The sequence below is a fragment of the Salmo salar genome, chromosome 10, assembly GCF_965601325.2.
Source record: "Salmo salar chromosome 10, fSalSal1, whole genome shotgun sequence".
In the NCBI taxonomy this organism is placed as follows: Eukaryota; Metazoa; Chordata; class Actinopteri; order Salmoniformes; family Salmonidae; genus Salmo; species Salmo salar.
Window position 1 is genome coordinate 35,730,434 of NC_138300.1, and position 144,179 is coordinate 35,874,612.

Genomic DNA, 144,179 nt, shown 5'->3' on the forward strand with positions numbered 1-144,179 from the left:
AATCCAATTGAGCACATCTGGGACATCATGTCTCGCTCCATCCACCAACACCACGTTGCACCACAGACTGTCCAGGAGTTGGCGGATGCTTTAGTCCAGGTCTGGGAGGAGATCCCTCAGGAGACCATCCGCCACCTCATCAGGAGCATGCCCAGGCGTTGTAGGGAGGTCATACAGGCACGTGGAGGCCACACACTACTGAGCCTCATTTTGACTTGTTTTAAGGACATTGCATCAAAGTTGGATCAGCCTGTAGTGTGGTTTTCCACTTTAATTTTGAGTGTGACTCCAAATCCAGACCTCCATGGGTTGATAAATTGGATTTCCGTTGATTATTTTTGTGTGATTTTGTTGTCAGCACATTCAACTATGTAAAGAAAAAAGTATTTAATAAGATTATTTCTTTCATTCAGATCTAGGATGTGTTGTTTAAGTGTTCCCTTTATTTTTTTGAGCATTATATATATATAATATATATATATATATATATTATAAACTTTATTTAACTAGGCAAGTCAGTTAAGAGCAAATTCTTATTTTCATTGACTTGCCTAGTTAAATAAAGTTTAAATAAATAAAATAAAAAATAAATAAATACATACACTACCGTTCAAAAGTTTGGGGTCACTTAGAAATGTCCTTGTGTTTATAAGAAAGCACATTTGTGTCTTTTAATTTAACATCAAATATATCAGAAATACAGTGTTGTCACAACTTCCGCCGAAGTCGGTCCCTCTCCTTGTTCGGGCGGCGTTCAGCGGTCGACGTCACCGGCTTTCTAGCCATCGCCGATCCACTTTTCATTTTCCATTTGTTTTGTCTTACTCACCTGGTTTCAATCCCCCAATTACTTGTCATTATTTAACCCTCTGTTCCTCCATGTTTGTTTGTGAGTAATTGTTCGTATGTTATACGGTCCGTAATGTGGGCTTGCTTTATTGCATTGTATTTGCCTATTTTGAGTAAATTAAGTTTATTTACTCATATCTGCTGTCCTGCGCCTGACTCCTCTACACAAGCTACACACAAACCTCATTACAAGTGTAGACATTGTTAATGTTGTAAATTACTATTGTAGCTGGAAATGGCAGATTTTGATGGAATATCTACATAGGCGAACAGAGGCAAATTATCAGCAACCATCACTCCTGTGTTCCAATGGCACGTTGTGTTAGCTAAACCAAGTTTATCATTTTAAAAGGCTAACTGATCCTTAGAAAACCCTTTTGCAATTATGTTAGCACAGCTGAAAACTGTTCTGCTGATTTAAAGAAGTAATAAAACTGTCCTTCTTTGGACTAGTTGAGTATCTGGAGCATCAGCATTTGGGGGTTCTATTACAGGCTCAAAATGGCCAGAAACAAAAACCTTTTTTCTGAAACTGTTCAGTCTATTCTTGTTCTGAGAAATGAAGGCTAGTCCATGCGAGAAATTGCCACTGTACTAATCCCTTCACAGAACAGTGCAAACTGTCTCTAATCAGAATAGAAAGAGGTGGAGGCCCCGGTGCACAACTGAGCAAGAGGACAAGTACATTAGAGTGTCTAGTTTGAGAAACAGACACCTCACAAGTTCTCAACTGGCAGTTTCATTAAATAGTACCCGCAAATTACCAGTCTCAAGGTCAGCAGTGAAGAGGCGACTCTGGGATGCTGGCCTTCTAGGCAGAGTGCCTCTGTCCGGTGTGTGTGTTCTTTTGCCCATCTTTTCAAAGATGATTAAAGAAAGCGCATGTTTTTTAGTTTCTATTATCTTTTACCAGATTTAATGTGTTATATTCTCCTACATTCTTTTCCCATTTCCACAAACTTCAAAATGTTTCCTTTCAAATAGTATCAAGAATATGCATATCCTTGCTTCAGATCCTGAGCTAAAGGCAGTTAGATTTTGGTATGTAATTTTAGTCAAAAATTGAAAAATTGGGCACAAGGTTTTTAAGTGTGCCTTGAATTCTAAATTAATCGCTGACAGTGTCACCAGCAAAGCACCCGAACACCATCACATCTCCTCCTCCATGCTTCACGGTGGGAACCACACATGTAGAGATCATCCGTTCACCTACTCTGCATTTCACAAAGACACGTAGGTTGGAACCAAAAATATAAAATTTGGACTCATCAGACGAAAGGACAGATTTCCACCGGTCTAATGTCAATTGCCCGTGTTTCTTGGTCGAAGCAAGTCTCTTCTTCTTATTGGTATCCTTTAGTAGTGGTTTCTTTACAGCAATTCAACCATGAAGGCCTGCAGTCTCCTCTGAACAATTGATGTTGAGTTGTGTCAGTTACTTGAACTCTGTGAAGCATTTATTTGGGCTGCAATTTCTGGTAACTCTAATGAACTTATCCTCTGCAGCAGAGGTAACTCAGGGTGTTCTTTTCCTGTGGCGATCCTCATGAGAGCCAGTTTCATCATAGCGCTTTTTGGATTTTGTGACTGCACAAAGTTCTTGACATTTTCCGGATTGACTGACCTTCATATCTTAAAGTAATGATGGGCTGTCATTTGTCTTTGCTTATTTGAGCTGTTCTTGCCATAATATGGGCTTTGTCTTTAACCAAACAGGGCTCTCTTCTGTATACCACCGCTACCTTGTCACAACACAACTGATTGGCTCAAATGCATTAAGAAAGAAAGGAATTCCACAAATTGACTGTTATTAAAGGCACACCAGTTAAATTAAATGCATTCCAGGGGACTACCTCATGAAGCTGGTTGAGAAAATGCCAAGAGTGTGCAAAGCTGTCATCAAGGCAAAGGGTGGTTACTTTGAAGAATCTCAAATATAAAATATATTTTGATTTGTTTAATTCTTACATCTAGACGTTCCGCTAGCGGAACACCGCTCCAATATCCAATGATAGGGCGTGGCGCAAAATACAAACTCCTCGAAAATCCGAAAACTTCCATTTTTCAAACATATGACTATTTTACACCATTTTAAAGACAAGACTCTCCTTTATCTAACCACACTGTCCAATTTCAAAAAGGCTTTACAATGAAAGCAAAACATTAGATTATGTCAGGAGAGTACCCAGCCAGAAATAATCAGACACCCATTTTTCAAGCTAGCATAAAATGTCACAAAAACCAAAACCACAGCTAAATGCAGCACTAACCTTTGATGATCTTCATCAGATGACACTCCTAGGACATTATGTTATACAATACATGCATGTTTTGTTCAATCAAGTTCATATTTATATCAAAAAACAGCTTTTTACATTAGCATGTGACGTTCAGAACTAGCATACCCACCGAAAACTTCCGGTGAATTTACTAAATTACTCACGATAAACGTTCACAAAAAACATAACAATTATTTTAAGAATTATAGATACAGAACTCCTTTATGCAATCGTGGTGTCCGATTTTAAAATAGCTTTTCGGTGAAAGCACATTTTGCAATATCCTGAGTAGATAGCCCGGCCATCATGGCTAGCTATTTTGACACCCACCAAGTTTGGCACTCAGAAAACTCAGATTTACTATAAGAAAAATTGGATTACCTTTGCTGTTCTTCGTCAGAATGCACTCCCAGGACTTCTACTTCAACAACAAATGTTGGTTTGGTTCCAAATAATCCATAGTTATATCCAAATAGCGGCGTTTTGTTCGTGCGTTCAAGACACTATCTGAAGGGTAACGAAGGGTGACGCGCCGGCGCGTTTCGTGACAAAGAATTTCAAAATATTCCATTACCGTACTTCGAAGCATGTCAAACGCTGTTTAAAATCAATTTTTATGCGATTTTTCTCATAAAATAGCGATAATATTCCGACCGGGAGTCGTTGTTTTCGTTCAAAGACTGAAAGTGTAAAATGGCCTCTTCACGTGCACGCAGGCGCCCGTCTCATTGTTCTCAGATCGACCACTATCCAATTGCGCTACTGTTTTTCAGCCAGAGACTGCAGAGTCATCATTCAACATTCTGGCACCTTCTGAGAGCCTATGGGAGCCTTAGAAAGTGTCACGTTACAGCAGAGATTCTTTGTTTTGGATAGAGATGACAAAGAAGGCCAAGAAATGGTCAGACAGGGTACTTCCTGTACAGAATCTTCTCAGGTTTTGGCCGGCCATTTGCGTTCTGTTATACTCACAGACACCATTCAAACAGTTTTAGAAACTTTGGAGTGTTTTCTATCCAAAGCTACTAATTATATGCATATTCTAGTTTCTGGGCAGGAGTAATAACCAGATTAAATCGGCTATGTTTTTTATCCGGCCGTGAAAATACTGCCCCCTATCCATAACAAGTTAATAACACTTTTCTGGTTACTACATGATTCCATATGTGTTATTTCATAGTTTTGAAGTCTTCACTATTATTCTACAATGTAGAAAATATTAACAATAAAATAAGGGAATAAAGAAAAAAGAAAAACCCTGGAATGAACAGGTGTGTCCAAATTTTTCACTTGTACTGTATATATTCTGTATTATATATATATGTTTTGGTTAGGCATTTTTTCTAAATGTTAACGATCCCAAATTCGCTTAAACGTCACACTCCTACATGTAATGGTATATGTCTTTCAATTACTCTCTATACTACTTCGAGTGAAACCAATTGAGAACAGCAAGTTGTGGAGGTGCAATATCTGACGTATATCTTGACAATGATTTATGTCTACAGGATAACAGTTTTGTCACAATTCTGTCACATTCTGTCAGACTAATCAGGGAACAATTTCATCAAATCTACCGAAAGGTTCCTTTGATCTACTTTTGACAGTTTTCTCTCCATATTCTTGACAAGCAATATATGCAAATTGAACTTCTCTAATAAGCATCCTCTTTGGTACGCTTCTGTTAAAAAAAAAATTCTGATTGGTGTGCTATGCAGGTCTAAATTGGGTGGTGAAAATATACTTATTATTTCCTGATAAGGGCACGTCTATTGCAGAGGAGGCTTGTGGGAGAATCTGTAAGTGGACAGTCTCATTGTAATGGCAGGAATGGAATAAATGGAATGGTATCAAACACATCAAACATAAGGCAACCAACTGTTTGACTCCGTTCCATTGATTCCATTCCAGCCATTACAATGAGCCCTTCTACAGCTCCTCCCACCTCTGGTCTATATTGAGATGTGACAATGCTGCTCTCGCTGGGCAATCACCTCATCCATTCAATTTGGTTTCAACATATCAATTCCAGAGCTCTCAAGAGTGATGGATACCTACTAAATGCACCATGTGCACGCACACACACACACACACACACATATCCACACATAAACACCCGAGGACGCCTCTTCATTGTTGTGTCGTTTCAGACCTGGATGATGGATGATTGCACATTGTATTCAGGGCCAAATTGGAACATCAAGCCCGTCGCCCCACTCCTCCAATTTTCTTACCCTCCACCAGGCAGAGAGTACGGCCAGGCAGGATGCTCTTGGCGCGGGGGGAGGGAATCCAGGGCACCATATGAAGTGGATCTTCGATTTTGTATGTCTAAAGTATATAGTGTGGGCCAGATCAGAGTAAAAGGTCAGCTGGAGGTATAATAACCACCTGAGAGAGAGACAGACAGACAGACAGACAGACAGACAGACAGACAGACAGACAGACAGACAGACAGACAGACAGACAGACAGACAGACAGACAGACAGACAGACAGACAGACAGACAGACAGACAGACAGACAGACAGACAGACAGACAGACAGACAGACAGACAGACAGACAGACAGACAGACAGACGTGAGGGTGGATAAGCAGTGGATGTTTATAGACCTACAGTCCAGGTGAGAGACTCAGGAGATGCCGATTTTGACATGGCCAATGCACTTCATCCATGTCTGTGAGTCTGAAATCACTTAGAACTAACAGAGCAAGGAACTCTTTCACAGGATGTGCACTGTGAATTCCTTAATTTTTTATATCTTCTCAATCAATACTATATCCTTTTCTCCATCTCTTGTTTATGATAACGACAGCGTTCATTGATTAAAACCACAGTTCCCGCAGCCCTTCATTATTTTAAAAGATTTCACACTTCCACGGCAAAATCATTATTAACTTCCCAGTGTGGGGTGGTTTTACTTTGGAGGGAAAGTACCACCTTCAGTCACACTCACATTTCTCAAGTAAGGCTTCTTAAAATATATATATATATATATATACTGCTCAAAAAAATAGGGAACACTTAAACAACACATCCTAGATCTGAATGAAAGAAATAATCTTATTAAATACTTTTTTCTTTACATAGTTGAATGTGCTGACAACAAAATCACACAAAAATAATCAATGGAAATCCAATTTATCAACCCATGGAGGTCTGGATTTGGAGTCACACTCAAAATTAAAGTGGAAAACCACACTACAGGCTGATCCAACTTTGATGTAATGTCCTTAAAACAAGTCTGGGCATGCTCCTGATGAGGTGGCAGATGATATCCTGAGGGATCTCCTCCCAGATCTGGACTAAAGCATCCGCCAACTCCTGGACAGTCTGTGGTGCAACATGGCGTTGGTGGATGGATCGAGACATGATGTCCCAGATGTGCTCAATTGTATTCAGGTCTGGGGAACGGGCGGGCCAGTCCATAGCATCAATGCCTTCCTCTTGCAGGAACTGCTGACACACTCCAGCCACATGAGGTCTAGCATTGTCTTGCATTAGGAGGAACCCAGGGCCAACCGCACCAGCATATGGTCTCACAAGGGGTCTGAGGATCTCATCTCGGTACCTAATGGCAGTCAGGCTACCTCTGGCGAGCACATGGAGGGCTGTGCGGCCCCCCAAAGAAATGCCACCCCACACCATGACTGACCCACCGCCAAACCGGTTATACTGGAGGATGTTGCAGGCAACAGAACGTTCTCCACGGCGTCTTCAGACTCTGTCACGTCTGTCACGTGCTCAGTGTGAACCTGCTTTCATCTGTGAAGAGCACAGGGCGCCAGTGGCGAATTTGCCAATCTTGGTGTTCTCTGGCAAATGCCAAACGTCCTGCACGGTGTTGGGCTGTAAGCACAATCCCCACCTGTGGACGTCGGGCCCTCATACCACCCTCATGGAGTCTGTTTCTGACCGTTTGAGCAGACACATGCACATTTGTGGCCTGCTGGAGGTCATTTTGCAGGGCTCTGGCAGTGCTTCTCCTGCTCCTCCTTGCACAAAGGCGGAGGTAGTGGTCCTGCTGCTGGGTTGTTGCCCTCCTACGGCCTCCTCCATGTCTCCTGATGTACTGGCCTGTCTCCTGGTAGCGCCTCCATGCTCTGGACACTACGCTGACAGACAGAGCAAACCTTCTTTCCACAGCTCGCATTGATGTGCCATCCTGGATGAGCTGCACTACCTGAGCCACTTGTGTGGGTTGTAGACTCCGTCTCATGCTACCACTAGAGTGAAAGCACCGCCAGCATTCAAAAGTGACCAAAACATCAGCCAAGAACCATAGGAACTGAGAAGTGGTCTGTGGTTCCCACCTGCAGAACCACTCCTTTATTGGGGGTGTCTTGCTAATTGCCTATAATTTCCACCTGTTGTCTATTCCATTTGCACAACAGCATGTGAAATGTATTGTCAATCAGTGTTGCTTCCTAAGTGGACAGTTTGATTTCACAGAAGTGTGATTGACTTGGAGTTACATTGTGTTGTTTAAGTGCTCCCTTTATTTTTTTGAGCAGTGTATATTGTATATACAGAAAGCAAGAGTGGCATTTCAATACATATGCCGATCATTTGATGACATACAGTACAAAACTGGAGGACATAAATGCTGAAAGTGTCTATAAAATGTGTTCCAACCGCCATCCACTTCTCTCTTGCGTCAGAAAAACAAACAAAGGCAGACCCTCGTCAGACATCTTCCATCCTTCACAATGCATCTTCTGAATGGCAGTTGATTATGTTTGCAGATTTAGACCTATTGTAATTATTTCTGTTGTTAAGAGCACTGATTTGACTCTGATTGCTGTAAGAAAAAGATTATGCTACAGTAGCCCTGGAAGATAAATGCATCAGTCACACTGCCATCTCAAGTGCTGCTGGGGTCACTCACCAAGACTCAAGGCACAGCTCAATTGGTTCCAAAGCGCTTGTGTCATTTGAATGGCTGAGTTGTTCAGTAAACAGAACAGGAAAAGCGTTACCAGGGCTCCACTATCCTCCTCGTCTTGCCTCTTAACATGCTAAACGTGTTGCTGCAGAAACTGAAGGACAGGCATGGCAGCTGAAAAGAACATGCTGTTTTTTCTCTGTATTGATATAGTTGTTTGTGTTAGAGTTTGTGATATATTTGTTGATACTATCACTTGCTTTTTATGGTGACTGCATGCCATATAACTAATACAGTGCATTCGGAAAGTATTCAGACCCCTTGACTTTTTCCACCTTTTGTTATGTTTAATTGAATAGTTTTTCCCCCTCATCAATTTACACACAAAATACCCCCTAATGACAAAGCAAAAACAGGTTTTTAGAAATGTTCTCCAATTTATAGAACAAAAACAGGAAATATAAAATTTGCATAAGTATTCTGACCCTTTACTCAGGACTTTGTTGAAGCACCTTTGTTAGCGATTACAGCCTATAATCTTCTTGGGTATGAGGCTACAAGCTTGACACACCTGTATTTGGGGAGTTTCTCCCATTCTTCACTGCAGATCCTCTCAAGCTCTGTCAGGTTGGATGGGGAGCGTCGTGGCACAGCTATTTTCAGGTCTCTCCAGAGATGTTATATCAGGTTCAAGATGGGGCTCTGGCTGGGCCACTCAAGAACACTCAGAGACTTGACTTGGCTGTGTGCTTAGGGTCATTGTCCTGTTGGAAAGTGAACCTTCACCCCAGTTTGAGGTCCTGAGCGCTCTTAAGCAGGTTTTCATAAAGGATCTCTTTGTACTTTGCTCTGTTCATCTTTCCCTTGATCCTGACCAGTCTCCCAGTCCCTGCCGCTGAAAAACATCCCCACAGCATGATGCTGCCACCACCATGCTTCACCGTAGGGATGGTGCCAGGTTTCCTCCAGACGTGATGCTTGGCATTCAGGCCAAAGAGTTCAATCTTGGTTTCATTAGTCCTTTAGGTGCCCTCTGTCAAATTCCAAGCGGGCTATCATGTGCATTTTTCTGTGGAGTGGCTTCCATCTGGCAACTCTACCATAAAGGCCTGGTTGGTGGAGTGCTGCAGAGATGATAGTCCTTTAGGAAAGTTCTCCCATCTCCACAGAGGAACTCTGGAGCTCTGTCACAGTGACCATTGAGTTCTTGGTCACCTCCCTGACCAAGGCCCTTCTCCCCCGTTTGCTCAGTTTGGCCGGGCTGTCAGCACTAGGAAGAGTCTTGGTGGTTCCAAACTTCTTCCATTTATGAATGATGGAGGCCACTGGGATCTTGGGAACCTTCAATGCTGCAGACAATTTTGGTACCCTTCTACACAATCTTGTCTCAGAGCTCTACGGACGGTTCCTCTGACCTGATGGCTTGGGTTTTGCTCTGACATGCATTGTCAACTGTGGGGCCTTATATAGACAAGTGTGCCTTTCCAAATAATTTCCTATCAATTGAATTTACCACCGGTGGATCAAGTTGTAGAAACATCTCAAGGACAATCAATGGAAACAGGATGCACCTGAGTCTCTTAGCAAAAGGTCTGAATACTTATGTTAATAAGGTATTTCTGTTTTTTATATTTAATAGATTTTTTTTTTACGTTGTCATTATACCGTATTGTGTGTAGATTGATGAGGAAAACATTTGATGTTATCCATTTTAGAATAAGGCTGTGACGTAACAAAATGTGGAAAAAGTAAAGTGGTCTGAATACTTTCCGAATGCATTGTAAGTTACTGATTTGTTTCCCTTATAAAAAACGTGGTATCTAGAACTGCAGAGGGTTCTTCGTCTATCCCCATAAAATAAACCTTTGAAGAACCATTTTCGTTTGCAGGTACAAGAATAATTTTTGTTCCAGGTGGAAGCCTTTTGAGTTTCATGTAGAACCCTCTTTAGAAAGGGTTCTACTTGCAACCGAAAAGGGTTCTCCTATGGGTACAACCAAAGAACCCTTTTTTAACCCTTTTTCTGAGGATGTAGAGATCAGGGGCAGGACATGGAGGAGTGAAAGATAACAAACACTATCTTATGACAATAGGAGCTGAGGACATTATCAACATTCAACATGAACCACAGTATTCATTTGTTGGGGAAAGTCTGTCAAAGGAAGTACAGAATACATTTGATTCTGTAACCTGGAATAGGCTACAGTACAGTACTTACAAAAGAAATAATGCAGTAAGTTATGTGTCTGACCCATTTGTCAATTCTACCTGGAGACTTCAGTCACTTCAAAGAATTTCAAAGAATATTGGAGATACCAGGTAAATTATATGACTCACCAGCTGATGCTGCCTCCTAAATGACTATGTTCATACATCCTGTGATGAGTACATGCCACAGTAAAACACTGTCTAATACAAGATGCATTGAAAACCTGGCCTGAAGATCCCCAAAACAATTCTATTGTGCATAAAATATCTCTGGGTAGGCCCGGACTGATTAGGTGTCTGTCTGCATCGCAAACATTCACTCAACACACCAGGAAGAATGATAGCTTCAGACTCAATCATCCTATCCTCCATACAAGACCTTCAAGCCCATTGTCCATACACTGCTTTCAAGATCAAACAACTTCCATATACAGTATATAGTATGTTTGTAATGCATTGTAATGAACTGAGGAGGGGCATGTGGACAGCCGTATTCTCTCTACCTGTCCCTCAACCAGTCTCTCTCTATTTTCTATGTTATCTAACCTTTCTTTGAAATTCAGGAGAATAAATATTCGGGAAAGACCTCACAAAACAACATGCCCATGTATATCTCTTCAGCCATAAGTCAGAGTTAAATAGCAGCTTGGAGCATTCTCTCTCTCTCTCTCACTCTCTCTCTCTGTCCTTTTCTCTCCCTCTCTCTCTGTCCTTTTCTCTCCCTCTCTCCCTTTGTTCATTTAAAAAGTGGTTTGCTGGGTGCGCTCTAGGGATAGAATGCTAATGTGGTGGTTCCAGTAACTCTTGGTTACAGCCTAGCACATCTAACAGCATACCTTTGAACAGGTGTTGAGCCTCCTGTGGGAATACCTTTTCTTGATGGCATCAGGAGAAATCACCCTGGAATATTCCTATTCATAGGAAAAACACTTCTGCATGTTCTTTTTACTTTGTTTTCTTTGTGTTTCCTTTCATTTTCTTACATTGTCTGTAAATGTAGAGATCAACAAGAACAGTTTGGGTGCTAGGGTTTTGGCTATGAAGAATTATAGGCTATATATTTGTTACTGTGAAACGTTGCTACTGCAGAACTCTTTTGTAAGAGGCTTGGGTGTGCATGTGGTATAATTCTTTCTGGTTGTGAAAATATGCTGCTCTCCCCTCACTGTGGTTTGATTTTGAAAGGCACTTTGTTCTGGGTCCCAAGACACTGTTCCCCCACAGGCAGAAACAACTCTGAGGGAAAAATTATGAATTTCTCACTTAGAAGTTATTATTATTACTTCTCTTGTCTGAAACTCTATATTCATGTTGGAGTTTAGCTTTTTCTCACAGCATCGTCAAGATATGTAGCTATGTTATTTGTTGTTCTCCTCACAGCTGGGGGTTTTGTGTTCACAGCCTGAGTGGCTGAGCAATGGAGTTTGCTAAACCGACACCTGAACGAATGTAATTTTAAAATGCTTCATCCTTGGAAATAAAAATCAGGATTGAATTGAGCTTATACAAACCACGCCGGGCGGACATCGACATCTCAGTAATAAATTGGTTCTGATCTAGTCTCGTTTGGTCGGGGTGAAGGGAAGGGGGGACAAATGCCAGAGGAGCCTCCTAAGTGTAATTATTGATCTCTGCAGAACCTGTTGTTCTCCCAGGTAATAAAGCAGACTATTGATTTATCGGCCAACAGCGGTTACCTTTTTCTTGTGTTTGCTATTCCCAATCTACTGCCTGGTCCCCAGGAGGGGAAAGTTTTGTCGGAAACCTGGGATCTTACTTCCTGTGTCACAGTACAATGGTTGCCACGCAGCCTACCCATTAAAACTGAGTTGAGTATCGACCAGGGTGCAATGTTTTCTTTACACTTTGTGTTTGTTAGGAACACAGGAAGCTCAGTTGTTGTCTCAGATCTGTGCTTTGATTTTCTGATAGTGACCCTCCACTTTTTTCAAAAAAGCAGACCGAGCAGCACCATTCATTATCACTCTCTTTGAACTTCCATAAACCCTTATAGTCTGATAAAATACTTAATTGTTTAATGTTGTCATGGCATGCCCTTTTGGGTGAGGATCATAGCTCTCTCTCTCTCTCTCCCACCACAGGTTTACGACGGTCAAAAATACCGAAAACTCTTTACCCCGCTCGGCCAAAATGAAGGTTGAGAATCGCTTTGTTACCACAGAAAAATACTGTGCAGTAGGGTAACGTCAAAAGGTTGAATAATTGAACAGCATTTCTGTATTCCAAGCAGTTGGAGTGGTCCGTGGACACTTAAGGAAAAGTCATGTTGAGTTTGTTTCATTTGGTGACCTCATGAAGGACAGGAGACACACATTACTGTTTCTTTGTTTGTATATACTTCTCAATTATGGGTTTGCATCTGAATGTTGTACAAAATAAATGATTGAGTATAGGAATACTTTTGAAAAGATGAAATGTGATGTTAGCCTTCTAAATGAGAGAATGTGTTTTCATATAAAGTTTAACTAGTCAGTGACCATACCCCGTGAGCGCAGACATTTACATTGGCATCATGGAACGCCACCTTTTCTACTAAAAGCTAAAAAAAACACTTGCAACAAAATTTACATTAGACCAAAACACGCCGGGTGATGCTGGTGTGTGAAGTGGTTCAAACTACAACTTTAGTTTGGTAAACGCGTCCGATCTAAGACCATTTCCAAATGGTACTCTGACGTAGCCATTATAACAACCTACAACTACGACATACTTTGATCTCTGGTGGACAAACCAGAGGCTTTCTGTCGACTGACTATTATCCAGCACACGGACCGGCGATCACAGAGATGGGCAACAAAGGCATACACTCGTAAATATGTAAATTGCTATTTATTTTCTAATGAGCGGCTGTTCATGTTCAAAGTATTAGCATTTACATGACTGTAGTTATGAACTGTATTACAGTGGGTCCACTCTGAGTTTCCCGCTCTTGAACTGTCCCCAACGCTTTCCTTTGTCTACCAAGCAGTCCTATTGGTTTCGTCCACTAGGGGATTTTTATTTGTATCATGTTAGTAAGCAATGTATGACCTATTGTGTGTTTATGTAATTCTGTGATTGATTAGTTCGTTTTTTTTTTTTTCGTTTTGGATCAGCTTAATATTGCGGAAAGAATATTGCTTCCATCAATTTTAATTGTCTGCATCATTTCCAATCCCCCATATATTTTTGGGGTAAATATATATATCCATACACGCATGCATACATATATACATACACATACCTATATAGACATACATACTTTTTTAAAGAATATACCTTTATTATTATTCCCCGCAAACCCTACCACCGATCCCCCAATTGGAGTAAACTAATAAACACTTCGGCTTTAACTTCAATTTATTCATCTTATACACATTTTACAGACACAGTCTATTTTACAATAGTTCTTATTTGTTTGTTTTTAGTCCTGCCTCTATTTCTGATGTCCATCCAGTTTGATTTGTATTTGTAACTGTGCTATATCACAAAAGTTCTGAACCTATATACATTTTACTGATGGATTAGTTAGTTAGTAAATAAATAATTAAGCCAATTTGTATAGCGCTGATTCATGATTTGATGTTCGGGTTCGTGCAGCTATCCAAGGGTTTGCGACGTTCAGAAATGAGACTGATGAGGTAACAATACATTAATAAAAGACTGTAATCAATAAGATGATACAATACTTGAAGAGTTATATTCGGGAAATGTAAACTCTATAAACGTGGTGCCACATCTTCCTAGTTAATTACTATTCTGTGATTCATTTAATTACGGAATAATTACACAAAGAGAATTGATTTGATATATATAACAGTCTTCACATCTAATGAATGTGTATCCAACATGTTGTAATGAGGAATGCAACAAGGTTGGTCAGTGTAGCAATTGACCGGGACTGACTTATCTCTATGCCATCAGATTGTTAAACAGTCACCACTAGCCGGCCTCCGCCCATTACCATGCGCGAAACCTTAAACAGAGTCACTAGCCGGCTACCACCAGGTACTCTACCCTGCACCATAGAGACTGCTGCCCTATGTACATTGAACACGAGTCACTTTAATAATGTTTAGCTACTGTTTTACACACTTTACATGTACAGTACCAGTCAAGTTTGGACACACCTACTGATTCAAGGGATTTTCTTTATTTTTTACTATTTTCAACATTGTAGAATAATGGTGAAGACATTACAATTCTGAAATAACACATATGGAATCATGTAGTAACCAAAAAAAGTGTTAAACAAATCAAAATATATTTTATTTTGAGATTCTTCAAAGTAGCCTTTGCCTTGATGATAGCTTTGCACACTCTTGGCATTCTCTCAATCAGCTTCATGTGGTAGTCACCTGGACTGCATTTCAAATAACAAGTGTGCTTTGTTAAAAGTACAGTTTGGGGAATTTATTTCTTTCTTAATGTGTTTGAGCCAATCAGTTGTGTGTGACAAGGTAGGGGTGGTATACAGAAGATAGCCATATTTGGTAACAGACCAAGTCCATATTATGGCAAGAACAGCTCAAATAAGCAAAGAGAAACGACAGTCCATCGTTACTTGACATGAAGGTCAGTCAATCCGGAAAATGTCAAGAACTTTAAACGTTTCTTCAAGTGCAGTCGCAAAAACAATCAAGCGCTATGATGAAACTGGCTCTCATAAGGACCACTACTGGAAAGGAAGACCCAGAGTTACGTCTGCTGCAGAGGATAAGCTCATTGGAGTTAACTGGACTTCAGATTGCTGTCCAAATAAATAAATGATTCACAGAGTTCAAGTAACAGACGCATCGCAACATCAACTCTTCAGAGGAGACTGCGTGAATCAGGCCTTCATGGTCAAATTGCTACAAAGAAACCACTACTAAAGGACCCAAATAAGAATAAGAGACTTGCTTGGGCCAAGAAACATGAGCAATGGACATTAAACCAGTGGAAATCTGTCCTTTGGTCTGATGCGTCCAAGTTTGAGATTTTTGGTTCTAATCGCCCTGTTTTTGCGAGACGCAGAATAGGTGAACTGATGATCTCCGCATGTGTGGTTCCCACCGTGAAGCATGGAGGAGAAGGTGTGATAGTGTGGGGGTACTTTGCTGGTGACACTGAATTCAAGGCACACTTATTTAGCATTGCTACCACAGCATTCTGCAGCGATTCGCCATCCCATCTGGATTGTGCTTACAGGGACAATTATTTATTTTTCAACAGGACAATGACCCAACACACCTCCAGACTGTGTAAGGACTATTTGACCAAGAAGGAGAGTGATGGAGTACTGCATCAGATGACCTGGCCTCCACAATTACCTGACCTCAACCCAAATGATATAGTTTGGGATGAGCTGGATAGCAGAGTGAATGAAAAGCAGCCAACAAATGCTCAGCATATGTGGGAACTCCTTCAAGACTGTTGGAAAAACTTTCCAGGTGAAGCTGGTTGAGAGAATGCCAAGATTGTGCAAGGCTGTCATCAAGGCAAAGGTTGGCTACTTTGAATTATCTAAAATATATTTCATTTGTTTAATACTTTTCTGGTTATGACATGATTCCATATGTGTTATTTCATGGTTTGATGTCTTCACTATTATTCTACAATGTAAACTCTTGAATGAGTAGGTGTGACCAAACTTTTTACTGGTACTGTATTCTAGTCATGGTTCTTCCTATATTACTACTGCTATACACACTTTTCTATTCACATACTCTACATATACACTGAGTATCCAAGATATTACATACACCTGTTCTTTCCATGACATAGACTGACCAGGTGAATCCAGGTGAAAGCTATGATCCCTTATTGATACTTGTTAAATCTACATTAATCCGTGTAGAGGATGGGGAAGAGACAGGTTAAATAAAAAACATTTAAGCCTTGAGAAAATTGAGACATGGTTTCAGAGGGTGAACGGAGAAAATATTTAAGTGCCTTTAGGAAGGTTATCATTGTAGGTGCCAGGCTAGTCGCACCAGTTTGTGTGAAGAACTGCAATGCTGCTGGGTTTTTCACACAACAGTTTTCTGTTTGTATCAATAATAGTCCACCACCCAAAGGACATCCAGCCAACTTGACACAACTGTGGGAAGCATTGGAGTCAACATGGGCCAGCATCCTTGTGGAAAGCTTTCGACATCTTGTAGAGTCCATGCCTCGACGAATTGAGGCTGTGTTGAGGGCATAAGGGGGCGGTGCAACTCAATATTAGGAAGATGCTCCTAATGTTTATATACTCAATGTTTATTCATATTCCGTACTCTGGTTTCCTGCAATTCTGTCCATTTTGCCATGGGGTTTTGTACTGTGTATATAAATACTGTATTCGAGACATGGCTCATTCTAATATTTCTACTACTGTTCATTGCATTTTAGTTGTACTGTTCATACACACTGCATATTTATTTTTATACTAGATTCTTGACATAGTTCACTCTAATATAACTACTGCTGTAAATATCATTCTTAGTATATCTTGTGTATTTTCATCCGGTGTACAGTGCATTCGGAAATTATTCAGACCGGTTGACTTTTTCCACATTTTGTTACGTTGCAGCCTTATACTGAAAATGATTCAATTAAATGTTTTACTCATCAATCTACACACAATACCCCATAATAGCAAAGTGAAAACAGGTTTTTAGACATTTTGGCAAATTTATATAAACAAAAACACCTTATTTACATAAGTATTCAGACCCTTTGCTATAAGACTATAAATTGAGCTCCGGTGCATCCTGTTTCCATTGATCATCCTTGAAATGTTTCTACAACTTGATTGGAGTTCACCTGTGGTAAATTCAATTGATTGGACATGATTTGGGGAGGCACACACCTGTGTACATAAGGTCCCACAGTTGACAGTGCAAATCTGAGCAAAAACCAAGCCATGAGGTCGAAGGAATTGTCCGTAGAGCTCCTAGACGGGATTGTGTAGAGGCACAGATCTATGGAAGGGTACCAAAACATTTCTGCAGTATTGAAGGTCCCCAAAAACACAGTGGCCTCCATCATTCTTAAATAGAAGAAGTTTGGAACCACCAAGACTCTTCATAGAGCTGGCTGCCTGGCCAAACCTAGCAATCGGAGGAGAAGAGCCCTGGTCAAGGAGGTGACCAAGAACCTGATGGTCACTCTAACAGAGCTCCAGAGTTGGGAGAACCTTCCAGAAGGACAACCATCTTCGCAGCACTCCACCAATCAGGCCATTATGGTAGAGTGGCCAGATGGAAGCCACTCCTCCATAAAAGGCCCATGACAGCCTGCTTGGAGTTTGCCAAAAGGCACCTCAGAGCATGAGAAATTTGATTCTCTGGTCTGATGAAACCAAGATTGAACTCTTTGGCTTGAATGCCAAGTGTCACGTCTTGAGGAAACCTGGCTCCATCCCTACGGTGAAGTATGGTGGTGGCAGCATCACGCTGTGGGGATATTTTTCAGGAGACTAGTCAGTGTCGAGGGAAAGATGAACTTAGCAAAGTACAAAGAGATCCTTGTTGAAAACCTGCTCCAGAGCGCTAAGGACCTCAGACTGGGGGCAAAGGTTCACCTTCCAACAGAACAACAACCCTAAGCACACAGCCAAGACAATGCAGGAGTGGCTTCTGTACAAGTTTCTGAATGTCCTTGAGTGGCCCAGCCAGAGCCCGGACTAGAACCCGATTGAACATCTCTCGAGAGACCTGAAAATAGCTGTGCAGCAATGCTACCCATCCAACCTGATAGAGCTTGAGAGGATCTGCAGAGAAGAATTGGAGATACTCCACAAATTCAGGTGTGCCAAGCTTGTAGCGTCATCCCCAAGAAGACTCAAGGCTCTAATCGCTGCAAAAAGGTGCTTAAACAAAGTACTGAGTAAAGGGTCTGAATACTTATGTAAATATGATAATTCAGTTATTTATTTTCAATACATTTGCAAAAAGTAAAAAAAAACAGTTTTTGCTTTGTCATTATGGGGTATTCTGTGTAGATTGATGAGGATTACATTTTTTTACATTTTAGAATAAGTAACGTAACAAAATGTGGAAAAAGTAAAGTGGTCTGAATACTTTACGAATGCACGGTATATACACATACATTACCATTCAAAAGTTTGGGGTCACTTAGAAATGTCCTTGTTTTAGAAAGAAAAGCACATTTCTTGTATGTTAAAATAACATCAAATTGATCATAAATACAGTGTAAACATTGTTAATGTTGTAAATGACTATTGTAGCTGGAAGCTGCTGATTTTTTTATGTAATATCTACATACCGTAGGTGTACAGAGGCCCATTATCAGCAACCATCACTCCTGTGTTCCAATGGCATGTGGTGTTAGCTAATCCATGTTTATCATTTTAAAAGGCTAATTGATCATTAGAAAACCCTTTTGCAATTTTGTTAGTACAGCTGAAAACTGTTGTTTGATTAAAGAAGCAGTAAAACTGGCCTTCTTTAGACTAGTTGAGTATATGGAGCATCAGCATTTGTGGGTTCGATTACAGGCTCAAAATGGCCAGAAACAATTAACTTTCTTCTGAAAATCGTCAGTCTGTTCTTGTTGTGCGAAATAAAGGCTATTCCATGCGAGAAATTGACAAGAAACTGAAGATCTCGTTCAACGCTGTGTACTACTCCCTTCACAGAACAGTGCAAACTGGCTCTAACCAGAATAGAAAGAGGAATGGGAGACCCAGGTGCACAACTGAGCAAGAGGTCAAGTACATTAGAGTGTCTAGTTTGAGAAACAGATGCCTCACAAGTCCTCAACTGGCAGCTTCATTAACCTGTTTAGGATAGGGGGCAGTATTTTCACGGCCGGATAAAAAACGTACCCGATTTAATCTGGTTATTACTCCTGCCCAGAAACTAGAATATGCAAATACATTTATTTGGATAGAAAACAACCTAAAGTTTCTAAAACTGTTTGAATGGTGTCTGTGAGTTTAACAGAACTCATATGGCAGGCCAAAACCTGAGAAGATTCCATACAGGAAGTGCCCTCTCTGACCATTTCTTGGCCTTCTATAGCCTCTTTATGGAAAATAGAGGATCTCTGCTGTAACGTGACATTTTCTAAGGCTCCCATAGGCTCTCAGAAGGCGCCAGAACGGGGAATGATGACTCTGCAGTCCCTGGGCGAAAAACAGTAGGGCATTTGGAAAGTGGTCAATCTGAGAACAATGACATGGGAGCGCGCGTGCATGTGAAGGGTCCATTTTACATTTTCAGTGTTTGAACGAAAACACGGTCTCCCGGTCGGAATATTATTGCTATTTTACGAGAAAAATCGCATAAAAATAGATTTTAAACAGCGTTTGACATGCTTCGAAGTACGGTAATGGAATATTTAGAATTTTTTTGTCACGATACGCGCCGGCGCGTCACCCTTCGGATAGTGTCTTGAACGCAAGAACAAACGCTGCTATTTGGATATAACTATGGATTATTTGGAACCAAAACAACATTGGGTGTTGAAGTAGAAGTCTTGGGAGTGCATTCTGACGAAGAACAGCAAAGGTAATCCAATTTTTCTTATAGTAAATCTGAGTTTGATGAGTGCCAAACTTGGTGGGTGTCAAAATAGCTAGCCTGTGATGGCCGAGCTATGTACTCAGAATATTGCAAAATGTGCTTTCACCGAAAAGCTATTTTAAAATCGGACACCGCGATTGCATAAAGGAGTTCTGTATCTATAATTCTTAAAATAATTGTTATGTTTTTTGTGAACGTTTATTGTGAGTAATTTAGTAAATTCACCGGAAGTGTTCGGTGGGAATGCTAGTCACATGCTAGTCACATGCTAATGTAAAAAGCTGGTTTTTGATATAAATATGAACTTGATTGAACAAAACATGCATGTATTGTATAACATAATGTCCCTGGGTGTGTGATTATTTCTGGCTGGGTACTCTCCTGACATAATCTAATGTTTTGCTTTCGTTGTAAAGCCTTTTTGAAATCGGACAATGTGGTTAGATAAAGGAGAGTCTTGTCTTTAAAATGGTGTAAAATAGTCATATGTTGGAAAAATTGAAGTTTTGGGATTTTTGAGGAGTTTGTAATTCGCGCCACGCTCTATCATTGGATATTGGCGAGGCGTTCCGCTAGCGGAACATCTAGATGTAAGAGGTTAAATAGTACCCGCAAAACACCAGTCTCAACATCAACAGTGAAGAGGCGACTCCGGGATGCTGGCCTTCTAGTTGCAAAGAAAAAGCCATATCTCAGACTGGCCAATAAAAAGAAAATAGTAATTTGGGCAAAAGAAGACAGAAACTGGACAGAGGAACTCTGCTTAGAAGGCCAGCATCCCGGAGTCGCCTCTTCACTGTTGACATTGAGTCGGGTTTTTGATGGGTACTATTTTATGGAGCTGCCAGTTCAGGACTTGTGAGGCATCTGTTTCTCAAACTACATTTCAGAAGAAATGTCTTTGTTTCTGGCCATTTTGAGCCTGTAATCGAACCCACCAATGCTGATGCTCCAGATATTCAACTAGTCTAAAGAAGATCAGTTTTATTGCTTCTTTAAAACCTGTTGGGGCTAGGGGGGCAGTATTGACAATTTCAGAAAAAAATATGTGCCCATATTAAACTGCCTCCTACTCAAACTCAGAAGCTAGGATACGCATATTATTAGTAGATTTGGATAGAAAACACTATGAAGTTTCTAAAACCGTTTGAATGGTGTCTGTGTGTATAACAGAACTCATATGGCAAGCAAAAACCTGAGAGAAATCCTACCAGGAAGTGGAAATCTGGATGCATGGGCTCCCTTCAAGTCGTTTCCTATTGAATACACTGTGACGTAGTAATAATTGTGCACTTCCTACGGCTTCTACTAGATGTCAACAGTCTTTACAAAGTTGTTTGAAGCTTCTATGATGAACAGAGACAGAATGACAAGGAGGGGAAGCTGTTGAGGCAGGGGGAGACATCAGTTCTTGGGGCGCGTTCACGAGCGAGGATCCTCCCGTTCCAAAACCTTTTTCAAGACAGGAACTGTCCGGTTGAAATATTATTGAATCTTCACGTTCTGAAGGCCCTAAAGATTGATGTTTTACAACGTTTGACATGTTTGAACGAACGTAAATACTACTTTTTTTAAACTTTTCGTCGCGACATCGTCCGCGCGCTTTCTACACTTGGAGTAGCTTACTGGACGCACGAACAACAAGGAGTTATTTGGACATAAATTATGGACTTTATCGAACAAAACAACATTTGTTATGGACCTGGGATTCCTGGAAGTGCCTTCTGATGAAGATGATCAAAAGTAAGGGAATATTTCTAATGCAATATATGATTTTAGATGTCCCCAAGATGGCGGCTATCTGTATAGCCTAGTGTATTTTTCTGAGCTCAGTACTCAGATTATTGCAAAGAGTGCTTTCCTCGTGAAGCTTTTTTGAAATCTTTCATAGCGTTTGCAAAAGGAGATGTTCATCTATAATTCTTTGAAAGACAGTTTAATTTTGTATCAATGTTTATGTCAAGTATTTTTGTAAATTGTGGTGCTGATTCACCGGCAGTATTTGAGGGAAAATATTTTCTGAACGTCACGCGCCGATGTAAAATGCTGTTTTTATATATAAATATGAACTTTATCGAACAAAAAATGCATGTATTGTGTAACATGATGTCCTAGGAGTGTCATCTGATGAAGATCGTCAAAGGTTAGTGCTGCATTTAGCTGTGTTTTGGGTATTTGTGATACATGCTAGATGCTTTGAAAATGGCTGTGTGATTGTTTTTGGCAGGGTACTCTCCTAACATAATCTAATGTTTTGCTTTTGCTGTAAAGCCTTTTTGAAATCGGACAACGTGGTTCAATTCAGGAGAGGTGTATCTATAAAATGGTGTAAAATAGTCATATGTTTGAGAAATTGAAGTTATAGCATTTGAGGTATTTGTATTTCGCACAACGCGATTTCACTGGGTGTTGACTAGGTGGGACGCAAACGTCCCACCTTGCCCAGGGAGGTTAATCAGGACAACAGTTTTCAGCTTTGCTAACATAATTGCAAAGGGTTTTCTAATGATCAATTAGCCTTTTAAAATTATAAACTTATCATTCTCTAACACAATGTGCCATTGGAACACAGGAATGATATTTGTTGATAATGGACCTCTGTACACCTATGTACAGTGGGGGAAAAAAGTATTTGATCCCCTGCTGATTTTGTACGTTTGCCCACTTACAAAGAAATGATCAGTCTATAATTTTAATGGTAGGTTTATTTGAACAGTGAGAGACAGAATAACAACAAAATAAATCCAGAAAAACGCATGTAAAAAATGTTATAAAATGATTTGCATTTTAATGAGGGAAATAAGTATTTGACCCCCTCTGCAAAACATGACTTAGTACTTGGTGGCAAAACCCTTGTTGGCAATCACAGAGGTCAGACGTTTCTTGTAGTTGGCCACCAGGTTTGCACACATCTCAGGAGGGATTTTGTCCCACTCCTCTGTGCAGATCTTCTCCAAGTCATTAAGGTTTCGAGGCTGACGTTTGGCAACTCGAACCTTCAGCTCCCTCCACAAATTTTCTATGGGATTAAAGTCTGGAGACTGGCTAGGCCACTCCAGGACCTTAATGTGCTTCTTCTTGAGCCACTCCTTTGTTGCCTTGGCCGTGTGTTTTGGGTCATTGTCATGCTGGAATACCCATCCACGACCCATTTTCAATGCCCTGGCTGAGGGAAGGAGGTTCTCACCCAAGATTTGATGGTACATGGCCCCGTCCATCGTCCCTTTGATGCAGTGAAGTTGTCCTGTCCCCTTAGCAGAAAAACACCCCCAAAGCATAATGTTTCCACCTCCATGTTTGACGGTGGAGATGGTGTTCTTGGGGTCATAGGCAGCATTCCTCCTCCTCCAAACACGGCGAGTTGAGTTGATGCCAAAGATCTCCATTTTGGTCTCATCTGACCACAACACTTTCACCAGTTGTCCTCTGAATCATTCAGATGTTCATTGGCAAACTTCAGACGGGCATGTATATGTGCTTTCTTGAGCAGGGCGCTGCAGGATTTCAGTCCTTCACGGCGTAGTGTGTTACCAATTGTTTTCTTGGTGACTATGGTCCCAGCTGCCTTGAGATCATTGACAAGATCCTCTCGTGTAGTGCTGGGCTGATTCCTCACCATTCTCATGATCATTGCAACCCCACGAGGTGAGATCTTGCATGGAGCCCCAGGCCGAGGGATATTGACAGTTCTTTTGTGTTTCTTCCATTTGCGAATAATCGTACCAACTGTTGTCACCTTCTCACCAAGCTGCTTGGCGATGGTCTTGTAGCCCATTCCAGCCTTGTGTAGGTCTACAATCTTGTCCCTGACATCCTTGGAGAGCTCTTTGGTCTTGGCCATGGTGGAGAGTTTGGAATCTGATTGATTGATTGCTTCTGTGGACAGGTGTCTTTTTTACAGGTAACAAGCTGCGGTTAGGAGCACTCCCTTTAAGAGTGTGCTCCTAATCTCAGCTCGTTACCTGTATAAAAGACACCTGGGAGCCAGAAATCTTTCTGATTGAGAGGGGGTCAAATACTTATTTCCCTCATTAAAATGCAAATCAATTTATAACATTTTTGACATGCGTTTTTCTGGATATTTTTTTGTTATTCTGTCTCTTACTGTTCAAATAAACCTACCATTAAAATTATAGACTGATCCTTTCTTTATCAGTGGGCAAACGTACAAAATCAGCAGGGGATCAAATACTTTTTTCCCCCACTGTAGATATTCCATAAAAAAATCTGTCATTTCCAGCTACGACAGTCATTTACAACATTAACAATGTCTACACTGTATTTCTGATCCATTTGATGTTATTTTAAATGTACAAAAAATGTGCTTTTCTTTTAAAAACAAGGACATTTCTAAGTTACCCAAACTTTTGAACGGTAGTGTACATTGCATTTGGATTACTGTTACAGTGCTATTTGCATTGTTAATTAGATTCGTTACAACATTTGTTGATTTCTTGTTGTGTTCAAAACTTTATTTCTGTACTTGTTTGACATTTTACTGCATTGTTAGAAGCTAGTAATATACGCATTTCGCTGCACCCACTATAACATCTGCTAAACTGTGTACGTGACCAATACACTTTGATTTAATATGATTGTGTCTGTGACATTGTAACATGTCATTCTTTTACATTTTACAAACAATAATCTGTTTGAGAATAATTAAAGGTGTGTTCATAAATTCACTCTGTCTATCTACTCCAATCTCAGAGCACTCTCGTCTGAGTGTGCGAGAGCGCGTAATAACTGATGAATTTACGAACCCTCAACACACATTGAATATGGCCGTTGTCAGTAAACACCTGCAAAAAAGCGTAATTAAATTGATGCCAGCAGCACAGTTACAGTCGCCAACACCCTGGATAACATGAACACAGCCTAACCAGCTCTGCTAGGGCAAGTAAATTGGTCAGAGTGAGGTGTTCTCTCATTTGTGTCTGGAAGTAGCTAGCAAGCTAGCAACGTTGGCCAGTTAGCTTGGGTGCTTGACTGACGTTGTGAGGTCAGAATGCTCAGATCGCACTCTGAGTGCACTCTGGCACTCAAGATTAAATTTACCAACACACCCTATACTGTATGTCTCTCCTATGGGCAGTCATGTCTTACTGTCATGTTCAGTTTGGAAAAGTAACCGCATTATGAACAGTGAAAGCATAACACGCAACCCAGTTGCAATAAGACAGCCATACATGTACAAAAGACAATTTTATATATCTAACACTTTTGATTGACAGCTCAGTAATGGTCAGACCTTCCTTCATCAAAGCCTGGCCTCTCCTCTGCCCACTCAGTGTCTCATAAGAGAGATGCCAGGCTTCTGCAGAATGAATAACAACTATTTACAAACTCACAATAATGAATTATAGCCAGCCAGCCGCCTCTGCAGCACCAGAACGAGCTTTAGAACTGAGCCTGGTAATTGCAGAACGAGCAGAGGGCTATTAAACATAATTATAGGCACATACCTGGGGATCTTTTCATTTTTAACTCATGAAGAATAAATGGGCAGACAGAATTTATTTTCCATATATTTCCTTTTACTCAGAAAATTCCACCGGCGTTTTTAGCTCAATTACTTAGTAAGGGGGAAATGTTTAATTGATTGCAGGGTTGATTTGAGGTGAGAGGATGTAAAGATTTGGTCTGTTCTCTGTCTCACCTCTCTAATGGGGTGAGCTCACCAGGAGTAGGTGGGCAGGGTGGACTGATGATTTTTGGAGAAATAATTATATAATTCTGGATAGAGTCAAATGACCAAAGAGACAACCAGAACCTTAATCTTTAATCTCTTCACGGCAGCCATTTTCTAGCTGTTTTGAAAACAATTATTCTCCAATATCTGACACCCCTGCATCCAAAAGACACTAACATTTAGTTATGCATTAGACAAACACCTCAGCATCAAGCCTGCTTCATCCACATTACACTCTTTCGAGTTTAGCTTCTAATATGAGCAGGATTTGCTAAGAGGAGCGCAGACAAATGGAAGTGACAGCCGTTGACCTTCATAGGTGTGTGACCTCTCCTTCATCTGCTCCGCTGGACAGCCATACCATGAGATACGGGCCATGTTAGTAAATGAGATCTGGCACCTTATAGACCTGACATGAATACTGCAGGTATGGATCTGTGACCCAGTGCACTGGATGGCCATCACTCCTGGTCCTAGAGGGCAGCTGGGGTGTCTACTGGTCTGCTCCAATTCAACCTGTTGCAGATAATGGAAAACAATACCATGTGGGTTTTTAAAGCCACAACCCTAAAGGAACCAGTTTTACAATAATCTCAGCTTTGTTCACTCATATCTGCATTTTTGGTGTGTGTGTCCATGTGTGTGTGCACATTCACCGTACAACAATATATTGCTTCAATTGTTCCTGTTACAAAGTCTACTTAATTAGGATGGAGAAGCTTGGTCACCATCCATAAACTAACCGTATAAATTAATGAAATAGAGGTTCATGATTATTTGATCAAACTCTGCTATCATGTTTAATTTCATTCACTCAGTTCCTAAGTGGTTTTAATTGCTGCGATAAATGTGTCTGACAATGAGATGTGACAACAGCTGTTACTCGGCTCTAAGTAAGTTTGACAAATATTCTCCACAGTTGTTACTCCATGATGTTTTAATAACAAGTTATCTACAAATCTGACTGACACCACTGTATTCTGGTTGTTATGGAAAGTGCACTGTCACTGAAGCAAAATAACATATAAAAGAGTTACAAACAAACAGATTGTACCATCTATCTTAAAAGGTTCCTCCAGTTGGCTTCAGTGTACACTGTATAAATGAGCAGGGTTGTATTTAAACAAGATGGTGAAGTGGATGTGGAGAGAGTTACATATTTGATTTTCTAGATCTGTTTTTGTTTTCGGTGTCAGAGTTTTTGTGTGTCTTCTGTGGACAAAAAAGCCCCAGCTTCCAGCATCTCTCAACCATTTGCAAGTCATTGAGTCACAACCCAACTGAAAGCCAAAAGACACAATTCACGTGTCCTTATTGTGTCTCTGTAACGGTTAAGTACATGCTTTTAAGGTCTTGTAATCCAGAGAATCAACAAACCATTGAAAGTCAAACCACTGTAGCAGTATACCATGTAGCCGTCCAATACTTCCCTTGTAGCCGTTGAGCTTTAACGTCTCCCAGTCGTTCCATAGTAGCTGTTAACTACACAGCTTGGTGGTCTCGTAATCCAGAGAGTTTGGCAGGCGGTTGCTGAAGGCCTGCAGGGAGGCGTGTATGCGGACCACCTCACTGGCGGTCAGTTTGAGCCGGTGTCTGAGCAAACAGGCGAACAGGTCCAGTCTCTGCTGACCTGGGGGGGACAGTCTGTTGACCCGGTCCCTGATCTCCAGCAGCTGCAGCAGAGCCGTGTCCTGGGACCCCTGGGTGTATGGGTAGTCCAGCTGCAGGATCAGGTCATGGATTGCTTCCGGGTCAAAGTGCATGCTGTAGCCAAATACTTGGATGCTGTTGATCTTCATGTAACCCAGGTTCCGTGAAGGGTCTACCATTTCTAATGGCTCATAGTAGAGGCTGTCGTTCACAGCCCCCGCCGGACCTCCAGCGCCCTGCATCTTTATCCGGCTCCGCAGGTAGATGTGGATGGTCTCAAAGAAGGTCTTCCACTTGTTGCCCAGTGTCAGGGTCCAGTTGAAGCACTCCAGGGGTAGATCCAGTTTGGTGGCCGTCCAGTCTGGGAAGCTGTTCTCACTGACTGGAATGTACCAGCTCTCAGAGTGGCTGCCTCCAAAGGGGTTGATGTAGAGGGTGAGGACGGGCTCGAGGGTGCTGTTCTTGGTCAGGCAGATCTGGAGAGACACGCCCAGCAGCATGTGGACCAGGTTGGACTTGTACTTGTTGCTTTTCAGCGTCAGCAGCATCCTCTTCCTCCAGGATGGGTCAAACCAGCTGTTCAGACGCATGTCATTGCTGATGAAGATGGCGTGGACCTGGATGGACAGATACGGTTGTTTAAGTTGTTAAGACAATATGTCTATCTACTTTTTCAAGATCCTATTCAACTTTATTACATTTAAAATATCTCTACAACTTATCCACAAAATCGTTCACAAAATCAAACAGCCATGTATTTACCTCCAGCCTACGGTCGGCCCTCTGCAGGAGGTATCTCAGCTCCAGGTCCTGTAGGTCTGTCTCAAAGCCCAGGTAGTTCTCTGTTGAGTCAGCCACCATGGGTCTGCAGGCCCCCTGGGTTAGGGCATAGCCAGGGTTGCAGCTCCCACATCGTGTGTGGTTGTCTGGGGCACAGGCTGCGCATGCGGGACCCTCTCCGATGTCACATGGTGGGGGCAGCTGGCAAGGGCTGTGCTCGTAGCTGCAGGTACAGCTGTGGAGCTCCTCAGAGAAGGAACCCAGCTGGTTGTTCTCAGAACAGTAGAGGAGAGACTGGAAGTGTATCAGCCAGTAGGATTGGGGCCTGGGACGTAGACAGAGAGACAGACAACATAAAACAAAATATTTGGGAATTAAAATGGATTTGAATTTAATTGGTTTGTTTAGAAACTTTTTTGCACAATTATACACTACATGACCAAAAGTATGTGAACACCTGTTCGTCAAACATCTCATTCCAAAATCATGGGCATTAATATGAAGTTGGTCCCCCATTTGCTGCTATAACAGCCTCCACTCTTCTGGGAAGGCTTTCCATTAGATGTTGGACCATAGCTGCGGGGACTTGCTTCCATTCAGCCACAAGAGCATTAGTGATGTCGGGCACTGATGTTGGGCGATTATACCTGGCTCACAGCGGGCTTTCCAATTCATCCCAAAGGTGTTCAATGGAGTTGAGGTCAGGGCTCTGTCCAGGCCAGTCAAGTTCTTCCACACTGATCTCGAAAAAAACAATTTCTGCATGGACCTCGCTTTGTGCACAGGGGCACTGTCATGTTGAAATAGGAAAGGGCCTTCCCCAAACTGTTGCCACAAAGTTGGAAGTACAGAATCGTCAAGAATGTCATTGTATGCTGTAGAGTTACGATTTCCATTCACTGGAACTAAGGGGCCTAGCCCAAACCATGACAAAATAGCCTCAGACCATTATTCCTCCTCCAACAAACTTTACAGTTGGCACTATGCATTGGGGTAGGTAGCATTCTCCTGGCATCCGCCAAAAACAGATTTGTCCGTCGGAATGCCACATGGTGAAGCGTGATTCATCACTTGCGTTTCCGCTGCTCTAGAGTCCAATGGTGGCGAGCTTTACACCACACCAGCTGACGCTTTGCATTGCGCATGGCGATAGGCTTGTGTGTGGCTGCTCGTCCATGGAAACCCATTTCATGAAGCTCCCGATGAACAGTGCTTGTGCTGATGTTGCTTCCAGAGGCAGTTTGGGGCTCGGTAGTGAGTGTTGCAACTGAGGACAGACGATTTTTACACGCCACGCGCTTCAGCACTCAGCGGTCCCGTTCTGTGAGCTTTTGCAGCCTACCACTTCGTGCCAGAGCCACTGTTGCTCCTAGAGGTTTCCACTTCACAATAACACCACATACAGTTGACCGGGGCAGCTCAAGCAGGGCAGAAGTTTGACAAACAGACTTGTCGGAAAGGTGGCATCCTATGACGGTGCCATGTTGAAAGTAACCGAGCTGTACAGTAAGGCCATTCTACTGCCAATATTTGTCTTTGTAAATTGCATGGCTGTGTGTTCGATTTTATACACCTGTCAGCAACGGGTGTGGCTGAAATAGCCGAATCCACTAATTTGAAAGGGTGTCCACATACTTTTGTATATATAGTGTACCTCGTAAAAAATCGAATCAAATCAAAACAGGTATTATTTTAATGGGAAAATATGCTTCTGTGAGTAAAAACTAAATAAAACATATACCATTATTAATGCACTGTGCGATCTTTGAAAAAAAGAGAACAATATTGTGAAACAGAGCAAAAATTTAGAGAGCAAAATCAATAGGACTAATGGTGAAAGTTAGAACACAAAGTGAAGTTTTAACCAACAACTCAGAAGTCGTATTATTAGTCGCTCTATAAATCGAAGGTGACTTCTCTCTCCAAATTATTCCTTCATAATGTGTAAGAAGATGGCGCTGCAGTGGATTATTTTTATTTTATTTATTTATTTTTTATTTAACTAGGCAAGTCAGTTAAGAAAAAATTCTTATTTACAATGACGGCCTACTCCGGCCAAACCCGGACGACGCTGAGCCAATTGTGCGCCGCCCGATGGGACTCCCAATCAAGGCCGGATGTGATACAGCCTGGATAGCAGCAGTCTTATGGGCACCTGACCAATTCTGCTCTTTTTTGTGTTTTTTTTACACTGATCTTAACTGTATTTGTACATAATGGCTCCACCATAATTTCCTATGACCAAAATCAGCTTCTGGACATCAGAACAGAGATCACCAACCTCGATTTGGACGAACATTTCTACTTCAAGGAGTTGGCAGCTCTGGACGTCCTGCTCACTCCGGACCAGGCCCTACTCCCCGGGACTCGAAAGAGGAAGCAGTGGCGAAATAGACTGCCATTAACCTCTGTTCTATTGGCGAACGTGCAATCACTGGAGAACAAACAGGATGAGCTACATTTGAGACTATCCCATCAACGGGACCTGAAAAACTGTAATATCCTATGTTTCTCAGAGTCGAGGCTGAACGAGGACATAGATATACATCGTGCTGGTTTTTCTATGCATCGTCAAGACCGGACAGCAGACTCAGGTAAGACGAAGGGAGGTGGGTGTGTCTTTGGGTCAACAACAGCTGGTGCCCAATGTCTAATGTTAAGGAAATCTCCAGGTTTTGCTCACCTTGATAAGCTGTACACTATACTATTTACCAAGAGTTTTAATCTATATTATTCGTAGCTGTCTATTTACCACTAAGACCGCACTCAATGAGCTGTATAGGGCCATAAGAAAACAAGAAAATGCACATTCATAGGCCGTGAATCAAGAAGAATCTTTTAATACCAAAACAGAACATGATTACGAATGAGGGCTATTATTATACAGGCTATTGTTTTTATTTATTTTTTAATTACACAGGAGCCGCATATCATCAGGTAGGCCTATATGCACTTGTAACTTTTTTTCATTCTGGAAACTGTCATTTTCTCATTTATTATATTTTATTCCAAGATATTGTTGTTCCAAAATAGATTTATGTTGACTGTGATTAGGGCATGGGAATATAAGAGCATTTGCTAAGCTAAATTAACAAACCAGGCATGCATAGCACACCACATGATCCTCAAATCAAAGACTGGACAAACTCATGTATCTAAAACTTTAAATAAAGGCACTGTAGAATGAATGTACAGCATAGCCTAATAAGGCATTTTTCTTTTCATTATTATTTAATTCTAAATAATACTTTTTTGAAATGTCATTTTATACAGCCTATACTAATAGGCATGTTGTTGAAGTGCAGTTATTGATGTGTTGTTGAAATTCTGAGCGGTCCTGCCAGCCTGTAGCATGTCACAAATGCTTCACAATTTATTTCTTAAATGGCAGGCTAGCCTTGAAATATTAATATAGCCTAAATAATTATACCTGGATTGCTCCTGACTGATTTAGAGTTAGTATGTTGTTTAATAGCCTGTTGAAATGTTGAACTTCAATTGATTATGACAGAATCACACATTACTTCCCATTCAAAGTAAATGTTTTGTCTCCTCGGCTACAGAAGTTTGTAGCGCAGCCTCTGAATGTCATACAGACAAACCAAAGATATCCCATATGCATCAGAGTCACATCTTTCCCATGCATTTTACAGCTTGTGTCTAGCATTACGGACTAAAGCGTTGTTATAGATCATAACAAAAGCCACAATACCATCACATACCCTCACCCACACCCTCAATTTGAGCTCTGGTTTTAACTTAACACATTAAGCCCTTCCCTCACTGACACTGAGATATTTAACGTGTGCATGGTGACTGAAGGAAATGGCTGACAAAATCTATGGATAGTAGACAATAATTGTGTCTGTCAAATAGGTAGGCCTACCTCTTATTCCTTGAATAGGAAGAAATAGGCTCCAACACAAAGACCTCTTGTTGTTAGTAGCCTAAATTCAAATTAAAATGAAGACAGTTTAAATGAATTAGGACTGCTCAAATGAACCACCCATGCGCTGTCCATCTCCGCGGCTACCGCTTCATAGTAATGTAATTTATGTAAATTACTCAAATGGCTTAATGTGAGGTCAATAATGCTGATAAATAGCTTCATTATGTGCAACAAAACATACACACATATACATATACATATATATATATATATATATATATATATATTTTAATCCATTTTATAAGTAGCAAGCTTACCTCCGGTACTCCACAGTAGGCCTTGTCCGCGTACACATATAAGAGTGTGCAAAGCTGTCATCAAGGCAAAGCTTTGCTACTTTGAAGAATCTCAAATATAATTTATATTTTGATTTGTTTAACACTTTTTTGGTTACTACATGTTTCCATATGTGTTATTTCATAGTTTGATGTCTTCACTACTATTCTACAATGTAGAAAATTGTATAAAAAAAATGAAGACTGAGTAGGTGTCCAAACTTTTGTCTAGTACTGTAATGCCATAGATTTTTTCGACTGGTACTGGGGGACAATCAGATGAGTCTTGTGAAATCTGTGGGTGTCCTAGAGGAAAACAACTGACATGTATGTGTTCATGAGAGTCTCTCCTTTACACAAATGTGTATCTCAAACTGTTCGGAAGCTATAGACAGAAGTTGGAAGATCAGCAGTACCGACTTTAAACGAGTCCCAAGACGCTTGTAGGAATCATAGAGAACACCATTGTGTTTGTGAGAGTCTCATTTTTCCACAGAATGGGTCATAATGGATTCTAGGCCAAACGGTTCGGACACTACAGATGATTTCGTGAGAAGATTGATTTTCGGGATATCTTATGGTCTGACAAACACTGCTCTAGCAGATGCGGAAGCGTTACATAGGCGGATGCAGGGGATTGAGACGCATTCAATGCAAAAACCAGATATTTCTAGCTTAAACTGACAGATTTTTACGGACAACGGCCTTATTAAAACAAGTTGTTTCGTTTTGTTTTGTTTCGAATTTGATTATAATTATTGGTCTCTTTTTAGACCTTATCAATAAATGAATTTGTTATTGACAAAGTTCGGCATGTCCATGCTTAGCCATAATGCAATGTAAAGTAGGCCTAGCCCTTATATCAGTATGCATGCTATGTATATATTTACCCATTGAAGCCATGCAATTACTTAGAACAATGTCGACTGCAAACAGGCTCAAGTTAACATTTTAGCAAAGATGGGATGGTCTACATTTTGTTATTTCGTTTCTATAAGTTGTGTAACAAACTCTATTACATAAAATACCATAAATACACAACTTGAAGAAACCACATATTTAGCCATGGAGGACGTTCCGATTGGCCAGTGAGGGGCAAAGCCTTGACACACCCACAACTGGTTTATTCATCAAAAGTCAGTTTGTGCCACCGCCAGCACTGCTCTGATACCTTTTGGTTTTGAAAATAGCTAAAATATTTCTGACACACCCCCGAACCTACAGCACTACCGCCAGGGCTTAGATTTACCATTGTGTTAGGTTTGTTAACCGATTACAAATTACATGACCCTCCCCTGGACTAAATAAAAAAAATACTAAACCCTCACCTGAATGAAAGTGAGAAAGCATGACATCCCCCATTTTCTTCCGGGTAACAATTGTGTACATTTCGAACACTTCCTAAGATCAAATCCTACAACGCCGGCTCTGACACTCAACAATGTGTCAGGACATATAAACTATCACAGTTAACAAAAAGGAAATCCAGCCACGAGCTGACCAGCGACGCGAGTCTACCAGACAAGATAAATGCCTTCTATGCTCGCATCGAGGCAAGCAACACTGAACCGTGCATGACAGCACCAGCTGTTCCGGATGACTGTGTGATCACACTCTCCATAGCCGATGCGAGACCTTTAAACAGGTTAACAGGGCCAGATGGATTACCAAGATGCATACGCAGAGCATGTGCTGATCAGCTGGCAAGTTTCTTTACTGAAATGTTCAACCAATCCCTGAACCAGTCCATAAAACCAACTTGTTTCAAGCAGACCACAATAGTCATCATGCCCAAGAACGTCAAGGTAACCTGCCTAAATGACTATCACACCCACATCTTTAGCCATGCAATGCTTTGAAAGGATTGTTATGGCTCACATCAACACCATCATCCCAGACACTCTTGCTCCACTCCAATTCGCATACCGCCCCAACACATCCACAGATGACGCAATCTCTATTGTACTCCACACTGCCCTTATCCACCTGGACAAAGGGAATCAATATGAAAGAATGCTGTTTATTGACTACAGCTTGGCATTCAAAACAATAGCCCCTCCAAGCTCACCACCAAGCTGGGGACCGTGTGACTGAACACTTCCCTCTGCAACTGGATCCTGAACTACCTGACGGGCCGCCCCTAGGCAACAACACAGCCGCCACGCTGACCATCAACACGGTGCGTGCTTATTCCTCTCCTGTACTCCAAGTTCACCAACGACTGCGAGGCCGCGCATGACTCCAACACCTTCATCAACTTTGCTGATGACGCAACGGTGGTAGGAACTCACACAACGACGATGAGGCAGCCTATAGGGAGGAGGTCAGAGACCTGGCAGTGTGGTGTCAGGACAACAACCTTTTACTCAACGTCATCAAAACAAAGGAGCTGATTGTGGCCTACATAAAACATAGGGGGGGGGGCACGCCCCCATACATGTTGAGGGGGCTGTAGTGAAGCGGGTCGAGAGTTTCAAGTTCCTCGGTGTCCACATAACTAAGGAAATAACATGCTCCACACACACACACTCAGTTGTGAAGAAGGCACGACAGCATCTCTTCCCCCTCAGGAGGCTGAAAAGATTTGCCATGGATCCTCAAAAAGTTCAACAGCTGCACCATTGAGAGCATCTTGAACGGCTGCATTACCGCTTGGTACGGCAACTATAAGGCGCAACAGAGGGTGATGAATACGGCCCAGAACATCACTGTGGTCATAATCTCTGCCATTCAAATCAAATCAAATGTATTTATATAGCCCTTCGTACATCAGCTGATATCTCAAAGTGCTGTACAGAAACCCAGCCTAAAACCCCAAACAGCAAGCAATGCATGTGAAAGAAGCACGGTGGCTAGGAAAAACTCCCTAGGAAAAACTCCCTAGAAAGGCCAAAAACCTAGGAAGAAACCTAGAGAGGAACCAGGCTATGAGGGGTGGCCAGTCCTCTTCTGGCTGTGCAGGGTGGATATTATAACAGAACATGGTCAAGATGTTAAAATGTTCATAAATGACCAGCATGGTCAAATAATAATAATCATAGTAGTTGTCGAGGGTGCAACAAGCATGTCCGGTGAACAGGTCAGGGTTCCATAGCCGCAGGCAGAACAGTTGAAACTGGAGCAGCAGCACGGCCGGGTGGACTGGGGACAGCAAGGAGTCATCATACCAGATAGTCCTGAGGCATGGTCCTAGGGCTCAGGTCCCAGGTCCCATTCAGGACCTCTATTCCAGGCAGTGTCAGAGGAAGGCCCAAAAAATTGTCAAAGAATGTTCTCTCGGCTACCGGATGGCAAGTGCACCAAGTGCAGTGCACCAAGTCTGGAACCAACAGGACCATGAACAGTTTCTACCCCGAAGCCATAAGACTGCTAAACAAGGCTGCTAAATAGCTAATCAAATGGCTACCCGGGCTACCTGCATTTGCTTTTTTTTAAACTAAATCTCTTGCACCGACTCTCTGCACACACACTGGACTCTACCCATACACTCGAACATACTTACATTTACACCCCAACACACACAAACACTCACACACACACACTTTCACCTTCACCCTGCTGCTACAGCTCAGCATGTTATCTATCCTGTTGCCTAGTCACTTTATCCCTACCTACAGCTGAAGTCGGATGTTTACATACACTTAGGTTGGAGTTATTAAAACTCGTTTTTCAACCACTGTACAACTTTCTTGTTAACAAACTATAGTTTTGGCAAGTCGGTTAGGACATCTACTTTGTGCATGACACAAGTCATTTTTCCAACAATTGTTTACAGACAGATTATTTCACTTATCATTCACTGTATCACAATTCCAGTGGGTCAGAAATTTACATACACTAAGTTGACTGTGCCTTTAAACAGCTTGGAAAATTCCAGAAAATGATGTCATGGCTTTAGAAGGTTCTGATAGGCTAATTGACATAATTTGAGTCAATTGGAGGTGTTCCTGTGGATGTATTTTCAAGGCCTACCTTCAAACTCAGTGCCTCCTTGCTTGACATCATGGGAAAATCAATAGAAATCAGCCAAGACCTCAGAAAATAAATTGTAGACCTCCACAAGTCTGGTTCATCCTTGGGAGCAATTACCAAACGCCTGAAGGTACCACGCTCATCTGTACAAACAATAGTACTTAAGTATAAACACCATGGGACCACACAGCAGTCATACCACTCAGGAAGGAGACGCGTTCTGTCTCCTAGAGATGAATGCACTTTGGTGCGAAAAGCGCAAATCAATCCCAGAACAACAGCAAAGGACCTTGTGAAGATGCTGGAGGAAACAGGTACAAAAGTATCTATAGCCACAGTAAAACAAGTGCTATACCGACACAACCTGAAAGGCCGCTCAGCAAGGAAGAAGCCACTGCTCCAAAACCGCCATAAAAAACCCTGACTACGGTTTGCAACTACACATAGGGACAAAGATCGTACTTGTTGGAGAAAAATAACTTTTTGGCCGTAATGACCATCGTTATGTTTGGAGGAAAAAGGGGGAGGCTTGCAAGCCGAAGAACACCATCCCAACCGTGAAGCACGGGGGTGGCAGCATCATGTTGTGGGGGTGCTTTGCTGCAGGAGGGACTGGTGCACTTCACAAAACAGATGCATCATGAGGAAGGAAAAATAACTGGATATATTGAAGCAACATCTCAAGACATCAGTCAGGAAGTTAAAGCTTGGTCACAAATGGGTCTTCCAAATGGACAATGACCCCAAGCATACATCCAAAATTGTGGCAAAAAGGCTTAAGGACAACAAAGTCAAGGTATTGGAGTGGCCATCACAAAGCCCTGACCTCAATCCCGTAGAACATTTGTGGGCAGAACTGAAAAAGCGTGTGCGAACAAGGAGGCCGTCAAACCTGACTCAGTTACACCAGCTCTGTCAGGAGGAATGGGACAAAATTCACCCAACTTATTGTGGGAAGCTTGTGGAAAGCTACCTGAAACTTTTGACCCAAGTTAAACAATTTAAAGGCAATGCTACCAAATACTAATTGAGCGTATGTAAACTTCTGACCCACTGGGAATGTGATGAAAGGAATAAAAGCTGAAAAAAATCATTCTCTCTCTCTCTTTCTGACATTTCATATTCTTAAAATAAAGTTGTGATCCTAACTGACCTAAGACATGGAATTTTACTTATATTAAATGTCAGGAATTGTGAAAACCTGAGTTTAAATATATTTGGCTAAGGTGTATGTAAACTTCCGACTTCAACTGTATATACAATAAGCTACCTCAATTACCTCATACCCCTGCATATTGACTCGGTACTGATAGTCCCTGTATACAGTGCATTCTGAAAGTACTCAGACCCCTTGACATTTTGGATTAATTTGTTTTTCCCCTCATCAATATACACATAATACCCCATAATGACAAAGCAGATTTTTTCAAATGTTTGCAAATTCATAAAAAAAAGAAACTGAAATATGACATTTATATAAGTATTCAGACCCTTTACTCAGTACTTTGTTGAAGCACCTTTGACAGCAATTACAGCCGTGAGTCTTCTTGGGTAAGACGCTACAAGCTTAGCACACCTGTATTTGGGGCGTTTCTCCCATTCTTCTCTGCAGATCCTCTCAAGCTCTGTCAGGATGGATGGGGAGTGTCACTGCCCAGCTATTTTCAAATCTCTCCAGAGATGTTCGATCGGGTTCAAGTCCGGGCTCTGGCTGGGCCAATCAAGGACATTCAAAGACTTGTCCCGAAGCCACTCTTGCGTTATCTTTGCTGTGTGCTTAGGGTTGTTGTCCTGTTGGAAGGTGAACCGTCGCCACAGTCTGAGGTCCTGAGCGCTCTGGAGCAGATTTTCATCAAGGATCCGTCTGTACTTTGCACCGTTCATCTTTCCCTCGATAATGACTAGTTTCCCAGTCCCAACTGTTGAAAAACATCCCCAAAGCATGATGATGCCATAGGGATGGGGCAGGGTTTCCTCCAGACTTCACGCTTGGCATTCAAGCCGAAAGCTTCAGTCTTGGTTTCATCAGACCAGAGAATCTTGTTTCTCATGGTCTGAGAGTCCTTTAGGTGCCGTCTAGCAAACTCCAAGCGGGCTGTCATGTGCCTTTTACTGAGGAGTGGCTTCTGTCTGGCCAATCTACCATAAAAGCCTGATTGCTGGAGTGCTACAGAGATGGTTGTCCTTCTGGAAGGTTCTTTCATCTCCACAGAGGAACTCTGGAGCTCTGTTAGAGTGACCATCGGGTTCTTGGTCACCTCCTTGACCAGTGCTCTTCTCCTCCAATTGCTAAGTTTGGTTGGGCAGCCAGCTCTAGGAAGAGTGTTGGGGGTTCTGCACCAATTAAAGAATGATGGAGGTCACTGTGTTCTTGGGGATCTTCAATACTGCAGAAATGTTTTGGTACCCTTCCCCATATCTGTGCCTTCACACAATCCTGTCTCGGAGCTCTACAGACAATTCCTTTGACCTCATGGCTTGGTTTTTGCTCTGACATGCACTGTCAACTGTGCGATCTTATATAGAGAGGTGTGTGCCTTTCCAAATCATGTCCGATCAATTGAATTTACCACAGGTGGATTACAATCAAGTTGTACAAACATCTCAAGGATGATCAATGGAAACAGGTTGCACCTGTGCTCATTTTCGAGTCTCAGAGCAAAGGGTCTGAATACTTATCTAAATAAGGTTTTTCTGTTTGTTATTTGTAATAAATTAGCAAAAATGTCTAAAAACCTCTCTTCGCTTTCTCATTATGGGGTATTGCGTGTAGATTGAGTAAAACAAATTAAATATTTTAAAATAAGGATGCCTAATGTGGAAAAAGTGAAGGGGTCTAAATACTTTCCGAATGCACTGTATATCCATGTTATTTTCTACTCTCTGTATATAGCCAAGTTATTTTCTACTCCCTGTATATAGCCATGGTATTTTCTACTCTCTGTATAAAGCCATGTTCTTTTCTACTCCCTATATATAGCCATGTTATTTTCTACTCTCTGTATATAGCCATGTTATTTTTGTACTCCCTGTGTATAGCCATGTTATTTTGTACAACCTATATATATCTATCTATGTTATTTGTACTCGTCATTGTTATTTGTTATTCACTGTGTATTTATTCCTCTTGTTGCTATTTCTATTTTTATTTTTTATCTTTATCTTTAACTCTGCATTGTTGGAAAAGTAAGCATTTCACTCTTAGTCTGTACTTGTTGTTTATGAATCATGTGACAAATTATATTTGATTCAATGATTTGATTTGATTTCATTGTTAGCAGTGGAACTGGCCCCAGGAAGTGAAATCAATCATATATCGTCTGTCTGAAGTGCTGCGAACGAACGGGACGTAGGGGAGCCTTTCAAGTGTTAGCCTTTCAAGTGTTCCGCTTCACTCCCAGGCAAACTGACAAACATTCCACTTTCTCTCTCCATCTCTCCACAGTCTATGGAGATTTCTCTTCACAAAAAAAGTATACTACTTCCAGTTTTCTTCAGAGCAGCAGTAATAAAGTAGATAAACATACTTTGGCTGGCTCCCTGTTTCTCCCACTCACACAGGGAGAGGTAGAGAGGATCACTATCAGCTTCCTGGATGGGTGATTAAAGTGTAATTGGGGCTCAGTGGTAAGAGGTGTATTGTAGGAGCAGAGCGGGACTCTCACCATTCTCTGGGTAGGCGGATGTGAGGCTGCCGCTGGCACCTCTTGCTGAGGCTGAAGAGCTTGAACACCACTCTCTGGGCTCGTCTGAAGAGCACACTCATGCTGTTCTCCAGCTGCTCGTAGCGCCACTGGAACACGCCATCCAACGACCAAAGGTGCTGGATAGTCGACACGTTCAGGAAGAAGTTCTGCGGGAGCCTCATAAGGAAGGTCTTGAACTCATCTGTCAGAAAGAGAGTGAAAATGAAAAGAAGAGGCAACTTTTTTTTAAAGGTGATTGTTTTTAAATGAACATGCCATGAGTATGGCCAGGGGACATCTGTGGAGGTAGAACTTTCTTAACCCCTGGAAATTATTTAAAGTAAAGAAATGAACAGGACACAATGATTTAAAGTAAAACAATGAAACAAATCTGCTTACAGAAGGTATAACTGTAAAGGCATTGGGATTTTCTCTGCACATTCTGTTTGGTCCTATGTTTGAAAAGAAAGTGCATACGATCACTTCAGGCATGTCGCCACATTCCTCAAGGCTAAAGGAGAACAATGTAATTGGTTCCAGAACTGCCACATTCTATGTTTCCGTGGTTACTTTCTTCCTGCTGGCATCCCATTCCGCTGATAGAGCAGAACGTTGACACGTCTTTGATATCCTTTACCGAAGGACACGTTTACGACCACACCTGAGAAACTCTTTATTCCTGGCACTGCCCTGCACTCTCCTCTCCTCCCTGCTATTAAAACATAAACTTTGAAAGTAATTGCACAGATATTTCACACACCAAAAAATAGATGAGAAAAAAGGCCCATCCATTCTGATTTCACCTCAGCAACCATGGCCACTGCAGGGTGACCTAGAGAGGCAATAATACCCCCAGATTATACTAAGTGCCCTCATTCATAAACTGTTACTATGCCAATGTGAAACACTGGACTTGTAATAAATGTTTTTTATGTATGATTAATCTGCTCGAGACATATTGTAAACTACCTGTGCAAGGAGATGTTGATTTTGTAATCCAATCCTGTCAGGTTGTGATTTGCTATACACAGATCGTGTGCCAAGTCCCCCATGGTTTACACTGTTTCAACTGTATATATCAATATGTCTTGGGTACACACCGAGGAACGGTCCTCCACCTTTAAGGGTGTGACATACAATAAAACACTTTTATTCAGCTAACATAGTCCACTACAGAAACTTTTCAAAGATTGCCCACATGAATTTATCAATTATCAACTGCATGCACAACGAGTAAGTTTACAGCTAAGCTAGCTGAAGAAACCTGTAGATATTGCATGTCAACTGAGTGGCACTGGACACGTCATATATCAAAGTAAACGTGTAATAGCTTGAGCATCTTAATATATAATAGGATCCAAAACAATTTTGTATTCATTTTTTATTTAAACTTTATTTTGACAGGGAGTCAGGCTGAGACGAGCAGTCTCTTTTACAGATAAGCCCTATATGCCAAGGCAGCAGCTACTCTTCCTGGGGTCCAGCAAAATTAAGGCAGTTTATACAATAAAAAAAAACATTACAATACATTCACAGACTGTGTGCCCTCAGGCCCCGACTCCACCACTACCACATACTGTATATACAGTAAAAAATCCATGTGTACGTGTGTGTATAGTGCGTATGCTATCGTGTGTGTGTGTGTGTGTATGCATGTGTCTGTGCCTATGTTTGTGTTGCTTCACAGTCCCTGCTGTTCCATAAGGTGTCTTTTTAATCTGTTTTTTTAATCAAATTTTACTGCTTGCATTAGTTACTTGATGTGAAATAGAGTTCCATGTAGTCATGGCTCTGTTTAGTACTGTTCACCTTCCATAGTCTGTCCTGGACTTGGGGACTGTGAGGAGGCCACTTGTGGCATGTCTTGTGGGGTATGCATGGGTGTCTGAGCTATGCGCCAGTGGTTCAAACAGACAGCTCGGTGCATTCAACATGTCAATACCTCTCATAAATACAAGCAGTGATGAAATCAATCTCTCCCCCACTTTGAGCCAGGAGAGATTGACATGCATATTATTAATATTATCTCTGTAGATCCAAGGGCCAGGTGTGCTGCCCTGTTCTGAACCAATTGCAAAGTCCTTTTTTGTGGCACCTGACCACACGACTGAAAAGTAGTCGAGGTGCGACAAAACTAGGGCCTGTAGGACCTGCCTTTTTGACAGTGCTGTCAAGAAGGTAGAGCAGCGCCTTATCATGGACATACTTCTCCCCATCTTAGCTACTGTTGTATCAATATGTTTTGACCATGTCAGTTACAAATACAATGCTTATAGTTTTAGAAATATTTAGGACTAACTTATTCCTTTCCACCCACTCTGAAACTAACTGAAACTCTTTGTTAAGGGTTGCAGTCATTTCAGTCACTGTAGTAGCTGACATGGATAGTGTTGAGTCATCTTCAAAGTAGCCACCCTTTGCCTTGATGACAGCCTTGCACACTCTTGGCATTCTCTCAACCAGTTTCATGAGGTAGTCACCTGGAATGCATATCAATTTACAGGTTGCCTTTTTAAAAGTACATTTTGTGGAATTTCTTTCCTTCTTAATGTGTTTGAGTCAATCAGTTGTGTTGTGACAAGGTAGGGGTGGTATACAGAAGATAAACCTATTTGGTAAAATACCAAGTCCATATTATGACAAGAACACCTCAAATGAGCAAAGAGAAATGCCAGTCCATCATTACTTTAAGACATGAAGATCAGTCAATCAGTAAATCAGGCGTTCATGGTTGAATTGCTGCAAAGAAACCACTACTAAAGGACACCAATAATAAGAAGAGACTTGCTTGGGCCAAGAAACATGAGCAATGGACATTAGACCAGTGGAAATCTGTCCTTTGGTCTGATGAGTCCAAATTGGAGATTTTTGGTTCCATCCGCCGTGATTTTGCCAGATGCAGAGTAGGTGAACGGATTATCTCTGCATGTGTGGTTCCCACCGTGAAGCATGGAAGAGGTGATGTGATGGTATGGGGTTGCTTTGCTGGGGACACTCGCTGTGATTTATTTAGAATTCAAGGCACTGTTAACCTTTCTGGGAAGGGGGTTTCGCTAGCGGAACACCTGGCCTACAGCCAGTGAAATTGCAGGGCGCCAAATTCAAACAACAGAAATCTCATAATTAAAATTCTTCAAACATACAAGTATTATACACCATTTTAAAGATAAACTAATCCAACCACAGTGTCCGATTTCAAAAAGACTTTACGGTGAAAGCACACCATGCGATTATGTTAGGTCAGCGCCTAGCCACAAAAAAAACATACAGCCATTTTCCAAAGAAGGGGATGTGGCACAAAAGTCAGAAATAGCGTTAAAATGAATCACTAACCTTTGATGATCTTCATCTGGTGGTACTCCCAGGACTCCATGTTAGACAATAAATGTTTGTTTTGTTCGATAAAGTTAATCTTTATGTCCAAAAACCTCATTTGAAATTGCTGTGTTATGTTCAGAAATGCATTGTCTCAAACAAACATCCGGTGAAAATGCAGAGAGCCTGTAACGATCGTTGTCGGGTGACGAGGAAGCGGACCAAAACGCAGCTGGGAGCGAACACATGTTTATTCTTTACACTGAAATAAACACGTACACAAAATCAAGAAAATGCCGATACGTTAACTGCTCAAACACAAGAGGCAACACCCCACAAACAGCGTGGGGGAAAAAGGAACTTAAATGTGATCCCAATCAGAGACAACTAGCGACAGCTGTCTCTGATTGGGAATCGACAGAACCCAACATAGAAATAACCCACATAGAGCTAACACAAGGCTATAACGCAAACATAGAAAGCAAACCAAGGAAAAATACCCAACATGACACACCCTGACCCAAAATACCCGAGTTCACCTGGTCAGGGCGTGACAGTACCCCCCCCCCCCCCCCCCCCCCAAAGGTGCGTACTCCCGGCGCACCAAACTTAAGTCTATTAGGGGGGGGACCCGGGTGGGCGCCTCACCCTCGGTGGAGGCTCTGGCCCCGGGCGTGTTCTTTCCCCCGCCTCCACCTTAGCCCTACCCCTCTGGCCCGGACTGGACCACTGTGGAGCGGCATGCTCAGGCTCCGGAGCGGAGCCGTCGACCGGAACAGGATTGGGCACTGGTGGACCGGACACGGGCCATGCCGGACTGGGAACACGCACCACTGGCTTGGTGCGGGCAGCAGGAACGGTCCGGGCCGGACTGGGGACACGCACCACTGACTTGGTGCGGGGAGCAGGGACGGGCCGGACAGGACTGTGGACACGCACCGTGGGCTTGGTGCGGGGAACAGGAACGGGCCGGACCGGACTGTGGACATGCACCGTGGGCTTGGTGCGGGGAACAGGAACGGGCCGGACAGGACTATGGACACGCACCGTGGGCTTGGTGCGGGGAACAGGAACGGGCCGGACAGGACTGTGGACACACACCGTGGGCTTGGTGCGGGGAACAGGGATGGGCCGGACAGGACTGGGGACATGCACCACTGACCTGGTGCGGGGAGCAGGGACGGGCCGGGCCAGACTGGGAACACGCACCACTGGCTTGGTGCGGGGAGCAGGAACGGGCCGGGCCGGACTGGGGACACGCACCACTGACTTGGTGCGGGGAGCAGGGACGGGCCGGACAGGACTGTGGACACGCACCGTGGGCTTGGTGCGGGGAACAGGAACGGGCCAGACAGGACTGTGAACACGCACTGGTGAACTGAAGCGTGGAGCCGGTTTAGCCACTCGTCCTGGCTGGATGCCCATCCTAGCACGGCATGTGCTGGGCATGTCCACCGGACGCACCGGGCTGTGCGGGCGCACTGGCGACACAGCGCGCAACTCCGTATCCCATGGCTCCTCCTCCAGATCTTCTCTCAGCAGGTCCTCAATCAACCGCCTCATCTCCGTCTCCTCCTCCGCCGTCATCCCCCACGAGAGCAGTGGTCTGGGCTCTTCCTCTGCCCTTCCGGACCACCCCATTAGCCCCCCTAAAAAAAATTCTTGGGGGTGTCTTCCGGGCCTCCTCGACCGCCGCCTGCGACTCCGTCCACCGGCTGGCATTACCTCCTCGACCTGGGAATCCTTTCGCCAGGGTCCTTTCCCCGACATGATCTCCTCCCAGGTCCAGAACTCCTTCCCCTCGCGAGCCCATCTCTCGCGCTCCTTATCCTCCCGCTGCTTGGTCCTGGTTTGGTGGGGTGTTCTGTAACGATCGTCGTCGGGTGACGAGGAAGCGGACCAAAACGCAGCTGGGAGCGAACAAATGTTTATTCTTTACACTGAAATAAACACGTACACAAAATCAAGAAAATGCCGATACGTTAACTGCTCAAACACAAGAGGCAACACCCCACAAACAGCGTGGGGGAAAAAGGAACTTAAATGTGATCCCAATCAGAGACAACTAGCGACAGCTGTCTCTGATTGGGAATCGACAGAACCCAACATAGAAATAACCCACATAGAGCTAACACAAGGCTTTAACGCAAACATAGAAAGCAAACCACGGAAAAATACCCAACATGACACACCCTGACCCAAAATACCCGAGTTCACCTGGTCAGGGCGTGACAGAGCCACATCAAATTACAGAAATACTCATCATAAACATTGATATAAGATACAAGTGTTATACATATGATTAAAGATACACTTCTTGTTAATCCAGCTGCTGTGTCCGATTTCAAAAAGGCTTTACGGTGAAAGCACACCATGCGATTGTGTTAGGTCAGTGCCTAGCCACAAAAACCATACAGCCATTTTCCAACCAAGGAGAGGTGTCACAAAAGTCAGAAATAGCATTAAAATGAATCACTTACCTTTGATGATCTTCATCTGATGGCACTCCCAGGTCTCCATGTTAGACAATAAATGTTTGTTTTGTTCGATAAAGTTCATCTTTATGTCCGAACGGAGCTTGCATATTCTAGCTTCTGGGCCTGAGTAACAGGCAGTTTACTCTGGGTACGCTTTTCATCCAAACTTCCCAATGCTGCCCCCTATCCCAGCATGGCTACCACAGCATTCTGCAGCGATACGCCATCCCATCTGGTTTGCGCTTAGTGGGACTATAATTTGTTTTTCAACAGGACAATGACCCAACTCACCTCCAGGCTGTGTAAGGGCTATTTGACCAAGAATTAGAGTGATGGAGTGCTGCATCAGATGACCTGGCCTCCACAATCACCCGACCTCAACCGAATTGAGATGGTTTTGGATGAGTTGGACCACAGAGTGAAGGAAAAGCAGCCAACAAGTGCTCAGCGTATGTGGAAACGACTTCAAAACTATTGGAAAAGCATTCCAAGTGAAGCTGGTTGAGAGAATGCCAAGAGTGTGCAAAGCTCTCATCAAGGCAATTGGTGGCTACTTGAAGAATCTAAAATGTTTAATATATTTTGATTTCTTTAAAACTTTTTTGTTTACTACATCATTCCATATGTACTATTTCTAGTTTTGATGTCTTCACTATTATTCTACAATGTAGAAAATAGTAAAAATTAAGAAAAACCCTCGAATGAGTAGGTGTGTTCAAACTTTTGACTGGTACTGTACATATTAATACACATCTATATACACTATACACATCAATATAAACATCAATATACTGTACACATACATTTTCACATCAATACACGAAAAGCAAAACAACTTATTTGAGAGAGTCTTGGTGATTATCCTCTCTAGGGTAGGGGGCAGTATTTGCACGGCCGGATAAAAAACATACCCGATTTAAACAGGTTATTACTACTGCCCAGAAACTAGAATATGCATATAATTGTTTGATTTGGATAGAAAACACCCTAAAGTTTCTAAAACTGTTTGAATGGTGTCTGTGAGTATAACAGAACTCATATGGCAGGCAAAAACCTGAGAAGATTCCTTACAGGAAGTGCCCTCTCTGACCATTTCTTGGCTTTCTACACTCTCTTTATTGAAAACTGAGGATCTCTGCTGTAATGTGACACTTCCTACAGCTCCCATAGGCACTCAGAAGGCGGCAAAACGTTGAATGATGACTTTGCAGGCCATGGCTGAAAAACAGTAGCGCATTTGGATAGTGGTCGATCAGAGAAGAATGAGACTGCACGAGCCGACAACATGTTTTTATTTTTTCGTCTTTGAACGAAAACAGGGTTTCCCGGTCGGAATATTATAAAAAAAATTGCGAGAAAAATCGCATAAAAATTGATTTTAAACAGCGGTTGACATGCTTCGAAGTACGGTAATGGAATATTTCGAATTTTTTGGTCACGAAACGCGTCGGGCGCGTGACCCTTCATCACCCTTCGGATAGTGTCTTGAACGCACGAACAAAACAGAGGTTATTTGAACATAACTATGGATTATTTTGAACCAAACCAACATTTGTTATTGAAGTACAAGTCCTGGGAGTTCATTCCGACGAAGAACAGCAAAGGTAATCCAATTTTTCTTATAGTAAATCTGAGTTTGGTGAGGGCCAAACTTGGTGGGTGTCAAATTAGCTAGCCGTGATGGCCGGGCTATCTACTCAGAATATTGCAAAATGTGCTTTCACCGAAAAGCTATTTTAATATCTGACACCGTGATTGCATAAAGGAGTTCTGTATCTATAATTCTTAAAATAATTGTTATGTTTTTTGTCAACGTTAATCGTGAGTAATTTAGTAAATTCACCGGAAGTTTTCGGTGGGTATGCTAGTTCTGAACAAAACATTCTAATGTAAAAAGCTGGTTTTTGATATAAATATGAACTTGATTGAACAAAACATGCATGTATTGTATAACATAATGTCCTAGGAGTGTCATCTGATGAAGATCATCAAAGGTTAGTGCTGCATTTAGCTGTGGTTTTGGTTTTTTGTGACATATATGCTAGCTTGAAAAATGGGTGTGTGATTATTTCTGGCTGGGTACTCTCCTGACATAATCTAATGTTTTGCTTTTGCTGTAAAGCCTTTTTGAAATCGGACAATCTGGTTAGATAAAGGAGAGTCTTATCTTTCAAATGGTGTAAAATAGTCATATGTTTGAGAAATTGAAATTATAGCATTATTAAAGTTTTTCGTATTTCGCGCCAGGCGCTACCATTGGATATTGGTGAGGTGTTCCGCTAGCGGAACGTCTATCCATAAGAGGCTAAATCACCTGTTTGGCGAAGTAGGCTGTGATTCAATGCTAAATAAACAGGCACTGCATCGATTATATGCAACGCAGGACAAGGTAGATAACTACACATGGTTGATGATATTACTAGTTTAACTAGTGATTATGTTAAGATTGATCGTTTTTTCTAAGATAAGTTTAATGCTAGCTAGCACCTTACCTTGGCTCCTTGCTGCACTCGCATAACAGGTAGTCAGCCTGCCATGCAGTCTCCTCGTGGAGTGCAATGTAATCGGCCATAATCGGTGTCCAAAAATGCTGATTACCGATTGTTATGAAAACTTGAAATCGGCCCTAATTAATCGCCCATTCCAATTAATCGGTCGACCTCTAGTATGGCGTGTCGTGTGGGTGAGCAGTTTGCTGATGTCAACAGAGAACCCCATGGTGGCGGTAGGGTTATAGTATGGCCAGGCATAAGCTATGGACAACGAACACAATTTCGTTTTATCAATGGTAATTTGAATGCACAGAGAGACCATGATGTGATCCTGAGGCCCATTCATCTGAGGCCCATTCATTCATGCCATTCATCTGCCTCCATCTCTTCATGTTTCAGCATGATAATGCATGGCCCCATGTTGCAAGTATCTGTATACAATCCCTGGAAGCTGAACATGTCCCAGTTCTTCCATGACCTGCATACTCACCAGACATGTCACCCATTGAGCATGTTTCGGATGCTCTGGATCGACGTGTACGACACCGTGTTCCAGTTCCCGCCAATATCCAGAAACTTCGCACAGCCATTGATGAGGAGTGGGACAACATTCCATAGGCCACAATCAACAGCCTGATCAACTCTATGCAAAGGAGATGTGTCACGTTGCATGAGGCAAATGGTGGTCACACCAGACAATGATTGGTTTTCTGATCCATGTTCCTATTTTTTTTTAAGGTATGTGTGACCAACAAATGCATATCTGTATTCACAGTCATGTGAAATCGATAAATTAGGGCCTAATTCATTTATTTCAATTGACTGATTTCTTTATATGAACTGTAACTCAGTAAAATCTTTGAAATTGTTGCATGTTGAGTTTGTTTTTTGTTCAATGTAATTCATTATCATTCTTTTTGAAAAGTAGGTTTTTATCAATCCTGACACCCAGATATTTCTAAGCGGGGACACGAGGACAGGAGGACACCACCATGCATAAAGCATCAGATACATTTTTATGTGATTTGGAGAATGACATATACTTGGATTGACCTGCATTAAGTACCTATTTCAGTTCAACAAAGGCTTTCTGCAAAGCAATGAAGGTAGATTGAAGCTCCGAAAGAGCCTGGTCAACCATGGGGGCAATAGCAAACACAACAGTGTCATCTGCATTTTTTTGCAGATAGACCAACATTTGTATATAGACAGTAAAATGTACATGACCTAAAATCAATCCCTTTTGTAATATAAAGGAAACCTTTCGTAAAACATTTCAGAAAATATAATTGTTGGAGGTGTAACAACCTTTGTGGAGATCGAGCACATTTAGCGAGCTCATTTAGCCTTCTAAACCCTGAGATAATCGTCAGATTAAAAATATGTGTCAATGACTCTGCAATCAGGGGAGCAGAAAGCTGCAGCAAGAAACGATAAAGCAAACCAGTCCAATTGATTTTTTTAAGCAAGGCGTTAAAAAGTGGAACATTGCTGAAATGAAAACAAAGATTCACTAGAAGTTGACTGATCTTCCATTGAGCCAACTAGACGCTGGTAGAGGGAAAAGCAGTAGACTGACTGACCAGGCTAAATGCAATCACAATTTATTTCAAATAAAAAGCCTGCTGAGATAAAATGCTGATTAAAAGCATCACATATCAATTTTTTCTCAGTAATGATGCCAGTGTCTGACACAACTTGCTTAGGCAGGGAAGGACAGGAATTTCCACACTTCAGTGCATGAACTCTTTTCCAACATTTTGACGGATCACCAGCAGAGTCTGAGATAGAACTTAAAAAAGTAGCTTGATTTAGCTTTCTTTATTGAGGAAGTACATATATTTCTCCATTGCCTGTAACACTGCCAATCTGCTACCAAGTCGGTTTTCTAGCCTTGGCCCAAGCATGATTTCTCATTATAATGAGATCTATAAGTTCAATACAAAACCAAGGATTTGTTCTATTTTTATCTCTAAGGCGTGTCTACTAGAAATGTAAAAATACATAAGAAAAGTTCTAGAGCCAATTTGTCCTCACCTGAATCCTCAAACTCCTTGTAGAGTGTCCCCCAGGTCTCAGTGATCCTCTGTAGACTGTCCTCCATGGCTTGGATGTCCATGTAGGGACAGTTGCATTCTGGGAACTTGGTGTCACACTTGCACCAGCAGTCATTGTCCTTACAGACGAAGCCCCCCTCCCCGTTACAGGCGATGTAGCTTAGAGCAGCCTGGACAAAACTGTCCCTCAGGTAGTCTGGCAGGATAACCTGCAGGCCTGTAAAACAACACAACACAGCCAAGATTTAGTACCACCATCAAAGTGTACAGTTATGGTACTGTATGAGAGGATAGCAATAAGTGATTTATAGTGGGTGAATCACAAGGCAGTTCAAGTGTAGTTGTTAGCCTTGGTACACTAACAATGTCAAATCAAATCAAATGTTATTGGTCACATACAGATGGTTAGTTGATCTTATTGCGAGTGTAGCGAAATGCTTATGCTTCTAGATCAGACAGTGCAGCAGTATCTAACAGGTAATATCTAACAATTTCACAACAAAACCTAATATCTAACATATTCCACAACAAAACATAATACACACAATCTAGTAAAGGGATGGGATAAGAATATATAAGTATAAAATATATGGATGAGCAGTGACAGAGCAGCTAAGATGCAATAGATAGTAAAGAATAGATAGTGAAGGATAAAGTATACATTATATACATATGAGATGTCACACCCTGGCCATAGAGAGGGTTTTATTCTCTATTTTGGTTAGGCCAGGGTCTGACTAGGGTGGGCATTCTATGTTCCTTTTTCTATGTTTTGGTATTTCTTTGTTTTGGCCGGGTATGGTTCTCAATCAGGGACAGCTGTCTATCGTTGTCTCTGATTGGGAACCATACTTAGGTAGCCTTTTCCCACAGGGTTGGTGTGGGTAGTTAATTTCTGTTTAGTGTTTTGCACCTTACGGAACTGTTTCACTATTCTCTTTGTTATTTTTGTTTTAGTGTTCAATTATTAAAATAATCATGAACACTTACCACGCTGAGCTTTGGTCTACTCCTTCTTCCACAGAAGACTGTTACATGAGATGAGTAATGCGAGATATGTAAACATTCTTAAAGTGGCATTATTAAAGTGACTAGTGTTCCATTTATTAAAGTGGCCAATGATATCAAGTCTGTAGGTAGGCGGCAGCCTCTCTGTGCTGGTGGTGGCTGTTTAACAATCTGATGGCCTTGAGAAAGAAGCTGTTTTTCAATCTCTCTGTCCCAGCTTTGATGCATCTGTTCTGACCTCGCCTTCTGGATGGAAGCGGGGTAAACAGGTAGTGGCTCGAGTGGTTATTGTCCTTGATTATCTTTTTTGCCTTCCTGTGACATCGGGTGTTGTAGGTGTCCTGGAGGGCAGGTAGTCTGCACCCGGTGATGCATTGTGCAGACCACACCACCCTCTGGAGAGCCTTGTGGTTGTGGGCGATGCAGTTACCAACTGGATGCTCTCAATTGTGCACCTGTAAAGGTTAGTGAGGGTTTTTGGTGACAAGCCAAATTTTTTCAGCCTCCTGAGGTTGAATAGGCGATGTTGTGCATTCTTCACCACACTGTCTGTGTGCGTGGACCATTTCAGTTTGTTGGTGATATGTACACCGAGGAACTTAAAACTTTCCACCTCCTCCACTGCTGTCCCTTTGATGTGGAAAAGGGGGTACTCCCTTTGCTGTTTCCTGAAGTCCACGATCATCTCTTTTACTTTTGCTGACATTGAGTGACATGTTATTTTCCTGACACCAGACTCCAAGGGCCCTCACCTCCTCCCTGTAGGCTGTCTCGTCGTTGTTGGTAATCAAGCCTTCTACTGTGGTGTCGTCTGCAAACTTGATGATTGAGTTGGAGGCGTGCATGGCCACACAGTCGTGGGTGAACAGGGAGTACAGGAGGGGGCTGAGAACGCACCATTGTGGGGCCCCAGTGTTGAGGATCAGAGGGGTGGAGATGTTGTTTCCTACCTTCACCACCTGGGGTCGGCCCGTCAGGAAGTCCAGGACCCAGTTGCACAGGACGGGGTCGAGACCCCGAGTCTCAAGCTTAATGATGAGTTTGGAGGGTACTATGGTATTGAATGCTGAGCTGTAGTCAATGAACAGCATTCTTACATATGTATTCCTCTTATCCAGATGGGATAGGGCAGTGTGCAGTGTGATGGCGATTGCATCGTCTGTGGAACTATTGGGGCGGTAAGCAAATTGAAGTGGGTCTAGGGTGATATGATCCTTGACTGACTCTCAATGTAAGAGCAGAACAATGATGGTCCAAACTGTATTTTATTCTCTACAAGCATTGTCATGGAATGTGTGGATCTCTTTGAAGATGCTATTGTATGGGAATGTTTGATAGGGAGTGCTAAAAACCTTAAAAATATTTAACGTTCTTATTTCTTTGTAACATTGTGTGATAATGCTGTGCAGGATTTGCATAACAGGAACACGTAATCAAAGGTCTGACATTAAAATGCAATATACGTGGTATGAATCAAAAAGAAACAAACCTTGCAAGTGGACTTTGTTTTCCGGACTCTGAACCAGAACAGAGCTGACAGAATCAAGGTTGTCATAGTTACTGCATCCGAGAGGGCCTGTCCGGGTCTCTGTTACCTGGGCAACAACAAACACACAATGCTTTGAATACACATTCCTTTTAACATCAGAGCAACGTAAGAATGACAAAAATATATTTATGCATCATGCATTTCCTTTGAATTGACATCCTGGCAATCTTACACCCACTCTTTCCCTGGATTCATGTGCATGCTTTTCCGTACGATGATTGATATTAGTATACGTACATTAACTATTCCAAATTGAAAAAATATAAAAATACTACTACTTCTACAGTACTTCTGTATGAGACACATAATGCCAAAAGAAACACTTCTGAGAGTGGCTGCTCTCTGCTGGGGAAAAGCAATGAAGTGGTGGGCATGTGTGTTCCCTGGTGAGATGAGTGTTCAACCATGGGTTCCTGCTTCTTGTGCTCTATGAGTCAGAGCTGAGCTCCTATTATATACATTACACAGGCCCTTTAATGACCATCACCCACAGCTCTGAGTAGATAATGAAGCACGGCTAGCAGAGAGACGCAGAACATTGCAGTGGTAGAGCATATGTACAGTACGCCCTCTCCTCTGCTCTGCTCTCTCTCTCCTTCCTTCCACCCACATACAACACTTAAAGGTCCAATGCAGTCATTTTATCTCAATATGAAATCATTTCTGAGTAATAATTAAGTTAGTTTGATTGTTTTCAATTAAAATTGTAAAGAAATATACAAAAATATATTCTTAGCAAAGAGCAATTTCTCAAGCAAGAATTTTGCTAGGACTGTCTGGAAGTGGTCTGAGTAGGGGAGGGAAAAACAGAAAACTAGCTGTTATTGGCAGAGAGGTTTGTAACTTTCTTTCTTATTGGTCTATTAAGTTATTTACCGCCTGGTGATGTTACCAGGAAGCCAAACCTCCATCCCACCAAAAGAGGCTGAAATTGCAAGCGCTTTTCAAAAGCTCATACACTAAAAGGGCACTATCATCATTTTCCACGATTTCACAGTATTATTCCAACCTCATAATGTGGAAATATATATAAAACACAGGCAATTCATGTTTTTTACTGCACTGGGTCTTTAATTGATTACATACATTCCTTTGTTACAGGTATTCTTATGCACCCACAGTGAAAATGGCAGCGGTGTTGTTCTTATTCTCTCCCACTCAAAAAAAAGAGAAACATCAGAGTGGTGTTGAAGGAGAGCTTCTAACAACTCAGCCATGACAGGTCTTTTCTGTCGTATTGACTGAGACATCTCTCCTGACCTTTCCCTGGCAAACCGTCTCTGCCAGACCTCATCATTCTTTCCATTCTCCCTCGCTAGCAACATGAAATCTCTTTCCAGTCCTCTTCTGTTGATAGAAAGCTCCTAATTGATTGCCATTTTTCTCTCTTTGTAGGAGAGGGACAGTGTCGTCAGCCCAGAGACGTGCCCAGGTCTAGCCTGTCACAGGACAGTTGGTGGGGGATAGACGGCTAGGAAACAAGGGTCAGTCCATCAGTTACACAATCAAACACAGTCTCAAAGTGCTGACAGAGGGAAAGACTAAAGAGAGACCTGAAGCTAATGCTGTGTAGGGGGAAACTTCTGGAGCTTTTCAATCAAACCCTGAACCAGCAAAATCTGGGTGTCTGGGAAAATGAATAGAATGTGTAAATCAGAGAGAGGGGAGACCATCTGTGTGCAATGATTTTGACATTATTATTAACAGCACATTGTAAATCACAAATTTCCTTGATATGGGATTATACTGCTGATAAGACTGTGAGGAAATGAGGAACAATGCAGAGTTTTGAGACACTTGAATATTGAATCTATACAGAGCATTATTTGATATGCCATATGATAGCCCATATGGCACAACATTGACTGATGAGCACGGCATTCAATTTCCTCTATGGATAGCAGCTGCTTTTCATTGCAGATATATTCTGGTATATTACTAAATGCTTAATGGCACATTATTGGCCACCTGTATCTCTATGCTGCTGCTGCTGGAGGATTTTCACATGGAGCACAGAGAGAGACTGTGTTCTAGTAGTCTCAGCTAAACTTATTTTCCTTCTTCTCTGCTTCTGCTTTTCTTCATGACCACTAGGGTGAAAGGATTGATATACAGGTGTACTATCTTAATTTGATCACTGTTGTCGCAGAGAAATGCTAATTATCATTTCCACTTTTAATATGTCAGACATGATTTATCATAACTAAAAATGCATCAACCCTTCCCGAAAATGGCCACGAATTATAATGCACATGATAATTCACATTTCCGGTTGCTGCAGGATTCATTTCCAGCTGAGAAACTGGTCAAATTAAGATAGACATATTACTAGATGAAGAAAAGAGGAGGAAGAAAAGAGGAGGAAGAGATTAGCTAAAAGGCAGTTATTTAAATTATGTGGTAACTCAGTGGCAGTTACATTTGCCCAAGACTCACTGGCAAGTGAAGGGGCAGGACTTTAGACTGGAAATGAAAGGTACAGATTGTAGCTTTAAGACTGCTGGATACAGTGCCCCTTTGACAACACAGACAACAATCGATTGAGTACCGGGGTGGAAACGTAAAAAATGCAATGCTGCCATAATGGCAACATAATGCAATACTGGGACTGTCTGAGTGGAAATAAATATGAATCCACACGGTGTTGTGGGAGCGCCACTGCTGAGAAACTTTCTCTCATTGTTCATCATTCTGCAGACATACTGCCAACCATCGCATGGGTCAGGTGGGGATATCAACATCGATTTAGTTGGGGAAATTGTCAAATCATAACAAAAATGATCCCTGCCGCTCTGGTAACAGCTTGAGTCATTACTCATTATAGCAACAACCTTCTCTGAACAGAGGTAGAGAGGTAGCAGGCTGCACCGTGACCTCTTTAAGAGGGAGAAGATTTCCACAGCAAACCCCCAGCACACCAGAGCACTAACAGGCTTTTCCTCTGAAATGAGCTCCCAAATTTTCCCTCCATAAGGCCACAAGGGGGGGGGGGGGGGGGGGGCAGCCTCACCTGCTATCCTCCTACCTTCCCCTGTCCAATTCACATTCACATGGTGGAGCGGTTGGTTGTGTCTGTCCCGGCGTCACGGGGGTTGACGCCCTGTGGAAATGATGCGTGTGCTGAAGAATCCCTCCGCCGCCTCCCTCCCTCTCAGTGATTCACTCTGCTTCACTGATGAGCTGCTCAACCTCTCTGCCTCTCTGCTCTCACCTGTCACTCTCAACACATCTCTGCCTTTGAACCATTAAAGTTGGCGCTCACACACATACCCACACTTACACACATACACACACACACACACACACACTACAAAAGTGACTCCCAACAGAACAGACAAAGCAGCGCGTCTCGCTTTCTGAGTAGTGACTAGATACCTCTGCTGTGATAGAAATGTCCGACCTCCCACACACCCTTGTGGTTCAGGGAGTACAGAGCTTTGATAGCTGTTATTCATAGTTTGCTCTGGCAAATTCAGAGAGGCCGGATGCCACACACAGATGTGACTGTCACTATATAGCAGCATGAAGGATCTGAAAGGTTCACGTTTGCTATTTTCAAAAGGGGTGTGTGCACATCCAACAACTTTACAGGTGCAGGGTTAAAAAAATGGCATAATAAAGAAACATAAATATTTGCACACTTTAGTTCAGCCTGATAAAATCCATCCTGTCGAAATGTTGCACTAACAGAGTGGAGGTATTTATATCCCTTTCCTTATTCACACAACATTGCAGTAACCTACTGGTACAGTGAGGGAAAAAACCATTTGATCCCCTGCTGATTTTGTACGTTTGCCCACTGACAAAGAAATGATCAGCCTATCATTTTAATGGTAGGTTTATTGGAACAGTGAGAGACAGAATAACAACAAAATAAATCCAGAAAAACACATGTCAAAAATGTAATAAATTGATTTGCATTTTAATGAGGGAAATAAGTACTTGACCCCCTCTCAATCAGAAAGATTTCTGGCTCCCAGGTGTCTTTTATACAGGTAACGAGCTGAGATTAGGAGCACACTCTTTACCTGTCTGGTCTAGGGGGCAGTATTTTCACGGCCGGATGAAAAATGTACCCAATTTAAACAGGTTACTACTCTGGCGCAGAAACTAGAATATGCATATTATTAGTAGATTTGGATAGAAAACCCTCTGAAGTTTCTAAAACTATTTGAATGGTGTCTGTGAGTATAACAGAACTCATACGGCAGTCAAAAACCTGCGAAAATTCCAAGCAGGACGTGGAAAGTCTGAGAATTGTAGTTCTTCTTTTGATTCTCTATCGAAGCTACAGTGTCTGTGGGGGACGTTGCACTTCCTAAGGCTTCCATTGGCTGTCTAAAGCCTTCAGAAAGTGATTTGAGCATTTTGCTGTCACTGGGCAGATAATAGGAGCTCAGTTACTGAGTGGTCTGCCTGGCAGCAAAGGGATTGGATATGCTCGGTCCTGCGAGCGCGCCCCTCCTTCTTTTTCTTCTTGAATGAATATGCTATTGTCCGGTTGGAATATTATCGCAAATCTACGTTAAAAATACCATAAAGATTGATTTTAAACAGCGTTTGACATGCTTCTAAGTACGGCAATGGAACATTTTGACTTTTCGTCTCTCGTTCCGCACACTCGCGTGTTATGCCTTTGGATAAGTGATCTGTACACACGAACAAAACGGAGGTATTTGTACATAAATATGGATTATTTCGAACAAAAACAACATTTCTTGTGGAAGTAGCAGTCCTGGGAGTGCGTTCTGACGAAGATCAGCAAAGGTAAGAGCATATTTCTAATACTAGTTCTGAGTTTAGGTTGCCTTGGACTTGGTGGGTGTCTGAATAGCTCACCGTGATGGCTGAGCTATGTACTCAGAATATTGAAAAATGTGCTTTCTCCATAAAGCTATTTTAAAATCTGACACAGCGGTTGCATCCAATCTATAATTCTTTAAATAATTGTTATGTATTTTGTCAACGTTTATGATGAGTATTTTTGTAAATTGATGTGCACATTCACCGGAGGTTTTGGTGGGAATACATTTTCTGAACATCACACGCCAATGTAAAATGCTGTTTTCGGATATAAATATGAACTTTATCGAACAAAACATACATGTATTGTGTAACATAATGTCCTAGGAGTGTCATCTGATGAAGATCGCCAAAGGGTAGTGCTTCATTTAGCTGTGTTTGGGGTTTTATTGACACATGTCCTTGCTTGGAAAATGGCTGTGTGATTACTTTTGTCTATGTACTCTCCTAACATAATCTAATTACATTTTTACATTTACATTTAAGTCATTTAGCAGACGCTCTTATCCAGAGCGACTTACAAATTGGTGCATTCACCTTATGATATCCAGTGGAACAACCACTTTACAATAGTGCATCTAAATCTTTTAAGGGGGGGGGGGGGGTTAGAAGGATTACTTTATCCTATCCTAGGTATTCCTTAAAGAGGTGGGGTTTCAGGTGTCTCCGGAAGGTGGTGATTGACTCCGCTGTCCTGGCGTCGTGAGGGAGCTTGTTCCACCATTGGGGTGCCAGAGCAGCGAACAGTTTTGACTGGGCTGAGCGGGAACTGTGCTTCCTCAGAGGTAGGGGGGCCAGCAGGCCAGAGGTGGATGAACGCAGTGCCCTTGTTTGGGTGTAGCGGATGCGGATGCGAGCTTCAACTGGAAGCCAGTGGAGAGAGCGGAGGAGCGGGGTGACGTGAGAGAACTTGGGAAGGTTGAACACCAGACGGGCTGCGGCCATTACACTAATGTTTTGCTTTCGGTGTAAAGCCTTTTTGAAATCGGACAATGTGGTTAGATTAACGAGAAGTTTATCTTTAAAATGGTGTAAAATAGTTGTATGTTTGAGAAAGTTGAATTATGACATTTTGTTGTTTTTCAATTTGCCGCCCTGATATTTCACTGGCTGTGTTCCCAACGCTAGCGTCCCAGAAGTTAAAGGGAGTGCTCCTAATCTCAGCTTGTTACCTGTATAAAAGACACCTGTCCACAGAAGCAATCAATCAATCAGATTGCAAACTCTCCACCATGGCCAAAACCAAAGAGCTCTCCAAGGATGTCAGGGACAAGATTGCAGACCTACACAAGGCTGGAATGAGCTACAAGACCATCGCCAAGCAGCTTGGTGAGAAGGTGACAACAGTTGGTGCGATTATTCGCAAATGGAAGAAACACAAAAGAACTGTCAATCTCCCTCGGCCTGGGGCTCCATGCAAGATCTCACCTCGTGGAGTTGCAATGATCATGAGAACGGTGAGGAATAAGCTCAGAACTACACGGGAGGATCTTGTCAGTGATCTCAAGGCAGCTGGGACCATAGTCACCAAGAAAACAATTGGTAACACACTACGCTGTGAAGGACTGAAATCCTGCAGCGCCCGCAATGTCCCCCTGCTCAAGAAAGCACATATACATGCCCGTCTGAAGTTTGCCAATGAACATCTGAATGATTCAGAGGACAACTGGGTGAAAGTGTTGTGGTCAGATGAGACCAAAATGGAGCTCTTTGGCATCAACTCAACTCGCCGTGTTTGGAGGAGGAGGAATGCTGCCTATGACCCCAAGAACACCATCTCCACCGTCAAACATGGAGGTGGAAACATTATGCTTTGGGGGTGTTTTTCTGCTAAGGGGACAGGACAACTTCACTGCATCAAAGGGACGATGGACGGGGCCATGTACCATCAAATCTTGGGTGAGAACCTCCTTCCCTCAGCCAGGGCATTGAAAATGGGTCGTGGATGGGTATTCCAGCATGACAATGACCCAAAACACATGCCCGAGGCAACAAAGGAGTGGCTCAAGAAGAAGCACATTAAGGTCCTGGAGTGGCCTAGCCAGTCTCCAGACCTTAATCCCATAGAAAATCTGTGGAGGGAGCTGAAGGATCGAGTTGCCAAACGTCAGCCTCGAAACCTTAATGACTTGGAGAAGATCTGCAAAGAGGAGTGGGACAAAATCCCTCCTGAGATGTGTGCAAACCTGGTGGCCAACTACAAGAAACGTCTGACCTCTGTGATTGCCAACAAGGGTTTTGCCACCAAGTACTAAGTCATGTTTTGCAAAGGGGTCAAATACTTATTTCCCTCATTAAAATGCAAATAATTTTATAACATTTTTGACATGAGTTTTTCTGGATTTTGTTGTTGTTACTCTGTCTCTCACTGTTCAAATAAACCTACCATTCAAATTATAGACTGATCATTTCATTGTCAGTGGGCAAACGTACAACATCAGCAGGGGATCAAATACTTTTTTCCTTCACTGTATGTCCTGTATGTCACAACATTCATCCCAACAGCTACAGTACTCAGTTCAGATGAGGTATGTCAACGCCTGGCCCGGGAAATACCCCACCTACTGATCAACACTCCTGGCTCTTCACAACCTGACAAGCTGACACTTCTTACAAGGGGCATTCCAGGATCTCTAATCAGCTAACCAACTGTGCTGCTCCACTTGAACAAGTATGATTGCAGGAAGTTTCAAGTTTGATGGAAGGTCAGTGTGTGTACCTGTGTGTGTTTGTGCATGTGTGTATGTCTGTGGGTATGTGTGGGTGTGTGTTTGGGTGTTGGTTGTGTGTGTGTGTGTGTTTGTGTGCGTGTGTGTAGGGTGTGTGCTTGTGTGTGTTTGTGTGTACCTTAATGGCTGTGGATGCTATCTGGATGTGGTGCAGCTTGCGCAGGGTGCTCTCTCTGTCTATGAAGTAGGAGGCAGCCAGCTGGTGCAGAGCCTCCAGAGTTACGCTGGACGAGTTGCCAGAGCCAGAGTATTCGCTCACATCCGCCTTCTTACTCAGCTTTCTCTTGTCCACAAATATCGTTAAGGCCTCTTCCCCTGCAAACACAAAGATGGCGTTACGACAATGTTTGCCGATGCTGTTTAAACAGGCTTTTTTTTCAGCTGTTGGGAGAACGTTTGCTGGCTAACATGGTTTTAACAGTCTATACAAATGTCAGTTGACATTATTTAGATGGTCTCTGAACTACATAATCAACAGCTACCCCGTTTTAGTAGTATGGCAATCAATAGGAATAATACAGTGTATTATTCACTGCCAGGTATTATGACTATTAACCATGTGCTATTTGGGAGAATATGAACAAATATACATCCAGATTCAACCATAAAGGAGGGCATCATATCATATTATCAATGGTAATCTGTGTTTTGTGTTCTTCTTCCTCTGCTGCAGAAAAGTGCCCTTAAATCCCTATGTAATTTATTCATTTATTTCATGAAGTCCATGTGTTCCAGAACACGGACAGGCAATCCATTTATAACCCCATTCAGCAGCCAGCAGCACATCTCTGGCTCATGGCCAAGCAACAGCTCCTCATCTTCCTCTCCTCATACAGAGCTACTCTGGTTGTGTGCCAGAGCATGGAGGTTGCATCGCATCAGCCAGTGCAGCTGTGTGTGTGTGTGTGTGTGTGTGTGTGTGTGTGTGTGTGTGTGTGTGTGTGTGTGTGTGTGTGTGTGTGTGTGTGTGTGTGTGTGTGTGTGTGTGTGTGTGTGTGTGTGTGTGTGTGTGTGTGTGTGTGTGTGTGTGTGTGTGTGTGTGTGTGTGTGTGTGTGTGTGTGTGTGTGTGTGTGTGTGTGCGTGTGGCCACTCACAACTACGACCTTTCCAGGAGCCCGGCTGAGGTAATCGACAAGTGTTGCTTTCCAACAGGAAACCCATTCCCTTGGTTTCCCCGACATGCACAGGGCTTTGTAGCTGAAATAAGCTTCTCTCCTGTAAAGAGCAACCACCCTCATGGCGTTGTCCACATGACTATCAAAAGCACTGGGGAATGACTGTGTAGCTGAGGGTTATGCAGTACATGTCCGTGTAATGAGGTTTTTACATGGGCTTTCATTATGTAGATAAAAATCTATTCAAGAAAAGTATTCCACTGAATTCATATAGGCTGCTACTGTATACCAATATTGGCATAGAAGGCATGTACATGTCCTGCCCTCATTAGCTTTTTGGTGGTATTGGGACTTTACAAACACAGATAACTGACAGATTATTAGAATACCGTACCCCTCTTTCCTAACCATTAGGGGGATTCAAAAATATGTCCCTGTATCAGTGAATAGGGGTCAACTACTACTACCTACTCCAGGGGTAAGCAACCCTGTTCCTCGAGTGCTGCAGGTACTGTAGGATTTTGTTCCAGGTAGGCAGCACACCTGACCAACTGAGCTAATTGATCAGTTCAGTGATTGACTAAATTCCACAAACCTGGTCTTCCTGTGGCACTCCAGCACCAGGGTTGCCTACTCCTGACCTACTTCATCATTCTCACAGAATCCCCTGATCAAACACTATATAGGGAATAGTGTGCCATTTCAGACATAGTGGTGTGTTTACCTCCCAGCGTGGCCGACAGCAGGAAGTGTGTCCCATACTTCCTGATCAGGTTGTCAGTGATGAGTTGGGTGGTGGGTCTCCGACCCAGGAGACGGATGTTACGGATGAACTCTGGTGTCAGGGGCAACGGCGACTCCAGGAAGTCTCTCCTCTCCACAGCCAGGTTGTTTACCTTCCATCTCCCAAACTCTCTGGAAAGAAGAAGACATGGAGGAGAAGACTTTAAAATGTCCTTGAAACTGTTTGGTAAATAAGGCTCACTAATGATGTGATGGTATTAATGGTTTTCTGTCGGTCTGTCCTGTCTGTCTGCAGAAGGGTAGGGGAGAGGTGAGTCTACGGGGGCAGCTATCAACCGCAATGCCTCACTGCATCCTTAGCTTTAAGTTCTGATGGAGAGATGGGAGAGTGAGAGAGCAAAAGTGAGAGAGAGAGAGAGCGAGAGAGAGAGGGAGAGAGAGAGATGGACAGAGAGATCCAAAGCAGGTACCATTTGGAAGATGAATGTAGCTGGGGAGGAGAATGCTCCCAAAGCCTGCAGCTGACAGGTGCTCTCCTTAATAAACACATCATAATCAAAATGTGCAGTGACAGAGAAACCCATAGACATCGGCGGATCTCTGACACTCAATACAACTCATAATGAGGAAAGAAAGTAAAGTGACCGAAAGGAAAGGAAATGCTAGAGGCAGCTGTAAAGTTCTGATTTCTCATCAGCGTCTGTAGCTTTGACATCTTCTGTTTACATTTACAAACATTACTAAGTTATTCTGTATGCAGCCTTAAAGACGGGAGCATTGTTACCCCTTGAAAGACTTTGTTTGCGTTAATCCCCTGTGTTTAAATAATTACAGTATCTAAACACTGGTTCAGTTTTAATTGGCTCTGACAGGTTCAGATAATATTTCTGTGAGGGAGGTTGAAATTAACATGCTCTGTCTGTGTCAGTTAGCTGGAGGCTACAGTAGAAGCAATGTAATGTAGAAGAAATTATGTGCAATATTTTACATCCTGATGCTGAATATAGAAAGCCTTTCTTCTTGCCAGTTTTTTTCTCCTTTCTGCCCGTCTGCCCGTCTGTCCGTCTGTCTGTCTGTCTGTCTGTCTGTCTGTCTGTCTGTCTGTCTGTCTGTCTGTCTGCCTGCCTGCCTGCCTGCCTGCCTGCCTGCCTGCCTGTCTGTCGTTCTCTCTGTTTCTCTTTCTGTCTCCTATCGCTATATTTATTTCTCTCTTCTCCAACACACACACATACAAACACACACACACTCCCTAACAAACCTCACAGGTGCAAGTTATCACTAAATGATGCACTGCGCTGTGAATTGGATGCTTGTCTGCTGTAATCAGAATAGGTTCGCCAACCTGTGCTGTAGGTGATGGATGGAGGGGGCGTGGCCTTTTGATAGGAGATATATCACATTAAAGCAGGAGTAATGATGAAAAGCCTCTTTTTAAGGATCATATGGGGCAATGTGGAAAATTGTAAAATACTTTCATGTCTGCTCTCATACAGGTAATGAAAATATAGCAATTAGTTTAATTTGTGTGATGTTAGCATGCCTAATCCACTTATGGGAAAGCTTTCTCAAATCAATACATGAAACATACAGCTTAATGAATGTATGCACACCCACATACTTCTACTTTTAGACATGTCCCTTGAGTAATTTTTCGGTCAGTTACATCAAGCATAACCATTAATCCTGACCTCTTTTCACTCCATACATATAAATTATCTCTTCAACTGGGCCACCATAGCATTCCTCACCAGTTATATCTTGCTTTGCTATGTGAGAGCTGAGATTCGGCAGTTCGAAAGCATTGCATGTAAGAAGTGAGAAAGGAGCAAGAGAGGAGAGAGAGGAAATAGGAGAGAGAGAGAGAGGAGCGAGAGAGGAGAGTGAGAAAGGCGAGCGAGAGGAGAGTGAGAGGAGCGAGAAAGAGAGAAGAGCGAGGAGCAAGAGAGGAGGGAGAGAGGAGAGAGTAAGGGAACAGGTAAGGAAAGTGTAGCCTCAAAATCATTCTGTCATTGGTTTCTCCAGTTATCGTTGACTGTGATAAGCTGGACTTGTCTTATCTTAAACCCCCCATAGGGCTAATGGTACATCCAACAAGGAGTGGGATGAAATTAAATGGATTTTACCATGGAGCAGTTTTTGGGGTTCTGCGGTATTTCCTTAGACTACACCATGACGTTATTCTTCTTATCTGTCTCTCATCACTGTACTGTACGTCACAGGAGGTTGGTGGCAGCTTAATTGGGGAGGGCAGGCTCGTGGTAATGGCTGGAGCAGAATAAGTGGAACGTTATCAAATACAGCAAACACATGGTTTCCATGTGTCTGATGCCATTGAATTTGCTCCATTCCAGAATTATTATGAGCCGTCCTCCTCTCAGCAGCCTCCACTGTTGTACGTAGCTACCTTGGTTTCATTTGCGATATCATTCATTCATTTTCACACATCTCTCTTTTGGACTATTTCTCCTAGTGGAGATTTCAGAGAATTGGGATACATTGCTTTTCTCTGGGTATGAAATAAGAAGGCCACTGTAACACAGATCAAGGTCTTTTAAGGTTTCCAAAAGACATTCTCAAATTTGATGCATTGCAGCCGTACAGAAAGACGGCATTCATACTGTGAACTTCTCTATGCGATTTGGTGCCAACACTCACTTACGTTTCTCAAATGCAATATGTCAAAAAACACAAGAGCTACACAAGCGTAGCCTACAATTTCCTACACCCTGCTGTCTACGGGAACTGTCACTTGGCAATAGTTGCCTAGGACTGGTGGTGCAGCGGAACCCCATCTCTACACATGTTGACTGAGGGAAAAGCTGTTGCATTCGCCAAAACAATGAGTGATTCCCCAAACAGGAAAACAGCCTCCATTTCCTGTTGGAGGACCCATTAAAATTCTTTCAAATTCAATCAAGAAGAGAGGTGGAAAATTGAAAGAGGGATGAGATGGTGCAATTTCATTACTGCAATGATGGCATAGTAACACACAGCCACTGTAACTAGAAGCACCCACTTGCGGTAATTCATCTTCTCTCTGTCAGTGAAGATTATGAGAATATAGCAGAGATCCAAAACTCTGCAGAAGCAAATAATGTCACTTTCCATCTCCTCATGTCTGTTTTGCTGTGAAATGATGTGTTATGGGATAGGGAATAGATTGTCAGATATCAGAGGTAATTTTAAACAAACAAACTGTGTGGTGGACTGTTTGGCTATGCCGCTGTCACTGGGAATTGGCAACAGAGTGGACATATTGGATATATGCATGTGAGTACGCCACAATAACTTCTCATATTAACAGAGACAGAGACAATTAGTACCACCTGCATGCACTTTAATCCAAAATGGCCACCACACAATGCCACAGTAAAGCCAACGTTGTCTGGCAAAGCAATTCTACAGGATTATATTCTATGTGATAGCTTTTTATAGATAGTAGTTTTGCCACTGGGAACCATTGTTGATGTGTTGAGATCACCTGGGGAAGTTTGAGGGATGAGAACAGATATCAGTAACAATCTGTTTGACAACTAAAGGCACACTGGATTAATTTACCACCTTTCCTCCTACTGTAAAAACCTGCAGTATAGTTTCCTCCTGGGCACACACTGGTTGAATCAATGTTGTTTTCTTGTCATTTCAATGGAATTAGGTTGAACCAATGTGGAATAGACATTGAGTTGACATCTGTTCTCAGTAGGCTGTTGCCTTGTACCATTAAAGCTGTTGATTTTAAGGGAACATTGTATAACTTGATGCAGTCCTTATGTAAGATACTGATAAGAGACCAAAGTCTGTAACAGATACAATTACCTTGAATTATCCCTATATTACATTTACATTTACATTTAGTCATTTAGCAGACGCTCTTATCCAGAGCGACTTACAGTAGTGAGTGCATACATTTCATACATTTTTTTTTCTTCCCCCATAGAAATATAATCAAGTGATTATATGTCTATGATGTCCCAATTAGCAGTTGTCATCTCAGCACAAATTTTGTCTGGTCGATTAATACCAGTTAGCAATTTGCTATGTTTACATCCAATTGGCGATATTCTAAAATCTGCATTAAAAGAAATATGCAAATTTTCCCACCAGAGATAATATGTTTCCATCAAAATGACTTGTTGCCGATAAAAAGTTGTACATGATAACATCAATTACTTTTGCGTTGTTATATACCGATAAAAAACTAGACTGATTGTCTTATCACTAAACATTTTGCGTTATAAAGAATGTCCCCACTCTGGTATTTGCATGTGCGCTCTTGCCAACAGTTCGCAGACAGTGCGCAGATTCTGTCTGCGAGATTCCTATTACGGACAAAAGCAAGATTATTAAGCATCGAACATCATGTCAACAGAATAAGACCCTTGATATTTATTGGAAAGTTGCATCAAACCCGTCACCGTGCACTTTCACCACCCTGTGAAGTTCATCATAACTTATGTCGACTGTAGACTAATAAAATGCATGCTTTCCGGAGTCGTAGTGGTAGGACCACAAAACATATCACCATATCATTGCGTGTCTCCAAGTTTACTTCGATATGATGGTTATTATATAAATATTTGCGCATAATATTTGCGCATCATTAATTTTACAGACACAAAAAGATCCCACCCTATCAACCGTATTTTGTTTTGTAGACATTTAGAAGTTTTACCGACTGTTTCCATCAGGCCTGTCGTGACATGTACTTTACTTACATAAAAAGATTGGATGGAAACCTGGTTTATGAAAGAAAAAAAACACAGCCGACATAAAATACAGTGCTCAGCATTTCTACCAGCCAACGAAAGGGCTTTAATAATATTACTGTTAATCAAGAGTTGGTTGTAATCTAGCGCGCCTCAGACACAACCTTGCAGCTGACAGTAGACTCTCAGGGGATGGTGTGATAATGCAGAGTAATAACTATTAAGAGCCCACTAATCACTTGGCCACATGATAAGACTATTAATCTTACCGCCAATGAAGCTCAGTCCCGAGAGCTGTGATGGGCCTGCACTAGCCAGAGGAGAAATATTAAAACGCTTTAACGCGGGAAGCAGGTCACCATAGCCCATAAAACACCCAGCGCAAATCCATAGATGTCAGAGTCCCGTCTGCGGTTTCCCGGTCCGTGTTCAATACCTTTCCAACTCACGACGGACAGGATATATGACACACTTTCCACTAATTTTATATCACGAGCCAATATGTGAAAATGTGTTAAACGTTATGACAAATCATACGTTTTTCCCCCTACACTACAGTAATCAATATATTTTTCCTGAACAGATATCAGAATATGCATATGGCCATGTGCTTGTAATTACCTTGATACACTCAAATCATATAACTGTACTATTTACCCACAATGGCTATATTATGTAGGTGCCTAGGTGCATACTGTAGATACAAAACAGCTACAATAGTAGATTGATTTTGATTAGTTGATTAGTAGATTGATTGATTAAGAAATAACCACAATAGCTACACAAGTAGGTGCCAAACTTAAACATTTAAGTTTTCCCCTCCTTTTCTCCTTGAAAGCCATTTATTTACTTAACCTTAGTTGACTTAATTGCAGTTCCTTTAATTCAATACGTTTCCACTACTAGACTATCCTAGATGGGGTGAGAACTTTCCACATCTCTTTTCAAGGCTTTCCTTCCAGTGGTATTTACTTCACGACTTTAAATGACACTGAACGTGCTTTAGCAATTTGATATTGGATATAACATTCAGCCTGCTTTGGTGTACTAACACGTTGGTAGGTAGTCTAATCTGTCCATCTGTCTATTGATTCTCCCTATACCTAATCTAGACTACCTGTGGTCTGACTCTCCTATATATCTCTGAAGAGAACACTGCTATGAGACTCACCTGTTTACCTGTAAACCGCCCCTACGTCAGAGTTACCTAAACTTAGTCCTCGAGACCCCTTGGTTTTTGCCCTAGCACTACACAGCTGATTCAAATAATCAACTAATCATCAAGCTTGGATCATTTGAATAGGCTGTGTAGTGTTAGGGCCTGAGGACTGAGTTTGGGAAACACTGCCCCATGTACAAGCCCTGCTATACAACTCACCGGTATATCTTGTAGCGGGTGGAGAAGCCCTGCCGGTTCCTCTCAACGAAGTCTGTGTACTCCTGGGAGTGGTGGAAGGGGCCCTTGTCGGACAGGAGCCAGTCCAGGGGCCCTCCGGGGCGGTTGTGGGGCAAGCTGGTCGACATAGGGGCCCCGGCCCAGAGCCAGACCCAGCAGTGCAGGCTGACACTGAGGAAGCCCCATAGAGCCATCAGAGATTGAGGGAGCGAGGGAGGGAGGGAGTGAGGGAGGGGTGGAGGGAGGTAGGGGTGGAGGGAGGGAGGGAGGGGTGTGGGGAGGGATTGAGGGAGGGATTGAGGGAGAGAGGGGTGGGTGGAGGGAGGGGGGAGTGGTGGAGGAATGGGATCAGTAGTGGAAGGGGTTCCTACACTTGAGCTCACTCCTCCTCTGGGATGACCGGGGAATCTGCATTCCCTCACATCCACTGTAGCACCTGGGAGAGAAAGACATAAATAATTGTCACTTGAGAATGTACTGTTCTTATAATCATCAGGCACCTTCATCTTTTAAGAGATCCCATACTGACAAGTAAAAAATGCCTTTGTATTTTACACGTCAAACAATCAGAACTCTGATCTCTTTAGCTCTTATGGAGTAAGTCACTAGTCATCTGTTTTGAGACTACACTTCTATTCCACCTCTAGTCCGAGCCTCCCATTGCTCAACATCTCCCTCCTAAGGGTTGTCAATCTCTCCCCTGCAGCTGGGACCAAACCAGATGCTTGGTTTAAAAAAAATCCCATTACTGTATTCTGATGACAATCTGTCAAGTGAACTCAGCCATGTGACCATGTGTGTGGGAGGGTTTCAGAAATCATTATTCAAAACAATACCGCAAGACGCCGGGGGGTAGACGTGAGGGCAGGTGCTAGGAGATGTGTGACAGAGAGTGAGAGAGTGGGAGAAAGAGAGAGATGGAGAGAGAAAGATAGAGAGAGCGCGAGAGAGAGTGTGGGAGAAATAAAGAGAGATGGAGAGAGAGAGACAGAGAGAGAAAGGGAGAGGGTGAGGTAGTCTGAGAGAGAAAGGAAGAAAGAGAGAAACAGAGGCATAGAGAGTGTGGAAAAGAGGCAGATAGAGAGAGCGACAGCGAGAAAGAAAGGGAAAGGGTGAGGTAGTTTGAGAGTTAAAGGAAAAGAGAGCGAGACAGAGGTTAATGACTGATGTTTGACCCCACAGAGAGAGAATATGGACTGCCATGAATAAATGTGCTGGTGGTTTTATTAGATGAGTCACTGTCATTCACTCTGTATGCCACTCAAAAGCCTTGCCCTTTCTGACCCTCTCTGTGTGTGTGTGTGTGTGTGTGTGTGTGTGTGTGTGTGTGTGTGTGTGTGTGTGTGTGTGTGTGTGTGTGTGTGTGTGTGTGTGTTTGTATGGCCATAATGAACTGCAGACTGGGTGTTAATTCACAGATAAGTGGATATCCCTCACTGATGCAAACACAGGCTTTATCTGGTTCACAATGCTTTTTCCTGTGATTACACCAGATTCAAATGCTCTGGTTTTGCTGCATGACATTTAATTCCTCAGTGCAGACATCCGTGCATGGCCATGCATATTGATGAGGTGTGTGTTTGTGGGCTTGTTTGCATGAGTGCGTGCATGTGTGTCTATGTGTGTGTGTGTGTGTGTGTGTGTGTGTGTGTGTGTGTGTGTGTGTGTGTGTGTGTGTGTGTGTGTGTGTGTGTGTGTGTGTGTGTGTGTGTGTTGGGCGGGGGGGTTTGGATCTGAGTACACAGCAGGAAGCAAACAATGGAGCGCAGTTCATTTCACAACAGTGGTGTTCCACATAGTGAGATGGTGAGGGAGGTAGGGGGGCTACGAAACTATCCAACCATGGCAATCCTCAGTAATTCCCTTTTAACTTTGTTTTTGTTGCTGTTGTTAATGTTAAACAGTGAGATCGTTTTCCAGCTATAACAATTTTCATTTTGTGGTGTTGTATCAACTCCATTTTCAGGCAACAACTACACTATCTACTGGACCTCTCGGCAGCACATAGGCCTAGGGTTTACATGAGTTTTTGTAAACATGGTTTAAAAGTGACCTTGGCTTGCAGCGAGGGGACTGTCTATCCTGTTAATATCAGAATAGAGGACAGGGGTCATGTTTAAAGACACTTTAATCCTATCACCCCACAGGCATGGGGCCAAACAAACGCTAATGCAGGAAGGAACATTCTCTCCCTCTCTCTCTCATTCTCTTTCTTCTCTCTCCCTCTCTCTGTTTACCCTCTCCTCCTTCCCATTCTCTTTCTCTATTCTCTCTACCTGCTTAATGTAAAAGTCCAATAAATAAAAATATATATCTGTCTACAGATTCAGACATCACCAGCTCTATAATCACATTATCAGACACAACACGTCTAACCAGACTGTTGTTATAATCTGTCTGAATCATATCAGGTGCACACCATTCCCACTTGAGAAGGGCATTACTGGATCACATTTGTGCATATGTGAAAACACAAACTTTACATTTTCATCAAATGTCATTAAATCGCCTTTCTTTGAGACGCGAGCAAAGCTGTGCATGAATATAACATATAGATTGCCGTGGCCTAGGCTGTGGTTTTGAAGTGAAAGGCGCGTTCAATATTACCAGCAGTAGGAGAGAGAACAAGGGCTCTTGTGGCTCAACTGAAATATGATTGTACACATTGTGGGCCATCTTTAACCCAGGTCGGTGTGAAGCCACCACACAAAGGCCAGTGATGGGGGTGTGTGTATGTTAGGCAAGAGACAGGGGGACCGGGGGACGTGTCCTCTGGGTGAAAAGAGTGCAATTGATGGAAGAAAAGGTACAGAAGAAAGGCTATACAATACATAATGAGCCGTGTAGGTCTTTCAGAGCAGAGAAAGGAATGTAGAATACCTCTCCAATAGTAGATGGAAAGAAAATATACAGATAATGAGAGTAATCATTTTACACTGTATTATAAGAAGGGCATTACTGGATCACATTTGTGCATATGTGAAAACACAAACTTTACATTTTCATCAAATGTCATTAAATCGCCTTTCTTTGAGACGCGAGCAAAGCTGTGCATGAATATAACATATAGATTGCCGTGGCCTATTATTCTACATTGTAGAATAATAGTGAAGACAGCAAAACTATGAAATAACACATATGGAATCATGTAGTAACCAAAAAAGGGTTAAACAAATTCTTCAAAGTAGCCACCCTTTGCCTTGATGACAGGTTTGCACAATCTTGGCATTCTCTCAACCAGCTTCATGAGCTCGTCACCTGGAATGCATTTCAATTAACAGGTGTGCCTTGTTAAAAGTTCATTTGTGGAATTTATTTCCTTCTTAATGCGTTTGAGCCAGTCAATAGTGTTGTGACAAGGTAGGGGTGGTATACAGAACATAGCCCTATTTGGTAAAAGACCAAGACCATATTATGGCAAGAACAGCTCAAATAAGCAAAGAGAAACGACAGTCCATCATTACTTGAAGACATGAAGGTCAGTCAATCCGGAAGACTTCAAGAACTTTGAAAGTTTCTTCAAGTGCAGTCGCAAAAACCATCAAGTCATGATGAAACTGGCTCTCATGAGGACCGCCGTAGAGGATAAGTTCATTAGAGTTACCAGCATCAGAAATAGCATCCCAAAAAAAGGCTTCACAGAGTTCAAGTGGCAATCACATCTCATCAACTATTCAGAGGAGACTGCGTGAATCTGGCCTTCATGGTCAAATTGCTGCAAAGAAACCACTACTAAAGGACACCAATGAGAAGAAGAGACTTGCTTGGGCCAAGAAACACGAGCAATGGATATTAGACTGGTGGAAATCTGTCCTTTGGTCTTATGAGTCCAAATTTGAGGTGTGTGTCTTTGTGAGATGCAGAGTAGGTGAACGGATGATCTCTGCATGTGTGATTCCCACCATGAAGCATAGAGGAGGAGGTGTGATGGTGTAGGGGTGCTTTTCTGGTGACACTGTCAGTGATTTATTTAGAATTCTTGGCACATTTAACTGCCATGGCTACCACAGCATTCTGCAGTGATAGCACAAACCAGATGGGATGGTGCATCATTTGTTTTTCAACAGGACAATGACCCAACACACCTCCAGGTTGTGTAAGGGCTATTTGATCAAGAAGGAAAGTGATGGAGTGTTGCATCAGATGACCTGGCCACCACAATCACCCAACCTCAACCCAATTGAGATGGTTTGGGATGAGTTGGGACTGCAGAGTGAAGGAAAAGCAGCCAACAAGTGCTCAGCATATGTGGGAACTCCTTCAAGACTGTTGGAAAAGCATTCCAGGTGAAGCTGGTTGAGAGAATGCCAAGAGTGTACAAAGCTGTCATCAAGGGAAAGGGTGGCTACTTCAAAGAATATCAAATAATAAATATATTTAGATTTGTTTAACACTTTTTTGGTTACTACATGATTCCTTATGTGTTATTTCATAGTGTTGTTGACGTCTTCACTATTATTCTACAATGTAGAAAACAGTAAAACTAAAGAAAAACCCTTGAATCAATAGGTATGTCCAAACTTTTGACTGGTACTGTACATCACAGAAGACTGAAATATAACAAAACTGTATGACATAGAAACACTGGATTTTTGTCGTGTTTAAAAAATAATATTTATTAATTATGAAATTATGAAGAAAAAAAACTTTCCACCAATGAGGCCAAAGAGGGAGGTTTTGGTCATTGACTGTAGGAAAGGTCTATATGTCACGTTCTGACCTGTAAAGGTATTATTTGTTAGTGTTTAGTTTGGTCAGGACGTGGCAGGGGGTATTTGTTTTATGTGGTTCAGGGTGGTTGTGTGTATGTGTCCATGTAGAGAGGGGTATTTGATTTATTAGTCCAGGGTTTTGGTTATTGTTCTGTTAGTTTATTTCTGTTCTGTCTAGTCATTTGTATTTCTGTTTAGTTAATTGGTGTTGGGGCCTTCAGTTGGAGGCAGCTGTCTACCATTGCCTCTGATTGAAGGTCCTATAATTAGGGGTGTGTTTGTATTGTGGTTTGTGGGTAGTTGTATTCTGTTTTGTGTTCTTCACCTGACAGAACTGTTTAATACTGAACCTTCTTCAGTATTAAAAAGATGAGTATACGACTCCGTTACACAATACCATGGTTATAAACATCACTTGATCCTTGACAAAATAAAAAAATGCATTAGCTTTCAACAATAAACAACTTTCCTTACACACAAATCCTTAACGTGGCCGACTTTAGGTTGTGCTCCACATCAATCTACAGTCTGTGACCGACCCGAAGCAGAATCACCTCAGCCTTGTCACCCGACACACCATTCATTATTCAAACTTTCTATCCAACAACATTTGTGATGGAACCCAACCTACAAGGTTTCCATAAGTGAATAAAAATACACAGATTGTAATCTGTCATTTATATTGCATCTATATGACAAGGTTTTGTTTATTTCACAAAGGGACCATTTCATTTTGGAACTGCAGATATTTTAGGCATTATGATCCAGAGGTAGTTTATACCAAATGGCAATTCAGATTAATAAAAGCCCATCTGCTTTAAACTCTGTACTGTTTTTACGGCCGGCATAATGGTTGGCTATATTCATTAAGCAACACCTAATATCAGCCATTCTAGATGAAGTGAGTGATCTGTCATAGATCCATAGGAAAAACCAACTTATCTTCAGTAGGTTACCAAAGAGGTCAGAGGTCATTGTGGAAGATTGTGGAATTCCTTTAAAGTCACCTATTCAGAAAACCTGACAAGACATGAATCCAGTCCTGGAATTACCAGTGCCTCATTCCTCACAGGCATGGTACTAGGTCTACAACAGGTGACTGTATAGACACAAGAGCAGGGGAACTCAACTCTTACACTATGAGGTCCGGAGCCTGCTGGTTTTCTGTTCTACCTGATAATTACACACACCTGGTGTCCCAGGTCTAAATCAGACCCTGATTAAAGTGGAACAATGAAAAAATACACTGTAACTGGCTTCGACGTCCAGAGTTGAGTTTGAGGGCACTAGAGCGTACATAAAGGAAAGAGAAAATGTGACCTCTTTTAGAAATGTTCTGAGATTATGTCAATGAATGGAATTATTAATAATCAATATTGATTATTTAGCGAAGATTTAGGGCAATCATCTCAATGTAACATCTAAATTGGTCAAAGAGCTATAGAACCAACCATCCTGGCCCCTTTTCAAGGCTTACAGCACTATGTACTAGCAAGCTATGCTGCATGCACGAAGAGAGTGAAGACATTAGTAGCGTATTATAGTTACTATTATTATTCTACTATTACTCTACTAGTATTATTTTTTTTAAATGTCCTGTTTTCCTGTTCTGTCTAAAACTGTCTGAATAAAGAGCAAACTCAAACCATCAACAACAAAAAATATAGAATTGTATATTTTGTTAATAAAAATTGTTTTTTTACTGCTGTGCATGATTGCTGGTCAATTCAGTCAGAGTGTGTACAACTACAACTACTACTACTACTACTAAAGGTCTAAAGTCTGTCTCTAATGTACCTGTCTTGTTGACAGACACTTAACTTACATCCAGAGACTGTGCCATGTTTACTTCACAGTGTCAGCCCTACCGCAGTGGTTAGATATTCTCTCCCTCCACGGCTTAGAGGATATACTGTACTGTTGTACGCTTGATGAGATTTGGGAACTCCCCAACCTAATCTGTCTAAAGCATTCCACCAGCCGCATTCAGAGGGGACAGAGGGGTGAGAGAGAGAGAGAGAGCGAGGGAGAGAGAGAGAGAGAGGAAGAGGGAGAGAGAGGGAGATAAAGAGAGAGAGAGAGAGTGGGTGGGTAGGTACCGGGTGAATGCGGGAGAAGAGAGAGAGCAGTGTGTCTCAGAACATCTGTTCAGCCACTATACCCATTAGGACACCGGAGCCATACAGATGATGCGCCTTCCCTTCGCTGGCACAGCAACTATGCTAATGTACGGAATGGCTTTCACTTTTTGATATCTCCCAGCTTTGAATACATTTGAAGGCAGAGGGAGGGAGGGAGGGAGGGAGGGAGGGAGGGAGGGAGGGAGGGAGGGAGGGAGGGAGGGAGGGAGGGAGGGAGGGAGGGAGGGAGGGAAGGAAGGAAGGAAGGAAGGAAGGAGGGTGAAGACGAGGAAGGGGAGATCAGGGTGGTAGGTGGGGGGGTTGATTAAAAGAGTTTCATTAGAAGTTCATCAACAGGATCCAATTTGTAACTGGTGCACTTTGAAACTAGTCTGCGAGCCATCCCCAAAAGCATCTTCAAAGTGTGGAAACAGGAAGTGATAAACTTTACATCTTCCCCTCAGTGCTGACTAACAAGGTTTTTGGCCCTAATTAACCCACATACAGTATCTCCCCTCCCACGGTACAACTGTCAACAATACCTTTCATACAGATGCCAGGGGGGAAAGCAAAGCCTTTGTGAAATGATATTATGTCTGCATGTCCACAGCTCCTCGCCTGTAGTCGACTGTCTTACACGTAAACACACAAAGAATAGCTTCTATGTTATGCAAATGACTAGTAGGGGGTGGGGAAAGCATCATAGAGAAGATATCCCATTGAAAACATTTCAAAACCAATATAAGAAGGCAGAGAGATTCTGTTGGGGTGTTAGAAACAGTGGCAGACAGTGTCAGGTGGTGGTAGACAGAATTAAATGTAATTTCTAATCTGGCTGTCACTTTGAGTAATGGACTGTTTGAGTACAGATTGATGCTTCAGGGGACAATAGGTGACTGCCTGGCAGTGGTGTAATACAGTATGTAATCAGAGCAGCATGTTAGCTAGTGGATGCTATGTAAGCTAGCATGGACTACAGCAAGTTATTGACTGCTTGGAAGGAATAATACATGAATTGAACAAACATGTGAAGCTACTTTATGATGGTCGGTACTCTAACTTGTGTTACGCATCACAGGCTGATTCATCTTTCTGTTTGAAAAACATTAGGCACAGTTCACTGCAAAATAAAACAAACAATTTCACTGTAGTGAAAATGTACAGTTTCCCTGTTCTTCCAGCCCCCAATCAGTTTGAAATGAGCATTGACTCAACTGCACTTTATTGTCCCTCTAATCACTCCGACATCAATGCAAATGTATTCAAAACTCTAATCAAACACTTCATGAGAGCCCATGAGCTCATGTTGTGCAACATTTCTATAGGCTATGCAATTGCGGGAGAAAACAGTGATGGCCTCTATCAGCTTTCTATAGGCTTGGCCTACCATATTTATTTCTCAACTTTCCTAATATTAAGCACATTGCTTCTCTTTACAACAGGAGTATAGTCTATCTGGCTAGCATGAAAATAAACCACTAGGAAAAACGTCCTCCACTCTCGATTTATGTGCATAGATTACATGTGTTTTTTCACGCTGCCCCTGTTTTGATACAGGTGCATGATAATGGTCCATTCTAAATCCAAACAAATGTCACACATATTATTTAGTATATGTAAAGACAAGATTAAATTAAGAATAGTCTGACAGGTAACAATATTAGCTTATCACTTGTGAATGATGCCCAGCATAAGAAACAAAGCCTTTTTTTTGTGACTTGTTTGAATCATAGTCGCACACCTCATGCAGCCATACAAACTTTATTAGAACATATAGGCTATGGGCTAGGCCCTAGCCTATAGGCCTATATGTTTTAATAAGGTTGTATCACAACTAAAGTGGCCAAATAACTTCTTAAAATTAAACACATGAATCCGCTTTACAAGGGGTGTAGAGCCTAACTGGCATATATAAGCAGCGCGTGGGTTTCCAGTTTGGGGAAGATCATTTTCACCATAAAAATGCACCTTTATAATTAAAGGGTTACATTTAAAATTGCATTTCCAGTCACTTTTGATAATGGTGTTTTCCGCTAATGGAACATTCCCGCTTATAGCCTACTACCATGTGTGCATTGATGAGCTTATAATGTGAAGAAATAGCCTAATAGTTTATCAACATTTTAAGATAAACGTTCTGATCTGTTGCGTCAGTCACATTGCATAAAAAAATGTTTGATGCCAGAGGTTGTATTCACTTGGGATCTATCGCACCCCACAACTGTCCCAGACTATGTTTGGAATATTTATTTCTCGCACAGAATAGAATAGGTCAACTTTTGTACTACAGGGGATAGTAGATTGACATAGGCTAGTGCTTTTTCTGTTCGTTAGGCCTACTGATCTTGTTGGCTGACGAAAAGTTAATGTGGACAGTTCTTCCAGTATCTTCAATATGTACCTCGGAATTGGAGAAGGACATGCGCGGTGGCGTCCCCGGTGTGTCTGTCTTAACTAGTAGCCTGTGAGAAAGACCTGATCACGTGACGCAGAGCCGTGAGTGAGAGACACCTCGGATTGCACAACACACTTAAGAGAAGGGCAAAACGCAGCACTCCGGGCCGCAAAAGGCATGGATTTTTTTAGGGTGTATTACGGACACAAAGGGTATGACGTGGTAAAATTCGAGGCATTATCAAGTGCTTGTCAAATTGTGAATGGGAGACTATTGGAGTGTGTACGGCCTGCGCAAAATACAAAGCAGAGCTCATGCCTTCCAATCAACTTTTTAGAATCATCCTTAGAGTCTCATCATGCAGTCTTACAATGTATTAAAAATCAAAACATATAGCCCAACATTTGTAGAACAATTAAAGCTACATTAATAGCTATATATTAAGCATACAGGATTAACTATTTATTTGTTAACCGCTCAACATAGAATAGCTGCATGTGCTCACTCCCTCAAATCGGTTGGAGAAAGTATTGATATTTTATTCAGCTTTGCTCAATTGTATTCTTCATAATATAAAATAATGCCACGGAATTATAAGCAAATCTTGTCTGATAAATGAACTTGTGTAGCCCACAGCCATTTGGTGTAGCCACATCAGGACCTAACATAAGGACAACTCAGAGTATGCTATTCTGTTCTTCTGAAATAGTCTACATTTTCTTCATATCATGCTTCTTTAGACCTGTCTAAAATAAATAATGGATTTATTGTGAAGGTGTAGGCTATATTATATGGATTTATTAGACTTTTTACAATGGCTTTGTTGGGTTCTAATTCTCATAGTAAATAACTCAACAGACATTATGAAAGCTTAACCAAGTTTAATTCTTCCCAGAGGGTCAATACACCTGCATTCAGACAAAACATGTTTCCACCAACATAAGTATATATACTCCAATTTAGGCACTCCTCCTTCTCTCCAATCCTTACATCTTTTATGGTTAGACAGGAAGATGAAGTAATAGGGTAATAAACCCTAATTTCACCCTCAAGGGGATCTGACCTGACCTCAACCCCTCATTTGCCTAATCCACAGATGTCCATCCGTATCCCCTATAGCCATCCTGTGACTTCCTCCCTTCTACCCAACACATTCCAAAGCCATCTGGCTCCTACATATAACCATTCATTTCTGATGTAAAAAAAAACATTCTCCATCACCCCTCAGACACTATAGTCTTACTTCTGATGTATCATGTCTCTAGGATAGCAATGTTCCAAGTTTAACCCAAAATCCAACAGCTTGTAGGTGTGGAAGCCAGGAGATGCTAAATGTGTTTATGTTAATTACGGTCAATTACCGTGAGACAGACAGTTATTTGCTTGACAATCACCGGTTGACGAAATTTTGTGACCGCCACAAACCTAGTTTGGGGGATTAAAGATTTGAATTGTATCTAATCAATTAGCGGAGTGTGTGTGTGTGTGTGTGTGTGTGTGTGTGTGTGTGTGTGTGTGTGTGTGTGTGTGTGTGTGTGTGTGTGTGTGTGTGTGTGTGTGTGTGTGTGTGTGTGTGTGTGTGTGTGTGTGTGTGGTGGGTTCAGTGAAGTAGAGTACTTTTCCTTTCCTCGTTGAATAAAAAAAAACATAAAAAGCCCACTTCGCTAGTCAGTTCTGGGAAAGCAATGGTAAAAAAACGAGTCTTAATTATGGCTATCCAGCTCGTAAAGTTCTCACTTGTACATTTTTATTTGGCTGCATATCACTGGGAGGCGGAGTGAGCAAAAGCCGTTATAAATCTGAGTAAAGCACACATAGGCCTCTTCTGAAAACGAGTCTCCAGGTACAAGCATGCCCAAAAGGTGCCTCCTGAATAAAGAGCATTAGTTCTGCTGAGTTAATAGCTGTAAATAGTAAAGAGAAAACTGGCTAACAGGTATTCCCTTTACGGTACCTGAGCTAGTGTGTGTGTGTGGAGAGAGTAATAACATTGTCTATCTACGACTGTACACTCCTTTATAGTATCTCTATCTCTTGTGGGATCAATGTGTGTGTGTGTGTGCGTGCGTGTGTGTGTGTGTGTGTGTGTGTGTGTGTGTGTGTGTGTGTGTGTGTGTGTGTGTGTGTGTGTGTGTGTGTGTGTGTGTGTGTGTGTGTGTGTGTGTGTGTGTGTGTGTGTGTGTGTGTGTGTGTGTGTGTGTGTGTGTGTGTGTGTGTGTGAGAGTGAGAGTGAGAGAGATGAAGAAAAATGGCAAGAGATAGACAGAGAGAGGGCATGACATTTTTGTTATATACCAACAATGACAGCATTTTCAAGAACACATGCTGCTTGTCTTTCTCACTCATTTCTAATATGATTGTGTTTGTGTTATTGAGGGGAGGTTTGTGAGTGTGTATGAGTCCACAGGATGTGTTCCACCACTGCCTTGTATCAAATATTTTCAATTATCAAGCATTCCTGGAAGTATCTTTTTTTAATGCCCTAATCAGTCAACCTATCTCTCTGTGACCTGCTCAGCTCTCCTTAACTCTCTTCTCTCCCCTTTTCCTCTTTCCTCCCTTTGTCTCCTTCCTTCACTTCTTCTTTGTTGTCCTTCTTTTTCTTTTCCTGTTTCTTTCTCTCCCTTATCTTTTGTCCTTTCTTTCATTCTCTCTCCTCTCTATCTATCCGTCAGACTCAGTTCCGAATCAGGGCCGCTGCACCAGTGATCCACCAGTTTGCTCAATATCATAAAATAATGGGTGGTGGGTATTCACCACAAAGCCCCTGTTCCTGCCAAGACGTGCCTGACTTCTGCCTGTTTGTCCACTCTCTCTCTCTTCCCTTATATCTCTTTCTTTAAGTCTCTTCAATTCTCTCTCTTTTTTCTTGTCAATATTTCTCTCTTTTCTTCTGTCTCCCCTATTAATATTTGATGTGATAAAATTGCTGCAGCAGTGTTCCATGTGTGACTCATTCATTAATGTGGGTGCTTGATAGCAGCAGGCCCTTCCTCTATCTTAAAGACTATGTTGATCCTTTAAGGAAGAGGCCCCATTGAAGCGTCACAGTCGTTTGAACACGAGGGCATCTCACTGACTCCTGTCTCATCTGATCTATGTCCACATCTCACAGTAGGAGCAGATAAATAGGTCATTGAGAAAGCCGCAGCAGTTATTGATGTCTTGTGTTTGTGTCGTGTGTGTGTGTGTGTATGTGTGTGTGTGGGAGATGGGTTAAGGCGGGAGGCGGTGAGAGGGAGATATAGGGAGAGAGAGGAGATATAGGGAGAAGGGTAGAGAGAGAGAGTGATGGGGAGTGAGAGTTTTAGGTTGTTGTCAGTGTACAGTACATAAAGGTGCATACCAATTGCGTACATGTCTGTGTGTGAGCAAAGAAGACCAGAAGACAGATCGTGTGTGTGTGTGTGTGTGTGTGTGTGTGTGTGTGTGTGTGTGTGTGTGTGTGTGTGTGTGTGTGTGTGTGTGTGTGTGTGTGTGGTGTGTGTGTGTGTGTGTGCGTGTGAGCGTTTGTGCGTGTGAGTGATTGAGTGAGTGAGCGTGTGTGCAAGTGTGCATGTGTAAATGCATGTTGCTTTGTGTGAAAGTGAATGTGTGCATGTGTGTGTGAGTGTGCATGTGGGAGTACATGCATGTCTGCACTTATCAAGGTGTTTGTGAATGTGTGTATGTATTTGTGTGTATTTGTGTTTGTGTGTGCTTTGGTATGCTCTCAGTCTCCAGTCTGCGTTGTTTCTATTCTGCTGCAGCCAAGACCTCTATAGAGCAGTGAGGACATAGTCAGACAGAGCCAGTATTTCATGTTGATGGGGTACAGCTGGGCCACCAAACACTCTCACAATATACCACAGGACATGAATGCAGCATTCAGCTCTTCAGTCTGCCCGTGGCAATGGACTCACTATGCATGCAGTCTCTGGAGATACATTTCTCCAAGGCCTCCACAAAGGAACAAGAGATTGAACCCTTTGCTCATTTCATTTTAGGGAGCTGGGTATGCACCGATCTTTTGGATACGTTATATGAACACTTATACTCACATGCACACTCTTTCATGCACGCACACACTCCTCTAGGGTTTTGGCTCTCGGGCTTCCTGAGCTAACGGCTTACGTGAGAGACTCACAGACTATGGCAGTACTCACTCCCTCCTATTATAGTGATAAACAACAGCCTTCATAAGCTTACCCAATGGAGCCTTAACCAGAGACATCCATACATCTCTATTATAGATATATCTCTACAATATCTCAAGAGATGATTCATCAAAGTCCACCAAGTCCATATTTTTTCATAGTCTCTCCAAAGGCATAGATAAACTATATCATTCAAAGTCCATTGAAACAAAACTCGCAGACCATTGCTAGATAGAGTGACTGTCTATTATTTTGGTATGTTTACCGAACATGGATTTATGTTACAACAACTCAGGAGTAGGAGAAGCTAGATATGCAACAGCATGAAGTATACAGTATTTAGATTTAGTATAATTTTCTGTAAGGGATCAAAAAGACTGTATAAACCATTTCATTAAATCAAAATACTCTAACTCCATAAAAAACATAAAAGCCTCTATTCAAATGTAGCACAAACGGATGACGTTATGTCATTGTGGGTTACTGGGTTCATTCAATTTAACAAACCCAAGATATTCCATTTCGACTTAGGAGCAACTTTGTACAGTCTGGTTTGGGCATACAGGCTTTTCATTACATCCTTTCCTGCATTCAAAACCTGCCTTGATTCCCATTTCCCAAGCCTTTAAGAGGCTCGAGGGTGAAATGTATAATTATGAAATCAGAGGGAAAATTGTTTGTGGATGGCTGGAAGCGGATGGTTCTACTTGACTGACTGGCTGGCACTTGGCTTGGCAGACCTGCTCACAGCACATCAGCATTACAGATCTGAACCCCAGTTCTGCTCTGCTCTGCTGGCAAGCCCATACCACCCTCAGGAATTCAGACTGGGCGTCACGGTGGCAATGGGAAAAAAGGGGAGCGAGGGAGAGGAAGGGGGAAATGGGGAGAAGGGTAGAGAGAAAGATATATATATATATATATATATATATATATTATGTGTGTGTGTGTGTGTGTGTGTGTGTGTGTGTGTGTGTGTGTGTGTGTGTGTGTGTGTGTGTGTGTGTGTGTGTGTGTGTGTGAGAGAGAGAGAGAGAGAGAGAGAGTTTCAGAAAGTGAGAGACAGGTATGAGAGTATGTCATATGTATGCTTCACCTGGGTTTACACAGCAGTTGTATATATGCTACCTCTGGCATTCAGTTATACCCAATATGTCCCTGCATTGTGTGACAGTGTCCATGCAACTTCAGGAGAATGCAAACCATTACACAACAAAAAACATGCTCCATTCAGGCTTACAAACAAAAGGTATTATAAAAGATAGATATCTCAACTCACCGCGATTCAGAACATCGGACAAAGTTCAATTCAGCATCTTCAAATATTTTGCTGAATCAACGGATATGTCCCTAGAACTGCCAACATTGTTGAAAACCTAATTTCACGTTGATCGGAGTGAATTAGTTCACACTTGCACAAGACCAACAAAACTCCACAACATCCAAAGAGAGATAGAGGGGAAACGATTCGGCGAGAGTCGGGGCAGCTCTACGCCTCAGCAATCCTTCCTATCGCTCCAGCCCACTGAGGAAGTTCGAAGCAAAACGCTTTTCATTATGGAGCAAAGGGACAATGATAAGCAAAGGCTTTGACCTTTCAAGGGATAATTACTTTAAAAAATGAAAGCATCGACCGAGAGTGCGGGGTAAAGAAAGAGGAGTAGAGAGAGAGAGAGAACTCGCAAATGTGCTTCTTGATGTGGGAACGCGTGCGAGCCTCCCGTTACAGAAACACCAGCGGGCGACTGACGGGAGGGCAGATGCGGCGGAATGCAGTTCGGTAATGCTTCACGGGATGTTTAAGTGCCTCTGGCCGGTGGTTAAATATTCCTTTATAAAGTCCGCGCCATCACCGCGCTCTGCTTGACCCGCCTACTCCGCAGCGGCGACAGAGTGGGGGACACACATTTCAATAGGTGGGCGCTGGCAAGCACCAGACACGGGCTTCTTTAGCTCTCTATCCCTTTTCCCCCTCTCCCACTCAGTCACATGTTTAAAACACAAGTAGCCCTCTGTAATAGCTGCAAAAGGAGGATAGCCTATACTTAAGACCGCTGACGTGGCAGGAATGATAACAAGTGCTTTGGAGACAGCTTTGACGCAGGCACCACTGATATGCAATGGCCAGGATATGGGAAATTGCTTACAGATTATGGATTCCTGGATTTATGTCTGGAGATATTTGATGTTTTATTTGCTCGTGACTTTTTGGATCTATAATTCATTTGATGTCTCTCTGGAGGGCAGATTAATACATTTGAAGAGGCTAATATATCTCACCAAAATAAATACCTGTAGGCTAATGCAGTCTCTGCGCCATTAGTTTAGTCTTCATACCTGTCTGACTGTCATACTTAGCTCTGTCTGTCTGAGTAGGGGACGGGAGGGGAGTGTGGAGAATGGTTCAGTGCCTGATTCTCTTCTCTCCTGTCTTCAGCCCCCATATGTATGTGCATAAGGAATGCGTCATAGCACTGCAAAGGCAGATAATTGAGTCACCAGCTGAGACTCCATACAATGAATGAATGCTGGCATCTAACAGTGAATATGAAGGTGTACATTGAGACACAATAATCAGAATTTATGATATCAGTGATCATGTGTTTAGTTTCTAACCTAAGCTAAGGGACCAAAACTCCAAAACCTCAGTAAATAACCCTTCCTGCTTCCTTGAAGTAGGCCTATTCACGGATCTATGCGTGATTGGAAAAGTGATGCAGAGGATTCCATTTTACTGCTCACATCAATCCAATATGGTCAGCTCTGTGGTTTTGGTGGTAGAAAGAAAGAAGCCAAAGTGAGTGGCCATGTCTGAAGTCTGTTTTGCCTACTACTAAAACGACATACTGTGTACTAATACTACATACTATTTAGAAAGTACCGTTCCGTAAAAAATGAAGTAAGCGACACATCAACTCCCTAGACTCACTATAAGAATGCTTCATCTAATTCGCAACTGCGTTGTTTCCTGCCATTCGTTTATTTTTCTACAGCCCTTCACCTGAGCTGATTATCAGCTGTTGTCAAACACACATGGGTCAGAAAAGACGATACTTTCTCAATATATGCATTTTTTTGTTTACAATCAAGCGTCAAGTTCGACTGATGCGCGTACTTGCTCGCAAAAAAAACCTGTAGCAGATAGCTAGCTATACGCTGTCCGGACCTTGAACAACTTAGCAGTGAGTGAGTGATGATCATGAAAACACACAAAAAGACTGATGGCTGTAGCTATGCTCAACAAGTATATTATTATTCTGGCTTTATCTAGCTCTATTTGTGATATTTTACCTTGCCTGACTGGTAATCAATCATCTGATGACATCTGGGATGTTGTAGAAGATAACCATCTGAATAGCATACTTGTTTGCTAACTTTAATGATCTGCATTTGAAGTCAGACGTTCATGAGGCAGCCTGGAAATGCATCTATAGCAAGTAGAGAATTCTACTAGATGAAAAGCCAAATGAGTATGACATCCTGCCATTTAAAGCAAATTCAATTAAAACAATTCCACATACCATAAAACATTATATTTTCGCATACCCAAAAAGCCTATTTAGAGCGAAAGTACAGCTATTCGTACATGGTCAGAGTTTCCTCAGTGATATGGTATGGGAGCTGTCCATGGTGCTGAACTTCCTGTAAATAAGCCTCAACGAATAACTCCACTAACGTCAGTGGCTTGCAGACTCCATCTGTGGCTTCTAGAGGCTCACAGACTGTGGTATGGTAGTTTATGTGAGCTATCCACAGTGCTGAACACATATCAACCTCAATGAATAAGCCTTCAACTTGCCATCATTTCCATGATGATATCTTTGTGTAGTTTCCCCAGTGTGGGAGATGGTCCTCAGTGCTATAGCATTTGAGCTGTCCTTGGTGCTGAAAACTGTAACAAAAAATCTCAGTGAATAACCCTTCAGCATGGCATCATTTCCCTAGGGATCTGTGTGGTAGAGTCTTCATCAGGGGTATAAGTGCATATCAAGACTACTCTGACACACTCTGTTCTTGGATAATTGGCACTCATCTGTTTGCTCCATTAGGTGTTACTTTGGCAATAGCTTCTCTTCCTGGGGCCCACAGAAAACACAGAAAACAATAATACACACATAAGCATAGGTATTGTAGAAGTAACCACATAGAGTTTCTAACACAGATATGATGACTATAATGTTTAGAATATTAATATGGTATACTATCATTTACATTTTCACAATGTAGATCCACGCTGACACGCCACACAGAAATGCACTGTGGCCCATGGGTGTTTCTTAGTTATTGGTTATTATCTTATTATCTTAGTTATTGGTTTGTATCGGGTCACTAATGATAGAGCAGCCCAGTGTAATGTTGTTGCTGACTGTATTACCTGTCATATTATAGATCTGGATACAATGTACTGGAGAGAAAATAAGTTCCCAGAAGACCACAATACATTAAAAAAAATGTTTTTAAAGTCTACCTTTGCACAGTGTTTTTATTGAAGAGATAAAAATCACTTAGTCATATTTTTCAGTAAAAATTACTTATCACCATAACAAAAATTTCAAGTAAAGTGCTCTCCATTTGAAATCTGACACCACCTCCTCCTTCAGTCCTGACCCATTAAATACTTTAATTCCTTTGATTTCATTATCAACCTGAAATTAGCCCTATTAGCATATTAATGAGTGTTGTTCCTGAAATGGATCTCCTCTGAGGGACCATGGTGGGATGTTGTAGAAGATAACCATCTGAATAGCATACTTGAGGCAGGAGGCAGGAGAAGCTCAGTGGGTTTCCTGTTGCATAGTGTGGGTCTGGAACAGAGTCGTGAGACAGGCTGGGGGTGGGGGACTAATTCACACCTTAACCACAGTCTCAATCACAGACCAGAATAGTCCGAACGGAAGAGATTCGGGAGAGAGTCGTGCTAACCTAGCTTCGCCGTCCTATTGGTTGACTGTTATCATAGGTGCATGAACAGCTGTTCCTGTCCCTGTTCTGTCTTAATGTTTGCCGTAGAAAACTTTAAGCAGAGTGATGTTTAAGGGACAGGGAAAAAGTTATATTTATGGCTCTTTTTTGACTGCAGCAAACTATAATGTATCATCTGATTTGTTATATATTTTTTCTCATTCTTCCCACCACCTCATCAGATCCCTGTAGCCGTCATTCTCTGCAACCTCTTTCTAAGCACCAAAGGCCCTGAGGATCATCTCTCCAGAGTCTGGAAACTCTCTCCCAATCTGAAGACTAATGCCACCTGAATCCCCATGTAATTTGACCTCAGCCTCCTTCTATATCCCTCCATGAACAGCAGAGGACAGTTGATTCAGATAACTCCATTCCATGGGGCCTGGTGGAAAATGAATCCAGGGCGCTTCCACTAAGAGCTCATTCTTTTGAGCTCCATTTCTCTGGTTATCACTTTGCAGAATGGTATCAGGCCGGCGGTTATCTCTGCTATATTTAAAACAGGTGGGATTATATTCATTCCTTCCATTGGTGCGGAGGAGGAACACACCATACCTCATACAGATGAATTATCTCTGTCGCCAACCATGTTCTCTTCCTATCTAATAGTGGGGTACAGATTATGCATTCAAACGTAAGCAGTCACAGGCGGTACATATCATTTTTGGATTATGGTGCTTATCAATTCATGCATACTGTTGGGAAAAGGAAAAAGTTCAGAACTATTTTGAAACCTCTGAACTATTGAGATACTGGGATAAATGCAGCTAACTCCTTTATATTTTTATTTTGAATTCATTCAAACAGCAATAATTTTTTTCATTGGGCAGTTTATTTTAAGGAATACTGAAGGTTGTTTCTGTATGAACACGGAAATGGATTTTGCTATATAGATTAAGGCATATTGATTAATCATCAAATCATATTATGCTTAATACCTATAAGTACACCATTATGGATTTGTGGTATCGTGCAATATTCAAATTTATTTTGGAGGTGTAGTTACTTAACAAGACCAAAGACATTCTGCTATTTTGAACATAGAGGATAGTGTTAAAATACTTTTCAACCTTTCTTCAATTTGATCACAATTTTCCATCGTAAAATTGCAGTTGTGTTCCCCAATGCCCCCATCAAAACTGGCATTAGACCATAAAAATCTAACTAGTTCCCTATTACGACATCTATCAAACCTGATCACGGACACACAAGGGAAGAGAAATCAACTTTATATCCAGAAACGGTTTCTCGCTGGCGTAATAACTGTCTGTTTGATTTGAAACAACAACGGTGGTGATACTAATCAAGGTCTTCGCTTGAGGGAATCTTCATGGTACAGGAGACTCAGTGCTTAGCAGAATGTCTGCTATTCCAGGGGGATTGTAGGAATGATAAGCCACTGGAGAGGATTAGGAAAGGTATGCTGCTTTGTCTACACTTTTAGAAAAAAGGGTTCCTAAAGGATTCTTCGGCTGTCCCCATAGAAGAACACTTTTTGGTTCCAGGAAAACCCATATGGTTCCACGTAAAACCCTTTTGGATTCCATGTAGAACCCTCTGTAGAAAGGGTCCTATATGGAACCCAAAAGGGTTCTACCTGGAACCAAAAAGGGTTCTTCAAAGGGTTATCCTATGGGGACAGCTGAAGAACACTTTTAGGTTCTAGATAGCTCCTTTTTTCTGAGCGTGTACCTCTCAGTAGGCACAGATCACATTCAGAATCTCAGCGATAATGTCCTTTTCTTTTCAACAGCATTGTCCTCCATTTTCTTTTAGCATTTCATAAGCACGGCTCTGTGAGGCTTATCAAAGCTTATTGAAGTTTTTATGTGTTGAGAATTAAATTACTTTAAGAAACACAAACAAATAAGAACAATTCTTTGGTTATCTTTTCAGGCACATTTGGAAGGATATACAATGCATTTGCGCTCTAATATTTCATGTTTTATTATGTTTTGTGCAGAGGATTTGTGCCAAAAGCCTAGAAGATGAATGGATGTAACTCCCAGATAGTATCAGGCTCTGCCCCTCTGTCAACACTGTGTAGCACACTGCTGAAGGACAGAGCCAGGTTTGAACGGAGCCTTGTATGGTTTTGTACCTTTTGTTGCCGCTCGGGAGGTGGGCCATCATTGATACGGGAGAAGCAGATAGGCAGGATATTTGTCAGCGGTGATATAGTGCTGTGAGCGAGAGAGGCCCAGCTCCTCCATAACAAATCCATCATCAGTGATGATGGGGGGATACAGTAGAAGACAGCCACAAGCTGCTACAGCACTAGGAGGCTGGAAGGCTGGATGACGGACCACACTGATGAAAGTGAAAACTGTCTTGTGTCCAGCTCAGCAACACAACCCACTCATACAGTACAGCTACAGCTTCTCTCTTTACAGGCACACACATACACACAATCAATTGTTGGAACTCTGGGAGTTCCCAACAACCTAACAAACATATCTAATTGTAGTATTTTCCCACAAGGGAGACTACTGGCATTGTGAAAGGCAGTAAAGGACTTCACGCCTCCATAAGCTAGCTTTGTATCTGAAGGATATCTTCTATACAAACAGAAAGCATGTGTGACTGATCTGGGTTCAATCCCGGGTAGTCTACACACCTCAAGACTGTGTTAGGTCAAGGCTAGCTGGGAGTTAAAGGTTAATTAGGCTGGAAGCTAGCATGAGTCTTCATGTTTCAGCAAGGTTACACCATGTTAGGGTATTACACTGAACCACCTCCACTACATATTGGTTTGAAGAAGCAGACAAGAAGGGGACAAGCTTTGAGTCATGGATGGACCATGTCTTTGAAGGACACGTCCTCCACCAACAGTTAGCTCTGGCTTGAAAAAGTAACCAACTGGGCAAAAACTGGTTGAATCAACGTTGTTTCCACTTCATTTCAACAAAATGATTCAATTTGATGACGTTGAATCAATGTGGAAAACTGATTGAAATTACAAATAATCATCAATGTAAAGGAATTCCTTTTTCTGTCACCCAACATTTAACCTAAATCCAATGACATGGTGACATTTTTTTGTTGATTTCACACTGAATTCACATTAGTTGACTAGATGTTGGAATTATGTCTCTGGCCAGTGGAAAGAGAAGGTAATATGAAGGAATGTGAAGTGACCAACTCACGTTATCCCTGTGTGTATTTCATGGCAGTTCTATGTGCCCCCAGCTGACAGGGATAATTCAGACAGGAGAAAAAGACAGCTTTGTGACTGGGTTGGGAGGAGCAGACTGGAGATAAAACATTATGACTCAGCAAAAGGTATTGCCCCATTAAAATTAAATTTACTACTGGCTTCAGACACATCTTTAGCTCGGTAAGCTGTGACTGTAGGCCTCAGTGATTGGCCATGTAGAGGACGTAACAAACTGACACAGCTTCTCTGCAATGTTGAGCCATTTATTAGACCTACCACTACTTAAGCTGTCTCAGCAATGATGGGTTTGGCGCTGGGTCGTCCACAGCTAATTTGTCTAAGGACAAAGAACTAAACTGAAAAAGTGTAGGCAAGGCTAGAGTCTGCCTCGGTTGACAAAGTGACTAGCTATCTTGGGGTGTTAAGTTTTCCCTTGAGTGCAATGCCAACACTTTAACCGCTAGGTTACCTGCTGCACTTAATGTACACTTCTGTATGATTACTGCAATTTATTTGTCCTCAGTTATTCGTGGCCAACAATCTATTCTTTGTTCTTTAACTACTGTGCTTTCAATCTATGAATAACAGACATGCCCTATTCAGATATGTGAATAAAAAACAGTTATCTTAAGTGGATAACGTGTGAAGAGGACAAAAATAATTAGACTGTAATTGCAATCACGCTTCTTGGTATTTTCATCCGCTATTGTCTCTTGGGTTAAATTTAACCAACAACTTGCAATTTGGCTGAGCAGTCTTAGTCAAAGGAAGGAATGGTTATTTTGTGAATATATGAAATTAGCGTATACTGGTAGCCTGAAATGTTAATATCTAAATAATATTCTGTCCACTTTTCACAGTTTATTCACCAAATTATCAGAACTTGGAGCTTGTATGAGTTGAAAACCAGTTTTCTTAAAGATTTAAAGAGCAGGCAAAAACACTCTGCACCAGAGGTACTCTTAACCCCCGGCGTTGTTTTTCTCTCTCTGTTAGATGCTCGGCAAGGCGAGGGATTCAGGAGCCCTTTAGAAACTCTGACTGGCAGCCATGCTAAATTACAGAAAGGTTCCAGGAGAGCTGGTTCTCCTGAGGTTCTCCACAGGCTCTAATTCTTCCTGAATCCGGCACGGGCGTTCCCATGTTCCTCAGCCCTGATTTAATGGTTCTAAAACACCCCGTGAGCTCAGCGCTGAACAAAACCCAAATGCTGCTAATGCCAAGTTAATTAACACAGACCCAGATGCTCAGCTCAGAGTGCCAGAGAGGGAATATTGTGCTCTATATCTGTTCATTTTGACACTAATGCCTCGGTGTCAGTGGGACAGGCCTTTGCTAGCCCCTCTCAGCTGCTTGGTTAATTCTGTTTACGCAGCCTTCTCCCTCCAAAAATTGTGTGATTAATTTGGGCATCATGGCTTTTGACGCCGCCACTGTTTGCTGTTGGCTCTTTATGAAAGGCTGTGGCGGCTAGCAGGTGCATGATTTTTAGAAGCATAATGAGCAAAAAATTCCTTTGTCTGGCGAAATCCAATTAGTTAGCTTTACATATAAGAAAAGCTGTAATTTTGCTCATAGAATCTCCAACCAAATGTTGAATGAGTTACTTTATTTCATATTTTATGAGTTGTTTCTCTATTTTTCTAAACATTCTTGGAGACATTGAATACCAGCTACATTTAACTGTGGAGACACTCAAATTGATTGCTCCCAAACACATCAAATATTATCAGCTCTTGGACAAAATTATTCAATTGACTGTGCTATTGAAAGGTGAAAGGACAGCTACCATTGAAAGGACTACTATCATTAGAGTAACCTTGGGCTAGCTCTCTCAGGATATTACGAGTTTCCCCCTTGAGGGCTATACTAACAGTCATTGTACCCTTCCTTTCTCATCACATGGAAATTCACAGACTACAGAACCACTGTGATATTCAGTCCCTGGGTTATAAATAGGTAAAATAAACACAATGGCAGATGGCAGGGAGCTGGAAGAGTAAGATCAGACAAATGATTTAATCTAGAAGGCATTAGTCATCCTCAGTTAGCATGATGAGAACCTGCATCGTGCTGCCTTTTGTCAACAGAATCCCTTTAATCCAACACATATCCTTGAACCAAACAGTGAGTTGCCAACCATTTCTTTCTCCAGAGAAACTGATGCTTTCTCTTTCCTTCATCAAATTATTTGGATAATTGAAAGTAAAGATAGCGCCATGTTTTTTTTACCTGATAATTAAAGGTCAAATGAGTAACCAAGGTAGGGGGCTGGTTGTGAAGTCGCTGGCTGGCTGATAACCCACCCTGTCACCCAATCATTTAATTGACTTTGCTTTGCATGCCATATCTCACCAATTACAGAGGAAGGAGAGATACACGCAGGCAGGGACTAGTGTGCGCAGCCAAGGTCATCCATCATTCAACCAGACCTGTAAACACTAACAGTATGTGAATAATTCAAACGATAGTGAAGATCTTGCATCCAGCCAGTGTTAACAAATCTCATTCAACCTCTGTTAAAACAGAGTGACATGGAGTGGCTCCCTGATCTCATATCTCTCAGATGGATTCTGTGTAGCAGACAACCTGTACCACCTTTCCATGATTCTCCAATACTTTACATTCGTCCAAATACTGTATTTCAAGCCCTTTGAGTAATGACTGTTTAGTTTTTCATATGACTCTATTGATCTGAAGAGGCAGTGCAGATTGAGAAGCATCACCCTGTATGTATCGTTGGACGTCAGTGACTGTGGACAGTTAATGACACTGAGATATGAAGGCATTCTCCTCTCTGAGGTATGCATTGCTATTGATTCCTCAGGGGCACTATCAATTACTGTGGTAACTCTAGCATCACATATCTTATTGAGAGCCGTTGTTCAGCCTACGAACAGCGGTAGGAGAGGAGGAGGAACAGAGGAGGAAGGGACAGACATCTGTGGTCTTTTCTCTCTCTCTCTTCTCCCACTCTCAATTTCAATTCAATTAAAAATGTTTTATTGTTATGACATATTTGTCTGTCCCTCTCTCTCTGTTTCTGTCTCTCTCTATTTCTCTCTCTCTTATTCTCTCTTGCTGGTTAATGTGAGGAGTGAGTCTGCAGGCACCAGGCACAGCCAGGCTGGCCGTGGTCTATAATGTTGTTAAGAGCCATGCATTATCTGACATTAGCCACATTAGGCCTCTGTCTCTAATTGATTAAAGTGAACATTCTCTCAGCTCCATAACCGCTTGCAAACACCAGTTATCTAATCAGGCAAACATACTGCATCCTATAACATATACTAATGGATTCCATGTGAACTGTAAATGATGTAGAGGTCACCATGGTTGTGACTAGTGCTGGTTTTCCAAGAAAAAATATATGGCATCCTTGAAAATACTGTCTATATTTGGCTGTTGGTGCTTTGGACAATCACACATGGAAAGGCTAGGAATCATCTGTTTACACTCAATCCACTTAGCAGTTACCATAACAGCACTGTGTACAAAAATATGACTAGGGTTACCTCAGGCCAAACCTACAAGCACTTAGGCTGCATTTATACTGACAGCCCAATTTTCCTCTTTTTGTCACTATTGGTATTTTGATCAGATATGAAAAAGATCTGATGTGAAAGATTTGATGTGATTGGTCAAAAGACCAATTCGTGGAAAAAATATCAGAATTGGGCTGCCTGTGTAAACGCGGCCTAAGATGTGAAAGCATTCTGTTCATCAGTGCATTAGGGATTGCCTCTGTACACTGTAGTTGTAACACTGTATATTCATCTACAGAAGCAAGATCCTTTCGAGTGCAGGAAAGTCTAACTCTGAAATGAAGAGAAATAAATACCAAGATACAAATCTAAATCATTTTCATGGTAACCCAAAGGGGCTGCGATCCTTATTCTTATAGCCAGTTTTGAGTAAACAAGTGTCCATTATCCGAGAGCGTCGCTGCCTGTTTTAATGTCAGTGCTGCGTCCCCCCTCGGGAGATAGATATGAAATATTCATAAGGGATGTTTTGAACGGCATCTGAAGTCAAACAATGTTATGTGAGTCGGAGAGGATAGGTGCTGTACAGTGTCAGTGTTTGCTGCACCTCGTAATCAGGTTTAATAAATAACAACAACAGCAGGGTCCCGACCTCACTGTCGCCACGCTCCAGTTCAGATGAAAGGGAAATGTTTTGTATGTCGGCCATTAAGCACAGGGCCTTTAGCATCACCTACCCAGACACTTCTCAGGTCACCTCGTAGAGCCTTCACAGGCTTTTAAAAAGTTAATTGTTTAATCCCATCTCCCTGTGTCAGAGACAAGACGTAACCTTTTAGCACAGTGTGAATTCTGAAATTGGTGACAGTTTTTAGGTCTAGTTGTTTCTCTAATGGGTGTTAATACATTAATGTGGTCTAACTGTAACATTGTTTAGTGACATGTAAATGTGACATTTATATGACTGAGTGGATATTTTCTGTCATTTAATTAAACTACATTTGAAAAAATAAACGTTTTTCTCTTTTCACATTTTGCAAGCATGGAATTGTTGCATTTGCTATTGTTTTTTATCTTGTTGGTTGGATGTTTTTTCTGTTTACTTCCCAAACTAGATTAACTTTGCAACTATTTTATTTAAATATAGTATGGCCTTTTGTTCAGCAAAAACAAAACAGCATTTATTATCATGAACTTAATTGTGTAACCAGCCTTGACTTAAATAGGCCTACAAAAGAACATTTGCATAATTGAATTCGATTTTAAAAAGTAAACTCGGTTGAGTTTCCTTTTTTGGCTTATTTGTTGTATTTTATACCCCCTTGAAAATAAGTGCAAATGCTTCAAAAATATTTCACTCACAGGAATATCCTAAAACGATCTACTCCTAATGGCTGTCATTGCTTGACCAGTCAGATTTTTGAATTTATACAACAATGACAAGGTTTCTCTCTCGCTCTGACCTCAAACTCCAGTCTTCCTATTTTTCCCTCTAGAGGAGGAGACCACTCCATCCGATCGAATGACAGGTGACTTTCCCTTAGTGCAGATGAAAGCCTGTCTTACTACAGCCTGACGGGGGGTGGTGTGAAGTCACCCTGATGGAGTGCACCACAGAATCATAATCACTTCAGCAGTTCCTCAGTCAAAGCACCATGGATTTGTGGGTGGAACACCATATACGGTGGAACAAATGGAAATTGCCATTGTGGATGTACAGAACACAGATAAAGGCATTGTAGAACTCTAATTCTAGTATGCTGAGCGCCAATTAAGAAAATGAAACTTACACTAAATATGGCCACTGGTGCACCCACCATGGAATGTTGCTTTGAAAAGGAGTGTAAGTTAAGCATTCTACTACTCCTTCTTATTCTAAATGGTACAATACCAGAGGGGTGTTTGGATTTTCTGGGGGCTTTCTCAGTGTCCATGGGGAGTATAATTACCATGGTACCCTGCATGGAGCCTGCGGCCTTTAACGTCCTCAACCTACCAATTCACTCAGAGTAAATTAGCCAACGTCAATCAGTGTCCTCCATCAGTGACAACAGGAGGCAGAGGGGGGGGGGGCGTTTCCTCCTTCGATGTCAGATTCTGATTTGAAATGTGTCCTTTCACTTTCATCCTCCACAGAGTGTTGTATCTTTGCCCAGGGCACCTCTCTAGTCCTCTCCCACCAGTGATCCTTCTCTCTCTCTCTCTCTCTCTCTCTCTCTCTCTCTCTCTCTCTCTCTCTCTCTCTCTCTCTCTCTCCCCCTTCTTCTTCTTCTTTCAAAAATAGGCATCAATTTGTGTCAATTAGTTGGCAACATGGTATGACAATCAGTGGTGCTTTGGCCTGCAATATTTCAACCAAAATCAATCCACCACTTCAACCCCCTCTCTTACAAGATTTGAAACACATCCATCAAAGAGGTCAGGATGATCTGAAAAACACACTTGCCATATACTTAGTTTAGGAGATGTTGCTATCAGAATGGCCTTATTGAGGAACAATAGATTGGAATCTTTTATACTTTTAAAATAGCCTCCGGCAAATACCGGCCAAAACAATTGGTGAGAGGTGGCCTCGGGGGGCTAATGGTCTAATCTTAAATGATGACAGTCAGGGTTTGATTAAGCTTGTGCCTATGAGGGCCTGTTATTTGATAACACGTGAGTGCAGGGATCATTTACATTGATTATGTCCCAGTCCCGTTCCACAGACCCAATCCCAGGGAATTAAATTCAGTTCCGGAACCCTACTCATTTTTAATCATCCTGAAGAAATTAAGGTGAGTGGTCGATATGACTTCGACGGATTTTACGTGGGGGCCACTGCACTCCTTATCACACTCCCCAAAGGCATTGACATAGGAATTTAACAAGGAGACACTATCTGCCGGGCCAAGAATAGAACCATTTTGGAGTAGCCCTGGCCCGCTTGGCTCTGGCAGTATTGATGAATGTATCATACTGTGTTCAGTCAAAAGAACCAATCCCTCCCTCTTCACATCTTTTTAATCACAGATTGGATCGCACATCGATCAAGCTCCTTTGTTGGGCAATGGGCATACATCCCGGATGTGGTGAGGGAAGGAATGTCTATTCATAAGCTGTTATTTTTTCATTAAATGAATGTGTCCTCATTAAAAGTGAATAGTTACAGCGCTACAGATCCAGTGAGATAGTGTGTAATCTTCAGCTCAACATTAGCACTTAAACAACTCCATAATCAAGCTGCAGCGGTCTCGGCCCCTTAGTTACACAAAAGTCTCCATCAACTGTAATGAATGTTCATTGTGTTCATATGTGCTGTTTCCCTCATAGAAGCTCATCTGTACTGTGTAGTAGGCCGATACCATAACAATTAGTATTGAAATGAGCGGGTGTAGAAAAATGTTTGTGTTTCTAGCTCCAACAGTGCAGTAATATCTAACAATTCACAACCATACACACAATACACATAAACCTAAAAGTAAAAGAATGGAATTAAGGAACATATATATATACATACACATATACATATATATATATACACATACACATATATACATATATATATATACATATATATATACATACACATATATACATATACATATATACATATATATATATATATATATATACATATATATACATATATATATATACATATATATATATATATATAGTTATACATACATATATATATATATATATATATATATATATATATACATACATATATATATATATATATATATATATATATATATATACATACATATATATATATATATATACATATATATATAGTTATACATATATATATACATACATACATACATATATATATATATATATATATATATATATATATATATATATATATATATATATATATATATATATATATATATATACATATATATATATATATGTATATATGTAGCTCATAGCTGGCTACAGTTGGAAAATTAAATACATTAGTATCCTGTAAAAAAAAGCCAGCCATAGAAAACATAAAGTGAAAGGCAAGAAACTTTATTTTATGGTGCTATCAGAGAATATATATATATATATATATATATAGTTAAAGATCTCATACTAACTAAGGCCTCATGAGTGCTGTTTCCAAAGCAGATGTAACCTCACAGTGAAGAGTGAAAGTGACAGCGAAAAAAGTGAATTCAACAGAAATAGGCAGGGAGTGTGATTGATGATTTAGCTTCCGTTAGCTGTCAACAGAGATCTTATTAGTAGCTACAGAGGCCTGTCTGCTTAACAAGTTATTCATGGATTTCATGATGATAAAAAGTGTTTCCTTTGAATTCATTACCTTAATGCTAAATCAAAATCTTCAAACAGCTGAGCCTAACACAGACTCCTTGTAAGGGAGCTGTTGGCAAACAAAAAGCTCTGTGCTTTACTGATCTGGCCTTCAAATCAATCTTAAACACACAATCAAGACTTTCCAAATTGGTTACTCTGTATTCATCTCATAGCCTCTACCTCCTCATGCTCTGAATTCTGCATGTATGCTGAGAGATTTTCTGTTCATATGTGTTCAATATTTTTTATTTTGAGTTGCATCTGGGCCTCTATGATGGCACTTACCGGGGCGGCGACACTTTTCTCCCGACAACATTTGTTTTGCTGCAGGATTGATGATGGGGGCGTTGCTTTGACTAACTAGATCCTGTTAAGGGAATAATGAAGAACGTGTATTAATTTCTCAGCATGTGCAGGCTCAGGGAAGAAGGGTGCTCTTTGTTTTTCACAAGCGGGCTGCTATCCAGAGAGTCAACTCAGGGAGAAGGAAGCAGAGCTACTGCTTTGAAGCTGCATTCAACATTTCTTCTCCTGCTGCCTTGGCTGCATGGCGTTTCATTATTATTTTAACCCCCTTACTCTCTGTCTCCAGAGCTCCATAGCCATTTTATACGGGCACTATTAGACTAGCCAAGACTCTTGACAGGAAACGCTGTGTTTGTGATTGCATTGTGGGGCTCGGGACAGAGGAGGTGACATTAACATAGTGAGTGGTAGTGCAGCTTTGGTGTTTTTAATGGATTTTGGTTGGTTGATTTGTTTTCCTGCTGGTGTGTAAGTGGTGGTGGAGTTATAATGTTGTCGGATGGATTCTAGTAAATAAAATCAATATTCTCTGTGATGGAGAGATGACAGTCTTTCTTTCTTTCTTTCTTTCTTTCTTTCTTTCTTTCTTTCTTTCTTTCTTTCTTTCTTTCTTTCTTTCTTTCTTTCTTTCTTTCTTTCTTCTTCTTTCTTTCAGGAAGTCAGTAGAACCATTCCTAAACCATTAACCTCTCTAGGGGGTGTGGGACGCTACCTTCCCACCTGACCAACATCCAGTGTAATTGCAGAGCGCCAAATTCAAAAACAGAAATACTCATTATAAAAATTCATAAGACATACAAGTGTTATACATTGGGGGAAAAACGTATTTAGTCAGCCACCAATTGTGCAAGTTCTCCCAGTTAAAAAGATGAGAGAGGCCTGTAATTTTCATCATAGGTACACGTCAGCTATGACAGACAAAATGAGAAAAAAAAATCCAGAAAATCACATTGTAGGATTTTTTATGAATTTATTTGCAAATTATGGTGGAAAATAAGTATTTGGTCACCTACAAACAAGCAAGATTTCTGGCTCTCACAGACCTGTAACTTCTTCTTTAAGAGGCTCCTCTGTCCTCCACTCGTTACCTGTATTAATGGCACCTGTTTGAACTTGTTATCAGTATAAAAGACACCTGTCCACAACCTCAAACAGTCACACTCCAAACTCCACTATGGCCAAGACCAAAGAGCTGTCAAAGGACACCAGAAACAAAATTGTAGACCTGTACCAGGCTGGGAAGACTGAATCTGCAATAGGTAAGCAGCTTGGTTTGAAGAAATCAACTGTGGGAGCAATTATTAGGAAATGGAAGACATACAAGACCACTGATAATCTCCCTCGATCTGGGGCTCCACGCAAGATCCCACCCCGTGGGGTCAAAATGATCACAAGAACGGTGAGCAAAAATCCCAGAACCACACAGGGGGACCTAGTGAATGACCTGCAGAGAGCTGGGACCAAAGTAACAAAGCCTACCATCAGTAACACATTACGCCGCCAGGGACTCAAATCGTGCAGTGCCAGACGTGTCCCCCTGCTTAAGCCAGTACATGTCCAGGCCCATCTGAAGTTTGCTAGAGAGCATTTAGATGATCCAGAAGAGGATTGGGAGAATGTCATATGGTCAGATGAAACCAAAATATAACTTTTTGGTAAAAACTCAACTCGTCGTGTTTGGAGGACAAAGAATGCTGAGTTGCATCCAAAGAACACCATACCTACTGTGAAGCATGGGGGTGGAAACATCATGCTTTGTGGCTGTTTTTCTGCAAAGGGACCAGGACGACTGATCCGTGTAAAGGAAAGAATGAATGGGGCCATGTATCGTGAGATTTTGAGTGAAAACCTCCTTCCATCAGCAAGGGCATTGAAGATGAAACATGGCTGGGTCTTTCAGCATGACAATGATCCCAAACACACCACCCGGGCAACAAAGGAGTGGCTTCGTACGAAGCATTTCAAGGTCCTGGAGTGGCCTAGCCAGTCTCCAGATCTCAACCCCATAGAAAATCTTTGGAGGGAGTTGAAAGTCAGTGTTGCCCAGCGACAGCCCCAAAACATCACTGCTCTAGAGGAGATCTGCATGGCGGAATGGGCCAAAATACCAGCAACAGTGTGTGAAAACCTTGTGAAGACTTACAGAAAACGTTTGACCTGTGTCATTGCCAACAAAGGGTATATAACAAAGTATTGAGATAGACCTTTGTTATTGACCAAATACTTATTTTCCACCATAATTTGCAAATAAATTCATAAAAAATCCTACAATGTGATTTTCTGGATTTTTTTTCTCATTTTGTCTGTCATCGTTGAAGTGTACATATGATGAAAATTACAGGCCTCTCTCATCTTTTTAAGTGGGAGAACTTGCACAATTGGTGGCTGACTAAATACTTTTTTTCCCCACTGTACATCGGTTTAAAGATTAACTTCTTGTTAATCCAACTACGGTGTCAGATTTCAAAAATACTTTACGGCGAAAGCAAACCATGCGATTATCTGAGAACAGCGCCCAGCAGACAAATCATTACAAACAGTAACCAGCCAAGTAGAGGAGTAACAAAAATCAGAAATAAAATTAATCACTTACCTTTGATCTTCATATGGTTGCACTCCCAATACTCCATGTTACACAATAAATGTTTGTTTTGTTCGATAAAGTCCCTCTTTATATTCAAAAACCTCCGTTTTTGTTGATGCGTTTTGTTCAGTAATCCATTAGAACAAAGTGCGTTCACAGCAGGCAGACGAAAAACAAAAAAGTACTATAAAAGTTCGTAGAAACATGTCAAACGATGTTTATAATCAATCCTTAGGTTGTTTTTGTCATAAATAATCGATCATATTTCAACCGGACAATAGCTTCGTCAACTGAAAAGGAAAAACAAGGAAGGCATGTCTGGACTCATGTCTGGAAATTTCCACTGTCCTCTCATTGAAAGTGGTGTTTCTCTGTCATTTTTCAGAGTAAAAGCCTGAAACAATGCCTAATGACTGGCCACATGTAGTGGAAGCCATAGGGATCATGAACTGGGTCATAAGTCTTTGTATGGTGGATAGGCTTTCAATGGAAAAACCGCCATTTCAAAATAATAGCACTTCCTGGATGGATTTCCCTCAGGTTTTCGCGTGCCATATCAGTTCTGTTATACTCACAGACATTATTTTAACAGTTTTGGAAACTTTAGAGTGTTTTCTATCCAAATCTAATTATATGCATTATATGCATATCCTAGCTTCTGGGCCTGAGTAGCAGGGAGTTTACTTTTGGCACGCTTTTCATCCAAAATTCTGAATGCTGCCCCCTACCCTAGTGAGGTTAAAGGAAAACCAAATTCTTCCTTCTCAGACCTAAGCCACTACTGTACGGGTGTAGGATCTTAATTGAGAATTTTTCTGTCCGAAGGAAATGCAGATAAGCTTTGTGATTTACATTAATTCACTGAAAACCCACACTAACACATGGTTAAATTCACAGTATTGCACTTTTCATGTAGCCTACCTTTGGCCAGCTAATAGCCTAACCACCGATTAAGCAACATTATGGACTAAACGCTAAAACCCTGTTGCTGAAGGATTATATTGCTGTGACAATATATATCAACTCAAGATCCCACTTCTGGTATATGGAAAAAAAGCATTAAATGTTATTTTTGTCACTTAGCATATGCTCTAATTCAGAGTGACTTACAATAGTGAGTGCACACATTTTCTTACTGGTTGCCCGTGGGAATCGAAACACAGAACCCTGGCATTACAAGCGTCATGCTTTACCAACTGAGCCACACAGGATATGCAGCAGCTGTTTTCCAACACCTCTGTGTTGGTTGAACAACAGTGATAGTTTGGCTAAAAACTATTTATAGTCTTCAGGTGTTGTCATAATATCCTAAGACTACTTTTCCAGTGTTACTCACACTTTTCTAACAATGATTCGTTTTTTTAACAATTTAATTAGCAGCGCTGTCATAGGTTCCGCCACTGTAGATCAGGTTGCATTTTTGTTAATTGGTCATCTAAATGTAATTTTACTTCATTCTATTCTAAATCCTGAGAAATGTAATTAAAATGATGAGGAATGTGGCCAGTGGACAATAATGGACTGAACAACCATACAGGAATAGAATACAATACCATGGTCAGGTCTGGAAATGTGTTGACGGCTGAATTATAAATCTTGGACTGGCAAGAGAGTAAGCGGCTGAGATAATTAAGGAGTGAAAGAGAGGGAAGTGGAAGCAAGAGAAAGAAACAATCATTGGGAGAGGAATGTGTTAGTTATCCGCAGGGGCTACTGCTAATTGCCTTGCTCATGAGTTTGTGAGACGTGTTAGCCTGCTCCTGGATCTGGTTCCAGCTCTGCTGCTGACGTTATGCCACTGCCTCAAGGGTGCTAGCTTGGTATCTTGGCTTTGCACACATTTTTACATTTACATTTTTTGTCATTTAGCAGACGCTCTTATCCAGAGCAACTTACAGTAGAGAGTGAAAAAATATATAAAAGCACCATACTCTATCAACTGAGCCACAAAGGACACACGACAGCTAGCTCTGTCCCACCGACTCTCATGGACATTTTTCTAACTGCTTTATGGCTCTTTAATTTGTTGCCGAGAGAGAGGAGAGAGAGAGAGAGAGAGAGAGAGAGAGAGAGAGAGAGAGAGAGAGAGAGAGAGAGAGAGAGAGAGAGAGAGAGAGAGAGAGAGAGAGAGAGAGAGAGAGAGAGAGGCTTGGTAATGTACTATTATTGAGTATTATTGAGTATTATTGAGCCATCAGAGTGACATTAAGCACATTGAGTCATGATTACTGCAGCCTAGCTTTGGGAAAATAAAAAAATACTTCTTATAATGTCGTATGAATGGTATGGTTTGAATAGATGCATGGTTTGAATACAAGAACACACACCAAGTATATAACTGTAGTGTCCGAATTCATATTCTGTTTTTGTTTCAATCAATTTGGTGAAATTTTCACAAGTAAAGTGCATTCAGAAAGTTTCCAGACCCCTTGACTTTTTCCACATTTTGGTATGATACAGCTTTATTATAAAATGTATATATTTAAAAAAAATCCTCATCAATCTACACACAATGCCCTATAATGACTAAGCAAAAACAGGTTTTTAGACATCCCCCCCAAAAAACGTATCACATTTACATTAGTATTCAGACCCTTTACTCAGTACTTTGTTGAAGCACCTTTGGCAGCGATTATAGCCTTGAGTCTTCTTGGGTATGACACTACAAGCTTGGCACACCTGTATTTGGGGAGTTTCTCTTTCTAAAATTATCTGCCGAAATTGTTGCAACCCCTATTACCAGCCTGTTCAACCTCTCTTTCGTATCGTCTGAGATCCCCAAAGATTGGAAAGTTGGGGAGACACTCCAGACCCAAACTGCTACAGACCTATATCTATCCTACCCTGCCTTTCTAAGGTCTTCGAAAGCCAAGTTAACAAATAGATCACCAACCATTTCGAATCCCACCGTACCTTCTACGCGATGCAATCTGGCTTCCGAGCTGGTCATGGGTGCACCTCAGCCATGCTCAAGGTCCTAAATGATATCATAACTGCCATCGATAAGAGACAATACTGCGCAGCCATATTCATCGACCTGGCCAAGGCTTTCGACTCTGTCAATCATCACATTCTCATCGGCAGACTCAACAGCCTTGGTTTCTCAAATGACTGCCTCGCCTAGTTCACCAACTACTTCTCTGATAGAGTTCAGTGTGTCAAATCGGAGGACCTGTTGTCTGGACCTCTGGCAGTCTCTATGGGGGTGTCACAGGGTTCAATTCTCGGGCCGACTCTCTTCTCTGTATATATCAATGATGTCGCTCTTGCTGCTGGTGATTCTCTGATCCACTTCTACGCAGACGACACCATTCTGTATCCTGCTGGCCCTTCTTTGGACACTGTGCTAACTAACCTCCAGACGTGCTTCAATGCCATACAACTCTCCTTCTGTGGCCTCCAACTGCTCTTAAATGCAAGTAAAACTAAATGCATGCTCTTCAACCGTTTGCTGCCCGCACTTGCCCGCCCGTCCAGCATCACTACTCTGGACGGTTCTGACCTAGAATATGTGGACAACTATAAATACCTAGGTGTCTGGTTAGACTGTAAACTCTCCTTCCAGACCCACATTAAGCATCTCCAATCCAAAATTAAATCTAGAATTGGCTTCCTATTTTGCAACAAAGCATCCTTCACTCATGCTGCCAAACATACCCTCATAAAACTGACTATCCTACCGATCCTCGACTTCGGCGATGTCATTTACAAAATAGCCTCCAACACTCTACTCAACAAATTGAATGCAGTCTATCACAGTGCAATCCGTTTTGTCACCAAAGCCCCATATACTACCCACCACTGCGACCTGTACGCTCTCGTTGGCTGGCCCTCGCTTCACACTCGTCGCCAAACCCACTGGCTCCAAGTCATCTACAAGTCTTTGCTAGGTAAAGCCCCGCCTTATCTCAGTTCACTGGTCACCATAGCAGCACCCACCCGCAGCACACGCTCCAGCAGGTATATTTCACTGGTCACCCCCAAAGCCAATTCCTCATTTTGGCCGCTTTTCCTTCCAGTTCTCTGCTGCCTGTGACAGGAACAAACTGCAAAAATCACTGAAGCTGGAGACTCATATCTCCCTCACTAACTTCAAGCACCAGCTGTCAGAGCAGCTCACAGATCATTGCACCTGTACATAGCCCATCTGTAAATAGCCCATCCAACTACCTCATCCCCATACTGTATTTATTTATTTATTTTGCTCCTTTGCACCCCAGTATCTCTACTTGCAGATTCATCTTCTGCACATCTATCACTCCAGTGTTTAATTGCTATATTGTAATTACCTCGCCACTATGGCCTATTTTATTGCCTTACCTCCCTTATCTTACCTCATTTGCACACACTGTATATAGACTTTTCTACTGTATTATTGACTGAATGTTTGTTTATTCCATGTGTAACTCTGTGTTGTTGTATGTGTCAAACTGCTTTGCTTTATCTTGGCCAGGTCGCAGTTGTAAATGAGAATTTATTCTCAACTAGCCTACCTGGTTAAAAAGGTTAAATAAAATAAAAAAGAAATAAAATAAAAAGATCCTCAAAAGCTCTGCCAGGTTGGATGGGGAGTGTCGCTGTACAGCTATTTTCAGGTCTCTCCAGAGATGTTTGACTGGGTTCAACTCCGGGCTCCAGCTGGGCCACTCAATGACATTCCTGAGACTTGTCCCAAAGCCACTTCTGCGTTGTCCTGACTGTGTGCTTAGGGTCATTGTTCTGTTGGTAGGTGAACATTCGCCACAGTCTGAGTTCTTGAGAGCACGGGAGCAGGTTATCGTCAATGATCTCTCTGTACTTTTCTCCATTCATCTTTCTCTAGATCCTGACTTTTTTGTAACAATGGCGCTGGAGAAGGCTGATGTTTTACGTGTCCCCAAACAATTTAGTTTTTGTTCATTTATTTGCGTTGTTGGTAACTTATTTTTTAACTTATTTTGTAAATAATGTTGCCGCTACCATCTCTTATGACCGAAAATATCTTCTGGACCTCTGGACTGTTATTGCTCACCAGGGACTGGCAGAATCCTTTTTTTCCTTTAACGAGTCTGACGAGTCTGACTCGAATGATATACTGCTTTCTCGGGAACAGGCCCAGATCCCCGTGATTTGCGTGAAGAGGAGGTGGAGAAAAAGGGGCCAGAGGGCAGGCTGCCTTCTGAGAATTCGTAGGCGATCGAATAAACCTCCTCTTCATTCCATTCTGCTAGCAAACATGCAATCTTTGGAGAATAAAATAGATGACCTACGCAGAAGATTCAACTACCAACGGGACATTCCAAACTGTAATATCTTATGCTTCACGGAGTCATGGCTGAACGACGACACTATCAACATACAGCTGGCTGGTTATACGCTGTACTGGCAGTGTAGAACAGCAGCGTCTGGTAAGACAATGGGCGGCGGAATATGTATTTTTATAAATAACAGCTGGTGTACGATATCTAAGGAAGTCTCGATCTATTGCTCGCCTGAGATAGAGTACCTCATGATAATCTGTAGACCACACAATCTATCTAGAGAGTTTTTATCTGTATTTTTCGTAGCTGTTTACATACCACGACAGACTGAGGTTGGCACTAAGACAGCATTGAATGAGCTGTATTCTGCCATAAACAAACAAGAAAACACTCACCCAGAGGTGGCTCTCCTAGTAGCCGGGGACTTTAATGCAGGGAAACTTCAATTCGTTTTACCTAATTTCTATCAGCATGTTAAATGTGCAACCAGAGGGGGAAAAAAAACTCTGGACCACCTTTACTCCACACACAGAGACGCATGCAAAGTTCTCCCTCGACCTCCATTTGGCAAATCTGACCATAATTCTATCCTACTGATTCCTGCTTACAAGCAAAAATTCAAGCAGGAAGCACCAGTGACTAGATCAATAAAAATGTGGTCAGATGAAGCAGATGCTAAGCTACAGGACAGTTTAGCTAGCACAGACTGGAATATGTTCCGGGATTCCTCCCATGGCATTGAGGAGTACACCACGTCAGTCATTGGCTTCATCAATAAGTGCATCGATGACGTCGTCCTCACAGTGACTGTATGTACATACCCCAACCAGAAGCCATGGACTACAGTCTACATTCGCACTGAGCTAAAGGTTTGATCTGCTGCTTTTAAGGAGCGGGACTCTGACCCGGAAGCTTCCAAGAAGTCCCACTATGCCCTCCGACGAACCATCAAACAGGCAAAGCATCAATACAGGACTAAGATTGAAATGTACTACACCGGCTCTGATGCTTGTCGGATGTGGCAGAGCCTGCAAACCATTACAGACTACAAAGGGAAGCACAGCCGAGAGCTACCCAGTGACACAAGCCTACCAGATGAGCTAAACTACTTCTATACTCACTTTGAGGCAAATAACACTGAAACATGTTATGAGAGCACCACCTGTTCCGGATGACTGTGTGATCCCACTCACCGCAGCCGATGTGAGTAAGATCTTTAAACAGGTCAACATTCACAAGGCCGCAGGGCCAGATGGATTTCCAGGACGTGTACTGCGAGCATGCGCTGACCAACTGGCAAGTGTCATCACTGACATTTTCAACCTCTCCCTGTCCGAGTCTGTAATACCAACATGTTTTAAGCAGACCACCATAGTGCCTGTGCCCAAGAACACTAAGGTAACCTGCCTAAATGACTACCGACCCGTAGCACTCATGTCTTTAGCCATGAAGTGCTTTGAAAGGCTGGTCATGGCTCACATCAACACCATTATCCCAGAAACCCTAGACCCACTCCAATTTGCATTCCACCCCAACAGATCCACAGATGATGCAATCTCTATTGCACTCCACACTTCCTTTTCCAACCTGGACAAAAGGAACACCTATGTGAGAATGCTATTCATTGACTACAGCTCAGTGTTCAACACCATAGCTCCCTCAAAGCTCATCACTAAGCTAAGGACCCTGGGACTAAACACCTCCCTCTGCAACTGGATCCTGGACTTCCTGACGGGCTGCCGCCAGGTGGTAAGGGTAGGTAACAACACATCCGCCACGCTGATCCTAAACAGGGGGCCCCTCAGGGTTACATGCTCAGTCCCCTCCTGTACTCCCTGTTCACTCATGACTGCACGGCAAGGCACGACTCCAACACCATCATTAAGTTTGCCAATGACACAACAGTGGTAGGCCTGATCACCGACAACGATGAGACAGCCTATAGGTACGTCAGAGACCTGGCCGTTTGGTGCCAGGACAACAACCTCTCCCTCAACGTGATCAAGACAAAGGAGATGAATGTGGACTACAGGAAAAAGATGACCGAGCACGCCCCCATTCTCATCAATGGGGCTGCAGTGGAGCAGGTTGAGAGCTTCAAGTTCCTTGGTGTCCACTTCCCTAACAAACTAACATGGTCCAAGCACACCAAGACAGTCGTGAAGAGGGCACAACAAAACCTATTCCCCCTCAGAAGACTGAAACGATTTGGCAAGGGTGCTCAGAACCTCAAAAGGTTCTACAGCTGCACCATCGAGAGCATCCTGACTGGTTGCGTCACTGCCTGGTATGTCAACTGCTCGACCTTCGACCGCTAGGCACTACAGAGGGTAGTGCGAATGGCCCAGTACATCACTGGGGCCAAGCTTCCTGCCATCCAGGACATCTATACCAGGCAGTGTCAGAGGAAGGCCCTAAATATTTTCAAAGACTCCAGCCATCCTAGTCATAGACTGTTCTCTCTGCTTCCGCACGGCAAGCGGTACTAGAGCTCCAAGTCTAGGTCCAAGAGGCTTCTAAACAGCTTCTACCCCCAAGCCATAAGACTCCTGAACATCTAATCAATTGGCCACCCAGACTATTTGCAAATCCCCCCCCCCCTTCCCCTCTTTTACGCCACTGCTACTCTCTGTTGTTACCATCTATGCATAGTCACTTTAATAACTCTACCTACATGTACATATTACCTCAACTAACCGGTGCTCCCGCACATTGATTCTGTACCGGTAGCCCCCGTGTGTATAGTCTCGTTATTTTTATTTTACTGCTGCTTTTTAATTACTTGTTCCTCTTATTTCTTATTCTTATCCGTATTTTTTTTAAACTGCATTGTTGGTTAGGGGTTCGTAAGTAAGCATTTCATTGTAAGGTCTACACCTGTTGTATTTGGCGCATGTGACTAATAGAATTTTATTTGATTTGACTAGTCTCCCAGTCCCTGCCGCTGAAAAACATCCCAACAGAATGATGCTGCCACCATCGTGCTTCACCGTTGTGATGGTGCCAGGTTTCCTCCAGACGTGATGCTTGGCATTCAGGCCAAAGAGATCAATATTGGTTTCATCAGACCAGAGAATCTTGTTTCTCATGGCTTGAGAGTCTTTTAGGTGCCTTTTGGCAAACTCCAAGGGGGCTCTCATGTGTCTTTTACTGAGGAGTAGATTCCGTCTGGCTGCTCTTCTATAAAGGCCTGATTGGTGGAGTGCTGCAGAGATGGTTGTCCTTCTGGAAAGTTCTCCCATCTCCACAGAGGATCCCTGGGCCTTTTTCAGAGTGAGCCTCCCTGACCAAGGTCCTTCTCCCCCGATTGCTCAGTTTGGCCGGGTGGGCCAGCTCTAGGAAGAGTCTTGGTGGTTCCAAACTTCTTCTATTTAGGAATGATGGAGGCTACTGTGTTCTTGAGAACCTTCAATGCTGCAGAAATGTTTTGGTACCCTTCCCCAAATCTGTGCACGACGCAATCCTGTCTCAGAGCACTATGGGCAATTTCTTCAACCTCATGGTTTGGTTTGTGCTCTGACATGCATTGTCAACTGTGGGACGTTATATAGAGAGGTGTGTGCCTTTTCAAATCATGTCCAATCAAATGAATTTAACGCTGTTGGACTCCAATCAAGTTTTAGAAGCATCTCAAGGATGATCAATGGGAACAGGATGCACCTGAGATCAATTTGGAGTCTCATACTGTAGCAAAGTGTCTGAATACTTACGTAAATAAGGTATTTCTGCAAAATATTTGTCATTATGGGGTATTGTGTGTCAAAAGACAAGGGGTCTGAATACTTTCCGAATGCACTGTATGTGGTACATCTTCACAACTCTAAGCACAAAATCCAAACAGATCATCAAATTGGCTCATGTTTCAAAACACTAAGCACATTTTCAATTGATTGAGTACAATAAACATATTCACAAAGTCACTTGTTTATTGCACCAAATAACTCTTCCAATTTGGATGCATATTCAATCTAAGTATCTGCTTTTGAAAATTAAATATGAACTTAACTTTGATTTTATTTTCTTGTAATTTGTTAACAATACAATTAACTATCACATGATCAAACTGCTGAAAACGGATAACTACTGAACCAAAATTATGAAGTGCTTTGTTAACATACATAGTGTGATAACTGTTGAACACTGTAACGTTCTACATATATTTTTACATCATAAATGTATCAATTTGACAACAATTTATGTTGGAAGGTTAAAACCAAATCATATATGGATGTGGTGTAAATACTACATTCTCATTTTCTGTCAGTCAGCGTGCTACAATAGGACAAAGTAGAAAGAGTTACTATGTGCTACCATTTGGAAATATAGTGTAGTGCACAATGCACTGCTGAAATACCTGTGTTGTATATAACACTATATTTATACCGGGATTGTATATAACAACATATTCCACTCATTATCTGAATTTCATTCATATACTGTAAGCTAACAGGCAATACTGTATCAGTTGAGAAGTCACGTAGAAAAGGTGATATTTTACAATGTTGCACAGGGCAGATTTTGCATGAATGACTCAGGGGTGAAAGATGTGTGAAACCTAAATGAATACATAATGAAAGGTCCTGAACATAAGCTAGGGAGCATTAAAAGGGTTATAATTTTAGAGTTTTGTACTTAAGAGCTTTGAAAATATACCACTTACATCTGAAAACTGCTCCAAAGTCATTGAAAATAACTGTAACATTCAAGCGGATGAGTCTACTCAGCATTCCCTATCTACAGTAAAACGACACGCACTGGACCCTCAGGGTCACTCCAACATGCTAGAGGAATGCATTAATGTCTTGATGGTTTTTTCAATGGCTAATATCAATTAATTATTGCACTATCTATACAGTACAGAGAATGGAAAAAGATTCAACACTAGAACCATTTATTTTATCGCAGGGTACCACACATAAAAATGTATAAAGCAGATAAGATCAAAGACATCAATATTTTGCCATATTGAGTAGGTTTATCCGTCTAGCTTTCAGTGGAAATGTAATCTTAATTGGACTCTATGTATTTATATAATGGAGTCGGGAGAAGATAACGGCATGAAAGACTGGGAAAAGTAACAATGATATCTTGTCTTACATCACTGTTAACCTATCACTCTCACTCTCACACACACAACAACAACTTACATGAGAGCAAAGTAAACATTGTAAAAAATACACCCATTAGGCATAACAGTAGCGAGAAATTACTCCATCCACGTCATCTGTCAGATCAGTAATCAGCCTGCATGTGTATACTGTATGTGTTGCTATTTAATCAGTCATGGAGGACAGGCCACCATACTGAAAAGTACTTGGGTAGAGAGAATGGCGAAAACAAACACTAATCCGCTATATCCATTTAACTGTTACTATTTTAACCAAAAGTTCGTTTTTTATGGGTTCTTCCAACATTGTTGTGTATTTGTTTATTTGGATCCACAAAAAAAAACACAAAACATTATCTGTTGCCTTGATGACAGCTTTGCACACTTTTGGCATTCTCTCAACCAGTTTCATGAGGTTGTCACCTGGAATGCATTTCAATTAACAGGTGTGCCTTCTTAAAAGTTAATTTGTGGAATTGCTTTCCTTCTTAATGCGTTTGAGCCAATCAGTTGTGTTGTGACAAGGTAGGAGGGTATACAAAAGCTAGCCTTATTTGGTAAAATACCAAGTCCATATTATGGCAAGAACAGCTTAAATAACCAAAAAAGAGAAATGACAGTCCATCATTACTTTAAGACATGAAGGTCAGTCAATACGGAAAATTTCAAGAACTTTGAACGTTTCTTCAAGTGCAGTCGCAAAAACCGTCAAGCGCTATGATGAAACTGGCTCTCATGAAGACCGCCACAGGAATGGAAGACCCAGAGTCACCTCTGCTGCAGAGGATAAGTTCATTGGATTTACCAGCCTCAGAAATTGCAGCCAAATAAATGCTACACAGAGTTCAAGTAACAGACAAATCTCAACAACAACTGTACAGAGGAGACTGTGTGAATCAATTCAAATCAAATTTAATTTGTCACGTGCTGAATACAAACTTACAGTGAAATGCTTACTTACAAGCCCTTACATTTTTTTTTTTTTACAAAAGTAAGAGATAGGAATAACAAATAATTAAAGAGCAGCAGTAAATAACAATAACGGGCTATATACCTGTATATAAAGGGGGCACCGGTGTCGAGGTAATTTGGTAATATGTAAACTCAGCAAAAAAATAAACATCCTCTCACTGTCAACTTCACGTGTAGATATTTGTATGAACATAACAAGATTCAACAACTAAGACATAAACTGAACAAGTTCCACAGACATGTGACTAACAGAAATGGAGTAATGTGTCCCTGAACAAATGGGGGGTCAAAATCAAAATTAACAGTCAGTATCTGGTGTGGCCACCAGCTGCATTAAGTACTGCAGTGCATCTCCTCCTCATGGATTGCACCAGATTTGCCAGTTCTTGCTGTCAGATGTTACCCCACTCTTCCACCAAGGCACCTGCAAGTTCCCGGACATTTCTGGGGGGAATGGTCCTAGCCCTCACCCTCTGATCCAACAGGTCCCAGATGTGCTCAATGGGATTGAGATCCGCGCTCTTCGCTAGCCATCGCAGAACACTAACATTCCTGTCTTGCAGGAAATCACGCACAGAATGAGCAGTATGGCTGGTGGCATTGTCATGCTGGAGGGTGATGTCAGGATGAGCCTGCAGGAAGGGTACTACATGAGGGAGGAGGATGTCTTCCCTGTAACGCACAGCGTTGAGATTGCCTGCAATGACAACAAGCTCAGTCCAATGATGCTGTGACACACCGCCCCAGATCATGACGGACCCTCCACCTCCAAATCGGTCCCGCTCCAGAGTACAGGCCTCGGTGTAACGCTCATTCCTTCAACGATAAACGTGAATCCGACCATCACCCCTGGTGAGACAAAACCGTGACTCGTCAGTGAAGAGCACTTTTTGCCAGTCCTGTCTGGTCTAACGACGGTGGGTTTGTGCCCATGAGCAATATTTTTGCCGGTGATGTCTGTTGAGGACCTGCCTTATAACAGGCCTACAAGCCCTCAGCTTGGTGGTAGAAGCTATTTAGGAGCCTCTTGGACCTATACTTGGAGCTCCAGTACCACTTGCCGTGAGGTGGCAGAGTGAACAATCGATTACTAGGGTTGCTGGAGTCTGCTGAAGCTGGAGTCTTTGACTTAGGGCCTTCCTCTGACACCGCCTGGTATAGAGGTCCTGGATGGCAGGAAGCTTGGACCCAGTGATGTACTGGGCAGTAAGCACTACCCTCTGTATTGCCTAGTGATCAGAGGCTGGGCAGTTGCCATACCAGGCAGTGATGCAACCAGTCAGGATGCTCTCGATGGTGTAGATGTAAAACCTTTTGAGGATCTCTTCAATCTCCTGAGGGGGAATAAGTTTTGTCGTGCCCTCTTCACAACTGTCTTGGTGTGCTTGGACCATGTTAGTTTGATGGTGATGTGGACACCAAGGAACTTGAAGCTCTCAACCTGCTCCAAAACAGCCCCGTCAATGATAATGTGGGCGTGCTCGGTCGTCTTTTCCTTTTCTCCACAATCATTTCCTTTGTCTTGATCATGTTGAGGGAGAGGTTGTTGTCCTTGCACCAAACGGTCATGGTCTCTGACCTCCTCCCTATAGAATGTTTTATTGTTGTTGGTGATCAGGCCTACCACTGTTCTGTCATCAGCAAACTTAATGATGGTGTTGGAGTCGTGCCTGGCCATGCAGTCATGAGTGAACAGGGAGTTCAGGAAGGGACTGCGTAAGCACCCCTGAGGGGCCCCCTTGTTGAGGATCAGCGTGGCGGATGTGTTGTTACCTACCCTTACCACCTGGGGGCGGCCCGTCAGGAAGTCCAGGATCCAGTTGCAAAGGGAGGGGTTTAGTCCCAGGGTCCTTAGCTTAGTGATGAGCTTTGAGGGCACTATGGGGTTGAACGCTGAGCTATAGTCAATGAATAGCATTCTCACATAGGTGTGTGTTCCTTTTGTCTAGGTGTGAAAGGGCAGTGTGGAGTGCAATGGAGATTGCATCATCTGTGGATCTGTTGGGGCGGTATGCAAATTGGAGTGGGTCTAGGGTTCCTGGGATAATGGTGTTGATGTGAGCCATGACCAGCCTTTCAAAGCATTTCATGGCTACAGACATGAGTGCTACGGGTCGGTAGTCATTTAGGCAGGTTACCTTAGTGTTCTTGGGCACAGGCACTATGGTGGTCTGCTTAAAACATGTTGGTATTACAGACTCGGACAGAGTGAGGTTGAAAATGTCAGTGAAGACACTTGCCAGTTGATCAGCACATGCTCAGAGTCCAGGTCCTGGTAATCCATCTGGCCCTGTGGCCATGTGAATATTGACCTGTTTAAAGGTCTTACTCACATCAGCTGCGGAGAGTGTGATCACACAGTCGTCTGGAACAGCTGATGCTCTCATGCGTGTTTCAGTGTTACTTGCCTCAAAGCGAGCTTAGAAGTAATTTAGCTCGTCTGGTAGGCTCGTGTCACTGGGCAGCTCTCGGCTGTGCTTCCCTTTGTAGTCTAATGGTTTGCAGGCCCTGCCACATCCGACGAGCGTCGGAGCCGGTGTAGTACGATTCGATCTTAGTCCTATATTGATGCTTTGCCTGTTTGATGGTTTGTCTGAGGTTATAGCGGGATTTCTTGTAAGCTTCCCGGGTTAGAGTCCCGCTCCTTGAATGTGGCAGCTCTCTCCTTTAGCTCAGTGCGAATGTTACCTGTAATCCATGACTTCTGGTTGGTGTGCACGTACAGTCACTGTGGGGACGACGTCCTCGATGCACTTATTGATAATGCCAGTGACTGATGTGGTGTACTCCTCAATGCCATGGGAAGAATCCTGGAACATATTCCAGTCTGTGCTAGCAAAACTGTCCTGTAGTTTAGCATCTGCTTCATCTGACCACTTTTTTATAGACCGTGTCACTGGTGCTTCCTGCTTTAATTTTAGCTTGTAAGCAGGAATCAGGAGGATAGAATTATTGTCAGATTTGCCAAATGGAGGGCGAGGGAGAGCTTTGTACGCGTCTCTCTGTGTGGAGTAAAGGTGGTCTAGAATTATTTTTCCCTCTGGTTGCACATGTAACATGCTGATAGAAATGAGGAAAAACAGATTTATGTTTCCCTGCATTAAAGTCCCCGGCTACTAGGAGAGCCGCCTCTGGATGAGCGTTTTCCTGTTTGCTTATGGCGGTATACAGCTCATTGAGTGAAGTTTTAGTGCCAGCATCGGTCTGTGGTGGTATGTAGACAGCTACAAAAAATACAGATGAAAACTCTCTAGGTAGATTGTGTGGTATACAGCTTATCATGAGATACTCTACCTTAGGTGAGTAAAACCTTGAGACTTCCTAAGATATCGTGCACCAGCTCGTTTACATAAATGCATAGGCCCCCGCCCCATGTCTTACCAGAGGCTGCTGTTCTATCCTGCCAATAGAGTGTTTAACCTGCCAGCTGTATGTTCTTAATGTCGTCATTCAGCCACAACTCGGTGAAACATAACATATGACAGTTTTTATGTCCTGTTGGTAGGATAAACGTGCTTTCAGTTTGTCCCGTTTATTTTCCAGCGATGGAACGTTAGCTAGCAGTAAGGAGGTCAAGGGTAGATTAGCCACTTGTCACCTGATCCTCACAAGGCACCCTGATCTCTTTCTGCAAAATCTCCTTTTGCTTCTCCAGTGAATAACGGGGATCTGGGCCTGGTCGGGTGTCTGTATTATATCCCTCCCGTCCGACTCATTGAAGAAGAACTCTTCATCCAGTTTGAGGTGAGCAATCGCAGTTCTGATGTCCAGAAGCTATTTTCGGTCATAAGAGACGGTAGCAGCAACATTATGTACAAAACAAGTTACGAACAACGCGAAAAAACTAAACAAATAGCATGGTTGGTTAAAAGCCGATAAGACGGCAGCCTTCCCCTCCGGTGTCATCACTCCGGCCTTCATGGTTGAAATGCTGCAAAGAAACCACTACTAAAGGACACCAATAAGAAGAAGAGACTTGTTTGGGCCAAGAAACATGAGCAATGGACATTAGACCGGTGGAAGTTTGTCCTTTGGTCTGGAGTCCAAATTGGAGATTTTTGGTTCCAACCGCCATGTCTTTGTGAGACGCGGTGTGGGTGAATGGACGATCTACGCATGTGTATTTCCCACCTTAAAGCATGGAGGTGTTATGGTGTGGGTGTGCTTTGCTGGTGACACTGTCAGTGATTTATTTAGAATTCAAGACACACTTAACCAGCATGGCTACCACAGCAGTCTGCAGCAATATGCCATCCCATCTTTCATCATGGCAAAGGGTGGCTATTTGAAGAATTTCCAATCTAAAATATATTTTGATTTGTTGAACAATTTTTTGCTTACTACATAATTCCATGTGTTAATTTATAGTTTTGATGTCTTCACTATTATTCTACAATGTAGAAAATAGTAACAATAAAGAAAAACTGTTGAATGAATCAGTGTTCTAAAACTTTTGACCGGTACTGTATGAATGAGGGTGGGAGAGAATGGGTGTGTGTTGGGCGGGAATGAATGAAAATGGATGTGTAAGTTGATGGATGGATGGGTGTAATGTGTCTGAGAGGTAGGGAGGGTGGAAAAAAGATGAGAGGTTGATGCAAGCTTAGCTTGGGTGGGCAAGGGTGGGCTAGGATGGGAGGTTGAGACAAGATTGGCTTGGGTATGGTAAAGGCTGGTCAAAACAGGGAGGGGGAGGTGGAGAGGGATGGGTTTGGCTTTGGGAGAGAGAGAAGGAAGGATTTAACAATACTACAATGTAATTATATTTATTTTTGTGACTTGCAAACCTGCTGTAAAATGAATGAGTTCTGGACAGATTTGGAGAGGATGTTGAGTAATTATTATTCCTTTTTTGTCATTATTGCTAAGATTCAATGGTGGTTATTGGTGAGAGTGGAGAGGGGCTCTATCCGAGTGATTGGGATGGGGTGACTGGGAGGGCATCAGACACTTCTCTGAAGTGTGTGTGGGGCCTCCACTCATCTCACTTCAGTCTCTCGGTTGATACACTCTTTAGCTCAGCCCGCATGCTAACATGTTCTATGCAATGCCTTCAGAAAGTATTCATTCCCCTTGACTTTTTCTCATTTTGTTGTGTTGCAGCCTGAATTTAAAATGGATTAAATTGAGATTTTGTTTGTCACTGGCCTACACACAATGTCCCATAAGGTCAAAGTGGAATTATGTTTACACATTTTTACAAATTAATGAAAAGTCTATAATCCCTTTGTTTATAAGGGCAAGACCAAGATGCAGACATGGGAGGCAGATGGTTTGAGTCTCTCATTCTTATTATAATCCAAAGGGGCAGGCAAAAGAATGGTCGTGGACAGGCAAAAGATCATAAAAAAGGTCAGAGTCCAGGAGGTACAGAGTGGCAGGCAGGCTCGAGGTCAGGGCAGGCAGTATGGTCAGGCAGGCGGGTTCAAAGTCAAGGCAGGCAAGGGTCAAAACCGGCAGGACTAGCAAAAGAGAGATAAGAAAAAGCAGGCACACGGAAAATACGCTGGTTGACTTGACAAGACAAACTGGCAACTGACAAACAGGGAACACCGGAATAAATACCCAGGGACTAATGGGGAAAAAGGGTGACACCTGGAGGTGGGTGGAGACAATCACAAAGACATGTGAAACAGATCATGGTGTGACATTGTTATGACAAGCCTAAATAAGTAATTTGCTTAACAAGTCACATAATAAGTTGCATGGTCTCTGTGTACAATAATAGTGTATAACATGATTTTTGAAAGACTACCTCATCTCTTTACCCCACACATACAATGTTCTGTAAGGTCCCTCAGTCGAGCAGTGAATTTCAAACACAGATTCAACCACAAAGACCAGGGAGATTTTCCAATGCCTCGCAGAGAAAGGCACCTATTGGTAGATGGGTAAAACTTCGAAAAGCAGACATTGAATATCCCTGGTGAAGTTATTAATTACACTTTGGATGGTTTATCAATAGTCACTACAAAGATGCACGCGTCCCTCCTAACTCAGTTGCCGGAGAGGACGTAAACTGCTCAGGGATTTCACCATGAGGCCAGTGGTGACTTTAAAACAACTAACATCACAAAAACTATCAAGTGTTGCACACATATTATCCAAATACTGACTGTCTTGGTGGCCTATAGCAGCACCCCAAAAGAAGAGGCTTTGTATGAGGCAGATGAACTTGCAACCACAACACTCCAACAACATTTGACCCTCTCTAAGCTTTACAGGAATATGTCTCTGAACATATACCACGACACCTCCCCCATAGGCATTTCTGTCAATATCTTTGTATTGCTACCGATGTATCATCAAAGGTACTATAAGTTTCAGAGATGGACAGTATATGAATGTTATCCGATGTTAGTTAGTAACAATGTACCGTTAGCAGTAATTAGTTCATATGGGGGGGGGGGTTAGATAAGGATGAAACATAATTACTTTTTGTACACATAATGCTTGGGCTCCAGAGTGGCGCAGCAGTGCTAGAGGCGTCACTACAGACCCTGGTTCAAATCCAGTTTGTATCACAACCGGCCGTGATTGGGAGCCATAGGGCGGCACACAATTAGCCCAGCGTTGTCCGGGTTAGGGTTTGGCCGGGATAGGCCGTCAGTGTAAATAAGAATTTGTTCTTAATTAACTGACTTGCCTAGGTAAAAAAAGGTTAAATAAAAAAATTACAAAATTAATACACATGTCAAAAACATTAACCATTTCTGTGTTTATGCATTACACATAGCCCAGTTGAAATGTCTTCTTCATATTGACACTGCTGCTGCAAAACCAATTTTACCCTTGGGGACAGTAAAGTTTAGTCTATAATACAGTAACATACAGTTGTCCTAGCTACCTCAAGGTTCCCTCTTAACATTGTCATATATCTAAAGAAGCTGTGTAAGAGGTGATTTCTCATTGTCATGGCGGTAGTGGTGAAGTGAACTCTATAAATTCCCCCGTGTTATAGTGAATTGTCTCCAAGCTCCACTCTGCACCGAGCCCCGCTGAGTGCCAACCTGCTGTATTCTCTAATTGAAAAGACTCTATGCACTCCCATTCTGTGGAATCATTTGGGCAATGACATGGGAATTGACTGGAGAAATATGTGTCCCAGGAATCGTTTCCAAACAGAAGCAATTTCATGCTGCTTTAACACTGAGGAAATAATTTGAATTCAAGAACACAAAGCCGCTCCCTGACTGCCTCTCTCTCTGAACAATGCCATTATGAACAGAAATTACATCTCACATAATATAAAATATTGACATGATGTGATTCCTTGAGGTAAACATTGTTGTGGTGTAACAATATGATGCAGAAACATCCTCTGTACTGAGGTAGTTGATCACATGGTGTTGTTTATCACATGTGCCTGGGCACATGGCAGAGTAGCTATTATGGTGTCCTTGTTATATTTCAATCCTCACTCCTAACATTCTCCAAACAACCTTTCAGTTGTATGTGCCATTCAAGGGGATTGGGGGTCAATTCCATTTCAATTTATCCAATTTAGGAAGTGATTTTTCTTTTTCAAAACAACTGTCAGAATATGAAATAAAGACCAAGAAGTTTGTGCAAATGTTACAGCCAATTTTGTGCAAGGACCATGTATTATGAAAACAACAATGTCCATGTAATGTACAGGAATTGTATTATGGAACACTATGGTACGCCCAGTAGTCTTTCTGCAAAGATAACAGGGTCAGGGTTATGCAGGTCCAGGTGCAGCTCTTTGCCTCTGGCTCTCAGGTCTGCAGTGGGGAAGAGGACTGCAATGTTGTGTGTGTGTGTGTGTGTGTGAAAGAAATCAAATCAAATCAAATGTATTTATTTGCCCTTCTTACATCAGCTGATATCTCAAAGTGCTGTACAGAAACCGAGCCTAAAACCCCAAACAGCAAGCAATGCAGGTGTAGAAGCACGATGGCTAGGAAAAACTCCCTAGAAAGGCCAAAACCTAGGAAGAAACCTAGAGAGGAACCAGGCTATGAGGGGTGGCCAGTCCTCTTCTGGTTGTGCCAGGTGGAGATTATAACAGAACATGGCCAAGATGTTAAAATGTTCATAAATGACCAGCATGGTCAAATAATAATAATCACAGTTGTCGAGGGTGCAACAAGTCAGCACCTCAAGAGTAAATGTAAGTTGGCTTTTCATAGCCGATCATTGAGAGTTTCTCTACCACTCCTGCTGTCTCTAGAGAGTTGAAAACAGCAGGTCTGGGACAGGTAGCACGTCCGGTGAACAGGTCAGGGTTCCATAGCCGCAGGCAGAACAGTTGAAACTGGAGAAGCAGCACGGCCAGGTGGACTGGGGACAGCAAGGAGTCATCATGTCAGGTAGTCATGAGGCATGGTCCTAGGGCTCAGGTCCTCCGAGAGAGAGAAAGAAAGAAAGAAAGAAAGAAAGAAAGAAAGAAAGAAAGAAAGAAAGAAAGAAAGAGAGAATAAGAGAGAGCATACTTAAATTCACACAGGACACCGGAAAAGACAGGAGAAATACTCCAGATATAACAGACTGACCCTAGCCCCCCGACACATAAACTACTGCAGCATAAATACTGGCGGCTGAGACAGGAGGGGTCAGGAGACACTGTGGCCCCATCCTACGATACCCAGGGCCAAACAGGAAGGATATAACCCCACCCACTTTGCCAAAGCACAGCCCCCACACCACTAGAGGGATACCTTCAACCACAAACTTACCATCCTGAGACAAGGCCGAGTATAGCCCACAAAGATCTCCGCCACGGCACAACTCAAGGGGGGGTGCCAACCCAGACAGGAAGACCACGTCAGTGACTCAACCCACTCAAGTGACGCACCCCTCCTAGGGACGGCATGGAAGAACACCAATAAGCCAGTGACTCAGCCCCTGTAATATAGGGTTAGAGGCAGAGAATCCCAGCGGAGAGAGGGGAACCGGCCAGGCAGAGACAGCAAGGGCGGTTTGTTGCTCCAGAGCTTTTCCATTCACCTTCACACTCCTGGGCCAGACTACACTCAATCATAGGACCCACTGAAGAGATGAGTCTTCAGTAAAGACTTAAGGTTGAGACCGAGTCTGCATCTCTCACATGGGTAGTCAGACCATTCCATAAAAATGGAGCTCTATAGGAGAAAGCCCTGCCTCCAGCTGTTTAGTTAGAAATTCTAGGGACAATTAGGAGGCCTGCGTCTTGTGACCATAGCGTACGTGTAGGTATGTATGGCAGGACCAAATCAGAAAGATAGGTAGGAGCAAGCCCATGTAATGCTTTGTAGGTTAGCAGTAAAACCTTGAAATCAGCCCTTGCCTTAACAGGAAGCCAGTGTAGGGAGGCTAGCACTGGACTAATATGATCAAATTTTTTGGTTCTAGTCAAGATTCTAGCAGCCGTATTTAGCACTAACTGAAGTTTATTTAGTGCTTTATCCGGGTAGCCGGAAAGTAGAGCATTGCAGTAGTCCAACCTAGAAGTAACAAACGCATGGATGAATTTTTCTGCATCATTGTGGACTGAAAGGTTCTGATTTTTGCAATATTACGTAGATGGAAAAAAGCTACCCTTGAAACAGTCTTGATATGTTCTTCAAAAGAGAGATCAGGGTCCAGAGTAACGCCGAGGTCCTTCACAGTTTTATTTGCAACGACTGTACAACCATAAAGATTAATTGTCAGATTTAACAGAAGATCTCTTTCTTTCTTGGGACCTAGAACAAGCATCTCTGTTTTGTCCGAGTTTAAAAGTAGAAAGTTTACAGCCATCCACTTCCTTATGTCTGAAACACAGGCTTCTTGCGAGGGCAATTTTGGGGTTTCACCATGTTTCATTGAAATGTACAGCTGTGTGTCATCCGCATAGCAGTGAAATTTAACATTATGTTTTCGAATGACATCCCCAAGAGGTAAAATATATAGTGAAAACAATAGTGGTCCTAAAACGGAACCTTGAGGAACACCAAAATTTACAGTTGATTTGTCAGAGGACAAACCATTCACAGAGACAAACTGATATCTTTCTGACAGATAAGATCTAAACCAGGCCAGAACTTGTCCGTGTAGACCAATTTGGTTTTCCAATCTCTCCAAAAGAATGTGGTGATCGATAGTATCAAAAGCAGCACTCAGATCTAGGAGCACGAGGACAGATGCAGAGCCTCGGTCTCACATCATTAAAAGGTCATTTACCACCTTCACAAGTGCAGTCTCAGTGCTATGATGGGGTCTAAAACCAGACTGAAGCGTTTCGTATACATTGTTTGTCTTCAGGAAGGCAGTGAGTTGCTGCGCAACAGCTTTTTCTAAACATTTTGAGAGGAATGGAAGATTCGATATAGGCCGATAGTTTTTTATATTTTCTGGGTCAAGGTTTGGCTTTTTCAAGAGAGGCTTTATTACTGCCACTTTTAGTGAGTTTGGTACACATCCGGTGTATAGAGAGCCGTTTATTATGTTCAACATAGGAGGGCCAAGCACAGGAAGCAGCTCTTTCAGTAGTTTAGTTGGAATAGGGTCCAGTATGCAGCTTGAAGGTTTAGAGGCCATGATTATTTTCATCATTGTGTCAAGAGATATACTTCTAAAACACTTTAGTGTCTCCCTTGATCCTAGGTCCTGGCAGAGTTGTGCAGACTCAGGACAACGGAGCTTTGGAGGAATACGCAGATTTAAAGAGGAGTCCATAATTTGCTTTCTAATGATCATGATCTTTTCCTCAAAGAAGTTCATGAATTTATTACTGCTGAAGTGAAAGCCATCCTCTATTGGGGAATGTTGCTTTTTAGTTAGCTTTGCGACAGTATCAAAAATACATTTCGGATTGTTCTTATTTTCCTCAATTAAGTTGGAAAAATAGGATGATCGAGCAGCGGTGAAGGCTCTTCGATACTGCATGGTACTGTCTTTCCAAGCTAGTCGGAAGACTTCCAGTTTGGTGTGGCGCCATTTCCGTTCGAATTTTCTGGAAGCTTGCTTCAGAGCTCGTGTATTTTCTGAATACCAGGGAGCTAGTTTCTTATGACAAATGTTTTTAGTTTTTAGGGGTGCAACTGCATCTAGGGTATTGCGCAAAGTTAAATTGAGTTCCTCAGTTAGGTGGTTAACTGATTTTTGTCCTCTGATGTCCTTGGGTAGGCAGAGGGAGTCTGGAAGGGCATCAAGGAATCTTTGGGTTGTCTGAGAATTTATAGCATGACTTTTGATGCTCCTTGGTTGGGGTCTGAGCAGATTATTTGTTGCGATTGCAAACGTAATAAAATGGTTGTCCGATAGTCCAGGATTATGAGGAAAAACATTAAGATCCACAACATTTATTCCACGGGACAAAACTAGGTCCAGAGTATGACTGTGGCAGTGAGTAGGTCCAGAGACATGTTGGACAAAACCCACTGAGTCGATGATGGCTCCGAAAGCCTTTTGGAGTGGATCTGTGGACTTTTCCATGTGAATATTAAAGTCAGCAAAAATTTGAATATTATCTGCTGTGACTACAATGTCCGATAGGAATTCAGGGAACTCAGTGAGGAACGCTGTATATGGCCCAGGAGGCCTGTAAACAGTAGCTATAAAAAGTGACTGAGTAGGCTGCATAGATTTCATGACTAGAAGCTCAAAAGACGAAAACGTCGTTGTTTTTTTTGTAAATTGAAATTTGCTATCGTAAATGTTAGCAACACCTTCGACTTTGCGGGATGCACGGGGGATATGGTCACTAGTGTAACCAGGAGGTGAGGCCTCATTTAACACAGTAAATTCATCAGGCTTAAGCAATGTTTCAGTCAAGCCAATCACATCAAGATTATGATCAGTGATTAGTTCATTGACTATAACTGCCTTTGAAGTGAGGGATCTAACATTTAGTAGCCCTATTTTGAGATGTGAGGTATCACGATCTCTTTCAATAATGGCAGGAATGGAGGAGGTCTTTATTCTAGTGAGATTGCTAAGGCGAACACCGCCATGTTTAGTTTTGCCCAACCTAGGTCGAGGCACCGACACGGTCTCAATGGGGATAGCTGAGCTGACTACATTGACTGTGCTAGTGGCAGACTCCCCTAAGCTGGCAGGCTGGCTAACAGCCTGCTGCCTGGCCTGCACCCTATTTCATTGTGGAGCTAGAGGAGTTAGAGCCCTGTCTATGTTCGTAGATAAGATGAGAGCACCCCTCCAGCTAGGATGGAGTCCGTCACTCCTCAACAGGCCAGGCTTGGTCCTGTTTGTGGGTGAGTCCCAGAAAGAGGGATAACAATATCTCTATACTCTCTACACTCGCCAGTTTTAGCTTTAGCCAGCACCATCTTCAGATTAGCCTTAACGTCGGTAGCCCTGCCCCCTGGTAAACAGTGTATGATCGCTGGATGATTCCTTTTAAGTCTAATACTGCGGGTAATGGAGTCGCCAATGACTAGGGTTTTCAACTTGTCAGAGCTAACGGTGGGAAGCTTCGGCGTCTCAGACCCCGGAACGGGAGGAGTAGAGACCAGAGAAGGCTATGCCTCTGACTCCGACTCACTGCTTAATGGGGAGAACCGGTTGAAAGATTCTGTTGGCTGAATGAGCGACACCTGTTGAGCATTCCTACAGCATTTCCCTCCAGAAGCCATGAGAAAGTTGTCCGGCTGTGGGGTCCTTGCGAGGGGATTTATACTAACGTTACTATCTGTACTTACTGGTGGCACAGACGCTGTTTCATCCTTTCCTACACTGAAATTACCCTTGCATAATGATTGCGTCTGAAGCTGGGCTTACAGCACAGCTGTCCTCGCCGTAAGGCGATCGTTCTCCTGTATATTATGAGTACAGTGACTGCAATTAGAAGGCATCATGTTAATGTTACTTAGCTTCGGCTGTTGGAGGTCCTGATGAACCATGTCCAGATAAAACGTACAGAGTAAAAAAGTTGAATGAAAAAAAATTGAGTGAGGGAAAAACTAAAAATATAAACGGTAATTAAAAAGTAAAAACCGTAAAGTTGTCAGGTAGCAAAGTAAGGTTGGCAACAAAATCTCACAGCAGCACGTAAACAAGTCTGCAAGAAACAAACTCACTATGTTTTTTTTCCAAAGAATCATTGATGGGAAAATGTAAAAACTTTTGCGGCATATGTGGGCAACATTTTCTGTATTTCCAAGGTTAACTGAAAGGTTGTCTAACTTACCGCTCAAACTTTTGTGATTGTACTTACCACAGGGCCTTCAGAAAGTATTCACACCCCTTGACTTTTTTCACATTTTATTGTTAAAGCCTGATTTTAAAATGTATTAAATTGAGATTTTGTGTCACTGGCCTACACACAATACTTCATAATGTCAAAGTGGAATTATGTTTTTAGATATTTTTACAAATTAATACAAAATTAAAGCTGAAATGTCTTAAGTCAATAAGTATTCAACCCCTTTGTTATGGCAAGCTTAAATAAGTTCAGGAGTAAAATTGGGGTCTTATGTAACGCCCTGGCCATAGAGAGGGGGTTCTTTATTTTGGTTAGGCCAGGGTGTTACATTGGGTGGGCGTTCTATGTTCCTTTTTCTATGTTTTTGTATTTCTTTGTTTTGGGCCGTGTGTGGCTCCCAATCAGGCACAGCTGAAGTTCGTTGTTGCTGATTGGGAGTCACACATAAGGAGCATGTTTTTCCTTTGGGTTTCGTGGGTAATTGTTTCTGTTCAGTGTGTTTCCTGACAGGACTGTTTCTGGTCGTTTTTGTTTCGTTTTTGTAAAGTGTTCTCTTTTTGAATTAAAATTCTAATGATGAACACATCCTCTGCTGCACCTTGGTCTAATTCTGACGACAGCCGTTACATCTTAACCTCTATGGGCTAGGTGGGACGCTAGCGTGCCACCCGTGGTGCACTCCATCAACAGCAGGTGCATTTCAAGAGCGGCAAATTTGAATCCAAATAAATGTCAAAATTCAAATTTTTCAAACATACAACTATTTTACACCCTTTGAAAGATAAACATCTCCTTAATCTAACCACGTTTTACGATTTCAAAAAGGTTTTACGGCGAAAGCATAAATTTAGAGTATGTTAGGATAGTACATTTACAAGAGTTGTGTGTAATGTTTTGTCAAGTCAAAGACAGGGTCACCAAAACCATAAAACCAGCTAAAATGATGCACTAACCTTTTACAATCTCCATCAGATGACACTCCTAGGACATTATGTTAGACAATGCATGCATTTTTAGTTCTATCAAGTTCATATTTATATCCAAAAACAGCGTTTTACTATGGCATTGATGTTGAGGAAATCGTTTCCCTCCAATAACCGGCAGTCAAGTCAGCATCACAAATTAAATAATTAAAATTAGAAAACATTGGTAAAATATTATATTGTCATTTAAAGAATTATAGATTTACATCTCTTGAACGCAATCAACTTGCCAGATTTAAAAATAACCTTACTGGGAAATCACACTTTGCAATAATCTGAGCACTGCGCCCAGAAAAATACGCGTTGCGATACAGACTAGACGTCATGTTGGGGAGATCTAAAATCGAAAATACTATGTAAATAATCCATTACCTTTGATTCTCTTCATCAGATGTCACTTCCAGGTATCACAGGTCCATAACGAATGTAGTTTTGTTCAAAAAAGCTCATCATTTATGTCCAAAAATCTCCGTCTTGTTAGCACATGATCTAAGCCAGCCGGACTTCTCGTCATGAACGAGGGGAAAAAATATATTTACGTTCGTTCAAACATGTCAAACGTTGTATAGCATAAATCATTAGGGCCTTTTTTAACCAGAACATGAATAATATTCAAGGTGGACGAATGCATACTCTTTTATAACGTATTGGAACGAGGGTACCCAACATGAACTCGCGCGCCAGGTGTCTAATGGGACATCATCGTTCCATGGCTCTTGTTCGGTCAGATCTCCCTCCAGAAGACTCAAAACACTTTGTAAAGGCTGGTGACATCTAGTGGAAGCAATAGGAAGTGCCAAAATATTCCTCAGCCCCTGTGTTTTTCAATGGGATAGGTTTAAAGGTAATATAACACATCAGGTATCCACTTCCTGTCAGAAAATGTCTCAGGGTTTTGCCTGCCAAATGAGTTCTGTTATACTCACAGACACCATTCAAACAGTTTTAGAAACTTTAGAGTGTTTTCTATCCATATATAATAAGTATATGCATATTCTAGTTACTGGGTAGGATTAGTAACCAGATTAAATCGGGTACATTTTTTTTATCCAGACGTGCAAATGCTGCCCCCTAGCCCTAACAGGTTAACAAGTCACCTGATAAGTTACATAGTCTCACTCTGAGTGCAATATTAATATTTAACATGATTTTTGAATAACTACATAATTTCTGTTCCCAACACCAAAAAAAATATCTTTAAGGTTCCTCAGTTGAGCAGTGATTTTGAAACAAAGATTCAACCACAAAGACCAGGGAGGTTTTCATGCCTTGCAGAGAAGGACACCTATTGGTAGATGTTTATTTTTATTTTTTTAAAGCAGACATATACCTTTGAGCATGGTGAAGTTATTAATTGCACTTTGGATGGTTTATCAATACAACCAGTCACTACAAAGATACAGGCGTCCATCCTAACTCAGTTGCCGGAGAGGAAGGAAATTGCTCAGGTATTTCATCATAAGGCCAATGGTGACTTTAAAACAGTCGCAGAGTTTAATGGCTGTTATAGGATAAAACGCAGATGGATCAACATTGTAGTTACTCCACAATACTAATATTAAACCTGTTAGGGACAGATGTTCCGCTAGCGGAACGCCTCACCAATATCCAATGGTATAGAGTGGCGCGAATTACAAATACATCAAAAATGCAAAAACTTCAATTTCTCAAACATATGACTATTTTACACCATTTTAAAGACAAGACTCTCCTTTATCTAACCACATTGTCCGATTTCAAAAAGACTTTACAACGAAAGCAAAACATTAGATTATGTCAGAAGAGTACCCTCCCAAAAATAATCACACAGCCATTTTCAAAGCAAGCATATATGTCACAAAAACCAAAACCACAGCTAAATGCAGCACTAACCTTTGATGATCTTCACCAGATGACACTCCTAGGACATTATGTTATACAATACATGCATGTTTTGTTCAATCAAGTTCATATTTATATCAAAAACCAGCTTTTTACATTAGCATGTGATGTTCAGAACTAGCATACCCATCGCAAACTTCCGGTGAATTTACTAAATTACTCACGATAAACGCTGACAAAAAACATAACAATTATTTTAAGAATTATAGATACAGAACTCCTTTATGCAATCGCGGTGTCAGATTTTAAAATAGCTTTTCGGTGAAAGCACATTTTGCAATATTCTGAGTACATAGCCCGGCCATCATGTCTAGCTAATTTGACACCCACCAAGTTTGGCCCACACCAAACTCAGATTTACTATAAGAAAAATTGGATTACTTTTGCTGTTCTTCGTCAGAATGCACTCCCAGGACTTCTACTTCAACAACAAATGTTGTTTTGGTTCGAAATAATCCATAGTTATATCCAAATAGCTCCGTTTTGTTCGTGCCTTCAAGTCACTATCTGAAGGGTGACGCACCGGCGCATTTCGTGACAAAAAATGTCAAAATATTCCATTACCGTACTTCGAAGCATGTCAAACGCTGTTTAAAATAAATTTTTATGCTATTTTTCTCGTAAAATAGCGATAATATTCCAACCGGGCAATGTTGTATTCGTTCAAACACTGAAAGAAAAATATGGAGTCGTCTCGTGCACGCGCGCTCCAGTGTCATTGTTCTCAGCAGGACCACTCACATAAACTCCTGCTGTTTTTTGCCCAGAGACTGGAGAGCTCTCATTCCACTTTCTGGTGCCTTCTGAGAGCCAATGAAAGCCTTAGAAAATGTCACGTTACAGCAGAGATGCTGTATTTTTGATAGATATGCCCTAGAAGGAGAACAAATTGTCAGACAAGGCACTTCCAGTATAGAATCTTCTCAGGTTTTGGCCTGCCATATGAGTTCTGTTATACTCACAGACACCATTCAAACAGTTTTAGAAACGTTAGAGTGTTTTCTATTCAACTCTACTAATTATATGCAGATTCTAGTTTCTGGGCAGGAGTAGTAACCAGATTAAATCGGGTACGTTTTGTTATCCGGCCGTGAAAATACTGCCCCCTATCCCAAACAGGTTAATGACAGAGTGAAAATAAGGAAGCTTGTACAGAATACAAATATTCCAAAACATGCATCCTGTTTGCTATAAGGCACTAGAGTAAAACTGCAGAAAATGTGCAAAAAATTAACTCTATGTCTTGAATACAAACCAACTTAACAGAGCTTTAAAAAAGTACAAATATTGTACAATCCAGGTGTGCAAAGCTCTTAGAGACTTACCCAGAAAGACTCACAGATGTAATCACTGGCAAAGGTGATTCTAACATGTATTGACTCAGGGAGGTGAATACTTATGTAAATTAGATAGTTCTGTATTTCATTATCAATTAATGTTCTAACATTTCTAAAAGCATGTTTCACATTGTCAATATGGGATATTGAGTGTAGATGAATATATTTAATTCATTTGGAATTCTGGCTGTAACACAAATGTAGAATAAGTCAAGGGGTATGAATACCTTCTGAAGGCACTGTATGTGTGGAATTCTGTGTTTTTTGAAGGACAGAGTGAGATCTAGGCCTAGGGTATAGGTTTTCTACGCAAATATGACGTGAAATTGGAAAATCTGTTCGATACTATAATGTGTAACGTGTGGCTCAGTTGGTAGAGCATGATGTTTGCAACGCCAGGGTTGTGGGTTTGATTCCCAAGGGGGACCAGTACGGAGAAAAAAATGTATGAAATGTATGCACTTTGGATAAGAGTGTCTGCTAAATGACTGTAATGTAATGTGTCCAGCACAGGCTAAAGTAGCTCCTTGGATGGTACTTTGTGAGTGTTGAACTCGGAGTGTTGAACATGGGTTTGTAGAGCACTGTCATTACCGTGATGAGCTCTCCCCACTCTCCTTCCTAATGTCAGCCATGACAAATCACCTCATTCAGCTAGCATCCACCATCTCAGTCTTCAGCCAACACACACACACACACACACACATTTCTGCTGATATGATCTTGAAGTCTAAATTATATGACCAAAAGTCATGATATCTATCAGCATGATTGGCATTTCAGTCATTTGAGTAAAAGTAGTTTCATGTTCCAATAAATGTTTGTCAGTTCTTAATAAAAATACAAATTGAAAATAAAATGTTATCTATGAGCAATTTCTGACTGCTTTGGTCATATTAAGTTGATTGATGACATCTTGACATTAAGATGCAAAATCCATTGAAATCAAGTCAATATATTTTACCAATTTAATTTTGGTGCAAGATTTTATCCAATATTTTAATAAGTTAAGAAATTTCGTATGCAATATCCAATACATTATATTTAATATGTCTGCCGAGATAAACAAATTAAACTGAATCAAAGATTTTAAGGTGAAAGATGAATCCAATTTATTACTGATTTGTTTTCAACTGACTTTTCATTATTGAGGTCGATATATTTAATTTTGAATCGTTGTATGATTTATTTGATAAGATATAGCAGATGTTGTCTATTTAATTAACACATATAGGGCCATTTATATGTGCTATGTTTAGATCCCAATGCTTAAGGTGATATATAAAATTGACTGCCTTTTTGGAACTAGTGTGCTATTCAGAACCAGACTTACAGCTGCAAATATGACTACTCTGGACTACTCCTGACATTTACAGCAGGTATGTGCCTGGACTATGGACATGCACAATGACATACAAGCACATTGTACATGTGACTGTCTATTTTAGCGAACACACTTTCTTTCCAGGTTGCCAAACTTTTTTACATTACACGTTTCCCATTTGTTTTCCACTAGTCTGCTTGCTGTTGAACTAGTAATCAATTTGCACTAAAGCGGTAGTCTGATCAGAAACAATCTCATTTGGATTCTGATGGCTTGCTTGAAGGTGGTGGGATGAGTGACACCCATACAGATTGTGTGTGGGATTTGTAGGGGTTGTGTTTGGGAGGTTTGGGAGGTCCATGGCACTCCGGGTTGCTTGTCACAGGTGGTGACATTGAGTGGAAATCGTTTGCCTCCAGAAATCCCCAGGTTAAGCGTTCAGACCCCTTTCTAATTAACAGTAAACAGCACACCTTCCGGTAATATTCGGCTTCACTCTTTCTCAGGAAGAATATAGGATGTTTCAGGCTGTGGACTGAATCCTAACTTGTGGAATGTTTATAGAACTCTGTAATCATTTGTCCAAATCTCATGAGGACATCAATGGATAATTTATGCAAAAATGTGATATTTTATCTCAAGGTAGGACAGTCAACAGTATGACTAAAAAAGCCCCATCCTGCTTTGAAATATACACACATTGGTATCTACCTTTATCTGTCATGATGAAATATCACACAGAGACCATCACTTTTGGTTTGTTGGACACTTGCAGATACGAATGGCCACAACTATAAGGTGTGCTGTGTGATAAATCCATACATTATATATATATATATATATATTCTCCTTGCACACCAAAAGGCGGATCATCATATTTCCGTGAAACTACCCAATAACTCATTCAGTCTTTATGGTTATGGTTTTTGATATTCAGAGCTCTGTATACTGTATGGTGGAAGATCAGTATTCATATACAGTACGGTAATGCATTGCATGTTATATTTATTGCTCCATTGACAGAAAAATCATCCCCCTCTCCCTCCCTCCCTCCCTCCCTCCCTCTCTTCCCAGTGTATCCAGTGTGGAAAGTATTACCACTGATATTCCCTTTCCCCTATCAAAGCCTTTCCACTTATCTAAAAAATAAAGTTAAGAGTTAATGGAATGGGATGGTAAAGAGCTAATAGAAATTTTGTGGTACACTGTGCTGATACCTCGGCTATCAAAAGGGTGTGCCAAGGACACACATTGAAAAAATTAAATGGAAAAATGCCTCATCTGTGTTTGTTTTTCTTTCTTCTGTTTATTTGTCCTCTGCTCTTGAACAAATAAATACTTCAAAGAAGATGGGAAAATGGTCATGTTCACCACAAAAAAAAGTGAGTGTGCTGTCTGCCATGTGTCATGATATGTACTTCTGTCCTGTAGGGACATATCCTGTTCAATCATTGGCTGTTATGATAAGTTCTAGAAGTCTCAAGAAATACTCAGTGCTCTCACCTTAAATAACCTGGCACGTTCGTTGATGCAGATTTTGTTAACGAGTCACAGCAAGGACTTCAACCAAATACAGCACATCTGTTATCTCTATGCCGTAGCAGAGCCTAAGCCTGTCACAGTCTACTCTCCACTGAATATCTCAAAATATCCCTGGAACATCTTAGAAGCCCACATTAATCAAGGGGCTCAGAAATACTGTACCTAGATGTTTGATACATCCCTCTCCAATAGAGCTTGCTCCTCGGTCGGTTCCAGTCCTGGAGAATGTTCATGTTTTAAGCCTCTCCATCATAAATATCCGTGGCACTCCTTGCTTTATGAGCTGGGCTTGTCTCTAAACTTTTCAATTAGGCACTAATTAAGGTGCCTCTGAAGAGGCCCCCAGTTCCAAGCGTGGCCAGAAAGTGGGTCAATCAAAAAGCTTCATAGCCTGGCCACAGTCCATGAGCAGCTCTGCCTAATGAATCTAAATGTCCACAGCACAAGTATGGGTAAAAAAGTGATACAGCAGGTGTACAATAGTACAGTGAAATGCTTACGTGCAAGCTGTTTCCCAACAATGCAGAATAAAAGTAATATCACAGTTAAGAAAAACACAAGAGAAATAACCTGAGAGGGATACCTGGTGTGATTGAGGTAGATATGTACATGTTAACAGGGGGAGAAGTGGCTAGCTGCAGGATAAACCCCAATGGTAATAATAATCAGATAGTCAATATAGCAGCAGCATAATGGTAGTAGTAATGGTAATAGAATTCACCAATAAATTGGTCCACATGGAAAACTAAAGGCATAGAAACCGTAAATTATTTGGTAATAGGAAATACAGTACATTTATTTCCATTACAGAATTAAAAAGCAATTTTGGACTGACCAATGCAGATATTTTCAAATACATGCAATGCAAAAGTTTCACTTCAAGAAATTTGTATTTCAAATATTTTGAGCATCAGAGCAATCTTGAGTGAATCCTATTTGAGTCATAAAATGATATTCATATGTTAGGAAAGATATACAAAACCTTGCAGAGAGCCTATCTAATCTAAGTAGAAAAAAATATAAGCTACTGGAACCATGACTTAAAAAGAACTCATATTGAAACAGGATGGATGGAATATTGGAACTTAACGAAATTACAGTTTACAAAAATGTACACTTCATCCAGTATAAACTAATGTTTAGAATTTATTTAGAATTACACAAAATTCACAAATTCTACAGCACAACGGCAGAGTCATGTCTTCGGTGTAAAACTAACAATGCCTTCTGTGAATGCTATAAAATCAAAAGTTACAAAAATGTGGCTATCAGAAGTACACTACATGGCCAAAGGTACAGTATGTGGACACCCAACTCAAATGAGTTGTTTCAGCTATTTCAGCCACACCCGTTGCTGACAGGTGTATAAAATCGAGCACACAGCCATGCAATATCCATAGTCAAACAATGGCAGTAGAATGGCCCGTACTGAAGAGATCAGCGACTTTCAACTTGGCACCGTCATAGGATGCCACCTTTCCAACAAGTCAGTTCGTAAAATTTCTGCCCTGCTAGAGCTGCCCTGGTCAACTGTAAGTGATGTTATTATGAAGTGGAAACCTCAAGGAGCAATAATGGATCAGCCGCAAAGTGGTAGCACGAAAAAATCATCTGTCATCGGTTGCAACACTCACTACCGAGTTCTAAACTGCCTCTGGAAGCAACGTCAGCACAATAACTGTTCGTCAGGAGCTAGCTCCATCAAATGGGTTTCCATGGCCGAGCAGCCGCGCACACAAGCCTAAGATCATCATGCGCAATGCCAAGAGTTGGCTGGTGTGGTGTAAAGCTTGCAGCCATTGGACTCTGGAGCAGTGGAAACATGTTCTCTGGAGTGATGAATCACGCATCACCATCTGGCAGTCCGGTGGATGCATCTGGGTTCTGCGGATGCCAGGAGAACCAAACCTGCCCCAATGCCTAGTGCCAACTGTAAAGGAGGAATAATGGTCTGGGGATGTTTTTCATAGTTCATTCTCCTTCGTTCCAGTGAAGGGAAATCGTAATGCTACAGCAGACAATGATATTCTAGACGATTCTGTGCATCCAACTTTGTGGGAACAGTTTGGGGAAGGCCCTTTCCTGTTTCAGCATGACAATGCCCCCATGCACAAAGCGAGGTCCAAACAGAAATGGTTTGTATAGATCGGTGTGGAAGAACTTGACTGGCCTGCATAGAGCGCTGACCTCAACCCCATCGAACACCTTTGGGATGAATTGGAACTTTGACTGCAAGCCAGGCCTAATCACCCAACATCAGTGCCCGACCTCACTAATGCTCTAGTTTCTGAATGGTAGCAAGTCCCCGCACCAATGTTCCAACATCTAGTGGAAAGTCTTCCCAGAAGAGTGGAGGCTGTTATAGCAGCAAAGGGGGACCAACTCCATATTAATGTCCATGATTTTGGAATGAGATGTTCGACAAGCAGGTGTCCACATACTTTTGTATTACAATGTAAATTTACTTTAAATCCATCTTTCTGCATATTTCAATTTATGGCATATGAGGGTGCAGTGAGATACGCGATTGTTTGGATGATACTTTTCTCGTCAATCATCTTGAAAAAAAGTATACTTAAAAACTGGAAATCATCAATCCTCCATCATTAATACAGTGGAAAGGCCAAATGATTTATTATCTAAATATTGAAAGTGTGTGGGCGAGGGAGAGAAACAGAATGGTGCAGTTTGAGGCTATGTGGCAGAGAGTGATGCAGGCACTGGAGATGTGTAAGCAGGTGGGACTGGGCCCGGGTGATGTGGATGTTTTTGTGCTTCTGTATGTTGTTGTTTGTATATGTATGTTATGTTTTATGTCATTTAAAAAAAAAATTGTATAGTTACTGTAGTCACTATAGCAGCAGCGTATGTGGTGGCTTGTAGTCACTGTATCATTCCATTTAGGATTTATTGCAACTTGTCCATGAAGTTTTCAGTTGCCCCCTTACTTTTATATTATTTGTTTAATGGTGTTGAGAATTCTATAGGGAAAGAGTGAAATGAATGTTATTATGAATAACAGTGTCTGGATTTGTGATTTGAGTTCGATTATCCAACACCACACATTATTATCCATTCAACACTCCCTTTAAGTGTGCACTCTCTCTTGTGACTTTCTGTGATGTGTTGTCACATTAAAGGTAGTCTGAGAGCAATACAGTGTGCCGGCATCTATTGTTGACGTTCAGTGACCAAATGAAAAAGCCATTGTTCCTCTATTCATTCTGTGTGGTCAAGCATAGACGGAGCTTTGCAGTATAGGGACCATGCCCCCTAGAGAGTGCTGCCCTGATTCCTGGGTAATATTGCAATCTGGGAGTATCATACTGGCTGACAGGGTAAGCATCTTACCTTGGTTTTGACACCAATATGCACAGCCTTGGATAACAGTGTCTTAAGTGAAATGTCAAGATGTTATCGAAATATATATTAGAGCCGTTGGCCAGGCACTGGCCTCCTTTCTCTCTGGGTGGAATGTATATATCATATTGTGATACGTGTTCTGACCCTCATAAATCATTCCCCATGCAGCCAGATTCTTTCTGGAGTCTGGTTGTCAGTGAGCGCACACACCACACACACACACATACACACATCCTGTGCCCAGCAATGAATAAATAATCTAAGACAGGAAGGAACACAAGTTGAAGCTAGCGGTGTAGCTTGTTTTTTATCCTGTGAAATGTATACTCTCTGTTACTAGTGAGGATAGTGAAATGAAAACCGAAATACTATTCAGCTGACATTTTTTATATAATTCTGCATTAGCAATTCCCACTATAGGTATTGTAAATCGATTAATTCAACTAGCAACTGCATATCCCTTCCACATAAGATAATAATAAAGTATGGTATCTTATGGTTGATTAATCTAAATTAAAACACATAGGTAGATAGGTTATTGTAGTTAAAGTATATACTGAAGTCCTTGGAAAGGCATTCATAAACATGCTAAGCTTCCTCAGTTAATGCTATGATAGAAAAACTGAAGTCCATTTTAATTCAATTTTAGAAATGTTTCACAGTAAAAAGCTTTATTGCAATGGCTTATGTTGAGGTAAAGGGAGAGAGAAAAATACCCCTGGCTACACCTTCTGAACCAGATTAATTATCATTGCTGGGAAAAAGACAATGGATCTAGGCTGGAACCCTGGCTGTGCTCTCCAGGCGGTGTTTTAACCTCAACTTCCATATTCAGAGGGGGGATGGAAACCTACAGAGCACAGTCCCCTACAGGCGTTGGCCACATCAGTGTGCAATGACTAAAAGGAAAGTGCATTCCGATAGTGGGAAGTGGGGAGGTGATGGGAACCAGGGATTGAACAGTGGCAGTGGTAGTGTAGTAAATTTGGAGGGATGGTCGGGAGCAAGGTTTTCACCAGGAACCTAAAAACGATCTCGGGAGGGCTGGGTTTAACAAGGATGTTGCTGCTGCAGCTTCAACAGGACACATCAAACACTACCATTTATGGCCGTAAATGACCGTCTGATGGTGTGCTAGGGTAAGCTTGCGAAGTGAAAAGGCAGCAGGGTGGTGACTTGTTTTTAAACTTCACAAATACATGCTGTGACTCCATACCTGCTTGGAAAAACTACACAGTGAGATAATGGGGTTGTGTGCCTGCCTCCCCAGCCAACAAGTAATAGACCTGTGGTGTGTTCAGATAAAATTGTGAAATATCATTCAATTACACCATCATTCAAGAAAATTACACATTTTGTACTAAAGGATTATTTGTTTAACTGCCATTGTAAACAATAACCTATGAGACATGCTTTAGCCACATACTATGTTCAATGTGAGCTGGAATGTACTGGGAGCTGCATGGTCCTCTGGGCTGCTCTGTTCCCAGCTGGGCAAGGCCAGGTCAGAATGCTGAGCAGGAGATTGGATCTAAATTGCTCCAATCGCAGTGTCAGATAGCAGAGAGAACAGAGTACACCCCCATCGACACGCTGCATGCTTCAGCATGGCCCACTGTGCTCCAACACAATCACTCCGCCAGTAATGAGAGGGCTATGAGGTCCAGTGTTCATAATTTAGTCTTTTAAACGCTGTGCCCTACAGCTCCACATCTACAAAACAATGGCCCCTGGTCTAAGCAAAGGGAATGTGCTGTGTAAGAGGGCTGTACGGGGTAGCCCACACTCTCCTGCTCTGCCGATAGCACCACCCCCCCACCCCCTAACATGGAGCGTGTGTTTACGTAGCTCCGCAGTGGGACATGTTTGCTGTGCTGGTGTCACGGACTCGGGAGATAACCTCGCTCCAACAAGAGGTTTAATTGGTTGGCCCCTGTGTTGGAGGGATCAGGGAGGAGAAGGGAGGGTACCACACTGCTTCTTCTTGGGCTAACACTATCTCAAAGCACAACACTAACACTGATGCAACCCACAGCTAAATAGAACAATTATTGGAATCCTTGCTGGACAGAAACAAATACATAACACAAATGCCTAATCAGCTAAATTAATTGGGAAATTAATATTCAGAAAGATTTTGCTCATACCCACTCATAAGTTTTAAATAAAACAGAGAGGAAGTGCTCATAAATTGACCTACAGAACATGTGAATCCAAAATTCATCAGATTACCTAAATTATTTGTCGGATGCCTGGAAATCCAAATAAAATCCTTGAAAATGTAAAATGAGAATGGATGCTGTTTCTTTATCAGATGCTGTGTCAAATCTCAGATGTGCTTTTTGGACAATAACATCCAATCAGTACATTTTAGAGACGTGATACTCCTGCTCTGTGGTTGTAAGAGGATCATTATTGGCACACAGTCTGCATGATTTATGCATTTCTGGACAAACACTTTGTTTTTTTGCCTTGAAGGAGAAAGAAAATTCTTCATAGGAACCTATTTTGTACCATTAAGGGGTCAGAGAAAGCAATTATATGAACATAAACTAAGTAAATCTTAGTCCACATGACCTAGAATCGATTAAAACACTGTTTTATGAATAATATACAAAACAAGACCAACTACAAAACATTTTTATGTACATACTATACAGGACCAAAGTGAGCTCATCTGTTTTATGTCATTAGCTTGCTCTACATCTCATCGCCCACTGCAAATGGAATACATAAATCATAAAAATGTATTTTGCATTAGCGATCCCTAACGGATTTATGCATGAAGTGAACATACGTTTCCATATCAAATGGTTTAGAACTATAGAGAGATACCGTTTGTTTCACGAATACTAGATATTAAATGATGTCTTAATTGGCTGGTGAACGTAGTTCAATGATCATATGTCATCAATACTACTGCATTGGGCATCCAGGATCACTTCTTCGGATCAGAATGGCAAAGGAATTCCATTTAATGTGTTCCAATTCCTGTGAGTTCTGATCTAGTTTTTACCCTTTGAAGGAACCTCCCAAACTTCATTGTTTGATATGAATGGCTATAATTAACATATACATGGCTGTAATTATTTCAATTATTATATAATTAGTAGGGTAATGATATAAAGACTAATTAAAACTATTACCTTTAAATTAAAGCCCCCAAGCAGGCTTTTTAATTTACATTTTATACATCACTGTATGCCTAATAAATCACTGTGTTTGTTTATTTCATGAAAATAACTCATTTTTTATCATTTCTCTGAGCCTCCTTTTGCCAGTGAAGTGCTCAGTCTGATCGTGTTGGCGTGTTGATATAATTTTTTATATATTTACATACACAGCCCTGATTGACGGATAGGATTGTCTAGACTCTAGAGCCTATGTGTCACGGTAGTCGTAGGGTTGAGACCAAAACGCAGCGGGTATATGTACACTCATCTTCTTTTATTGGTACAAAGAAGGGAAACCAAAACAAAACACGTATACAAAAACACAACGACGATAGACAGTCCTGTAAGGCATAACGGTAAACATGGAAATAACCTCCCACAAAGTGACAGGTGAAAACAGGCTCCCTAGTATGACTCTCAATCAGCAACAACGATGTACAGCTGTTCCTGATTGAGAGTCATACCAGGCCAACACAGAAATACAAAACTAGAACTGCCCCTTAGAAATACAACCACAAGAACATACCCAACACCCCGGAACACATAAATCAAATACCCCTCTACAATACACACACACCCATAACCACCTAAATCAACTACCCCCTCTACATCGACAGTTACACCAATAAACCCCAGAAACACTCTACACAAAATATCCCTCTATCTAAACACATACACAAAACCATGAAAACAAATACCCTCTGCCACGTCCTGACCAAGCTACAATAACAAATAGACCCCTTTACTGGTCAGGACGTGACACTATGCTTACCCTTTCAAAGTAAAAGGATACATATGCAAATTAAAGATGACTGGTCATTGGTCAGAATAATCCGATCAGATAAAACTCCATCCCATCTGAGACAATAAGGGCATTATCATAATTTTCAACATTTCAGAGTGATATTTCATCCTCATAGTGTGGAAATATCTTGTTTTTGACTACACTGCTCCTTTAACAGTCTGCTGCCTGTGGGAGTCTTGGTAGGAACTGTTTGAGGAGCAGAGCATCACTTCACTTGGTTTGTGTTCATTTAAATTTCATCAGTTAAGACAGTTTCCACACATGGCTTGATGTTACAGCTTATTACATCTATAGATAACAACAGGATACTGTAAAGCCCATGGATCTCACATTGGCTAGTATCTCTTGAGCTGTAGCTGAATTCTCTGCTGTGGCCAACTATATTGACTTGGTTGTGGTGGGTCACAAGAAAATGCAAGTGTACAGTAATAAAATGAATTTTAAAACAATAAAGATCTTTATATCTATTAGCAGTGGTGTAAAGTACTTAAGTAAAAATACTTTAAAGTACTACTTAATTAGTTTTTGGGGGTATCTGTACTTTACTTCACTATTAATATTTTTGACAAATTTTACTTTTACTCCACTACATTCCAAAATAAAATAATTTACTTTTTACTCCTTACATTTTCCCTGACACCCAAAAGTACTTGTTACATTTTGAATGCTTAGCAGGACAGGAGAATTGTCTAATTCACGCACTTATCAAGAGAACATCCCTGGTCATCCCTACTGCTTATGATCTGGCAGACTCACTAAACACAAATTATTTGTTTGTAAATTGTATTTGAGTGTTTAACTGTGCCCCTGCCTATACGTAAAAAACAACAACAACAAAATTGTGTAGTCTGGTTTGCTTAATATAAGGAATTTTAAATGATTTATACTTTTACTTTTGATACTTAAGTACATTTAAACCAAATACTTTTAGACTTTTACTCAAGTAGTATTTTACTGGGTGACTTTCACTTTTACTTGAGTCATTTTCTTTTAAGGTATCTTTACTTTTACTCAAGTATGAAAATTGGCTACTTTTTCCACCACTGCCTATTGGTTATTCTGATCAGTTTTCAGCTATACCCTCTGTACTTTTACAATCAATGCATGAAGTCATAGTCCAATATATCTGCTCCTGTCATGCCATTATAACCTGAAGGCCCAATGTAACTGCAAGTCAATGAAAAAGTCATTATTAAAGAAGTTTCCTGATTTGTATCATCTAACATTTAGATTAGACCAGAGACACTGCTAGATGTAAACACAGAGGTAGATTATTCCCACAGGCTCTCTGCCATCCAACATAAAATCAGACTAAAGAACTAATGATGCTTGAACGCATTCTGCGCATTAAAAACTCCTTTATTTTTTCCATTTAATGCAGATTGCCATCACAATAAATTACACTTCTCGAACTACGTGATTAAAGTACCAGTGTGGGGTTTGTGGAGTAGTTTTACTGACTGTTGTAGCCACCTGAGTAGTCCGAAGGAGTTTTAAATGAGAAAGTCTCAACTTTCACACACAGGGGAAACTCTGTAACACTGTGCCTGTGCTTCAGAGCACCGTCTCAATGGGTCAACAGAAGCAGCCATCTCAGGGCTTCCAAAACACAGAGTAGAGTTGACATGGTAATTATTTTACTTTACACTTACAAAGTGAACTAAAGCTCGTGAAGAAGTTGGTAGTTTACAACACAAAGTAAGGTGGTTCACATTGTCAAAAACCCTACTCCACTACCAGTCCATTCTTTCTCCAATCTTGTGTAAACTATGTTACGCTGCATTCTTACAGTTCTCCATTGCTCATACAATTCTTTGGTTGTGTTTAGTTGAGACCACTGCTTGTAACCACATCACATGATCAACTCAAATCAACTAAAACATTCAATCACATGGAAACATTCAATGGGATGACTGTACTACTGTCAAAGCCACTTATGTGCTGTGCAACATTTATATTTATCTCAAGTTTATGTGAATGTGTGTGGCACCATGAACGTGTGTGTGCGTACGTGTGTGTACAAATAAATACGAATGTGTGCGGATGTGTGTGTGGAGATGTGTGTGTGTGTGTGTGTGTGTGTGTGTGTGTGTGTGTGTGTGTGTGTGTGTGTGTGTGTGTGTGTGTGTGTGTGTCAGTGTCTTGTTGCCTGGTATGACTTGTTCTCCTTACCTCCCTTGTATATCAAAGTTATCCTGTTCTTTCTGTCTGATTTAGCTGACTCATCCTTAAGGATGTAGCGCATCGATCTGTTGTCTGATCTTTCATGCAGTGCACTCAATTCCAGACTGATGGACTGCCCTTGTATTCCCAGGCAGCGTGGAGCGAAAAGCAGATCCACAGAGAGTGTGATGGGGGTGTTATCTTAGAGAAATGTCTGAGAATGCCAGAGGCTTGTGACTCGGGCCATAAGGGTCAGATGTACCCCTTCTCTTCTTGATATTTGTTTTTGACCCCTTCATCTCCCAGATTATTTTCATCCAGTCTGATGTTTTGTTTGAAGTTTTATTTGTCACATGCACAAGTGCAGTGAAATGCTTAACTTACAAGCCCTACGCAACAGCGCAGTACTCAATATCAATATAGTATAACTAATACAAATAAAATAAGAAACAGGGAAATAAGAAATAAGAGAGGAAGCTATATTCAGGGCCAGTGCCAATATCACATTTACAATGTGCAGGGATACTGGAGTATTGAGGTAGATATGTACATGTAGGCAGGGATTAGGAGAAAGTTACTGGTAATAATAACAAACAGTATGGCAGCAGCATAAGTTGTGGGTGGGTGTTAGTGTGAGTTTGTGAGTATGTGAGTGTATGTGCAAGAGTGTCAATGTAGGTGTGATAGGAGGATATACATGTTAACAGGGCTGAAAAGTGACTGGTAGCAGGAATATATAAATACTTATGGTAATATAATAATGGTATATACTGTATATGTAAACAGGAGTAATATTATCCAGTAGCAGGAAAAATAGATAGATACTAATGGTAATGTCAATCAATAATCAATGAATAGCAGCGTGGAGGTAGTATAAATAAATCAAATTAATAATAATTTTAGCAGCAGTGTAGGTGTGAGGGGTTATGTGTGCATAAGTGTTTGGCATCAGAAAAGAGTATGTGAGTGAGGGTGTGTGTGAATAGGTGTGTATGTGTGTATGTGAGTATGTGAGTAAGAGTAGCAGTGAAGATGTGTGTGTTTGAGTGGGTAGAGACCTGTGGAGGGCATAGAGTAGTGTGGATCGTCTGTGGGAGAGGGAGTGCAGTAGTTGTTAGCCATTTAACTGTCTTATGGCCATGGAATTTAAGCTGTTTTAGGAGTTGGTCTGAGCCTTGATGCACCGGTACCGCCTGCTGAAACGGGAGCATGGGGAACAGTCCATGTCTCGGGTGGCTGAAGTCTTTGGCAATTTCTCAGACACCACTGAACAACTCATTTTGTCTGAGATAAAAAAAATAATAATAATAACAGAGCAACTCTCAACCAAAAAAAAGATTCCTATCTTGTATTGATTTAGTGATCAACCTCTAGTTGTGATCAACTTCTAGGTTTGTATAAGCAGACACAGTGTATGTCTTGTGAATGTAGATAAGGTGGATGTTTTCCATTGTCAATTCCAAGAGCACTCGATAGATGATAGCCATTGTGTTTGAATCCTGAGAGACGTACCACATTTCCTCTGACTTTTTAATTAATCTCACAATCTATTATAGCAGACTGCACACTGTAGGCTGCATGTTTATGAAGCAATACAATAACAAAACTTAAAGCATTATTCATTGAATTTGCTATTTTTATTGAATTTCATTGAATTTAAAGCATTGCATGCATGCAAGGTTACCCTGGCGAGTTGCATTATATCAGTTGATAGAGTCTGTAACATATGGCGTGCTCTACGCTGTCCTTGTTGTTATACTTATAATAAGAAGGCCACAATAGTCTAACATGAGAAACAAAATCAAATAGCATGGGCTGCCATCAGGGTCATTTTATTAAAGAGCTAAGGATTTTTCATCAGTCTGTAGAATGAGCAGCATCATGTAGAGCTTTGCTTGCGTCTGCACCACTAATGCTACTGATTTGCACCAGTTCATTGCTTGTTGCTATTCTTATTAATGCTGGCTATTTGCCAGTCTGATGGAATTGGACCCACCCATTGACCACAGTCCATCATTCTCTGTACTGCTTGTTCTTCAGTGTTTAAAGCATTTGTCACTATACCTAGAAAGGACAGGTAGGTGCTTTACCCTACTTTATGTTGATTAAGATTATCTTGATTAGAGTAAAGCACCTTTACTGTGTTTCTCTGTGACCGCTTTTTGAAAGTGTTCTTATTTCAATGCCCGTGCAATAGAAACCGATAGTATGAGGATTTTTATTGTAGTTATTTTCTGTTATCTTGTGAGTGGGTGCTGATTCTCCATAGTTTCTACAGAATCACAAACACAAATAACTAGCAATGTTTACATGAATCTCCCAAGGCACAGCTCATTTACATAACTAGCTAATAACTAATTAAGGATAGTTTCTGTGCATTATACGAAGGGACGAATGATATATCAGCACTTAAAAACGCAGCGTCTACAATCAAGGTCAGTTTAAAAATGAGTTTAATCTGTTACTGTCTGTGACATGACAGATACATAGACGTCAGGTAATTGCTTCTTTAGAGAAAACTAAAGAGGCTGTGAAATTATTCACTCGCAAGGCTGATTGTTATAAATTAAGCGAAGGGACAAATTAAGTGGGTTGATCTATCATGTTTGATAGGAGAGTTGCCATCTGTCTGCATGCTGCATTTATAGACACTGTTAAAGGTGTTGTATTTTACATCAGGTCGATGTAAAATTTGATCACTCTTTTGTTGCTAAGAATTTCCCTGCACCACAGGAAATGGAGATGAGCTTTGTGATTTACAGTACAACCAATTCGCTGAAAACCCACACTAACACACAGCTATATTAACAGTGTTGCAGTTTTCATGTAGCCTGCTTTTGTCCAGCTATTAGC

The 144,179-nt window shown here is 41.7% G+C and overlaps 1 protein-coding gene across 1 annotated transcript; it reads right to left on the reverse strand.

Annotated features, from left to right (window-relative positions):
* Positions 1-24,179: 24,179 nt before the first annotated feature.
* Positions 24,180-83,480, reverse strand: LOC106560299 (BMP/retinoic acid-inducible neural-specific protein 3). The gene is made up of 9 exons (XM_014123052.3): positions 82,776-83,480; positions 68,116-68,569; positions 62,012-62,202; positions 60,290-60,486; positions 52,580-52,685; positions 50,063-50,299; positions 39,721-39,943; positions 27,842-28,184; positions 24,180-27,696 (listed from the first exon to the last, which is right to left on the reverse strand). The coding sequence occupies exons 2-9, from the start codon at positions 68,325-68,327 to the stop codon at positions 26,908-26,910; spliced, it is 2,298 nt and encodes a 765-aa protein (XP_013978527.1). The 5' UTR covers positions 68,328-68,569; positions 82,776-83,480; the 3' UTR covers positions 24,180-26,907.
* Between the last annotated feature and the right edge of the window lie 60,699 nt (positions 83,481-144,179).

Coding starts and splice junctions, on each gene's coding strand:
- LOC106560299 (XM_014123052.3), bottom strand. CDS start 68,327: ATGGCTCTATGGGGCTTCCTCAGTGTCAGCCTGCACTGCTGGGTCTGG. Junction 62,203..68,115: donor ACCCGCTACAAGATATACCG/GTGAGTTGTATA, acceptor TCTTCTTTCCAG/AGAGTTTGGGAGATGGAAGG. Junction 50,300..52,579: donor AAACAAAGTCCACTTGCAAG/GTTTGTTTCTTT, acceptor GTTGTTTTACAG/GCCTGCAGGTTATCCTGCCA.